The sequence below is a fragment of the Arvicanthis niloticus genome, chromosome 1 (assembly GCF_011762505.2).
Source record: "Arvicanthis niloticus isolate mArvNil1 chromosome 1, mArvNil1.pat.X, whole genome shotgun sequence".
Classification (NCBI taxonomy): Eukaryota; Metazoa; Chordata; class Mammalia; order Rodentia; family Muridae; genus Arvicanthis; species Arvicanthis niloticus.
Window position 1 is genome coordinate 22,476,313 of NC_047658.1, and position 102,861 is coordinate 22,579,173.

At 42.2% G+C, this 102,861-nt stretch overlaps 1 protein-coding gene across 2 annotated transcripts; it reads left to right on the forward strand.

Moving 5' to 3' along the window:
* Positions 1–994: 994 nt before the first annotated feature.
* Positions 995–85,951, forward strand: Prmt3 (protein arginine methyltransferase 3). 2 transcript variants are annotated; one of them, XM_034485461.2, is made up of 16 exons: positions 995–1,144; positions 1,224–1,362; positions 2,997–3,031; positions 3,806–3,855; positions 4,614–4,716; positions 8,951–9,110; positions 10,142–10,283; positions 14,001–14,066; positions 21,601–21,722; positions 28,645–28,744; positions 40,370–40,448; positions 48,930–49,117; positions 51,008–51,094; positions 75,099–75,149; positions 75,339–75,426; positions 84,996–85,951. In XM_034485461.2, the coding sequence occupies exons 5-16, from the start codon at positions 4,632–4,634 to the stop codon at positions 85,103–85,105; spliced, it is 1,278 nt and encodes a 425-aa protein (XP_034341352.1). In that variant the 5' UTR covers positions 995–1,144; positions 1,224–1,362; positions 2,997–3,031; positions 3,806–3,855; positions 4,614–4,631; the 3' UTR covers positions 85,106–85,951. The 2 variants fall into 2 exon arrangements, with proteins under 2 accessions (XP_034341352.1, XP_034341335.1); XM_034485444.2 differs by having other exon boundaries at positions 999–1,144; positions 2,997–3,079.
* Positions 85,952–102,861: the final 16,910 nt, after the last annotated feature.

Genomic DNA, 102,861 nt, shown 5'->3' on the forward strand with positions numbered 1-102,861 from the left:
CTAGTGGTTGTTCCCACACCCAGAGTGTGTGGACCCCAGAAACTGGAATCCGTGTTACTATTATTTTTTAAAGGTTACAAAAGTGAGGGGTAGGGACATGGGAATGGATGGATCTGAGAGGAATTAAGGGGTGGGGTGGGAGGAATATGATCAAAATACACTATATGAAATTCTCAATAAAAATATTTTAAAAAGTGGTGATGTGAGCAGAATCCTGTTGGTGAGGGTGGAGAGGAGGAGCTGCCCACCAAAGATCGTCAACGATTAGTGGTACACTGGCTTGAGGGTGTGCATGGTGGGGAGCTGAGTTGAGCTGTGGCAGGCATTATGCAGGCCTAGCTGGCCATGTCTTCAAACATGCTTCATGTAGAGTCGAGCCTCAGCTGCAGCCTAGAGGTATTACCTACCCAGAATTACTGCTGCCACCTGCCTGAGAGAACTCCATGGTTAGATACTAGGAATATTAGAAAGGCAGCAGCCTGAGAAGCAGGAACCCTGGTATCCTCCCTAACCCACAGGCAGGGTAGAGAGCATCACTTCCTGGCACATATCACACAGTCCACCTGTTTCCACGGTATGGGCTCAAGTTAATGCCTAAACTTTTCACACACATGAACTCATGTAAGTCTTACCATAGCCCTCAAACTACCGTTGTCACGTTGGTGTTTTACCAGTCAGGAAACAGGCCGAGAGAAGGCAGGTTACCTGCTCATGATCTTAGAATTCAGGCTACTCAGAAATAGGGTTCAAACTCAAAGTCCATGGTTCTCACTTTACCACTTTAGTACCCCTAGTAGGTGTTGGGGCGTGGCCTCATTTGAAGTCAGCATAATGGGGCTTCCTTGTCTTCCCTGAGCCGCCGAGCCTGGCCTGCATTGGCCATCTCTGCCGCCAGAGGGCGCTGCGACAAGTCGCGCTCAACCTTTCAAGCTCTGGCTGCCTCGGTTGCGCAAGCGTCCAAACGGGAGCGCGGTGCCCCGCCCCCTACGCCCACGTGACCCGGAAGCGCTCTCCGGCCGGTTCACGATCCGCGTGTGGGTTGCTTTGGGGCTACCGCGCGCCTGCGCCCGCTCCCTGCTCCGGTGCCGCGCTGTACGGCCGCGCGCTTGGTCGGCGGCCATGTGTTCGCTGGCGGCGGGGAACGGTGGGTCCCTCGTGTGGGCGGCGGGGCAAGGGAATGGGTGGGAGGGCGCGGGTCCCGGTGCTGACAGTGTGCTCTGCAGGCCAAGGCGCCGAGCTGGAGCTGGAGCCGGAGCCCCTGGAGCTGTCGGACAGCGGAGACGACGCGGGCTGGGAGGACGAGGACGCGGACGCTGAGCCCGCGCACGGCCGTCAGCACACACCCTGCCTGTTTTGTGACAGGTTCGTGCCGGTGTGGGAAGCGCGCCGCTGCGCGAGCGAGCACGTGGCGGGCCTGAGGCCCCGGCCCGCGCCTGATGGTTGATTGACAAGGGGCTGCTCACGTGGTCCGGGGGGCGGAGCCGGGAGCTGCTCTGGGTTTGCCTCTGCAGCTCAGTTAACCCCACCCCTCACATTCCCCCCGCCCCCTGCGTCCCCCCTTCCCCCGCCAGATACTAAGACAGGCCTGGCATACCATCACTCTGGAGGCTGAGGCAGGAGAATGATCATGAATCACAGGCCAGCCTGAGTCACCTAGGTAGACCCTCTCTTGAAAACACACACACATACAAACTGAACTCTACACCTTAGTCCTAAATTAGAGATGGAGTCCTTTGAGTCCATGAAGACACTGGGTGGTTTTTATTCTGTTCCTTGGGCACCAGACTTTGAAAGCACATAGACTGGAAGCGCGCTTCCATTTCTGTTATCCTGTAATACGACCAGTAATGTAATGTTCTCGTGTTAACATTCAATTGAGCCATTTAAACAGTCCTAGTTCACTTCCATGATCGAGGGAGGCGTTGATGTCCTTTGTACTTAGGGGAAATGAGGCTGCAGAGCCACCAACTTGTTCAAGGTCACGAAGCTGCGGTTTATGTTGCTAGGACACATCTTTTCACTTAAAATCCTACATCTTTGAAGAAAGTGACTTTGTTGAAAAAAAGGGGTGATTGACATTGACCCGCCCCCTGTGTCAGTGCATGGTGCTGACTGGTGGCATGTTAGCATTCCTAGGTGGCACCTCGTTGGAGGGGGAGGAGTGATTACACACCAATATTTATTGAGCATCTGTGGTGCAGTGCCCAGGGATAGGCTGGGAAGACGATCCAAATGGCCTATCTTGGCAAACATTTGTTGAGAGTTGCCTGTGCGCTAGGCATACAGAGGAGAAGTGCAGAGTCTCTGCTGTACATTCGGTCGTGTCCTTCAGTGTTGAGGTTACATACAAAAGAAGTGTTAGTCTTCACGTTGTAATGCAGGTGCTGTGGGACAACCAAGGTCACTTGAAATCTGGCACTTGGGGAATGTGCCAGCTGTATAATTGTGTTCTTTGTGTCTAAAAACACTGTGCTGGGTTCAGAGGGAGGAGAAAGAGGCTCGCTCAAGTAGGGAACTTTTGTGACTCGAGAGAAACCAAATATATCAGAGAGAGCTTTGTTACCCAGAAGCCTCTGGGTAAATTGGGGTGTTCAGTGTTGTTTTATAAAACGGCTGTGGTGTAATGCAGGAGGGAGAAAGCACCTCAGCCGGCCCATGCTGAGGCGTCCCCCCTGAGGAATCAGCCATAGGACAGGTTTAATTTGGGACCTGGGGAAGAGGGTAGAGGCAGAGAAAGGGGGGGAAAAGGACAGAAAGAGAGAGGAAGACGGAGGAAAAGGCCAGCCAGGGACACAAGGGAAAAGAGAGGGGGAGAGAGTAAATGGAAAGAGAGAGGGAGGTGGGGAGAGGAACAGAGGGAGAGAGAAAGGGGGAGGCTGTTGCTAGGTAACTGTTGGGAGGAGCCTGGAGGAAGTGCTAACATTCAGTATTTTGACCTCCTCTGAGGCTGTCCCAGGAGACTGCCCCATGAGGCTATCTATTGCTTGTCTCTTCAGGTTGTTCGCCTCTGCTGAGGAAACGTTTTCACACTGTAAGTTGGAGCATCAATTTAATATTGATAGTATGGTCCATAAACATGGTGAGTATCTCTTAGAATAAAGACAAGTTTGCTTGGGAAGTTTAGATTCAAATTTTATAGTTTTCCAGACCCTTTATTTTCTTTGTGTGTGTTTCCCCAAAGTTGACGTTAGGTGTCTTCCTCAGCTGTGCTTCACTTCATTGAGGCAGGGCCACTCCCTGGAACCTGGAGCTCACTGACTCATGTCGAGGGCTCAGGAATGATCTCTGGCTTCTGACTCCAAGCATCGACATTACAAGAGGCTGTCACCTCTGCCTGGTGTTTTATATGGTGCTGAGAATCGAAATCACGTTCTCATGCCTGTTGTGTAAGCACTCTTACCCATTTGGCCACAGCTCTGAGTTTGCTTCCTAGAACTCACATAGATGTGGAAGAAGACAGCCAATACCCAGAGCTGTTCTTGGACCTCCACTTGTGCACTGTAGGGTACCCTACATACATCCATCACACTCTCCCTCCCCCCACAGCATACCCCCTCATGCATGATAATACATAAAAACTTTCAATGAAAAGCAAAAAAGCACTTTAAAACCTGTTACCTGTGGTCAATTCTCAGATTAAATATTTAAAAGTATCAAAATTGCAGTTTCTAATTCTTGATGCAAAGTTCCAAGTGATAAGTGATAGTTTAGAGGTCAGAGATATCTCATTGGAGGAGCATTACAGATGAGTTAAAACAAATTCATTGTATTAAAGTGTATTAAATTATCTTTTCTCCCATTTTAGGACTTGACTTTTACGGATACATTAAACTAATAAATTTTATTAGACTTAAGGTAAGTTGGAAACCTAATAATTTTATTTAGGAATTTTTGGAGTTCGACTGTCACTGTGCTGATTATTTAATAAAATATGAGCTGTTGTTTCAAATTTAGCATTTTTCCATATTGTGGAAATTGTGAGCATGAAGAAAGAAAGAGCGCTTGTGAAGCTCCAGGAGGAGTTGTCCCTCTGCTTACTCCTGTCCTGTTTAACTAAGTTGATCAGTACTCTGCAGAAAGCAAAGTCAGATAAAAGGAAAACTATCAAATAATTTCTAGTCTGACTCTACTTTGGGTGAGCTTTAAGGAAGATTTCACAGTTTATTCTCTTTTTTAAATTTCTATTTTATTTTTTGTATATGAATATTTTGCCTGCATGCCTGGTGCCTGCAGAAGCCAAAGAGGCTGTCCGGATCCTCTGGACCTTGGGTTACAGATGGTTGTGAGCCACCATGTGGGTGCTGGGAATTAAACCCAGCTGCTCTGTAAGGATAGTCAATGCTCTTAACCTCTCAGCCATTTCTCCGTCCTGCATTGTTTAATTTTTTTTCAAATGTTTTGTTCTTTGTCTTAATGAAATGAATGTTTGAGCTGGTATCACTTTCCCGGCATAAGAATAAAGAATGCCCTGTAGCCATTTAAAATGATGGGTAAACACAGCTGCACCAGTCTTGTGCAGACTTGAATTCTTTTTTGCTAAAGTTCCCCACTGTTTTTTAGGGAGCTTTGTCATTGCATACAATGAATACAGTGTGCTTTATCTTCATGCCCAGAACCCTACAGTTGAGTATATGAATTCCATATATAACCCTGTGCCTTGGGAAAAAGATGAGTACCTGAAACCAGTGTTGGAAGATGACCTTTTGCTTCAGTTTGGTAAGATGAACCTTCTCTATCTGCTTTAGCTAGCCTCAGGCCATTTGTCACACCAAATGAAGCAAAGCGTGTTGTGAACATGGACCTTAGTTGGTCCCCTTCAAGCAGTGATTTTGCTTTCTGGTTTTATGTGGTTGATTAAACAGTAGATGATTCTGAAAATAACCACTTTGTAAATTTTAAGTTGGCTGCTGTTTTGGAGGCTTGATGAAGCAGTGCGCCAGTCCATTTCTTCCTGGCATGTGCTTCCTGGTTTTTCCAGTGTCTGCACTGTGTATGCCCACCCCTTTGTTGCAGTTACAGGATTGACTATGGCAGCACCACAGTGCTCATGTTCAAGGAGACTATTTATACATGTTTTCCTATAGTATCTTGTTAATATTTATTGTTAATTGTTAATCATTCTCTGTATTCAATTTATTGATTACACTTTATGATGGATATTGATTACACTTTATGATGGAAAACATGGTTCATAGTGGGTTCAGTTTTAAGCATCCACTGTAGATCCATCCTTCATGGATAAGGGCTTCATCTCTACAGAACTCAGCAGGCTGACAGTTTTCACACAGAGATGAATCACAGGTCTGGGTATGCAGCTGAGCTGATGAGGGCTTACCTGCCTTGAACTAATTCTAAGTTTGACCCGGAAGTACTCCCAGCTTCAGCAAAACTGCATTCTTGATGCCTATCATTAGGTTATAGATTGACCCTCTGATTCCAAACAGATGTACACAGAGTAATTGTTATACCATTGTAGCTTATTGCAAAATACGGAAAGAAGCTAAATACCCTCTTAGAAGAACGTGATTAAGTAAATTGTAGGCTCCACACTTGGAACAGTATGCTCCTCTAAAGAGAACAGGCATCCCTGTGAACTCTGTGGAATGATTGTCGGAACTCAGTGTGTTGTGCAGTAAGACCACACCTTCCAGGAGCTGCTACTGCTTACTGCTTCTCTTACCCTTTCAGTTTATAAGATTAGCATCACTGAATGGTGATGTATATTAATGTTAAATTATGACTAATTTTTATTGTAGCAGAAATAAAACCAAGCTTGCCAAATAGCTTGAATTTGGAAACAAAAGTACAAAGTAAGGATTTGCATTAGTTTTGTGCTTGCTGTGACCAGATACCGAAAATATGCAAATGAAGGGAGGAAAGTCTTAATCTGGCTGGCTATTTGAGAGGATCAGATCATTCCATACTGGCAGGGAAGGCATTGCATAAGCAGCTGGTTACGTTGGGTCTACATCAGAAAGTCTAGAGTGAATAGGAGTTAGGGCTTAGGGTAAAGTTGGAAAGATGACACAGAGGTTAAGAACACATTGCCAGTTCTGTTTCTAGCATCCAGATGGCAGCTCACAACCAATTGTAACTCCAATTCCAAGGCCTATGATATCTCTTCTGGCCTCTGTATGTATACATACAGAGTACATGAAGAAGGTGTACATACAGACTAGCTGGCACATACACATAAATACAAATAATAATACTTTAAAAGCTTATTTTCATCTCCCATTTCTTGTAATGGGCTCTACTTTCTAAAGGTTTTGCAGCTTTCTGAACAGTGCACTAGCTGGGGACTGAGTATTCAAACATGAGGTATTCAAACAGAGGTTCTCTGGGTGTGAATGGGTTCTACTTTCTAAAGGTTTTACAGCTTTCTGAACAGTGCATTAGCTGGGGACTGAGTATTCAAACATATGAAGTATTCAAACAGAGGTTCTCTGGGTGTGAATGGGTTCTACTTTCTAAAGGTTTTACAGCTTTCTGAACAGTGCACTAGCTGGGGACTGAGTATTCAAACATATGAGATGACTCTGTTCTCTGGGTGTGAATGGAAGTCAGTAACTCTGCAGTGTGTGTGTTAGGTTCAGCTTGGACTCTAGTCTCCCAGAGGAGCAGTGTATATGGGTTAGTTTAGCTGTTGTGTCCCAACCCTGAAGAGTGTCTCCATAAATATCACTACAGAACCTGAATGGGGTGGGTACTGTCTCCAGTGCTGCACAGAGAAGGGAACAGTGTCAGCAGTGTTTGTTGCTTTAGGTAATCTTAAAGTTAACAAAATCTCCTGCTGATTCTGGGATTTCTTAAGATTCACTGGTTCCGTCTCTGTTTGCAGTTATTTCTACACTAGAATTTAATAATGACATTTTAAAAATTGAGATTTTTTTTTTTTAACCTAAGATTTTGGCCGAATCATAGGAGCAGTAATAAAATGTTAGTGTCTTGCCTGGAATGGGAAGGCATTGGATATATAGAAGTCCTTATCTGTACTCTGTCCTTAAGGAATAACTTGTCTTCCTTATTTCATGAAGGTGTGATTGAATGCAACCTTTTGGTATGCAGAGTTGTGACCCTGTGAACAAAGACATTGCGAAATGGCTGTTGCAGTCAAGCAAATTAGCATCCAGCAATTTACCCACCATTTTTATGTGTGGTGAGAACACATCACTCTGCTCTGCTGCATTTGCACATTTCACATATATACCAAGGCATTACCTGTAGCCACGTGGTTGGCGAGATGCTCTGAATATACTAGTCTCAAGTTAAAGCTTATAACCTTAGCCCGTGGCAGCACAGTTCTCTCTGTCTCTGTCAGGTCTGTGTTTTTGTTGTTTGCTTGTTTTGTTTTGTTTTGTTTTTCCTACAACATTTTTATTGATTCTCTGGGAGTTTCACATCAAGTATCACATCCCTTCCCTGTCCTTCCATGTTAGTCCCACTCTTGTGACCTCTCCCCCCAGAAGAAGTAAAAAATAAAAATAAGAAACAACAACAAAACCAAACCCAAGTCCACTTGGTGTTATCTATATACTCACGGTCAAACTCTGTACCCTGGCCTGTAAATTGAACTGAATCATTCCCCTTCCACCTCCACCAGAAGCTTTCCGCTGTGGACAGCATCCTCATCATCCTATTTAAGAGTTCTCTTCGGTGGCTTCCTTTTTTTTTTTTTTTTTTTTTTTTTGCTTGTTACTTTTGTTTAAATGGCTAGCTTGGTGGTGAGGATGGGATGGGGGATGGGGGCGCCCATGTAGGGATTGGCACAGAAACCTTCCATGTCCCTCCCTCTCAATTGTGAACTGTGTGTTTGTAGTCATCAATATCTTAGCAAAAGTAGACAAAGTAGCCTCATGCTCTCACAGTCAGTGGGACAATGGATCATGGGCCTCCGCAGGGTTAAGGTGATAGCATAGACCACAAACACGCCCCACCACTCCCCCACAGTAGGACCATGGTCCCAGACAAAGCCCTTGGAGGCTTCCTGAGCCCTGAACATCACCATAGAATCAGGTAACGGCAGAGGCCACTCAGGTCAGTATGGCTCCCAGTGGCAGCATGGCCTACTGACAACATCAACATGGCTTCAGGCTGCCTGACAGACTCAGGACATCTGCATGGCCTTTGGTGCTGACTTGGACCATGGACATCAACAGTCGCCAGCTGCGGTAGGGCTTCAGACCCAGACGTGGCCCTTTTTGTCAACAAGGAACTGGATATCACCATGGCCTCAGGTGGCAGCGCAGGCTACTTACATCAGTGTGCCCCCAGCAGCAGCACAGCCTGTGGACAATGTGTCTTCAGGCTGCAGCACAAACCATAGACATCTGCATGGCCCTTGGTGGTAATATATACCACACACATCATCATGGCTCCCAGAGGGACACAGCTGTGGGGTCTGAAGCCTGTCTGATGCGCCTGCTGCTGGCTTTTCTGCTGCAGGCCCACCCCCTGTAAGATCTGTTAAATGCACATCTAAGTGAGATTTTTGCTTTTGCCCCTTCACCTACTGCCCTCCAGGCTCATTCTTGTTACACCCAGCAAGAAACCTGTTGAGCGTCACTATATGAGTTTGAATTGGTCATTTAGCTTTTTTGAAATTTACTTTCCCTGTATCTGAAATAGGAATAACTAATGTCACCTCAGGTTATTTTGAGCATGAGATGTGATGTACTCTGTGCATACTTGAAAGCTTATGGTAAACACTAGAGTTCCTTCTTGTTTGTTCAGTGTATGCATGCATGCATATGTTCAGTTTAGCTAGCTAATCAAAAGCATACTCCATGAAATCAAATCAAAGGACTTGGATAGCAAGTATGCAAAAAATGCTTTGAATAATTTTTTTCACTTGACCATGGTAGGCACTTAGGGCTGTTTCTTTCCAACCTGTTTGTTCCCACTGTGCTGCTATGAGGTGGCCTGATAATGATGTTTGTTCACCTTTTAGATGTAGAAGATCTTTACGAGCCAGTGTCTACTCCCTTCTCCTACCCCAATGGACTCAGTGAAAATACATCTGTTGTTGAAAAACTGAAGCATATGGAGGCCCGGGCACTGTCTGCTGAGGCTGCACTGGCTCGAGCTCGTGAGGATCTGCAGAAGATGAAGTAAGTACTTGTCCCACCAAACCCTGCTTCAGGTGGCTCCCGGGAGTACCTGGTAGGAACGCCTGGCATGCTGGACACTCAGTGCAGACACTTAGTTTGGGAGTATTGAAGGTATTTCAATTTCGTGGCGTACTGCAGAATTGCAGTTTTATGTCTGTAGAAACCTCATAATTGCTTTGCACATGTGGCTCTTCTCATGTCCTTTCTAAAATATTTCCTGCCTTCCAATTTTCTTGTTTCTAGTTGGTTTCTCCACTTTAATTGTCCTAGTTTTTCAGAAATGGAAGGATTATTATCTTTTTTTTTTTTTCTCTCGGAAAAATACAATGTTGAAATGCTGTTTTTAAAAAAATAAAATGTGACATTAGTATAGAATTTAACCAAAGAACCAGATAGATGGGGACAGCTTTTTTCCCACTGATACACCTTCTCCTGGAGTCCCTCATTTCCTGGGGAACTTGTTAGTTTAGATATTACTGTGGAGGTGGGTACAGGCCTTCTTCACATGTGCATCCATAGCACGTATGCCTCCCAGCTTCTACCTGCTGGGTGTGTAAGCTACTTGACAGGACCTGAGTTCCTGTTTGGTGGCTGGCCAGAATGTCTGGTGCCAGGAAGAGCAGAGTTGATCCAAGTTCCTAGTTCCTAGCTCAACTTTCTGCCCTTTTGTCTTCCTCCCTCTTGTGTACCATGGAGATCACTAATATGTCACTACTTGGGTGTGAGAACTGGAGTGGATAGGGCCTTCTTTCTCCCCATATAACCCATTTCAAGAACATTCAAAGTTGAAATGGGCTCCATTGATTTAGATGCTAAAAAGGATGTTTAGAACACTAGGGAAAATATATTTGATAAAGTAGTGTCTTGCTTCAGATCCAGCAGGGGGTGCTATGGGGCGCTTCAGCTAGAGAGAAGGATTTAAGATTCTGGGCACACTGCCCTTCTCCCCCTCCCCTTCGTCCCCTTCTAGCCTTGCCTTTTCTCATGGTCCAATAAATCTGTCTCAAGGGTGTATTTCAAATTGATTACAGACAATTTGCTCAGGACTTTGTGATGAACGTAGATGTCAGAACCTGTTCCTCCACGACAACCATTGCAGACCTGCAGGAAGATGAGGATGGCGTCTACTTCAGCTCCTATGGGCATTATGGGATACATGAAGAAATGCTAAAGGTTGGCCAGAGCACATATGCATCAAATCTGCCAAAGGGAGAACCCTACAGAATAGGCTTTTTCTTAATAGTCAAGAGGTGTGTGTGTGTGTGTGTGTGTGTGTGTGTGTGTGTGTGTGTATACATGTGTGAATGCTTCCAAGATGAAAAGATTACAGAGGTGTCAAGGCCCTATAAATCCTATTTATGTCAGTATTCCTTTTTCTTGGTGAAGCCACCTTTTCCTTGAAATTGAACACTGGAAATAACAAGTACTTGATGGTCTGGTCTTCCCCGGAACATCTACTGTTTTATGCAGTGATTAATGACAGGCCTAGTTTCTTTAATGGAAGAGAAACTAGTTTAATTTTTAAAATAGCAATGCTGACTTGGTTTGCACAAGTAATAATCTTAGAAAGTTTAATTTAAAATAGTTCTCACAGTATTCATTTGGCATGCCTTATAACCCACAAATCACTGATAATACAGAGATGTTTCCTAATGTGGTCAGACCTGATACTTGAATCTCTTCGGTTTTTATAGTCATAGTGGTTATGTCCATATAAGATAGAAGTAGTTTCTAACTTTACCTACTGATTGTACATTTTATCAGATACTACAGATCACAATAGTAAGAGTTTTAACTCAGCAAAACTGACTATACCTGACTAGTGTAAAATAGAATAAATGTTGGATTGTAAAATTTACTAAAATTCTTTAATGTTTATCACCGGTAATGTTAGATGCTGCCTTCTCTTTTCTTAAAATTGATCAATAAAATCCTTTTCTGAATCCTCCCTCCAAAGATTATTTTATGTAAAGGAAGCCCAAGGACTTTAAGGCAGTGTCATGCCAGTACTAATGCCGTATCACAGCTGCTGTCACCTGGGTGGTGCTGGCATAGCTTTACAGACAATAAAGATCATACAGATGAGGGAATCTGTGTAGCAAATGGGCATGCTTCCTGTTTGTGCTAAAGGAGGGTTCGTCTAAGCCCAGGTGGTTGTTTAAATCTGTCAGTTTAGTGCTGCATGCTCTTTTGTATCTTTGTTGTGAAGCTTGTATAGTCTTTTCCAGATAGGTCATGGTCACTGAAAGTCCCTGTGGATAGGAATGTGATCAGGAAAGACTGATGTGCATAAAATGACTCTTGCGAATGTCTGTCAGCTACTAGAGACTGATGTGTGACCAGTGTGAGACTTGGATGTACATGGAGACTCCAGCTGAAGGGATGTAGCGTTGTCCTTTCCCTTTAGAAAAATCACCTAGATACTGTCATTAATTGTCTCTGCCTCAGTTTCCGTTCCTGTGGTACAGGCTTGCCTTGGAGACATTGATGGGTTTGATATTGGCTAAGTTGGAAAGTAGGCATGCCTTGGAGCAGGCTGTTTCCTGTGTTTCACCAGAGCAGCTCATTGCTCAAATAAACTGTTCAGTGGTATCTTACTACAGAAAGCCTACTTGATTCTGACAAGTAATTTAAGATTGGGAAATCCTGAATGTAAGGCTTTTTATAGACTGGTTGGTAGTTTTTCTTGTTTCATTGCAAACAGTTGGATCATAATTGTTATGTTTGTATGAACATAATTATTTAAAATTCAAAGACACAGTTGATAAGGAGTGTGGGTTAGATGGACTTTAGATTAGATAGCCTTTGCTACTTTGGGCCTCTGAAGAAGGGTTGTTGTTGGCTGTAATGCAGATCCCAGCTGCACCCCATCTGCCTCTGTACTGTGGCAGTCGCTGTCCGTCCTGGAGTGCAGTAGTGCTCTTTGTTGTGTTGTTCAATACATGAAGTGTGGGTGTGGGTGTTGTCTCCTCGCACCTGCAGCTGACTTGGGCTTTTGTTCCCTTTCCTAGGCTAATGCACCTTGAGGTGTTATGTGTGGATGTAAAATTGTAGTGTGTAGCATCTCTGCCTGAGGCTTGTCTGCAGTGGCTTTGTTTTGAGGGATAGATCTGAGCTCCTCCTCTTTCCTCCATACGTGGCTCCTGTGTATCAGGGCTCTCATTTGTTACTTTGTGTCTGATTGATATGAAAGTTGTCTTCCAAGGTTTATTCTGTGTTTTCATGTTAGTCTTTTGTTAGAGTAAATCTTTGGAACTTTGTTGTTTTGAGGATTTCCTTTGTTGTTGTGTTTATTTTGAGACATGTTCACATGTAGCATAGGCTGACTTTGCACTATGTAGCCAAGGATGACCTTGAACTCATGACTTTGCAGCTACACTGGTTTGGAAAGGGTTTTTAAGGAGATTTCTTTAGTAGCTTTTCTGTTCATAATTGTGGGTTTTTTCTAACAAAGCCTCAGTTATTCAGCCCAGGCTCTGCTAGATACAGATGTATGTGATGAGGCCACTGGGAAGAGCATAGCTCAGCCAGGTAGCATTGTGTGCAGTTGGACTGCAGTTGGATTGCTGTTGACGGTGGAGAGGCAGGGTGATGGTGAGAGCATTCTGAGTTTTCAGTGTGCATGCACCTGTGACTCATGCCCACTCTGAGTTCTCTTGTTGCAGCAGAAAATGGTTTCTTGTTGCAGTACAAAATGGTGTTCACTTTAAAGGGGCATTTGATTTATAATTTTTCTTTATTCTTGAGAATTTTGTATGTGTATACAGTGTAAGCATAATCCTACCCACCACCTTTTCCCCCAATTTGCTCCATACCCAGTACTAATTTGAAATTGGACTTAGTGGCCATCCCCCAACCCCCCCCCCCCCCAATCCCTGGCCAAAAGAAAAAAAGAGGAAATGAATTTTGAAAGAGGAGACATTAGAGGGATTTTGGAGGAATTGTCTTTGTTGATGTAAGTTTCCTGTTTATTTTATGGGGAAATGAGAAGACAGGTCGCTGTGGCATGCATTATTCAGGGAAACGTAACAGGGTCACAAACGCTCAGGACAGATTCTGCTATTTGTCTGAGGTACTCTGCACCCTTATTTCGCCGGATACCTTTTTATGGTAAAAGTGAGGCCCATAGGTAACAAAAGGTGACTAGTTTATTATCTTTTATGTGAAAACCAAAGCTAGAACTTCTTAGTGGCACTTGTTTATACCATATGCAGTTTTCTTTACTGGCTGCAGAGCCCTTCCCACCTCATCTGCAGGCTGTGCATGTCTGACTTAAGGGTGCATCTTGCTCACCAGCCAGCAGGAATGAGAGGACACTGGGTCTGCATGCTCTGGGACTCACAGGATTTCCTTCTAGACCTACATGCTTCGAGGCATTGTTTCCAACTGCAGACATTTCTAGAAACAAAACAGTTCTGTAAACAAGATGCTGATGTGATTTTCTTAGAAGAACTTCCTTGTTATGGATTCATGATTTCTGTGCACTTCATCTTTTGTTTTATCTGTCTTATATTTTTCTGATCCTTATTTTCTTGTAGCTTCAGTGCAGAGAGCCAGGCTCTGCTTAAAGGGCACCTTCACTTAGCATTTACCATCTCTTGAGTCTATTGGTGACCAGTGTGGAAAGAAAAAAAAGGCATACACATTTCAAACTAATGGCTAGAGCTGACCGTTCACAGATGCTTTTTAAATAAAAAAGGTTTTTGTTTTGTTACTATTTATGTCCTTTATTGTTTTCTTTTAGAGGAAAAAAAAATAAGTAGCTCAGATTTCCAGGCAGAGTATAGCTGTGGAAGCTAGCAGTGTGTGATACAGTAGAATAAGTTCATAGAAGAATTCATTTGCTCAGACTGTCCCTGTAAACATGGTGCTTTGCTTTCTCTACCCTAGGACAAAGTACGCACAGAAAGCTACAGAGATTTCATATACCAAAATCCACACATCTTCAAAGATAAGGTGAGTGAATGGTTATTGAGTGGTCCCTGGACAATTGACTCAGGTTTGATTCCCAGGAGCCTTAGATGAACTGCTATGTGGTGCTTCATTCTGATAACCTAGATGCTAATGGGCCTGCCATTCAGGGCATCTTTTATAGAGCTGAAAGTCATTCATTACAGGAATGGAGCTGTTGCCTACCCAGTTAGTCTAAACTATAGTTTTTGGCTTATTGTGATTGCTTGAAATGTATCAGATAAACCCCATGGTAAAACATACTTTTAATTATTATTCTGTATTGAATAGTTAAAGATTCATAATGTTGGCTAGACTAAAATATAAAAACTAGATTTTTTTTTAAATAACTGTTTAGCCCTTTGTTTAGTCCCTTTATGGGACATCTTGTTTTCTGTTTTAATTCTGCTTAGTTTATTTAAAGTTTTATTACATTTTACTTAATTTTTCTTTCTTTCAATTTGTTTATTGTGTACGGTAGGGTGGGCATATGCATACCACAGAATGTGTGTCCGTCTGAGGATGGTTCTGTCTTTACCATATGGATTCCAGGTTGTCAGGTTTGGCAGTAAGTGCCTTTGTCTACTGAGCCATGTCACCAGTCCTGTTTGTGTGTGGGTGAACAAACACTGGCATGTGCGTGACATGGAGCATGGATGGAGTTCAGGGACAACTTGTGAGAACTTGTTCTCTCCTTCCACTATGCGGTTCTTAGGGATCAAACCCAAGCTTGGTGGCAGGTGCCTTTACCTGCTAAACCATCTTGATAGTCATGTTCTTCATTTAAAAGATGGTCATATGGTTTGTGTGTATCTTTCTTGCTTTCTCTGTATGCACATATGAGCTTGTGCATGTGTGAGTGTGTATGTTTCTTTGTGTGTACATGTGCTGTGTTTGTAGAATAGTCCTTCCTCACAAGTTCTCACATTTGTTTCTCCCCCTCTGTCCTCTCCCTCCCTTTCTATATTGCTGTGGTTGTTCAAAGTATGATGTGCTTATTTTTCTTTGTTAGACATTAACCCATTAATTTAGTTATGAGTTCTGCCATCTGAATCCCTTTGCCTAGAATTCTTCTTCCTTCAAGACTCTACACTGAGAGCGCGTAGATGTTTCTAGTTCTCACTACATCTTAAGCTCCTGAAAGATATTTCCTGGGCTTTCTGTCTTAGAGGAACAGAGAATGGAGACCTTCACTGTGAGAGCCACTTTAGTGCTCACTTGCAGGCTGAGTGTTTGGATGCTTTCTGAGTGGCATTGCTACTAAGAGCGTACTTATGTATGAGGCATCTTCTCATTTCTTGTTATATGAATGCCATAGGGACTGAAGGTGTGAGCTAGAGGTTTTTCTCTCAGTGTACTCTGGACTAGACTGTTTTCTTATAGTAAGTAAGGAAATCCCAGAAAGGTCCAAATACTAGTTACCAGAGGATTTTAGTCTTTTGAAATAAGTATTTGTAACTAGGAAGAGTTCATACTAAGTTGGTGGACCTGTTCACAGTAACTTTTGTGTCTAGTTTCTTTGTTGCAGTGCTGTGTTTTTGTGTATGTGTGTGGGCTGGGAGATGGCCCAGTAATAAAGCACTTACCACAACAAGCTGGGGAGACTGGGGTTACATTCCCAGCATCCATATGGCAGCCCACCTGTGATCCAGGTGCATCCAGGGCAGATGGGTTCCCTCTTGCAAGCTGGCTAGTTAGACAAGCAGAATCATTGGGCTCTGTGCTCAGTGGTGGAGATTGAGTGTAAGACAACCAGTGTCAATCTCTGGCTTGAATGTACAAACATACATAAACATAAATGCACATCTGAATACACACACATGCATGCTCATGCTCATAAGCACACGCACACACACACAATTGAACATTCCATGTTTCATTATCAACAAACCAAGGCAAACTATGTGAAGTCGGTTCGTGGCATTCTACACCTGTCACTGAGAGAGCCTCCCTAGGTAAGAATGGCTGGCTACAGTGAGTCCTAGTGTGAGTACCTCCTTGCTACTTTGCCAGAGGCGGTAGCCATTAACTTTACCAGTGATGAATTTTGCTTGATATTTGTGGTTTCTCAAAAGTCACTGTAATTAAAATATTTACTGTCTTAAAATATACTTAAGGACATACCTTTTTTGTATCTGAGAATATCACCCTGTCTCCTTGCACTGTGGCTGTGGCTGTAGAAAATGCAGTACCATGCATTTAAGTGCATTTGCTAATACATAGGTCATTGTGTAACACCATGGACCTAGGGGCGATCTGTCTGCTCTACCTGTGACTTGTTTTAAGTGTACTTTAAACAGGGAGGTTAATTGATATCTTCAAAACACAGAACTGAAAAAAACCCCAGGCTTTGTGTTCTAGTCTAGTGCTTACAAGTCTTGTTCTCTACACCACACCGAGCAAGTGTGTCTGTGCTAGATAGTTAGGGTGGAGCTTGTTACAGTGTGGCTACCCACACACATACATTTGTGATTGTTGCTATGTGCCATGGTCATGTAACCATGGATCGTTGTTTTAAAAGTCCATGAAGTTGTACATTTTTCCTGTGTCTTATGAGTTTCCTCTTTTATGTGCTAAGTAGATTCATGCTACAGCACCAGCTTCTATGTCATACTTTACAGTGCATAATAGAGATGTATTTTTCACATTATTGTTATGGGATCAGGGGGTAGCCTAGTGGTTATACAAGCAAGCGTGACTGAGTTTGGATCTCCAGAATATAATGAAGCAAGATACAGTAGCGGTTCTGTAACCTAAGAGCCCTTCTGGTAAAAGGTAGGCAGAGCCAAGAGACTCTGAGAAGCTTGCCTGAGGCACACAGTAGTGGGCAGCAAAGAGATACTGTTCCAAACAAGGTCTGCATGCATGCTGTGGCACACCTATCTTCACAGACACACACGTACGTAGTGTTTTAAGGTGGCTGTAATTAAAAATGGTCATTCTCTTCCTTCTTGCTCCCTCCCTATCTTATTTCCTTTCTTAATATTGTTTCAGTTCTCAAAATTCCTGTGGAGGCCATATGGTAGCTCAATTAATTTAACTTTGGGTGACATTTAATCATCCTCTCACATGCTCATAATTAATTTGAAGAAACTCCCAGTCAGGTGCCGCCTTTGTGCTGCTGGCTTCTATCTACAGTTAAGGTTTGCTTGTTCACTTTATTTATTTTTTTGTTTGTTAGAAAAGAGGAAAATCGACTTACTTTATCATTTTATAGAATAGCATCAATTTATTTTGTTACTCTCACCACTTTTTCTGAGTCTGTTGAGTTTTGCCTGTCTGATCACTCAGTTATCAGCTAGCTGTAATTAACTACTGGAGTTCAGTGGAGAGTGTAATGAGGCTCTGGAAGCACATTGACCTGGGTTAGATGCCAGGTGGATGGGTCACCAGCTGTAGGGTCCCAGACGTCTTTCTTCCTCTCTTTGGAGTTTACTTTTCTGATTTGAAAAATGAGAATTAGTTAAAGTGTGTGTGTGGGTACGTGTGTGTTCGATAGATCTTGCCCTGTGTCCCTACCTGCACAGGCCCCAAGGCCAGAAGAGGGCATCAAGTATCTTCCTTTATCACCAATCCCCACCCCCAACCCCCATTCCCCTGAGGCAGAGTCTTTCTCTGAATCTGGATCTCACATTTTATTGGCTAGGATGGAAGCCAGCAAGTCCCAGCTCTCCTCCTGTCCCTCTCAGAGCTGTGGTTGCAGGCATGCCTGTGCACTGGGCTGGCTAGGATCTAAACTCCAGTCCTCATGACTGCACAGCAAGTACTCAACTCCTGAGCTGTATCTCTCCAGCCTGTAAACAAATTCTTAATTGAACTATGCTATGTATATCTTAAATCTCTCTGTGTATTGAAATTATTCCTTATTAACATTTCTCCCATTTTCCAGTGTCATTAAATAACAAATGACAAAAGTTGCTGTCTTAATCATTTTAAATATACAGTTGAGTGGTAGTCAGTACAGTCAAAACGCTTTGGCTCATCACACCGTTTATCTTCAGAATTGTGTTCATTTTACAAAGCTGAAACTCTACCTATTGGTGACTCCCCACTTCCTCTCCCTTCAGCTTCTAAGGGTCACTATTCTTCCTTATTGCTGTCTATTCTATGCATCTTATATAAGTTGAATCATAAGTTGTCTCTTCTCATATAACACAGTGGTTCCAAAGACTTCCCATTGGAGCGTGTCTTAGAATTCCTTCGTTTTTGCCCTGTTTATCCATTCATCAGTCTGTAGATACTCAGTTTACTTCCATGCTTTATCTGGTGGGGATACTGTTGCTGTTAACATGGATGTTGAGGTGCCCTTTAAGAATCTGCCCTCTTTGTTTGAAGATGTGGCCAGAGGTGGAATTGCCTGATCCTGTGGCAATGCCTTGTTTTAGTCCTTGAAGAGATGCCGCATAGTTTTGTTTGTTTGTTGGTTTGTTTTGTGGTTGTGTTTTGTTTTGTTTAAATAGGTTTTCTCTCTTCTATTTCCAGTCATGCACAAGGGCTCCTTTTTTTTTTTTTTTTTTTTTTTTTTTTTTTTTTTTGAGACAGGGTTTCTCTGTATAGCCTTGGCTGTCCTGGAACTCACTCTGTAGACCAGGCTGGCCTGGAACTCAGAAATCCGCCTGCCTCCCAAGTGCTGGGATTAAAGGCATACGCCACCACTGCCCGGCCAAGGGCTCCACTTTTGAGTGCTAACTCCGATATTTGTTTTCTGTCCTGAAGCCACCCTAGTGGGTCAGAGAGGTTCTTATAGTTCAGATGTCCTTTTCCTCAATGACTGGCAGTGAGGAGTATCTTTCCCTGATACATTTTAATTGTTCATATATCCAGTGTAAGAAAAGCTATACATTGTTTTAATATTTATACTAGAAATATTACTTCATGTAATATGTGTGTATGTGAGAATACAACTTATTTTTGATTCATGCTGAGTGTGATGGCATGTATGCCTATATATAATCCTAGCACTCAATAGGCTCAGGCAATTAACTTAATTTCTTTCTTTCTTTCTTTCTTTCTTTCTTTCTTTCTTTCTTTCTTTCTCCTCTTCCTCCTTCTCTTCTCTTCCTCCTCCTCTTCCTTTTCCTCCTCTCCTCCTCCTCCTTCTTCCTCTTCCTTTTCTTTTTGGTGATGGTGGTATTGGTTTTTGAGAGGGTTTCTTTGTGTAGCCTTGGATATCTTGGAACTTGCTTTAGAGATCAGGCAAGCCTCAAACTCCACCTGCCTCTGCCTCCTCTGCCTCCTCTGCCTCCTCTGCCTCCTCTGCCTCCTCTGCCTCCTCTGCCTCCTCTGCCTCCTCTGCCTCCTCTGCCTCCTCTGCCTCCTCTGCCTCCTCTGCCTCCTCTGCCTCTGCCTCTGCCTCTGCCTCTGCCTCTGCCTCTGCCTCACATGTGCTCCTATTAAAGGCCTGTGCCACTACACCCAGCTTTGTGGCAGGAGTTTTCAAGTTCAGTGTCAGACTGGCTTTCAAAGAAAGTTCCAGAACAACCTGGTAAGCTACCTAGCAAGACCCTGTGTCAGGAAACCGAAGGTTAGGATGTTGCTCAATGATGAGTGCTCATCTGGTCTGGGATTGATCTGTATTGTGACAGAAATTTAAACAAGTGGACTCTGGGTCATAATGGGTCTTCTCCAGGTGGTGTTGGTGTCAGCTTGGCCTTCCATCAGCAGCCAGAGCAGTATACGATCAAGCTTCTCAGTTTCCTTCCAGGTTTTTAGTTTTATTTCTAATTTTATAAATCGTAATGAGTTTTGGGAGATGCAATGGGTTTAGTCCCCACCACAAAAAATGAGATTCTTTGGGAGCTTTTGGCACACTCATGCTATGTGTAGCCACACTGTACATTTGTACTTTTGTCTTTTACTGTTTTCTTTCTGTTTAGGTTTATTATATTTTATTTGGAACTTGACAAAATTAGTTTGTTTGTATATTATATATTGTATATTAAAAGAAAATTCTTAGAGACTGCTGATTTTGCCTTATAGGAGGAAGGAGTGGAAGGGTCATTGGGCCCTCACTGAGATTTCAGCCACCCCTTCATGTATCTTCTTGACATTTGTGTGGTAGCTTTGCCCTAATCACACTGGCTCTGTGGTCTGTGGAGGTGCTAGAGTATATAGTGTGAAGAAGTGTAACTAACTGAAGCGGGGAGTGTCTCCATTTATGCAGCTGTGGGGAACTTGCTATGCTCTGTAAGTAAGCCCCATAAACTCATTGGCTCCTCAAGCCAGACTTTTGAACTATGGTTTGTGGCTGGTGTCCTCAAGGAGGGGGTTAGATATAATTTTTGTCCCTCAGGGAAAGTTCTCCCACAACAGCTGAGTCATGTTATAAATAATCTCTAACTTCCAAAGAATTAGTTTTGTTTTTGTTAGGAAAAATTGCATCCAGTGCAGTGCTGTGTGCACTCTCCTACTGAACTATGTCTCTAGACCCCAGAACTCTGATATAATATGGTTACATTGGAAAGAAGAGAGAATGGGCACAGAATGGGAAACAATACTGTTATATAGTTCACATATAAACAAACAGAGGATGCTGTTGGCACACATCCTAAGTGTGTCCCATAGTCTTACCTCGGAGGAAGTTGCTAGTTAATGTTGAGCTGTGGCGAGTGGACTAGCCCTGTGAAGTTCAACTTGGTTATGTACTCAGATCTTTGGATAGCACAGTCCTGCTCTAAATAAAGTCTCAGTTCTCTAATCATATGAATCAGAGACATTCTCCAACCTATTTAGAGTTTAAAAGGAGTATATCCCTGTTCCCCTGCTCTAATATTCATCCCATTTTCTGTTGTATCACTGCCTGGCATTATTTTATATTCATTTGTTGTTCATTTCTTTAAAACGTTTGTGTTAACTATTAAGACAAAGACTAGGAGAGCTAAGCATGGCTGTGTGTTCCTATAATCCCAGTGTTTATAAAACCAGGTGTTTAACATACATAGGCTCTGGAATGGTGCCTATTTGGGACAAATTTATAGTGTTTGCAGGGGTGTCACTGTCAATGAAAGAGTTAGAGCACACAGGTTACCTCTGGTATTTCTTAGGTTATCATAGAAGGCATTATTAGCTGTCACTATGATATTCTTATCCAAGTGTGTTTGGTAGATTCCTCTCCCAACTTGATGTTCCTCCTCTTCCCTCTGGTCACCTCCCCTCTTGTGCTATGATCCCCTTTGCCTTTGTAACTGCTTTTAAATTGAATTGGGTCTACCTTAATTCCTTTTGCACAAACTCAAAAGGCATGTTTCTACCCAAATTCAGATTTATTGAGCTTCAGTTAGACTCTAGCAATAAGCAGAATAAAGCATCTTTATGCTGGCAGTAGAGTTGCTTGGTTTGTGCAAAGTATCTCTTAATTTAGCATTGTTGGCCTAATTGCAGAATACTGTGGCCAACTGTAATGTTATTAATTTGCACAGAAATTACCATATTTAATCAACAAAGTTAAACTTTTATCAGAAGGTTTTCCTGTCTCAAATATTCCTATGTGAGTGCAGTTTGAAATAGAGGCTTTTTCAATAGCAGCTACTTTATCTTTCAGGTTGTTCTGGATGTTGGGTGTGGAACTGGAATTCTCTCCATGTTTGCTGCCAAAGCTGGGGCAAAGAAAGTGATTGCAGTTGACCAGTCTGAAATCCTCTATCAGGCTATGGATATCATAAGGTACATGTATATTTAAGGTTCAATTTATAATTAATTTTAAACTTGAAAATTTATATATTTCCTAACTTTTAGCCACTATCTAGTAAAAGATAGTCAAGATATTTGTCTTTTTGTAAAAATATACCAGCACAATAAAATCTTAAGTTGTGTTGAGCTGGTTGTGCTTGAGTTGTGTGCTGAGTCATCCTGACGGTTGTCCTGTTCTTATGCTATTTTGACCCAGAGCATGCTGAGTATAGTACAAAATCAGGGGCCATTATAGAATGGTATTAACACAAGTCTCCACAGAGGAGGTCTGTCAGCTGTGCCTTTTTTGGCAAATAGCAGTTAGATTAAACACTGAAGCCTATGTTTTTATTTTCTGACATCAACCTTCTTCCTTTATGCTAATTCTGGAATGGTTAGAAGCAAGCTGAAGTTGGGTCATTCTGCAGACTGTAAAGGTTTTTATTTCCTATGTATACAGCAGTTGTATCACAGTACTGATGCTTATGAAGCCTTGTCTCACTGTGCTAGTTGGCCTTGCTTTAGTTACATAGTGGACATTGTTTTGCTAGTTCTTACTAGTGCCACGGAGAGGAAAATCAGGCATGTTTTGCAAAAACTTGCATTTTTGTTTTCTTGAACCTATCAGTTGTATAGCCTAATCCTGTTTCAGCTATACATGACGTGGATCACCACACCCAGCTGCAGGAGTTCTGTCTATGTTCTTGTCTATCATAGCTGTCATGTTATATATTCTGTTCATTTGTTTTTGTGGAAGAATTTTAACATAATCTAATACACCGAATCGGCAAATGAATTATCAATCATGTGTTTGAATGTTAGTTCAAATTATTAATAATAACTTACAGTGCTCAAGCTGTAAGTTCTCCTACTTAACAATAAAAAATTGCTAACATTTCTTTAGTCTTTCTGTTGAGATTAGAATGAGGAATATTTTAGTTATATAACTTAAATTGTGTTAAAGTCTAAAATAGTCCAACCAGCCATTCTGAGGCTTCTGATATGAAAAATGTCCTTAGGGATTTAGGGGTGCTGGTGATAGCAAGGAAAACTAAAACATGCAGGAGAAAGTTCTCTTTCCTGCTATTATGTTTTTAACTATGCAGAGAGCAGTCATTTTAGAAACATAAACTTAGCTGAGGATAGAAAGCTATTTAGCTGCCAGACAGTTATATACTGTGTTCACGCTCAGGTCTCTGCTGGATGTATTTTGCCATTTCTCTGGTTTCTGCCCAACTTAGCCATGGAAGTCTCAATCATTTCGACTTTGATAAAGCTGGAGAGTTTTCATGAGGAAAATGATCTGTTGTTTCACATTCACAGAGCTGCTTCTGTCTAGCGTATTAACAAGATAAAAAAAAAAAAAAAAAAAAACAAACTAGTGAGGCAGGATAACCCAGCACTGCCTAGCATATGTGAGGCCTGGCTTTGACTCCCACACCACAAACAGAATAAAAACAAAACCTAAGGGCTATTTTGACCTGCTGTCATGTTCATGTAAGTGTCCTCTAGACTAGGACAAAAGCGCTCTCATCTTTTCATCCCTAACACCTGCAATGCAGATTGACGATGGACAGTTAGCAAAGACTTTGAATAGAACTGATGAAAGCACCCTGAAATGCCAGCTCCCCCTGGTTTGGCAGGGATACAAAGGGCTCCTGTGAACACCTGCCTGGGGAGTGAGTAGATTAATGAATTTTCAATACCTAGGACATCACGTGTTCAAAGTCAGTTAAGTTGCCCTTCTAGGGGGCTTAGTGACCCTTATCTGCTTGAATCTGATGATTCTTTTCTCCACTGTTTTTACTGTATTTACCTTATTGATCCACAGCTACATGCAGATGAATTCACTGGGATTGGGGAGCTCATGCAGTAGCCTTGTTCTGAGCTGTGTATCTCCCCTCCCCTTTTATCTACCGTATAGTATTTGTTTTTAATTGGTTATGTGTCTGTGGCTGAGGAAACGTACGTGTGTGTGTGGGGGGGGGGGTGTGTGGGGGTGTCTGGGATCTGGGGTAGAGGAGTCCTGGTCAGGGCATCATTCTTGTAGTCTGGGTTCAGCCCCTTTGGCACTCCCACCCTGTGCACCTCTGTGCTTCCCTCTGGGCTTTGTGTTGTGAAAAATGGCTTTATTCAATATGCTGTGCACTTGAGTGCTGGGTCTTGCATGAACCGGTTTGCTGATCTGATTTGTACATTTGATCTGATTTGATTCTCTCCCACCAAATTACCAGAATCTTTGGTCTGATACCGCTTATAATATCTCCATTTTTATATTACAGTTTTAATTTATTATCATTTCAATATGTTCGGACAACAAAAGATGAAGAAATACATGGTTTGAACACTGAATTAAAAGCCCAAGTGCTGTACCTATTAGAGTATCCTCACACCATCACTTCAGCTTTTGTTGACATACCTGTGTTCTTTTCTGTGATTTCTAGGACACCTGTCACCACTTTTAAATATTACTCACAATCTTGATTGTGAATTCCTACTATGTTCTGTGCTCTCTACCTGTGTATTTTTCCATGTTTCTTAAAATGTTAACTGTGTCTGTATATCTAAATCACTGGGCAAAACTGGATTGCAAACTTAATTGTGTACTACTTATTCTAAAGATACACAAATGGTTCTTCCTTGTCATTGAGGACATCTGACTCCGTTATCCTCACCTTTCAGCTCCCGGTATGAGCTTTGATATAGTACTCTACCAAGTCTTTCCTCCCCACACACTGGAAGCTGAATGACTATGGGGGCTTCTACTAGACCCAGCTCCACCATGGAGATCCCATGGCACCCTGTGCTGCTCACTGTCCTCCTCTCCCTCTGACTTCCTAAGGGCACTGGTGTATGCAGCTCTCTTACCACCCCTCCTGTAGTATCTTAATAAACTAGATGAGACTGCTGCTTTGAAGACGGGCAGTAAGCAGAGGGGGTTTCACTGTAGCGTGGCTCCTACGCTGAAACAAACTGGTAATTCAGTGCTTATGGGGTTAGTTGAGAGACCTGCTTAAAGGGCTTATTACAGGGAAATATTTCCACAGATTGAAGCTTTGGTAGCTGGACAACAGATTTTGCTAAAGAGATTGCTTTATTTAGAATGCTTTTAGGCTAAAGTAAGACTGGGTACACTTGGGTTACTAAGTTCAGTCTGTAGGTCTTCCTTGAGTAGAAAGATAGCTCATGCTGAAAAATGTGTGGAGCAAACTAAACCCATGTTCCTGGGAACGATGGGCCTTGTCTCTTCTGTGTATCCTTGTATCATGTTCTCCTCTCTATGTCTGTAACCATGCAGGTGATTGCTGATGTTAGCAGCAAAATCATAAATGGGCTGAGCAGACAGCTATTCTCAGAGCAAGGCTTGTCTCCACACAGCCTTTCTGAGATGTGTCTGTGTGGGTAGGTGGGGTTCTGCTCTTTTAAGAAGCATGAAGTATTTATAGCTGCTAAAGCTTTAGTATTTTAGAAAGTAGAAAGCAGCTATAGTAATTTCTAAGTATTCCTTTGAAAAACTAGAAACAAAGCAAATTTTCTTTTTTTTATTTTTGTATGAAATACTGCATAGATATAAACAAATACAGAAGCATAACTGAGCAATAAAATGCTCAGTAACAGAGTAGTAACTACCAATATAGTAGTAGCCATGACCAGCAAGAGAGCCTAACCATCACCTGCTCTTCAGAAGCCTCCTCATCCTTGGCCCTTCCCCGTCTGACAGGCTGCCATGATTGTTCAGCTCCACATATATCTGTGGGATATCAACCTATGAGCAGAATGAGAGTCATCAGGATAGAGCTACCAGCTGACTTCCTGAGTACCTGCTTGGCTGTCTTCCAAAGTGGTTGTGCTGGTCTGCTTTGGTTCAGTCACACATAACAGTTCTCATTTGAAGTATCTGCAGGGTTTATTAGTATGCCTTTGTAGGGCCCATGTAATCACCTTGCTCCCTTCCCCCCACCCCCACCCCAAACCATCTAAACAAACTTTCTTTGTGAGCTAGTTATTGCTTTGTGTGTCCTTTCTTTCCTCCCTATTTTTATTTTTTAAAGATAGCCATGACATTACAGTCTAAATTTCACTGTAGGTGAGCCTTCAGAGCACCTAACTTATAGATGGGAAGCCTTCTTATTCCCCTACCTACCTATGTAGGCCTACTTTTTGAAAGAAGCCAGGCAGGAAAGCATGTGGCATGTGTTTCATATGAATCTGTAGACTAAAAATCTCCTAAGAGGTAAGAGAAAAGACTACCAGAAGTTCAAGGCCCTGTCTCAAGAGATGGGGAGGGAGACAGATGGACAGATGGATGGATGGATGGATGGATGGATGGATGGGGGTGGGGGGGAAGAGAGAGAGAGAGAGATTTAGAGAGAGAGAGATTTAGAGAGAGAGAGATTTAGAGAGAGAGATTTAGAGAGAGATTGAGACTTTCTGAGAATGAGCGATCACAATCAGTCTTTCATGTATTGCTCATCATGGTCACCGAAGTATAAGTGTTTCAACAAAATGTACTTTACAATGAATGCTTTCGTGTAACAATAATGCCTTGATGATGTTAGGGCTCTCTTCTTTATGCAGGAAATGCTCCCATGTAATTAAAATGTATGCTCTCTAATTGAGAACTTGGTTTAATTAGATAGCATCTTAATCTTCAGCCTGCTTCCCAAGATGATCATTTTAATTCTGTCATCTTGAATTGCAGAAAAGGAGGGTTGAAAAATACATGTTAGTCATCAAGCATATAGGGCAAAGTTATTATTTTTTTTTCTGGTGGCTTTGTTTTCTATTTGGTTGGTTGATTTTGTTTGTTTGATATTTGTAATCCAAGTCCCTCTTGAACTTGTAGCCATCTTCCTGTCTCATCCTCTTGAATGCTGTGATAACAAACATATATCACCATGCTGGCTCTAAAAATAGTTTATGGTTGGGATAGATCCTCAGCCTCTCTGCACCATAATGACTTTGCTGTTCTGTGCCATCTGTTTTGAGATGTGTCTATGGTGTTCACAAATGTGTGATTCCCCAGCAGCATGTATCGTGAGCAGGCCAGGTGCTAGTGTTGTCTCTTACCATAATTACACTAGCCCAGGGAGGTTCTCAAGTTTGGTGAATGTGTGCAGCCGCAGAGAAGGTCTTGGTGCTATGGCTCTGGCTTCCAGCTCCCTAACTGCTGTCGCTCCTGAATTCTGGGGAATCCTGCCTCTGTTGTCATTGCTGCTCTGTTTCCACTCCTTCTCTTTGTTTTTAAAGATATGATAACTACATAAAGGCATGTATTCTCTATAAATGCAGTTTTCTTTTCAGGCTGAAGTCTTTGTTGTTAATTCAGTTATTGCCTTGTTAATCAGAGATGTTTTGGGGCACTCATCAACCAACCAATACAACAGGAAAAGGGACTTTAAACAGGCACTTTGTTCAACAAACAGCATGAATATTCTGGAAAAAATAATGTTATTTAACCAGCTTTCAGAGTCTGTTTAACTAGCTCATAGGGTCAGCAAGAGCCTTCTGAATAGAATTTTAGTGGTGCGGAAGCTAGTCCCTGATGTCAACAGATGGGAACACATGAAATTAAAGAGCTTTGCATAGCAACTATCAGTAGAGCACACAGAGTGGAAGACCAGCTTTGCTAGCTATGCTTCAGTCACATAAGGGCTAACGCCTAGAATTTACAAAGAAATGCAGAAACTAAATACCAAAACAGTAAAACTGTCAGCCAAGAAATGGGCTAGTGAAATAAACAGTTCTCAAAAGAAGAAACACAACTGGCTAATGATTACTTTTAAAAGTGTTCAACATCTCCCCAGGCATTAGAGAAATGCAAACTAAATCCACACTTCTCCACTGCTTACCCTAGTTAGGCTAGCTGCCCTCAAGAAATCTGACAACAAATATTGGAGAGGATGTGGGGAAAGATAAGACCTTACTCATTGCTGGTGATGCAGATTAGTATAGACATTAAGAAAGTCAGTTTGAGGCGGGCGGTGGTTGTGCACACCTTTAATCCCAGCACTTGGGAGGCAGAGGCCGGCGGATTTCTGAGTTCAAGGCCAAGCCTGGTCTACAGAGTGAGTTGTTCCAGGACAGCCAGAGAAACCCTGTCTCGAAAAACCAAAAAAAAAAAAAAAAAAAAAAAAAAGTCAGTTTGGAGGGAGCCTCAAAAACCTAAAGCTAGAACTACTGTAACCAGCCATTCAACCCCAGGCACTTACCTACTGTAGAGATGTTTACACACCCATGTTCATTACTGCTTTGGACATCTGTTTGCAACAAAATGGAACCAACACAGATGCCCACCAGCAGATGAATGGAGAATGAAATGTGGTATATGTGCAAAGTAGAATGTGACTCAGCTGTAAAGAAAAAGGAAATTTACAGGAAAATGGATGGAAAGTGTAATATTAAACGAGGTGATACAAGCTCAGAAAAAAAAATCCTCCTGTTTTCTCATTGCAGACTCTAGCCTATAATGTGTATGTATATCTATAAACAGGTAGATATGTGGGTATAGTACTGTGTAGAAAGGAGACCAAGAGAGCCTTATGTTAAGTGGTGAAGAAAGAATGCAGGCAAGAGGACATGAGCTGTGGGAAAGGACAGTAAGCTAATATCCCCCTGCCCCAGTATCAACTCCATCATAGTTGTTTTTTCTTTCTTTCTGTGGTATAAATACATAAAATTTAACTGATAGTGAATGTATGAAACACCGAGTGAAGCTCCCTGGATTTTGAATGGCCATTCTGCCTGTGCAGAAGTTCCCAGAGATGTATAAAGTTTGCAAGTGAGCAGTGTTGGAGTGGCTACACTAATCTAGCTGTGCAGTGTCTTATTTGTGAGTTAAGTAAAATACGGTGATACTTCTTTATACAAATTTTAAAACACTTAACAGGCTAATATAATTCATTATAACTTTCAGACTAAATAAACTTGAAGATACCATTGTACTAATTAAAGGAAAGATCGAAGAAGTGAGTCTTCCTGTGGAAAAGGTGGATGTTATTATATCAGAGTGGATGGTAAGTAAAGTAAGAAAATTGTTTTAAAGAAACATGGTAGCGGTTTTTACTCACTATGTTTGACCTTTGGTGGTGGCTGGTTTCAAATTGTGCTGACTTTGTAGCCTCTGCCGGTGTAGCAGACCTGCTCTTGTGTTACGTAGCTTTGCAGGGTAACTCTGAGGACTAACCAGAATGCTCTGGGCTGGGCTATCCAAGTATCTCCATCCTGCTCCCTGTTCTCTCCTGTGTTATACAGCTGTATAGATTATGTTAAAGCCTTGAGTCAAGGCAGGATATTTATGTATATGATTAAATGAAGGTAATTACCAATTTATAGGGATTGTTGATATAAATAGATAAAATCTGAAAAGTGACAGATTTCCTGTGTGGAAAATTGAAGGTATTTTAAAAGGTCTGTTTGATATTACATGATACTATATTATTGTGTGATAAATTTATCAAAATAATTTTAAACAGTTTAATTAATTGATTAATTAATTAATTAATTAATTTATGGTTTTTCGAGACAGGGTTTTTCTGTGTAGCCCTGGCTGTCCTGGAACTTACTTTGTAGACCAGGCTGGCCTCAAACTCAGAAATCCGCCTGCCTCTGCCTCCCAAGCGCTAGGATTAAAGGCGTGGGCCACCACCACCCAGCTCAAACAGTTTAAGTTATAAATTTTCTATAATTCTTTTATGAGCATAATGACAATCCAGCAAAATAGTAACTTTGGAAGCTTTTGAAGTGTTGGGATTTAATAGTCAGTGTCCAGTTTAGAGGGAGTGTCATCTGGGCATAAACATATGCTTGTAGCCTGGTGTGGCATTCCAGGAGTCAGGCCCTGCAGCCCTCTGGTCTCACTCAAGTTGTTGGATATTGAGCATTGTTATCAGCTGGCCTGCTAGTGACACCCCTGCAGCTGGCATTGTGAGGATGGGTGCTCTTCTCTGATCTCCTCTACTTTAAGAGATAGAAACTCATATGCGTTATCATTGTGAAATTTTTAAGTAATAATAAAAAAATTATGATTGTTAAACACACTCATTTATTTACACATATTTTGTTTCCTGAAGTAAGTAATCTCATGTGGCTTAGCTGGTGGCCCAGTGAGGACAGATAAGACCTATTACCTGCTGCTGTTTTTCTTTACATTTCTTTCTTTGTGGCTTCATTTGTGGAAGTGTTTTACTTTGGCTGTTTGCTGAGTGCCTCTACTTTGCTGTCGGCTCCTTAACGACACGTGCCGTCTGTTCTTGCGCACCCTTTTCCCCATTTTATTTTATTCTGTTTTTATAAATTTTTATTGTAATTATATAATTACATCATTTTCCTCTTCTTTTACCTCTCCAACCTGTCCCAATTGTGTGTGCCTCTGTGTGTATGTGTATGGTTGTGTGTGTGAGTCTGTGCTAGATACATACATGTGCTCAGTCCACATAATGTTCCTCATGTGTATGTTTTCAGGGCTGAAACATGGTTTGCTTTTTGTATTGTAGTCATAGCCATCACGGCTTCTGTTGTTATTAAACCTCTTTTCTCCAGAGGATGAACCACAACTCACACAGTACTGGCAGATGCCATCACATGTCTCAGTGTAAATAAATGATGATGTCCTGACAGAAATTCACTGGCCCAGAACCAGCCGTATTTTTGATTTTCCTGTATAAGTGCGAAGGCAGATAGCGCTTGGCAGGTTGAGGGCATCGCTGGGAGTCAGCCTGCCTGAGTGCTTAGCCTCTTTCATTACCTCTGGGGCATGTGATGGAGCTTCTCAGTGCCTTGGTTTCCTGTTCTGTAAAATGAAGAAACAGCAGTACTCACTTCATGGGCTTCAGCGAGGATCAGATGACCGACTGCTTACGGATGTCTCAAGATGGCTCTGGAAACAGCTGTTCGGTTTCGGACAGTAACACATTGAGTGAATGAGTCCCTAGACTGGGCTGTGAAGCATGGGATGGCTGAGTAACTGCCCAGATGGCTCTACTGGACAGCAGGCCCTGCAGAGACTGTGCCAGAATTCATCCTGTTCTTCCTTTCAGACGTGACATTCGAGTCATCCCGGGTTTGTCTGTTATTACCAACCCTTTTCAGTTCTGGAGAGCAGCTGTGACCTTGATGCCCTAGATGATGAGGACACCATTCTCACACATCGTACCTGCACAGTGCTTTCCTCTTCGTGGCTAACATGTCATCTTGTCGATGTTATGGTGGGATTTTAGTGTTTGTTTCTCAGTTACTATTCACTGTTCTAGCAAATCTGTATTTCAGAATGTTGGTGCTAACTGTCCTTTGACAGTGGCCTCTCCATGCTTCACTTTTCAGTTATCTCTTAACATGAACACACTCAAAAGTTCTCTTTCATGTGCCCTCGAGTCCTATATCCCTGATCGATGGCTGTGAACACCTGCTTCTTTCCTTAGCTGCTGGGCAGTTTGGTGGGTCATATTGTTTTCCACAGAACCTTTTCAGTGGCTTGGAAAGAACTAGTTCCCATCCAGATTCTTTCTCCTGCAGATACTGTTTTTATGTAAGTAGCTCATAGATTATGTATTTGAATCTGTCCAGTCTCCCTGGAGGCCATGTTTTTTTTGGCTGCAGTTGTCTGATCATCTTAGGCCATGTCTTCAATGCACCTGCCCTGTCATAGCCTCTGCTTCAGGACTCGACATGATGAGTGTGTTGTTGTTGTTTTGTTTCAGTCTCTAGTCCTTGCTCTGGACTACATTTTCCTCCAAGTCCTTCCTAATTGCTGCTGCCTTTGTCTTATATGGTGATTGCTAAATCTTCGATTGATTCACTTCCCTGGTTTTCAAGCCTGTTCAGCGTCTCATCTTGTTGCTTTACCTTCTGTCTTTGAATTCTATTCCTGTTTCATGATGACTGGTGTTCATGTGTTCCATACGTTGTGCTCCTTACCAGGCTGGAATCTGTATCTTTTTGCAACTACTTATCCTCTCACATTTATTGTATAGAATGACGGGAGGGAACTGCTGTTGAATGTTGTGTAGCTGCTGTGTCCTGCTTTGTTTTGTTGTTTTTGTTTATCTACTTCTGTATAGGTGTGGGCTCTACCAACTGCTCTGACTGATGAGGGGGTGACTTCCTGACCGAATTTTCCTTCCTGAATCATCTCTCCAAGAAACAGTGTGAGGGTAGTGTATTTCTAAGTCAGAGGCACTCAAGGCTCATCTCTTTCCTTTCCTATAGGTCTTTTAAGTTTTGATGTCATCCAAGAATTTGAAAGATTTACCTAAGATTAACATTCACAGAATGTCGGGTTACTTAGAGGTAGATAACAAATGGCTGTTAAGGGCCTGATACTGCCGAAGTTAATTTGGCTCTGGACTTGGAACATTCTCACTTTCCACATCCTTGGAGTTCAGTCAGTCTGCCTTTGTAGGTACAGTTTCTTGGGAACTTTCACACACACAGTGGAACAAAGCCCCTTGACAACTTGAAACACAGAAAGTACACAAGGAATTTACCTTATTGACTTTGGCAGGATTATAGATTACTGGCTTTGGCTCAGTTCTTTGAGCCACATCAAGCATTAAATTGGGGCTTTGCATTTCCCTGAGGCTGATTTGTGCTTGAAAGTCCTTCAAAGTGGGTGGAGTGGGGAGGAAGTGTTTGACCACATGGTACTAAGCTCTTTGGGTGGGCTACTAAATTCACTGTGTGTCTGGCCTTGTTATATGGGCCGTTTCTTGGAGTCCTCACTGAGCTGCACCCCAGGCTTCTTTACCAGGTTTAGCAAATGCCTTTAGGGCAGATGCTTATTGATGCATCTAACAAGATGGCCTTTTCTTCTTGTATATTTGTTGTATTTGGAAAATTGAGGTCTCTTTCTTTTAACTCTCTTATCGTATTGCTAGTTAACATTTTCTATAGCCTTAAAATTGTGTGTGTGTGTATGTATGTATTATGGAATCTAGTATGTTTATGGCACTCAAGGTTAAGTAATTTATAGATAGAGACAAAATTTTCTAAAAATTCAGTTTTCCAAGCTGGCAGTCCAAGGTCAAGGATTTGATAGGTTCTGTGTCTGGCCAGGGTCTGGTGTCTGCTGCTAAGAATAGTACCTTGTTGCTGTGTGTGCTCTAGAGGGGCAGACACTGTCTTCACTTAGACAAGAGTAGAAGCGGGGCAAGCCCACCAACTCGTGTGATAGGCTTCCTCCTCATGGATCAGTTACTTTATAACAATCTCCAGTTCTATGTTTTTGAGAAAAGGTCTTCCAGACTGACCTCACACCCTGGTAATGTGTAGCCCTGGCTGGCCCTGAACTCATGAACTCACTATACACATGCTGAGTGTATACACACCCTGAGTGCTGGAATTGTAGGCATGCTCCATCATGACTAGCTTTCCTTCCATCTCCTGTATAGTCAATTAATTTTTAGTTAGCATACAAAATAAAGGGCTTTCTTATTCTGTTTTCACTTATGTATGTCATTGTATGTTGCTCATAATCCCCTGTGGCCTGCCTTCCTTCTGGTCCCTTTCTTCATCTACATGGCTCCCTTTTGCCTTCCTGTCATTCATGTAATATGTAAATGTATGTGTGTAAATCAGGTTGACTTCATGTGAGAGAAAACATGTACTTGTCCTTCTTCCTGTTACCCTTATTTTTCCTTCTGTAGGCTTCTCCCTGTATAGTCCCATCAATTTTCTTGTCCTATGTATGAATTTTTTAAATATGAAGTTTGTATATGAGAGAAAAATATATTTGCCTTTCTTATTTTACTTCATACCAGTACATTGTTGGTTTATCTTTAATATATGAATTTGGGAGACACACTGGGATCCTTGCATACTGTGCTAGGTTTCTCTAATATGTGTCTCTCTAATATGATTGTTTTTATTAAAGGTGCCAGCTTATACTTTGGTTGTTCTCATAAGTGTGGCCTACTTAGTTATAATTAATCATTCCCCTGAATTTGATGTGGGGACTCTTGCTTTAGATTTACATTAGATTCTTAAGCCTGAGAGCTGAGTCGGGGGTAAAGGTGCATGTGTTCTAAGATCTTGAGATGCTGCTACTTTTTTTTATAGTTTTCTAAAGTACTGCCACAGTGTAAGGGGAAGGGTATTGCACTGATCAGGTCAGAGTGCCATCTAGTGGGAGGAAGGTTTTTAAACTTTACAGTTTTCCAGCCGGAGAAGAGCCAAGTAGAGGAGGGGCACCTTGCTCTCCAGAAACCATGGCACTAGAGAGTAAGCACTATGTAGTCAACGGTTGGCAGGAGGGCCTTGGTATTGGAAGACACTGGCCAGCACATACTAGGTTCCTAGCAGGAGTAGCCATGTTCATTTTCCCTTACACAGAAGGTAGTAACCACATAAAGGAATAGGAAACAGTAGCTCTTCTGACAAATATCTGTTTTACATGTATTCAATTTCACCATCTTTTGAGTACATGCTAATATCAAAATATTAAAAACTTATTCTTCATCTTTCCCCTGTTACTCAGGACCCATCCCATCTTCCACCAGAATCTGTGATACACCGGTGAAGTGTGTGCATTTTGATATGGCATGCTCATTCTTTTAACATCCTCTCTGAGGCAGAATAGAGTGCAGGACACTATATGTATTCCAGACCTGTACTTGTGTTCAGTGCAGCACAGGTGTACTCTGCACACTTTTCTATTCCTGTTTTTTGTATACATCTTCTTTAAACCCACACACTGACTACCGACTGCTGTAGCTACAGCCTTTAAATGTATTTCTTTCAAACTGTTCCTTTGTGGTTTCTGCTGTAATTGGTCATGGCTTCCGTTGTGATCATGGCTTCTGCTATGACTGTGACTTCTGCAGAAGTGTTTAATTTCAAGTGTCAGGAAAGGCTATGAAGCCTATGGGAACATGCTGTTGACCTCATTTCCTTTGTGATAAAGGAACAGACTCTACTGCCTTTCCTTCAGCCTTGTTCATACCTGTTTCATGATCATGTATCTGCCGTGTGGACTGTCCTTCTCTGGTTTAATAGTACATGTGTTCCCTTGTCCCTAAATGGAGTGTGATGTGTTACTTTAATAACATTGATTGTGGTTAACATTCAGTCTTATGCTTATGTTCAAGTCAACTATGGAGGATTCTTATTCCATTTTGTGTCTGTAGGTTTTGTTTCCAGTGTTGTGCAGTTACCAGATGTTCATTTATCAGGGTGGTTCTGTGCTCTGATAAAGGTTGGCTTCTTCCCATGATAAAGTGTTCTTTGTTCATGATCATAGTTTTGGTTCTTTAGTCTTACTGGACTTTTTCAGTGTTTATATTAGAATGCCATATATGTATTTCTACCATTGCCCATTTATTTTTGTTCTTGTGACACTGACAGTTGAACCCAGGGTCTTATTCACACTAGGCAAGTCCTTGACCTCTGAACCACATCTCCAGTCCTTCCCTTTAGATTGTGTTTCTATATTTAAGTGGGTTTCTTATGTAACAAACACAGATGGTTCCTAACATAAGATGTACCCATTATGACTTGTCAACTTTATGTTTAAAATCCTTCTGGTGTTTCCCCAGCAGTGGCATAGCTGGATCATATTGTGGATATAGTTTAGGTTTTTTAAAAAATATTTTATTTTATGCTAATGGGTATTTTTCCACATGTATGTTTAACATGTACATGTCTGGTGTCCATGGAGGACAGAAAAAAATGTCAGATCCCATGGAACTAAAGTTACAGGAGGTTATGAGCCTCCATGTGGGTTCTGGGAATTTAACTCAGGTTCTCTGCACAAGCAACCAGTGATGTTAACCATTGAGCCATCTCTTCAGTCTTTATACGTTGGTTATTTTGAGGCCCTTCTCATTTCCACAGTGACTACACTAGATCCCACTCTCACCACTTGGGTAAGTATACTCTGTGTCTCTTTCTGTGCCTTTTTATGAGGTCTGAGTTTTGAGGTCAGATTTCTTTCTCCCTTACACTTGGTCTTGAATCCACTCTTAGGCTTTCTGCCAGACAGTTTGATGATACCGGTGGTAGCATTAAATGTGCTCTGAATTCAGCAGATGTGTTCGATCCCATGGGTTAGATCATGTAGGCTTGTTACTTGTTGAAAACAATCTTTTATTTTTTCTCTAAGTTACTTCACATGACTGTCAACAGTCTTTCTTCAGAGTAACTGTTTATTTTTAGCTCTCTCTCACAACTTGGTTTTGTTTAGGGATGTTTTAGTTATTTGGTTATTTGAAATTAGGAAAGAGGCTTGTACTGAAAGTATCTGCCTTTATTTAATCACTTATGAACCTGTAGTAGGAAGACATCATGAACATGTTAGGAGTCAGCTTCCTGTTCTCATGAATGTGAGTCTGCAACCATGGTTTAATCTTGTGTGTTCTTTTGTGGTTCTTAAGTTTTGAAGGGCAAATGCAGTATTTAATTTTATAAAGTAAATGTCAGTTTTGAAGGAAGACTGCCCCATGAGCATCATAGGAGGCAGTATCAGCTGTAATCCTTCCAGATGGTGCCCGACAGGTGAGGCAGCAGCCTGTGAAATTGTACTCTGAATTGCACTGCAGATGAGTGGGGCGTTAGGAGCCAAGCTTTCTGCTATCAATAATAAACGATTTGGTTCAGAACCAAGGACAGTTCCCAGGAAGTTAAAGGCTGTTTAGTCGCCTGGGAAGCCTTTAGTGGAATGAAGTTCAGCAAACTGGAAAGTTAAGAGGAAGGACGGTTGCTGTTAACAGTTCATACACCATCTTTACCCACTCACTTTTAATGAGCTGTGTTCATTTTCTTGGTGCCATCTATGTATTAGTTCTACATATAATCTGCATGTCACATAATCCTCCACACCAGTGTTTCAGAGCTTACCAAGATATCACTCTGAAGTATTCTGATTCATATACTTTAAAGCCTGATCCATTTAACATGTTCTCTGGGAAGTTTTTTATTTTAGAATACCTGCATCCTGTAGTACCCATGTCATCTCAGTATAAATATGTAATCATTCAGTCAGGAAAATCAAATAGAAATTCAGAGCTTGGCTTTTGTCATCAGACAGGTTCACATTCTGCTTCAGTTCATTCACCGTCAGTGTGACCGGTGTGTGTGTGTGTGTGTGTGTGTGTGTGTGTGTGTGTCTTGAGCTATTACCATTTCTAAGCTTTGGTTTCTTCTTTAGGTGATTGCAGTGGCAAGTATATTCTGTGAGATAGTTAAGTGAGCATTATAAAGCACAGGCAGCACTATTACTAGCAGTTTGGGTTTTAAAAAAGAAACTGTCACTTTAGATAACTTTATTTTATTTTGTACCAGACCATTTTAAAAGCAAACTTCCTTTATTTTATCAGTGTGGATACACATGAGTACATGCTGTTGCTCATTCAGAACTTGTTTCTTCAGACAGTATGGACCATGTGCTTATACTTCTTGGAGCTAACATTGCAGGGCCATTTATGATTGGCTGAGAAGAAATAGTCAAGGAAATATATGCAGATGAAGGACAAAGAAGAGAGTATACATAGTGGCATCAGAAAAATCTATTTTAATGGATTAACAATTTCGAAATTACATGAGTACCAGGAAAACCAGTAACCAGTGAAATTGTCAAGCTTTGAATCTTCAGTAATATGACAAAGCTTCCAGCTGTGACATGTATATCTGTTTAAGAGAATGTTTTCTCATTGGCTGGCTGGCTCTCCAATTTGTGTGTGTGGGTGTGTGGGGGGGTGTGGGTGGTGGTGGTGGTGGTAATGTCTCCTTATGTAGTCCTGACTGTCCTGGAGCTCACTATATGTCCACCTTGGTGACCTCGAACTCAGAGATTCTTGTGAGTGCTGGGATTAAAGGTACACGCCATCACACCCAGCCAACTCCCTTGTTCTTTAATTTAGGCTGTATCAATGACATTGACATAATAGAAGCTCATATGGGAGCAGACTCTTGCATTAGAATGGAAACCTGATTAGAAAGAGTCTTGGAGACAGGAACAGGAGGTGGAGATGGGAAGAAGTGACTTGTGGTTGTCTGCTTCTGTCCCAATAGCACTGATGAATGCCCTTACCAATGCCTCTGTGATAGATATGTTGGGCTCCATGGATGCCAGGTACTATCTATGCCTAGGCCTGCATATGAACCACTGGCTTCTTTGCATTTGGAAGTCTCTGACCATTAACAACTGAGTGGAAACACAGGAGCAGAGATCCTGCATCTATGGAGCGTACTTGTGCATGAGTAGTTGCATCCTTTGCTTACTCTAGAGGAGATCCTCAGAGTTGGAAGTGGAACTGATTCTGATAGTTTGAGCAAATTATTTTTATTGTGCTTAAAATTGTATTTCTTAGTTATAAATTATAAAGACATTTTGAAAGATATATTTCTGTTTAGCTTGATTGAATAATTCAAGAACAATGTATTCTGAGGGCATTAGCTCGTTTGTCAACTTGACAGTAGTTAGGGTCCTTTAGAAGAAAGCACCTAAATTGAGAAAATGACCTCACAAGGTTGGCCTGTGGGCAAACCTATGAGGCATTTTCTTTTCTTTATTTTTTTAAGATTTATTTTTATTTTATGCACATTGGTATTTTGACTGCATGTATGTCTGTGTGAGGGTGTCAGATCCCTTGGAACTGGAGTTACAGACAGGTATGAGCTGCCATGTGGGTGCTGGAAATTGAATCCAGGTCCTCTGGAAGAGCCAGCTTTTCAGCCTTAGAGAGGCTTTTTTTTTTTAATTGATGATTGATTTGGGAGAGCCTAGGTCATTGTGAACAGTTGTACCCATAGGCAGGTGGTCTGGAGTTGTGTAAGATAGCAGGCTTTGTGTATGGGTGCTCTGTCTGCATGTATGTCTATGCACCACATGTGTTACTGGTGCCAGAAGAGGGCATTGGATTCCCTGAAACTGGAGTTACCAGTGGTGATGAGGCATCCTGTCAGGGCCGAGAATTGAGTTCAGTCTGCTGGAATAGCAACCAGTGTTCTTAGCCATTGAGCCATCTCTACAGGACTTCAATTCTTTTTCTTCCTTCCTTTCTTTTCTTTTCTTTTGAATTTTGGTATTTCAAGACATACCAAATTGTTGTCTGTGTAGCCCTGGCTGTCCTAAAACTCTGTAGACCAGGTTGACCTTGAATTTAGAGATCCACCTTCTGCTTTCCAAGTGCTGGGATTAAAGGTGTGCACCACCCATGCTGAACTTTAGGCAATTTTTCTATATCTTGGGTGAACAGATGTCTCACTTTTAAGAATTCCTTGACATAAATAATAATTCAATTTCGCCAATGCAAAAATGTCCATTTATAATCATTCTTGTGCATAGATCTTTATGAATGTGTAAGTATTCATTGGTAGAATTTCATACATCCCATGAACATATATATGTATGTTCCCTGAACATACAGAGCATATTAACAGGTGCTAGTGTTTAGGATTTAGCATATGACTGATATGCTTGTTCAGAAGTTTCCATCTGAGCCTTTGTTTCTGTGGTGTAAGCACACCTGCAACTCAGCATGGCTGCCTGGACATTTTCTTATCCGTGAGTTAGTTTGTGTGGAGGAAGTTGACTCAAGGCAGTCATCAAACCTGTTTCTTGGTTACCCACCTGTGGGGATGGTTTTGGGTCTGCTGTCTTCTTTGTTCTGTTTGTTTATGTGGGTAAAGAATAGAGTGTTTATCCCACCAGAAAATAATGTGTGCATAGAACAAGGGAGCAGATGAGAAACAGCTTCTGTTGGAGGGCTGATGTGAGGTGTGGCTGTCCTTCCCCCTGATGCTGAGGGATGTGGTCCTGGAGGAGGAAGAGTAGCTGCAGCATGTGGCTGTCTGACAGTACATAGTATGTGATATACCAATAGAATATGGCATGTTAGGACCCCAAGAGTGTCTCCTTTCCCTGTGTACTCCATTACCCTTTCCCTGGGAAAAGCTCACTGGTGTTTCTTGAAATCTGGTTGCACTGGGATCCTGTTCCTTGAGCTGAATTTCATACAACACTGTTTCTTGAAGATGCTGGTGGGTGGCAAGTAGAAGACAAACTGCAGTGGGGATGTATAACACTTACTCAGAATAGGGGCAGCCACCCTGTTGTGTTAAGAACTCGTAGTGTACCCTGTGAACCTCTCTGATGAATGAATGCTCATCTTGCTCCTTGATTTAAACTCACCCACTGAATTCCAGTAGTGTTGTCTGTATAAACACCAATGAAAGCTCTCCAGACAGTGCATGCTTTGGGAAGGCACTTTGAGGTGGGCTGTCATGTGTATACCAGGATATGGGGCAACATCTTGTGGTTCTGCCCAGTGGATGTCAGTAGTGTTTCCAATCTCACCTCCACTGTGAGACTGAGAGAGACAAAGTCTATGAGGACCACTACTCCCAGTTAACTATGTCACATTCCTGGGAGCTGCAGGGCTGATGAGTCTCTCTTTCATTAGGGAAAGAAGAGTGTTCTAAAAAGTGGGGTATAGGTGCAAATTCTGTACTTGCTACCATAAGAATCAGTTGGGTCCTCTTCACACCCAAACCTGGCTTTCCAGTGCTTACCCTATATAGAACTTCATATATACAGTGACAGAGTTACACAGTGGAAGAAGATACTTGTTGAAAGAGCTGTCAGCTGCTCCAGTTGGTCTCTAGTGGCAGTGCCCATTCCTGACACTCATCTTTTCCTTTCTGTGCAGGGCTATTTTCTTCTTTTTGAGTCGATGTTGGATTCTGTCCTTTATGCAAAGAGTAAATACTTGGCAAAAGGGGGATCGGGTAAGTATGACATTTCAGTTTTAATCTGATCTCAAGATGGTACAACCAAACGAGCCTTTGAACATTGAGCACACTGTGTATGGCTGAGTGTGAGTAGAGATAAAAGATGTTTTCATTGGAAGGAGCCTTGGTCACTTAAAATACAGGGAGTCCAAGGTCATAATTTCTTAGGACATCTTCTATTAAAAGGTTTTTTGTTTGTTTGTTAAATAAAAACATAAAGACTATGATGGGAGGTTTTTAATATTCAAATTAAAATGTATCAGAAGCATCTTTTCAGTTTCTAACCTTTTGTCATTTACTCTGTTTTCCTTGCTTAATTTTAGCCATAGGCCAATAGCACGTTTCATACTGGGTTGGAGTCTATTTGCTTTAATGGCAAATTTTCCTTACCTCACTAACTTATAAGCATCTCTGTTCTGTGATTTAGTTTAGTGTTTAGAAAAGTTTTAAGTACCTCCCACCTGTATGTTGACTACAAGATCCCTATCAACTTGGAGCCTTTTTTTCCATGTCTGTGTGTTTTTCCATATCTTGTTCCGGTTTCATCCTGGTGGAGGGGTGCACTTTTGGGCCTTGAGCTTAGAAGACTGTGAGACTGAGAGAGACAAAGTCTATGAGGACCAATACTCCCAGTTAACTATGTCACATTTTTGGGAGCTGCAGGGCTGATGAGTCTCTCTTCCATTAGGGAAGGAAGAGTATAAATAGTGCTTAAGAACAGAGCTAGTGTTTATTTTGAGGAAATTCATGGTTTCTTGAACACAGAGTGGAAAAACTGCTTGTGTATTGAGTCCTAGTGCCTCTCTTCCATATGCTTTTCCTGTTCTTCCTTGCTTTCCCTGCCCTTCTCTGCTCCCAGAGATGACTGCAGGGACCTGTCAGACTGGACAGAGCACTGGGCCTTGCTCCAGCCTCCTTCCCTTAGTATCCTGCAGCCATATAGGCAGTTACTGTGTGGCTAAAAGCCCTTGGGGCAAACCAGGAGAGTTTTGGCAAGCCCTCCAGACAGTGGAGCACTCTAGTAGCACTCCATGTCCCCTCTTTCTCAAGGTGCATTGTTCTATAGTCCCTGCATCCACTTTAAACCAGTTCTTGACTTCTGCTGTGAACCTGGCTAGAATTTGAGAGGATTTACCTGAAACAGTTGCGTGTCTGTGATTATTTTGGTCTTTTCATGACTGAAGGAAGTAATATCACTTGATGATTCTCTAGCAGCCATTACTATCACCCTTGCTTATGTTGTACATAATCCTCACCACAGCCCTTTGAGATTTGGGGAACAGTCTCAAAAAGTGTCTAGGAAGATGATGCCATTAAACAACCAAGCAAGCATTTCTTTTTCTTTTCTAGTTTTTAAGCTCATATCTATCTGACCTAATCAATATTCATATTCTTTTCACTAAACCTTGTTTCCCTTATTAAAATGCATTTAAAACATCTGACTCTTGCTGTGGGGTTCTAAGGATGCCCCCCTCCACACCTCCCTAGTGGTGTCCATTGATCTCACTGAAGAACTGACAGCAGCTAATGCATTTAAATCGAGTGCTCAGTGAGATTCATTAGGCCCCCACAGCCACGGGACCATGGCAGCTGGAGGGATAAAAGGGAGGTTAATGATTCTAGCCCAGTCCATATTTTTATATAACTGATTAACATTAGGATCATCTGAGGGTGTGGCATTTAGCTATCTGAGCAGTGCTGTGGAATGCTATTTGTTAATATAATTAGGAGAAAAAGAAATAAAGTATGAGCAGTGTGAAATGAACCATTATTGCCACCAGATGCTCATGTGTATTGTAAAGTTTTACTCTATGTTTGTCAGAAGGAATCCTTACCAAGCAATTGGTAATGTAAAAATTTTAGAAAGAATGATTGCATTATGGAAGAGGGTATTGTAGGCCCACATGAACATAATGGTTCCACAGTGTAAATCTGAGTTCATCTTTCTCCTCCTCTCTCCCATGAAGAAGATCTAAATCAATGTAAAGAAAAACTAAGTTCTTGGATAAAGAGAATTAATGCCAAAAGTTGTCAGCTCACCTAAACTACTGTGAAATATGGTGAAATTCCAAACCATTAATTATTAAAGGTGGATGAGAATTTGTTTATTTTCCCTTTTTTATATTAAAATTTTTACAATAGAATTCTAAGTACTAATGTCTGCACCAACAAGTTTGTCTTCAATTTTAGCCAATTATGAAATGGCAAGAAATTATCAAAATAGCAAGGCCCTGGGGTGGCAGAGACAGGAGGAAGAAAGAGCCCTGCCATGTAGTAAGTGCATCCTGAAGTCCGGGTAATAAAACCAGATGTTACTGGTTCCTGTGTGGGAGACTAGTTGAAGAAAATAGAAAATCTGGTATAGCCACAGATGTAAGTAGAACATTTTACAATATAGGAAACTATTTTTAATAGCAAATTTAAAAATAATTATTTAAAAACAAAGCCAAATATGGCAGCTTATACTTGCACTTGGCAACCCCAGCACTTGGCAGTTGGAAACAGGAAGATCAGGAGTTCAAGGCCAGTCTCAGCTACCCACTGAGTTTGAGCCCTGGCAATATAAGACCTTTCATTAAAGGGAGAAAGAAAGGGATAAAATGAAGTAAGGTTTAGCTAGACTCAGTGGTACATTCTTGTAGTCCCAGCACTTAGAAGGCTGAGGCAAAAACAATACTTAGGCCTTGAAGTTCAAGGCCAGCCTAGGCAACATACTAAAACTTTTGAACAACCTTCCCCAAAGAGCTTACTCTGGACAAGAAACTAAACATTGTAACTTAACCAGTGAATCAGATAGATTACAAACACTTAGACTTGAGGGAAGAGGAGTTCTCTAAGAACTTAAATTTGGAAGCCCTGAAGGAATGATTTACACAGTTGAGAGCATGTAACAGACTATACTCAAGCGAAGTCGATAAAGCAGGAAATCCACCCAGATCCTACTACCAGCTTCATTTCTAACTTATCAGTGGATAAGTTTTCTTATCAGCTCCCAGAAAAGGATGAGGACATGGAAAAGTGCTGCCTCTGTCATGTTTCCCACATGCTTAAGTGGAAGACACAGGGTCTTCCTACTTCCTTCTGGGAGTGTCAGTGCTTTCACTGAGGTTTAAGACTCACTTCAAGATGATAGCACCTTTATTGCACTCAGAGAAAAAGGTGAGGTGAGAGGGAGAGGACGGAGAGAATGAGAACACAAAGGTTAGATCTGGATGTGTCTTCTTCAAGTTCTCTCCACCTTACTTCTTGAGGCACCGCCTCTCACTGATATAAACAATCAGTCATCTGCAAAGAGTTTTAATATTATGCTTCTGTACCTTTTTCTTACCTGTAACCCTTTGATAAAAACAAGAAATGGACCATCCTTTCTAATACAAATGACTAACTGAGTAATTAGAACTTGACTAAGAGTGAGCTGTTAACCAGCTTTCGAAGATCACAGGTAAAATAGCTGTTAATTACAACAGGGCACAGTGAGTCAGTTCAGGTAAGGAAGCCCAGCCACTCACTGTGGGAAATCAAAACTGACATTGCGGGAGCAGAAGAGATTGAAATTGTCTTCTGTTAATAGCATGTAGAAGTAATTCTGATGGAATTTGCTCAAAATCAGCAGTAGACTCTAAAATCATTTCGAGCAGAAGAGAACTGAGAAGCTGTTGCTGGCAGCATCTTCCTCATTACCAGAAAGGAATTGTTTTTTGACTTGTCATTACACAGTCCAGGACTGTGAAAGCAGGCCCCTTTCTACTAAGAATCCCACTGCATTTTGGGCTTTTCCAGGCTTTTATCCAGTTCTAAGCAGGATGACTAGCAGCCTATAACAGCTCTCTGCTTCGCTTTACAGGGACAAACAGTCACAAGGGGCTTTAAAGTATGGTTGGTCAGCCTTCAGGGAAGAAGCCTTTGAGCACAGTTCAGAGGCAGAATCCTGCTTCTAAGAATTTATTTTTAGTGCTTCCCCTTATAGCGTTGAGGTGAGAGGACTTGTTGTAAGAAACTGAAATCACCCCAGTCAATGGGAAAAAGACTTAGTAAAGGGCAGGAATGTTACAAACTCTGGAAAGTGGGAAGTGATGAGGGCTCTGAAAGGACCCATGGGCTGCAGAGTGGAGGCTACTACCTGTGGCTGACACATTACACTGTGTAGGCACCTAAAGATGACATTGTCACCTTCACCAGAGCTTGCCAGCCTGGTCTGCAGTGGACTGAAGAAAGCTAGCTTCTGCCATGTGCCTCCCTAGGGGCAATAGATCAGCGTGCAGAAACACAGCCCTGCCTCTGCCTTCTGCACATCAGAAGGCACCTACCTCATGAGCATCCTTCCCTGCGTGCTAGTTACCCCAGCTGCTGGGCAGTTCCCTTTTCACTCGCCAGTTTTGTCCTGTCATCTGTCACTTAGCAGAGTGAGCAGGCCCGGGTTTCTGCTTTGCTCACTTAGTTTTGTTAATAGTGCCCTTTCTCCTTTCCCTTCTAACAAGTGCTCATTTGCTTCATAACGGTGGAACTCTGGAGTTTGGGGAAGTCTGGTGTCTGGGCAGATCTCAAGACTTGCTTAGCTGTCTAGCTGTCTTCTTGGCTAATGAGGACTGCTCCTCTTAACATTACTTTACCTCCCTACCTTCGGTCTCCTTCTCTGTACAGTGGAGATTATAATTACAGCCGCGTTGTAGAGTATCATCTCAGTCTTGATGAGGTTCTTGGTATGACGTGGTTTTTCAATGTGTATTAAGTCTCCTGTGTTGTTGCTGGAAACAAGATGAGCACTGGCCTGTCCTTAAACAGTGGTGAAAGGGGTTTGAGCATGGCACCTTCTTCTAGCACATTGAGCACGAAGATGACAGCACACAAGAAGCCATGGAGGCTGGATCTGGGGCTTAGCGTTTCCTGGCCTGTCTCTATACTTAACTATCTACTTGGTCTTCACAACTTTTCACCATATTTGTTACTTTGGTGGGTTTCTTTTCTTTTCTTTTTTTCCCTAGAAATCTCCTGATAATGTCATTTACTTTTTTTTGTACATAGTTTTCAAAGTATATTTCAAGTACATATTAAGTCTACCTAAACTAATGGAGCTGATCACTGTTTTTAAGGAAATATAGAGGAATAAGTTCAGTTCCCACGTGAGTGTTTAATTTCTAAGTTACTCTTGCTCTATCAGTTGGCAAGTGTTTACAATGATTTGACTCCCGTGTGCTCGCCTTTTGTGGGAATTCTATGCTTCTACACCTTTTTTTAGGGCCCAGAAGTTTGTAAGGTCTTCCCTAGGGATAAAGGAGTCCCCATCTTACTCTGCTCACCTCATGAGCCGTTCCAGTGACAGATGAATTCTGAGCAGTGAATCGAGAAGGACACAGATGTCAAAGCCATGGATTTATAAATGGTCTGGTAACTGTCTGCTTTTGTCCAATCAGCACTTGGCCGATTCCACCTATAAGCAGTCATAATTATTCAATTATAGCTTCTATCTGACAAACAAACAAACAAACAAAATAAACCCCAAGTGACAAATGTGTGAGAATGTAAAGGGTCGTGAGGTTCTGGCACTGGCCCAAGGTTTAGGCAGCTGAGCTGAGGTGAATGCTGAACCCCACTGACCTCTAGCACCAATTACAAATCTTTATAAATATTCATGTCTTTCTGAGAGACGAGAAAATCATTTTTAAGTTCAAAAATAACCAGGATTTTTATACCTTTGAAATATAATTAGCTTGAAAATTGTGCTGCAGCCCTTGAAACAACATTCTGCTCTTGGCTTCTTCTCTAATCGTAGCTTGAAGTCCGTTACAGTTTTCATTATGAAGGTGCCATCTTTGTTCTCCATGGTGTCCCTAGACCACCACACAGCTTGAGAGAGTGGCAGACCGGCAGCTTTGGTAAACGTCCAGGTTGTATTTTCAGTGTGACAGGCCACATCCCTGCCCTCTCTCTAGCTCTGGCACTGTAGTGCACTGCAGCTGTAGATGATGGGTAAGCATGCTAGAGCAGTGGTCTTACAGTGAGTTTACAAACCCAGGAAGCAGACTGGGTTGAGGCATGAGCTGTGGTCTGCCAAACTCAATGATGGCGTTAAAAAAAACCAAAAACACAGTGAGGGTTTTTGATCATGGTCTGAGACGGAGCCTTGTGAACTATACTAAATCATGTGACTATCCACATCATGTACAATGAATGCTGCAATGTCTTTAGTTGCCATGACCTATAGAGCAGTGGTACTCTAATAGTGACAGTCAACAACCCTGAGATTGCACCTCTTTTCTCTGGTAGGATCTCTGGGTCTGGCCCACTGACTGTCTTGTGGACAAGGCTTTATTGAACACAGCCATTCTGCTTTCATAATAACCACAGAAAGTGGTCATTTCAACAACAACAACAAAAAACAACAACAACAAAAAAAACCAAATGGCTTCCAAAACCTAAAGTGGTGGCCTTACCAAAGATGTTTGCTGACCTGACTGTGCTGTACTGTGTTCTTCGAGCCATAGTGCAGAAGGCTGCAGTTGTGACACAAAGGACTGTAAAGAGCCAGATACCCGACACTGCCTCAAGAGCCATTTTTGTCTTCACAGTTTCACATGTTAAGGATGTGACTCTGAATTAACTGTAGTGGTTGGTCTGTCGTTAGTCAGATCCTAACAGCAAAGTAGGTTTGTTTTTTGGATTTTTTTTTTTTTTAAAGGAATTTACGTTCTTCAGAATGGCACTAGCCAGAGTGCTTGCCACGCTAAAGGAGGAGGAGAGCATGGCCCTGTGCAGCCAGCACAACATTGTGCATAGCCCCTACAGAAGCCCAACTGTGAGGCAGCATTAGGGCCTGTGACCTGCTTTGATGCAGATCTTATGCTGGCCTTTATTTTAAAGATAACTTAGAGCTATTGTCTTTGAATAATACAGTTTCTAAGGGTGAGGTAGAGGGTGGTCTCTAAGTCTGAAGATTAGCTGGTGATATGGGAAACATGTAACTGACATTTTTTTTCTGGATTCATGAATTCCCTAAAAGCTGGTGCTTGAGCTATTCACGAAAAGTTAATTTCCATGTAAGTCACAAGAAAGAAAAGCTCTGACCTGTGTTTGTCATATGTGTAAACGTCATGTGTTTACTATCCCACAGAATTTATTGTAGTCTAAATTATTCCCCAGTGTCCCTTTAGTGCTATCTTAACTGCCTTCCTTCTCTGCTAACCCCCCTTTGCTATTTCTCTTGTGCTGTACATTCTGGCACTGGTGATACATCTGGTGCTGGGTCTCATAGACTTCTGCTGTGTTTGTATTTGCATGCTCGTGGTCTTCAGTTTTGTGTCTTAGACTCAGATAATTCCACTTCTTATGTTTCATCTTCTTAATGGCATTTTCATTGGTGCCCAAAGCAATGCACTCCTTCCCACATCTGCCCATATTGATACCCTGTAAAAGCTGACAGTCTGCTCAACTGCTAAAGCCGAGCACTGTTCCTGATTCCTCCTTATCTCAGCTAGTCGTTCCTGAGTGCCTTCTCTCAGCTGTCTTTCAGTTCTATTTCCTCTTCATGCCATAGCCTGACCTGGTTTTCACTACCCAAATCATTACATGTTTCTGAACTTGTCTGTTTGCCTCCCAATCATTCTTCACATAGTACTTCAAATGGTTGTTCTAAAACAGGAATCTGGTCACAGTGCTACCCTAGGTAAAATTGTCCCTGAGTTATTCTTAAAATAAAGTCCAGTTCACTACAGTGGTTTGCAGAAGTCCTTTCAAGCCTTGTGTCTCTGTCATCTAGTTAGAATGCAAGTGCCAACCCTTAATGGTGACTGATGCACTCTCTCACTCTGTTACATGACTCTTTCCATGCTCACTTCCAGTCTTAAACATGGTTGCCAGCTTCTCCTGCTAACGCCTTGTCTGAATTTGTTGGTTTTGCTGGGTGATCCACAATGCCTTGTACTTTCTCTTTTGAGGCCAGTCTGGGCAACATGAGATCCTGCCTCAAAATAAATTGATAGTACAAATTTCTTGAGAGTAGGTATTTGTATCCACAGTGTTTAATTTAGATTGGAACATACTTAATGATCATTTTATATTAAATAAAAGTATAGTATGAGCTGCTCCTCTACCTGCCCATAAAACTCCAGAGTGATTTTCTCCCCTGTGGCACTACATACTTTTCTGGATAGTTTTTTCTCCGTCTATGTACTTTAGGGGAATATGTGAAATAGCAATTTAAAGGGATGTTTTTTAAGTTGTCGTATTTTAAGCTTTAATATTAGTATGTTTGTTTCAAGGTTGTTTTAGTAATTTTAATAGGAGCCTATTGTTGGGATGCTGACTTTACCATCATGATTATAGGCACTGGGGTAACTTGGTTATCTCTCTGTCTCTGTCTTCATTAATCTCTCCCTGCTAAATAGTCCATGCAGATAGGTTTGATATTTACATTTAGTCATTTAAAACCATCCTCTTGTTGAAAAGAAGTTGCTACATATATGGGCATTTTCTTTATTCTAGTCTACCCTGACATTTGTACCATCAGCCTTGTGGCCGTGAGTGACGTGAGCAAGCATGCTGATAGAATTGCCTTCTGGGATGACGTCTATGGCTTCAACATGTCCTGCATGAAGAAAGCAGTTATACCGGAAGCTGTTGTGGAAGTTGTAGATCACAAGACTCTTATTTCAGACCCTTGTGATGTCAAGGTAGGTGTGTGAGCCTTCCCTCTCTGTCTGTGGACCTTGGTGCTAGACTTCCTGCATAAGCCATAGTCCACAGATGTGCAGAAAACCCTTATGCAAAGTGAGGAAGTGTCTTCATGTGGCCTGCATGCATCCTGCCACACATTGTAAATTATTACTTACTTCACTTACATTTACTACAAAGTGAGTACTGTTCAAGTAGTAGACTGTATTGTTTATGGCATTTGAGAAGCTAGATGTCTGCACACACAGACAGGTTCAGGTAAAAAATTATAATACTTTTAGTTCACAGTTTCTTTGGTCAAGGACATGGGGTCACAGTAGAGGATGTCTTCTTACTGACTTTCCATGTGGGCCTCCTCTGATTTTAATTTACTCTAAAACAGGCTCAAACTTGCTTCTAGGCCATCATTGCTTAGAATCACTTCTCATTACTCCATTTATTACCCTTCAGATCCAAGTCCAGGAGCTGGTTGAATTACTCATATGTAGTCTAACGTCTGGGCCAGAGGCTTGCATCTCCAGTGCTGGCATCTGCCTCACTGCCGCCTGGCACCAAGCTGCCTTCTCATAGATCATTATTTTCATCTTATAGTCCACTGTCTAAATTCTTACTCAGACTTCTTCCAGCCTCATTAGATTAATTAGCATGAACTTAACTGAAACTACATGGCAGCTATGTTGAAATTCCTCCTTAAGTCCTTCTGTGTTTTGTTTTTGTTGTGTTAACCTATTGATTTAGTGGGACTGTTGATTTTACATGGGCTCACCATAGCTTGGCAGGAGGAGTCACACATATTGAAGTGTGTGAAGGTTTCAGCTGAGGGTTTAGGGCAGTGTCTCCTTCCTTTTGTAATATATAGCTATTCTCTGCATAAAGGAGACTCCTCAACAAGCAAGCCTGATTAACTGTGGAGCTGCTGGGTGCCCTGATGCACTGTGGGCCTGCTTCATATTCTTCCCTGGTAGGAAGAGGCGTGTGGAGCTGTTTGAATCAGAGCAGAGGGGAACAGTTACTGCCACCTTGGCTCTACTGCAGCACAGGAGGAAGTAGGGGGAGGGAGTGCTAACTTCACTTGATCCCTTAAACTACTGTGAATAGTTAAAGTAGCTGGTTTAAGACTGAAACTCCAACGTGTTTAGTAGATGCTCTGTGATATCAAACTTGCCTGTTCTGCGTTGTTTATTCCCATTCTTCCTACACCTAAAAGGCCCTATACTATATAACTTTCTTTATAATGTTTCTTCAACTATCTTAAAGAGGGTACTGTCCCAGGCTATGGGTAAAAATTCTACCTCTTGCCACCCCTTCCCAAAGTGAAGAAAACTTGGAAAACTCGAGCCAGGACAGAACACAAGGAAATGAGCTATTTCTTTCAAAGATGAATCCTCATTTCTGCTGTTTCGTTTGAATTATTGTGGCGTTTCCTGCTATTCAAGAAACACCTTTAAATACATTGAGAGATGAATTTTTTCCTGAGAGTCTTTCCCTTCACCAGCATGTGTTTTCAAGTTACCATTTCCTCTAAGGAGATTAATGTCATAGCCGGAAACACAGCAGGTGTGGGTGGAGTGTAGTGACAGTGTGTAAGATGATCCTGGGTCGAGCACAGAACACTAGGTTTTAAATCTGGAAGTCATTAGTGTGTCAGCAAAATGGCAGACAGATCAAAGAGTGATTTCATAGATATTATTGCTTACAGGAAATCAAAGTAGGAGATACCAACTCGATTTAGAGAAATGTTAACTGTTACTATTCCTTTAGCTTGGAAAGACTCCTCCGAATGGTGCATGATTAGAAGTTAGAAAACACTGGTTTGCAGTTGTCTTGCATTAGCCAGGCGTTGCTATTCCTGTTTACTGATCTTTTTCTTTCTCCTTTCCGATGGGAAGCATATAGACTGCCACACCACGTCTATCTCAGACTTGGAGTTTACTTCAGATTTTACCCTGAGAACCACAAAGACGGCCATGTGCACGGTAAGCTGACTCTTCCCACTTCCACAGATCTCATTGGCAGTGCAGTTGATTGGCAGGGTAATAAATTAATTACCAGACTTGTGATAAATGAAAACAGCTATTGCCATTGACAGTCTGTCTTTGCCGTTGCTATCACTGGACAGATCTGCTTAATAGATGAGTAGAATTCAGAAAAGTCACTGCAGCTGGGGATGGTGATGGGTGCCTGACATTTCAGCCCTCAGGAGGTGAAGGATGGCAGCAGCTAGACAGCCATATCTCCTACAGCTAGTTTAGTTAGTAGACAGATGTGGGCAATCTTGATTCTTTATTTTTTTTTCTTTCCTTTTTTTTTTTTTTTTTTTTTTTTGGTTATTATCTATCATACTCATATTTATCTTCAAAAACAAAAGTTCTTACTGTATGTCTCCTAGTAGGTCCCCACACCTAATTTCGACGTAAAGTGATAGGCAGATCCAAATATGTATTTGACCTGGGATGTAGGTCTATTTGTTTATCAAGATGGAGCCTCACTGTGCAGCCTAGTTCTATCTTTGTAGGGTCAGCATACTTGTGTGGAGGAATCCAGGCCATGTAAACTTAAGCTGTCAGGAAATTGTGAGAAGTTTTAACTGAGAGGCAGGTGTTCCTAGGTAGTACTGAATGTTTATGCCTCTGAGAATGTCTCATCACACAATTTATGATAAAATGCATCTTCCTGTGATGACAGGAGTGTGACAGTCCTTGAGTACATGTGCATGGAACATTCTGACACTCAGTTGTCATGATCATTTAGGTTGGCTTGGTCTAGGATGCTGCATTGTACTCATGAGGACTGGAAACTGCTGTCAGGTTTTACATGCACAAAATGCTCTATCTTTTCCCTGACCCCTAAAAAGCCTTGTTCCTTAGATTGTCAGACTCACCAAAAGCACATGAGGAAGCCTTAACGAATAAGACTGTTCAGGAAGACATACTAAAAATGCATCTGAAACAGGTGAAATGCAGCGCACTCTAGATGTGGTGACCCAGTAGTCTAGCAGCTGTTAAAGGGAGAATCTTTGTGTAGTCAAACCGACACAGAGCTAGATTTAGCTGAGGAAGTAGGCCATGCATCTCTCCATTGCAGCAAATACAAAGGAAATCCTTGGCTGGAGTTATGGCTTTGCTGGTAAAGGGTTCAATCTCAGGACTCATATAAAAGTGGAAGGTGAGATTGATTTTTCAAGTTGCCCCCTGACCTGTACTCATATAATAATAAGAAAGTCGTTTAAAAAAAAAAAAAGATCTTTGAGATTTTTAAATCCTGTCTCTTGGAGAGGACTGAGATGTTTGGTGAAGCATCTGCATTTCCAACAAACCTGTTCCTTCATAACATGCTCATATGATCAGGAGCTTGACATGGGGATATTTTCTACCTAGTCCTCCTAGTAAGCCCTGTCATTTACAGCTTGGCTCACCCTTTTTGTCTGTATCACCCTTTGTAGTCTGGAGCTATTGTACAAACATAGTTTCTGAGGCAGCCTCTGTGCTCATGAAGAATAATCCAGTGCAGACATATTTTCAGAGGATGGGTATCTGATTAGAATTGTTCTGCTTCTATTTGGGCAGTGCTGGTGGCAGGCAGAGTTGGTGAGCTGGTGACAGACAGCCCTAGTGATGGGCAGAGCCAGTGACAGGCAATGCTGGTGACCAGTGAGGGGGTGGAGGGCTGTGTAGCAGCCTGGGGAGTAAGAGCGGAAGTTTGTTTCTTGTTTTTTTAGTAGAGGGAACAGTCTATGGATTTCTCGTTCTGAAACTGGACTACATAACAACAAGATAGACAGTTTCTAAGAAGTTAAGCGTGTTTAAATATATGCACAGCCATTTGTCTCCTAATGAGATTCCAAATTTGTGGTCTAATTAAAAAACTAGAGAAAATTGGATTTTTCAAAATAACAAGAATACCCCTTGGATTTAATTTCCACAGCATGTGTGCTGCGGGCTGATAGGGCTCAGGGTGGTTAGAACCTCCCATGAGCAGACACCTTTTCTCTACTCAACCGCCCTCTCTTGCCCACATACACACACAGAATGAACATTTCTAAACAATTTTGATTTACTAAGGTTTGTTGACTATAAAACTAAAACAAATATCTTGATCTTGAGAATTCTAGTTTTTTGCTGTTTGTTTTGATTCTTTATATTTGGTGTGTGTGTGTGTGTGTGTGTGTGTGTGTGTGTGTGTGTGTGTGTTTGCTTGCATACATGTATGTGTGCCAGAGAAGGACATTGGGTGTCTTCCTCACTTGTCTTCATGTTACCTTGAGACAAAGTCTCATTAGAGCAGAAACTCAACTCCTAAGCTAGATTGAGGCCAAGAGAGATCCACCTGCCTCTACCTCCCAGTGCTACTGTAAAAGGTACACAGCCATGCTCAGGTTTCTTCATAATGCTAGAGCCTCAGGTCAGGTCTCTGCTTGCACAAATGCTGATTTCTGTTTAGCATCTCCCCAACCTCATCTGTGTCTTCTAGTTTGCATTTAATGTCATTGTGTACCTGTACCTGTGTGCTTTATTACTGTGCCAGGCGAGTTTACAATGCACTCTTTCTTAACCCCTCACCAGTATAGAAGAACATCTCAGCTGGGCATGGTGCATGTGCCTCTAATCTCAGCACTTAGGAGACTGGGGCAGTAGTAATGCACCAGTTTTATTTTTTATTTTTTTTTCTCTTTAATCAAGGGGTGTGTGTGTGTGTGTGTGTGTACGTATATATGAATGCTCTGCCTTCATGCACACATGAAGAGGGCATCAGATCCCATTACAGATCATTGGAAGCCACCATGTGGTTGTTGGGACTTGAACTCAGGACCTCTAGAATAGCAGTCAATGCTCTTCACTGGTGATGCTGCTCCTAACATCTCTTCAGTCCCTATTTCACTGTGTATACAATCATTTTTAAATTCTATGTTTGTTGCCTCTCTAAGCCAACCCTAACTATGTTTCTCTTTCCTTTCTTCTAATTATGAGTTTCCGAATTCTATTTCATACTTAATACAATTATTAACAAACTAGAAAAGGATCTCAGTGGTTAAGAGTACTTACTACTATTACAGAGGGCCTGAGTTCTGTTTCCAGCACTTACATGGCAGCTCACAACTCTCTGTAACTCCAGCTCCAAGAGATCTAACATGATCTTCTGGCATCTTTGGGCACCCACTCACATCTGACATACTCACATATGTGTAAATACCATACACAGACCCACACACATAAATAAAAACGAATGTGTTTTGGGTTTTTTTGTTTGTTTGTTTTTGTTTTTCAAAACAGGGTTTCTGTTTTAGGGCTGGCCTCTAACTCAGAAATCTGCCTGCCTCTGCCTCCCAAGTGCTGGGATTAAAGGCGTGCGCCACCACTGCCTGGCAATAAAAACAAATTTTAAGTAAAAAAAATTAATGGTGGTTATTATACAGTAGAATAAGGCCAGGTTGACTGTTTGCTGCCCTAACAGTCTGATCAGCACCTGTGGAAGGGACGCAGAGGTAGTGTGCAGGGTATGTCATTAGGGTGAGGTTACATCCAGAGAAAAGTCCCCATCAGGACTGGACTGTTGAAGAGGTGGTAGGCAGGGCAAGTGGTGAACTTCAAAGTGCTCCCTGACGGGTGAGTGCTACTTGGCTTCCTTGTTTCTCCCTCTTGCTCCCTCACTCTTTTTCTTGAGTCAAGTTCTTACTAAGAGCCCAGGCTGGCCTTGGGCTTGCAGTGGTCCTGTTACCTCTGAAGTACCAGAGTACAAGAGTGCATGACCACACCCAGCAGCCCTCTGTTCTGGAGAAAGTTTTCACTGAGGTAGTTAATAAGCCTAATATAACTATAACTGTACTTATAAAGTCTTTCCTTGTGGCAGTGAATTATGGTGACATATGATTTAAGCCCTGGGGTCTGAGTACTGCTAGGAACCACACAATTTCATCCTGTACCTGACAGTGACAGTGAGGACTTGTTTACAGAGAACACAGGCTCTGCCCTTGGGCTATTCTATATTTCCCAAGAGACCCAGGTATAGGTCCCCAGCATTTGTCCTCAGCTCAGAAGCCAGAAGCCAATGTTAGTCTGTTCCTCTGTGATACCTCTCTGAAAATAGCTTAGCATTAGTTCCTTTCTGGTTTTTCATTAGTTATTTATTGTTTGTTGTGTCTTGTACTCTGCCTCAACGCTTTTGGGTTAAGTGCTCTGGTCAAGAGAGAGAGTGGGGCTGCAGGGGCAGGAGACTCGAAGAATGGAGACAAGACAGGGTGTGATTCAGTCTCTCCTTTATCAAGTCTCTCTTTTTGAGTCTCTCCTATTGAAGGGAATTCTGAGGTATTTATATACACACGCAGGAGAACACAGGTGAAAACACTTTACCACGTGCACCATACAGCTGAGGTCACTAAACAGCAAAACAAGCTTTGTGGGATAAACAATATATTTATCAGAGTGTGCTTCAGCTGTTATAGGCTTTTGACAACCAAGTCTTTCATCAGGGTATATGGTTCCAGATGGCTGCAAAGTTGATCTAGCCGCTTTCTACTAAAGTCGGCTCCCAACAATTGTTTTTTTCCATTAGTTATTTTAGACATATTTAATATGCCATTCATATGTAAATTCATTTTCTGAAAAGGTTACCCTTTTAAAACATCTTTAGTGTTTATGAAATGTCCAAACAAAAACATTCTTGTTTCTTACTCAGTTGGTTCCTTATTCCACGATCCAGAGTTAAAGTTCAAGGTCATCATTACTGGCTTCATCCTCTGATTCCCATAAATGACTTGTTGTTTTCCTTCTCTTAGTATCAGTGCTGAGGGGTTCACAGTGTTGTAGCCTCAGAGGTTGGGGCCCAGCAGGTGGGGGAGGCTGCCTGAAGGAAATGTTGCACTGGATTCTCCTTAGCTATGATCTTAATGAAAGCTGATTGGTCGATGTGGCTAGGCAGAATTGAAGGTCTCCTGAGGGCTAATCAGAAAATGTCTGCCAGAAATCCGCCTCCATATCTAGAGTTTTAATTTAAAGGTTAAAAGAAATCAGAGTACGAGAAGCAGGATAAGCAGGAGCTAAGAATCCTGTTACTGCCAGTGTAGTTCCCATGACGTGCCTATTAAGTAGCTGGGAGTTATTTCAAGAGTACAAGTTTTGACCTTGGTACTGAGTCAAGACAAGCCTTCAAGCTGTTCAGCCTCTTAAAGCAAATAACACTGCTATGAGAATAAACTTTAAAATGTTTACAATCAAACCTCAGTGATTCTCTAGTCAGAGTACTTTATTTTATTTTTTAACCAAGCTTTACATTTTTCTAATGGCTTAAGGAAGGAGCCTGTTTCTTTGCAATTGTTCTTCAAATCTTCTTTCAGGGCTTTTGACAAATCTCATGGTGGTAACCAGCTAATTCCAAACTCATTCCCCCCCCCCCCCCCCCCCCCCCCGTAGTAAATCAGAACTTGGCACTCCATGGTATAGGTTGACCTAATTTTGAACTTGCAAAGCTAATCAGTGAAACAAACTAATTATTAAAACACATCTGTGCTGCTTAGAAATGGTCAGATTTGTCTTAAACTTGCGTCACAGATTTCAAAGAGACAGCTGGCAGATGGTATAATAGGATGGATGCCTTACTGAATGTTTATATTGTGGGGGAGAGTGGTTCTCACGGACTCCTCTGCTGCAGTTAGGTCTCTTTGTCAGGATGACCATGCCATCCAATCTAGACTTGAGCCTGACTCTCGCCTCTGCTCCTCCGGTGTTCCCGTCATCTGTTCCTAAGTATCGTTCTGAGGTGCTGACCTGTGCTAAGAGCTGGAGGCATCAGGTGTGTAGTGAGCTGCACAGGTAGTTCTGTGTCCACAGCCATAACTAGAAGAATCAGATATTGAACTTACACCATGCATATTAGATAATACCAAAGAATTACTGAGAATTTGGTAGAATGTGGTAAGGGCACTGTCATTACCTAGTATGTCCTGTTTAGAGAGGCATGTTGTGAGGCACTTGCTTCAAAATAGTTAAGCACAAAAATAGAAAAAGGTGTGTATAGAAGTTACTTGCCAGCTAACTAGTTGATGTTAGGTGCAAGTTGCCAGAAGGTTCTGTCATAGTATTTGTCCTCAAGTGTCTCATTGTGCTGTGCCAGTCAGCATTCTGAGAAACGTGGGTGACAAAACAAAGGCAGGAAGAAAGCTATTTGTGTTTTCACTTGTTTTATGATGTTTATCTACTTTCACAAGATATCAGAGGACAACTGTAAAGGTCAACTTTCTCCTTCACCATGAGGTTTATGGAGATTGGACTTGGGTCATCAGGCTTGACCAAAAACACCTTTACCCACTGAGTTATCTCATATAGAAATAGAAAGGCCTATTTCTATAAACTCATCAACCTGTACAACTGTAAAAGTTGCATAGGTCACAGCAGAAGTGCATTCCTGTGCATGTGTAAGAATATTTATTGCAGCCTTCTTGTTGCCTCAAACTGCAGACAATCCAAGCACTTAACAGAACTTAGTAAATAAATGTAATGGGAACATAGCAATGAAGAGAATAGGTGTGGCCAAGCACACATGAGTCTCATGAGTATAAAGTTCAATTCAGAACAGGGGGAACACTGAGAAGAAAGTTTCATTCTATAAGTTTTGGGCTAAATTAACATGGTTTTTAACATCAGCGGACTTGGTGGAAGGAAGATGGGAGAGAAGTTCCCTGTCAGGGAATAGGTCTATTTCATCAGTGTACATTATATACATGTATGGAAATAGCTTCTGCTCAACTCCATTAATGTGTGGAGGTGGTCTGTTCATTTTTTTTTTTATTCACTTTACATACTGATCACTGTACCCCCTTCTGGTCTGCCCTCCCACAATCCCTCTTCCCATTCCCCTCCTCCTTCTCCTATGAGAGAATGGAGGTCCCCCTTGGGTTTACCCCTACCTTGGCATATCAAGTTTCTGCAGGGCTAGGTGCTTCTTTTCCCACTGACACCAGACAAGACAGCCATGTTAGGGGAATGGATTCCACAGACAGGCAACAGGGATAGCTTCTGTTCCAGATGTTCAGAACCCACATAAAGACCAAGCTGGACATCTGCTATATATGTGCAGTGGGGCCTATGTCCACCCTGTGTATGTTCTTTGGTTGGTGGTTCAATCTCTGAGAGCCCCCAAGGCTCCAGGTCAGTTGACTCTGTTGGTCTTCCTGTGGAGTTCCAGTCCCCTTCAGGGCCCTCAGTCCTTCCTCTGATTCTTCCCTAAGAGTCCCCAAGTTCCGTCCAGTGTTTGGCTGTGGGCGTCTGCATCTGTCTGAGTCAGCTGCTGACTGGAGCCTCTCAGAGAACAGCCATACTAAGCTCCTGTCTGCAAGCATAACAAAGTATCAGTAATAATGTCAGGGATTGGTGCTTGCCCAGGGATGGGTCTGTAGTTGGGCCACTTATTTGTTTGCCTCAGTCTCTGCTCCATACCCAGTCCTTGCATTTTTTGTAGGCAGGATAAAATGTGGGTCGAAAGTTTGTAGGTGGGTTGATGTTCCTATGGATCTACTGGGATTCCTGCCTGGCTACAGGAAATGGCTTCTTCAGGTTCTGTAAGCCACCACCACCCCACTTCGAGTCTTAGCTAAGATTATTCCCTTTGATTCTTGGGAGCTTCCCCTATCCCAGGTATCTGGTATGTCCTCGAGATGACCTCCACCTCCCATACCCCGACCAGCTGCAGATTTCCTTTCATTCTCATGGTCATCTAGTCATGTCCTCTGTCTGTCCCACGCCTGATCCTCAAATCTTCCCCCCCATTGCCCTCCCTATTCCTCTCTCCTACCCAGTTCTTTCCCTCCATCTGCCTCCTAAGATTATTTTATTCCCACCTTTTAACTGAGATTCAAGCATTCTTGCTTGGGCCTTCCTTCTTGTTTAGCTTAATTGAGTCTGTGGAGTGTATTGTGGGTCTCCTGTATTTTATGACTAATATCCACTTACAAGTGAGTACATACCATGCATGTCCTTTTGGTACAGAGTTACCACACTCAGGATGATATTCTCAAGAGCCATCAATCAGCCTGAAAATTCATAATGTCTTTGTTTTTAATAGCTAAATAGTATTCCATTGTGTAAATGTACTACATTTTCTTTATCCATTCTTCAGTTGGGGGACATTTGGTTGTTTCTAGTTTTTGCTTATTAGGAATAAAGCTGCTATGAACATAAGTGAACAAGTATCTCTGTGGTATAGTGGGGCATCTTTGGGCATATGCCCAGGAGTGGTATAGTTGGGTCTTAAGGTAGAACTATTTCCAGTTTTGTGAGAAACCACCAAATTGATTTCCAAAAGTGGTTGTAAGTTTGTACTCCCACTAGCAATGGAAGAGTCTTCCCCTTGCTTGCTCCACATCCTCGCCAGCATGTGCTGTCACTGAACTTTTTGATCTTAACCATTCTGGCAGGTGTCAGGTGGAAGCTCAGAGTTGTTTTGATTTGCATTTCCCTAATGACGGGAATTGCACTAAATCTGTAATTGCTTTTAATAGGATGGCCATTTCCACTATGCTAATCCTACTGATCCATGAGCAATTTGAGCTCTTTCCATCTTCTGAGATCTTCTTCAGTTTCTTTCTTCAGCGACTTGAATTTCTTGCCATATAGATCTTTCGCTTGTTTGGTTAGAGTTACACCAAGAAACTTTATATTATTTGTAACTATTTTAAAGGGTGCTATGTCCCTAATTTCTTTCTTTGCCCATTTATCATTTGATTAAAGGATGGCTACTGATTTTTTTAAAGTTAATTGTTTTTATCCAGCCACTTTGCTGGAAGTATTTATCAGCTGTAGGAGTTTTCTGGTAGAATTTTTGGTGTTGCTTATATATACTATCATATCATCTGCAAGAAGGGATATTTTGACTTCTTCCTTTCCAATTTGTATCCCCTTGATTTCCTGGATGTTATGTGTCAGGAATTTTTAGATTTAACCTTTTATTTGACTATGTATTAATGTCTTCTGTTGTATCTTCTTTTCTCTTTACCTCCTGTACTCTGTTGGTGATGCTTGCATTTGTTGTTCCTGTTCTCTTCCCTAGGTTTCCATCTCCAGGATTTCCTCAGTCTGTGTCTTCTTTATTGCTTCTATTTCTACTTTCAGGTCTTGGAACAGTTTTATTTATTTCCTTCACCTGTTTAATTATATTTTCCTGTATTTCTCTAAGGGATTTATTTGTTTCCTCTTTAATGGCCTCTACCTGTTTGATTGTATTTCTTATACTTCTTTATGGTATTTATTCATTTTCTCATTAAAGGCCTCTATTTTTATAAGATTGGATTTAAGGCCATTTTCTTGTGCTTTGGTTGTGTTAGGATATCTAAGGCTTGCTGTAGTAGGGTAGCTGTGCCCTCATTTTTTGTTGATTGTGTTCTTTGAGGGCCTTTAGCCATATGGAAGGATTCAGTCCCTAGATGTTCCTGCTGTAGTATTGGGAGGGAGCCTAATCTCCATGATCCTGGTGTGGCAAGCCTCTGATGGGTATCGTTGGGCTGTATGGTTTCTGATCAGCAGATAGGTTGAGAGGTGGCAGGAGAATGGGGGTCCACTGGGATAGCAGGATACTCAGGGAAGATGGGGTGCCCCAGAGGACTCAGTGGTCAGGGAAGATGGGTATGGATGGGACTCTAGCCTGTATGCTCCCTGCTCAGCAGCTCTGATGAAGGTGATGGGATAGTGGAGAGGTGGCAAGATAATGGAGGTGTACAGAGGATAGCAGGCCACTCAGGACAGCTAGGCATGCCCCAGAAGACTCAGCAGGTAAGGAAATAATGTGCAAATTTTTAGGAAAGAATTCTAGCTTGGCTTGAACATGTAGACCATTGTATTTACAGAGGTGGAGAACCTTCCAGGTTGTCTATTGCACTGTGCTTTCTTCTTATTGAAATGAGAAGTGATTAAGATGCTCTGTCAGTCAAGGGATGTGGTCAGAGTAGCACTTGAAAAAGAGCTTTACTGGAATTTGGAGCTGAAGGGACCAGAGTGGATGCAGACAGGTGGTGGGGGTAAGCTAGCCCATTAGCATAGCCAAGAAATGACCATGATTGACATGGGCAGTTTAAAAGGAGGTGGTGGGAAACTGAACACATCCAGAAAGTAACTAGAGATGAAACCAAGTGGATGCAATTGATAATGGGATGAAGGAATGACAGCATAAAGCCACAGAGCCAGAAGGCAGAAAGTCACAGATGGTTTTCTCTGGTGAAGCTTAAAAGAGCACAGCACTGAGACAGAAACAGGAGAACAGACTGAGAGGCAAGGATCCGAAGCTTGCCTGCTGATACGTAATGTACCTGTGTAAGGGAGTGCTGTCCTGTGACCTGCCAAGTGGGGCTTGTATCTCTTCTGGTCACAGCACATAAGTTAAATCTTAATCATTTTGTGGAAAAATATTTTGAAACTGCTTCTCTAATGATGCTGACACCATTTGACAAAGCTTGTAAGTATTGCTGTTGATAGGTGTGTTTTTCACCTATGCTGCTTTCTAAGATTTTTGGACTGTGAAAACTTTCTTACTGGCAATACTTGTGCAGATATAATGTAACAGCTGAACATTCAAGTAAGCAGAGTTCCCAGGAACAGGAACTACCAAAGTGCAGATGATTTCTCTACCCCAAGCAAGCCTGGGCAATGGCCATTTTTCTATTCCTTTTCCCTCACATGCTTATGTATCATAGTGTCTTGCTAAACTGTAATTACTTGTGGTCTTCATAAGGAGCCAGGAGAGTGGTGCTTGACTCTTGACAATCCAGCACCCAGCACGGTACATTGTTAAAGTCCTCACTTCGTCTGCAGTTCCACTGTTCAAGCCACTCAGTGTTGAGACCTGCACTCTCCACGCTTGGCAGCCCCACGCTTTGGGAGCCACTAATGTTGAGGACCGCACTGCCTCACGCTTTGGGGCTAAGTGCTCTGGTCAAGAGAGAGAGTGGGGATGGAGGAGAAGAGATGCAAAGAATGGAGACAAGACAGAGGGTCTGATCAAGTCTCAAGTCTCGTTTATTGTGTCTCTCTCTCTCTTTTATTGTCTCTCTCATTGTCTCCCTTATTCTCTCTATTGAAGGGAAATCTGGGGTATTTATAGGCTTTTGCCATGTGCCTTATAGGTGTGTGAATACCACGTGCCTTACAGGTGTGGATATGACGTAAGCCTTACAGGCGTCTATAGTGAGGATAGCACGTGCACTGTGCACCTTGCAGGCTTGGATACCATGTGCGCCTTACAGGCATGTATGGTGTGGATAGCACGTGGATAGCACGTGAAAGTTGCAGGCATGGATACCACGTGCACCTTGCAGCTGGGGCCAGTAAACAGCAAAACAAAATATGTGGGATATCAGAGTGTGCTTCAGCTGTTGTAGGCTGTTGAAAAACAAGTCTCACGTCAGGGTATATGGCTCAAGATGGCTGCAAAGCTGATAGCCGCTTTCTGCTAAAAGTCAGCTCCCAACAACTCAGTTCATCTCTGCTTTTACATTTCCTCCTGGAAACTGTATGATAAACAAATCTTAATTTATAAAAGGTCATGTATTTTTCCTACATCATGTTAGCTCTGCCATGTGTTGTCTAGAATGATGGAATAGCCCACAGTGTTTAACACATCATCAGAGAGAATGCAAAGGTCCACAAGACAGGTAGTTCTGGAGCTGACACTGACTTACCTATGGAATTGGGGTAGAGTTCTTCTGAAGGTCACATTTGCAGACTGAAGAACTGTTGTGCTGTTAGAGGCATCACAGCATCATTTGCTCTGAAACAGCCTGTGTGTTGAAAGCTGCTATTTTGATTCTAGATTGGATGGGGTTATACTGTGTCTCAGTAGTGTCAGAGTAGTCACACAGGCTCAAACCCAGTGTAAGGGTGGGGTATTAATTAAATAGTCAATAGTATCAGGCTCCATCTCCCAGGCCACCTGTGAGCAGTGCTGGTTGTGATGGTAAGTGAGTTTGATCAGGTGTTTTCCTCTTTGATAGAGGCTCCTATCCCTGGAATAATGACCTATGGGAAAATAAGCTTACCCATTAAGATCTTCTTGACAAAAACCATTGTGAATATTGGCCCTCAAATCTGTCAATGCTATAGCATGCCTGATGTTTTCAGATATCTCATATGAATGCAGGTGTTGACAATAGCATCAGTCTTCATGGAAAGATGAGTCAAGAACTGAAAACTTTCTGTTGCTGAAATCAGATAAATCACAGTTTATAATGTTTACAGAAGTGAGTCAGTCCATCTTTCTGTTCTTACAGAGGAGCCACAGTAATGCAGACCTTAAGCTTTTACCCATTTTGGGCCCATTTTCTCTGAGCTTTTCATTTCAGAAGTGGAAGTGATGCCACTAAACACCTTCCAAGGCACTATTTGATATAACACATGCACACATGTTCTGCTGTGCCTAGCACATAGACAATGCTCAATTTGTGATCCAGTTGTTCCCTTGCACTTTCCTGCTGGGCTACATTTGCTGGTCTTTAGACAGGCTCTCTCTATGTTGCCAAAGCTAGCCACAATTCACTAAGAAGACTAGTTTCCAACTCAGGATTCTCCTGCCTCCACCCTCTGAGTGCTGAGGTTATGATTCTGTGCTGTCTCATGCAGCTAATGACCATATTTTCAGAGAAACAAGTTTTGATGTTTATTTAATTTTTAACACATTGATTTGCTTATACTGATTTAGGCCTTTGTGGCCTCATAGATGGCATTTACTCCATCTGGATTTAAATAGTCATAATTTGCCCTTAAGTACAACAAGAGACTAGTCTTCATAGGCAATGGCATGTAAAGAAAATCTTAAACCCAGAATGGTGGGGAGGCAGAGGCCACTGGATCTCTGTGAGTTCAAGGCCAGCCTGATCTACTTTAGTAGATCTAAAAGGAGATGGGGTGGAGAGGGAGGGCAGAGAAAGTAAATCCTGTGCCTGTCATCTGTCTGAATATCTTTGGAACTTGATCATCTGCCCCCAGGAGTTTTAGTGGATTCTGTTTGAAGACCTGCAACAGTCCATATCTACTTCCTTTCTGTAATGCTGTGGTGTGGGGAGCCCACAGAAGGCGGCTCTCATCCTTGTAGCCATCTTGAGCCATATACCCTGAAAAGAGACTTGATTACATTAGCCCGCAACAGCTGAGCACACTCTGATAACATCTTGCTTTAGATACCCAGGATTTTCCCTTGGGTGTGTGAGACTTAAAGGTGTGTGACTTAAGGATGTGACTTAGAGATCAGATTTAGAGACAAGACCTAAGGGCATGATTAAAGGCGTGACTTAGAGGCGTGGCTCAGAAGTGAGACATATAAAAGGCTAGAGGCAGACAGCAGAGTTCAGAACAATTTGGAGTAACAGAGAATCAGACACTTCAGAGAGTACAACTTGGAACTAGGAATTAGGTTAGAGAGTACAACTTAGAGAACAACTTGGAGTTAGTTATTAGACATCAGGCACTTGGCACTTGGAAGAAGAAACTTGGAACTTGGAGCCACTAGGGACTAGGAACTAGAGACCAGGAACTCAAGACTTGGGACTTGGACTAGGAAGAGAGACTGAAGAATAACTGGGATTGACTCACAGTCTGCCTTGTCTCCATTCTTTGCATCTGTCCTCACTCTCTCTCTGTTGCTGAACCGCCGACCCACTGACCGGAGCTGCTTGGGGCAGTGCAGGCTAACAAGTTAGTCCCCAAGGCTTTTTTGGCAGTGCGGGTCAAACATTGACAGAACGGTCTGAGACATTTTGGTCCCCAAACGTGGGGCAGCTCGGGCCGCAACACTTTGGGTATTGGATATGATGGTGGTGCTCATCCATAGCTGGCTCTGTAGTCCAGGCTGGCTTGCAAACTGACCTTATGCAATCCCCTTGTCTCAGCCTCCTGGACAGGAACCACAGGCAGGTGCCATGATGCTTGGCTTGCTTTGGTTCTAAGCTCAACCTTCTGCTTGGTAAGTTGTGTTGTTGGAAACAAAATATTCCCTTCCACTGATCATATTTTCTTCCATTTGGGAAGCTAGACATGGAATGTGTGCTCTTTCATGAATAATGTTTGGACAACATTGAAGAGCAACATGAAAAATGTAACAGTCATGAGAAACTGATGATATAGAAGGAGCAGGAGATAGAAGCCTAGTGAAGCAGTGAGCTGCACAACTATAAATGCAAGCACAAGCAGAACATTCTTTCAGGGCAGTTTTCATTCAAATGCATGTGCTGAATACTGACACTCTGTATTGGTCTTGGGCTACAAGCGAAAACATAGCCTCTGTCCCCAAGATGTTTCTTCAGGAGATGCCACAAGCGTTGTGTTCTATAATGCAAATTGGTAATGGGCTCATTAAAAAAAAAAAAAAATGTGTCACTCGTGGCTGGCATAGCCATGCTAATTGTCCTTATGTCAGACCTTGGTAATTCTGCATACTGATACTCACTGTGATGACTGTGCACTATGATTCTTTGGGCTAGATACCAGAGATTGTTTCTGTGAATTAGTTTGCATTCACATTGGTTTTAAGTTTAAAGATAAAAACTTACATGAAACACAAAGCTGGTTTTTTTTTTTTGTTTGTTTGTTTGTTTGTTTTTTTGTTTTTTTTTTTTTTGATTCCCACATGCTGGGAGGACCTGAGCATGCCTCGGTTTATCAGTGACAGGTAGGCTACAGTTAATGAGCCAAAATGAAACTGCCATGGCCCCTGAGCATGCCAGGCCATGGTACATCGTAACATCTTAACTGCACACTGTTATTCAGCATTTCCCAATGGTAGTTTAGGCAGCTGAGCACAGAAGGAGGGGCCTCTGCTGTCCCCACAACTGAACAAGTAGCTCACAGCATGGTGAGTGCTCGTGTAGGGAACAAAGACAGTCAGCATGGATCACAGTCTACATTGTAGAAAGAGAAGGCTTTTCAGGCAGAGACAGTAACCGATGAGGAGTTGATGTAGGATGCGGATACAAGGAGAAAGAAGCCTTAAGTGGGGAAAAGCAGTGCAGCGAAGAATCTGTTTCTCGTCCAGGGACTGCAAACAGACAGAAGACTGTCTTTCTGACGGCAGCATGAAAGGGGGAGTCTGAAATACTGTATGTTGGAGGATTTTATATGTGCATTAGTATTTCACTAGACTGTCTAAGACTTTTAACAAAAAAGTCCAAAGAGGGACTAGGGATGTGGCCATGTTGGTAAAGTGCCTGTGGTAGCACACAAGGAAGCCAGCTTCTGTCCCCACTGCATAAACCAGGCTGTAATTCTAGCACTGGGGAGGTGGAGACAGAAGAATCAGAAGTGCTGAGTCATCCTCCACTAAATAGTGAGTCTGAGGACAGCCTACAGTAGGTGGGACCCTGTCACATAGAGAGTGGGAAGAAAACAAGGGTGATGGGGAGAGGGAAGGAAGACCCAAAGAAGGCAAACTCGGCTGTTTCTGCCCTGCAGGTGCTGCCACTCTGAAGCAGCCGAGCAGCTTCATGTTGCCCCTTTGGTAGCCTCCTGTCCTAGCAAATAGAAGGTGTACTTGTCTTCCTACGGCTTTGCAATGGGAATCCTGAAAGACTGACATCAGAACAGGGCAGACCAAAGACCAGAGAACTGTTATGACTGCAGCCCCCTTCACAGTCCCTGAATGATCCAGGGGGTCTGGATCCCCACTAGTGCTCTAGAACAATGTTGAGTTGCTAGTTCCCCGGGGCGTATCTGAAATAAATTTAGAAACCTTTCTAGAAGATTATTCTTATATGTCTAAAATGATTTCTACTGGCAATTTTTTAAAAAAATTCAGTGTATAGTACGTAATCTAGAGCAGTCAGTAATTTAAAAACATAGAAGACAACATGGGCTAAGAACCAGGTGAAACAGGAGGGGATAAAGTCAGTTCTAGCTGCCACGGGTACTAGTTTGTCCAAATGGACATTACATCAGCTAGACTTGGCATTCTCAGGAGAAAAGGGCTTGAAACATGTTTAAAAAATAAGGTACCCAATTTTAAAAAAAAAAAAAAAAAAAAAAAAAAAACCTCCAAACATTCTAAAGCTCACTAGAGTACAAGTTAGCAGCAGATCTTCATATAGCAGTGTTAAAAAGGATCTGTGAGCTGGGCTTTGTGCCAAAAGAAAATAACTCAAGAGATACAAGGACAAAATATGTCCTTGCTTCCATTCCTATTGCGATGATGACATACTCCTGGAAACACCCAAGGAAAGAAGTGGTTATTGTATCTCACAGTTGATGGTACCGTTAACAATGCAGTGCGTTTTCAACCCAACTACAGCTGTGAAATTCATTTTCACATTAAGAAACAGAAAACAGCTGGGTGTGGTTGTGCCTTTAATCCTAGCACCTGGGAGTCAGAGGCAGGTGGGTCTCTTAAGTTAGAGGCCAGGCTGTTCTCCATAGTGAGTTCCAGGTCAGCCACAACTACAAATGATCATTAAAATGCAGAAAGAATGAGTAACAAGCTGAGATAAACCCAGGAAATGATGGAGAAGGCCAGGGCTAGCATGCCTGTAACCTCAGAGGATCAGCAGTTCATGGCTATCCTTGGCTGCGTAGTTCAAGGCTATCCTGAGCTGCAGGAGACTCTGTCTCAAAGAAGGAAGAAATGGTACAGTGCAGATAAAACCTGCAGGCAGTGATGAGGATGAAGGAAGCAGCAGGGATGTTCACATAGTGTGTACCCAGCAGCCTCCAGTGTTCGTGTAAAAAACCTGCTGCGTTACTGAGAAACCAACCTCACAGCTTTTAGAGGGCCTGCTTGGCTGAGGAAATTCCTTATACCAGTTCCCCATCTGAAGTCTTTCTGTCTAAAGTTTCAGTCAACATAGGAGTAACACAGAGAATGAGTACAGCATAAAAGCCATTCTGGGAAGCCATGTTCATGTGCATTTTATAATAGCACAGACAAGCTCAGGGAAAAGTGGACAGACACAAAAGACCAAATGATTTATGGTCCTATTTCTGTTGATGTGTGTGCTGGAGAAACTAGCCTGCACCCTTGGAAAGTAGGGCAGTGGTTTCTTTTGGCACAGGGATGCCTAAGGCTGACTTCATGTACAAGAACATCTACTAGGATGACATTTTTGGTTTATTTTTTGAAACAGTCTTGTTTGTTGCTCTAGCTGGCCTGACACCCACTATATGGAACAGACAGCCCTGTAACTTACAGAGACCCACTTGCCTCTGCTTCCAAGGTACTAGGATTAAAGGAATGTACCCATCACACCTTCCTGTTTTCTGTTCCCTAATTAAATATGTATTTCACAGCTGTAGTTGACTTGAAAACTCACTGCATTGTGCACACCAGTTCATTTTTCTGCATGCACATAATACATTAAGAGACTTTAAACTAGGCATGGGTGACATAATCCCAGAGCTTATAAGATAGAGGTAGCAAGATGAGGTTAGTGAATTTAAGACCAGTCTGTGCTGTCTGAGGTCCTGTTTCCAATGAACCAAATAGTAATACATATTTTTAAAGGTAAATAATAATTTTAAAGGTAAAAATAATAATATATAAAACAATAGCTTTTGTTTAGAGACCAGAAGAATGTACAGTTTGGTGTGTGTAGGTAACAGATTACAGGTATTTGTGTTTAGGTGAGCTGGTTGTATATTCCTTTAGACATAGCTACTCAGAAGACTGAAGCAGGGATACTGGAGCCCACAATACCAGATTTTTTTTTTTTCCAAAAAGCAACTCTAGACTCTGAAGAGATGATTGAGTTTGTTCCTAAAATTGTATTAATAAGCAATTTTAAATCAGAAGAATATGATCTAAACTTGAAAAGGCCGTTATCTGGGGATAAGGCAGTGTCGTAGTGAGTTTTTGCAGAAAGAGGTCTTGTTAGGCATTTTGTGTGTTTTGCTGTCTTCCGTGTTGTTCAGCCCATTTCTAAACACCACTCTGTCTGGCGTTGCCCCTTGGGAGTCGCACAGCACTTAACATTCATTGTCCCCTAGAGGGACCACAAGAGCAAACAGAGATGCAAATCCACTCTTGGGTTAAAATAGAAATTAATTGAAGAAGAAAGAGTCTGTAATTTAAGGCATAGTTAGCTTGGGGAGGAAGCTGTAGCTCTCACATTTGCTGGTTTCTGTGCCAGTCATCACAGCTCCAGTGTCTGCTCAGCTGCCGTGTCACCGAGTTTGTGTTTTTGTATGTTTATGTATTACCATATAAGCTCTAACACCTCCCCCCTGTATTATCTGCTGCTTGCTTCAGACCCTTCATCTGTTGGTGTTTAAATTCAGTGTTGAGATTTTGAAAGAAATACTCCACAGCAGATGAATTATGCTTTTGCTGCAGAGATCCTGCCGCATGGATTACAAGCTCTGTTTCTCTATGCTTGAATAAACTCCATCAAAAGCACATTATCCCCCACGTCTGTGGCCAGCTGCCTAATTGTATCTGCTGTAACCACACGCTGGTGGAACATGATACCAGAGAGGAACAGAAATGATGAATTACCCCCTGCAGGTGATAGTGATCATGATGATTTTTAATTTCCTTCTTCCTCATACAGTCTAGACTGACTTCATTTCATTGGCTGCTGTCTTCTTCCTTGTGCACATGGGTGTCCCTTTGTAAAAAGACCCACCACACTGACACACATGAAAAAGTCATTTGTTTAATTCTAAGTCATTATTTCTCAAATGTATGAGTGTAAAATGAACTGTTTACTTTTATGCATATAAAGTAAACAAGCAAAAATGTGGCTTAAAATGTTTTTTTTTTTTTTTTTAATGATTCTGTTTATAACTGCTTTGCCGTATTTTCTTGCTCTGTGTCACTCACAAGAGGCTTGAGCCAGCTCCTCTGAAACAGTGTTCTGGTGCTTGGGAGTGTTCTGCACTATAAGGCCACGCACCGACTTTACTTCCTCATGTGCCTCAAATGTCATACTCAAGATTCTGGTAATGTCAAGAGTGGTCACCTGTCCTAGAGATCACTGTTGGCCAGTCTTTCCTCTCATGCTGTCTTCTGTCATCATTTCAGTCTCACTTTTCACTATAGTGGTTATTGGTGGCTGCCCATTCTCCCTCTTAGCTTCAAAGACATAGCTACAAGTTTTTCTGACTGACACAACACAGTGCTGGGGGGCATGATTTAATTATGACCCTGACTTTGTTGATTAGTCAGCTATCTTTGATACTTGATTTTCATGACTCTTCCTCCCAAGCAGTCCCCAGTGCTGCTGCTAACAAGACATGTAAGGGAAATGTGCTTTGTGTCTGCCTTCTGAGCCACCTGGTCTCCCTATGTACTTGTGAAGCTCAGCTGTAGTCATTTACTGCTACTACCTAAAAAGTCATGTTTCCAGTTTTTTGTGGTGGTAGTTGATTCTTGTGACTTCCAAGGGGAGAATATAGTTCATTGAGATTAGCACCTGGAGCCAGGTATACTGGTACACGCCTTTACTCCCAGCACTTCGAAGGCAGAGGCTGGAGGGTCTCTGAGTTTGAGGCCAACCTGGTCTACAGAGAGAGTTCCAGGACAGCCAGGGCTACACAGAGAAACCCTATCTGGGTTGGGGATGGGGGTGGATTAGCACTTGAGTACCTAAGACATCCTACTGTGGTGACAGCAACAGGATGGTGGAACTGTAATTGAAAAGCAGTTTCTAGACAGAACAGTTTTGTTCTCAAAGCAGCTGACATTTGATTGAAAGCAGCACTCTGCCCAAATGACCATGCAGAAATACAAAGTCCAGCCATAGTTCAGCTGGTTGCCATAGCTGCATTTCAGGTTGAGTCTTTTCTGTCTATCTCTAGAACCACATCTCTAATAATCCCCCACCACCACCACCAGTGCCTGAAACCCCGGACAGTACCGAAGTCAATGTATCCCATGTACTGTCTGCATGGACATGCATGTCTCCAGTAAAGTAACATACATCCAAAGCAAAATGAAGGGCAACAGCAATGACTGGGACAGTGGTGATACTATAGGAAACTACTTTAAATTTGCTTATTTCTAGAATGTTTTATTTACTATTTTTAGACTACAGTTGACCTTGAGTAACTGAAATTTAAAATAAGGAAAATAAATAAATAAATAAATAAATAAATATGAAACATGATAAGGACAGATTACTAATAATAATAGCCAATAAGAAGGGAGACAAAGGGCATTCTAGATCTTGCTATATCTAAGAACAGAATACAGTCCCAGCTCTTGGATTGAGTCATGAGGACCAACCTGAGCTACAGAAGGAGACCCTGTCTCAAACGGGAGCCCAAAAACTCCCCCTTTGGCTTACCACAGCCAGTGTATTCTGTATTTTTGAACTAAAGAGCAGGCAGTCTGCAGATACTATTCATCTTTTCCTAAGTCCTCTCATGTCTTTGTGGTCCCAGTTTCTAGCTGACACTGAGAAGGCAAGTCTCACTGAGGAAGCAGAGACAGATGCAGTTTCCAGAAATCGGAGCAGGTCAAGAGGCTTCCAAATGCTGGTCACCAAAGCAACATAAATACTTCTCCCTTCTTTGTTTTTGTTACCCAAACTCATCAGTATTTCTATCACTGTTTATGGTGGGGTAGGCGGATTAGGTTCATTTTTTATTTTTAGCTAAAATTCATAGACAGCCGTCTGGGGTTACAGACAGTTCTAAGTACTTTCAGATCCCTCTTTAGACAAGCATTGTGACATGATTGCAACTGTCCTGCCAGGTGATTGACAGTTGCTTTTATAAAAAGCAGAGTTAGAGAAATAGTTTTCTTTGATTTTTTTTTCTTTCTTCCTTTTCTCTTTCTCCCTCTCTCCCTCGTTTCCTTTTTCTCTTCCTCCCTTTCTCTCTCTCTCTCTCTTTCTTTCTTTCTTTCTTTCTTTCTCTCTGTATCTCAGATTTAAGAAAAGTCCTCATCAGCTCTACTTTCTCTTCCCTCTTTCTGTTCCCTTTTCATTGAAAAATGTTATTGTGGTGGTGTCAATTGGGGGAGAGGTGACTTTTCCAGGTAAGTTCATTTTTTTCTACATAGGAGACTCTCATTGATTGGCCCAGCCTTTGAAGAGAGCTGAGACACAAGGATAGTGGTTGAAGTATAGGTCTGTGTAATGTTATGGGTAAAAGGAATAGTATTCACATTTACCAATTTCTTATAGCTGATGCTTCTTTTAGAAATGTCAGTACAGATAAATATAGCAAAAACGAATAATCCAAAGGTGTTACCTGCCACCCTTGGTGAACATCTTCATAGGTGCTTTGTGGTCACACATTGGGTGTGCCTGCCACCCAGTAGTGTGTTCTGATTGTTTCTCCGGTCAGTAGTCACCTAAGGAAAACATTTCTGTGCTCACTGAACACCAGTCTGAGTTTTCCACCAATCTTCTCATTTGTAGATACCACCTAGATGTCTTATGATTTAATTTCTGAACTATTTGGCGTAGTACAGATTTCACATGTTAAGATCTCAGTCTGACTAGCCCCACCTTTCAGAGATCATTCCCCAGTGGTAGAGTCCCAAATTACCTGTGCCTGTCTGTGTAAATAGACTGCAGAGCTCTACCTTCCTCAGCAGCTTTTTCCAGAGTCTTGTGTTAGACACAAAGAAAGGATAGATGGAAAGACCCCAGCCCCAGAGCTGCCTTTGTCACACAGGCAGGGCAAGCCATTCTCCTGGTACATGGATGTATCCAGCAGCCTCCTTCTTAAGGGTTTTTATTGAAGATTCTGTTGTTATTGATCTTTAGCTATCAGTACTTGACTCAGTCCTTGGCCCTCTCTCCTTCCCAGGGGAAGATTGTATCTAGTCATTTTCCTTCTTTTCTAAATAAGCCAGCCTTAAAAACAAACAACAACAAAATAGAACATGGCAATAAATCATTTGATTTTTATCAGATTTTTAAATCTCTGTTCATTTCTTTTGGTGAATCATTAATAGTTATCCTAACTACTTAAGTGTTTAAGAGACAGGGGACTATAACATTTGAGAGCTATATAAAAGATGGAGCTTCATGAGAATTTTAGAAATCCTAGCTATGCCTCAGCCATCCTCTTAAACAGACTGCAGCCTGACAGGGCACAGTGTGAACAGCATGGTAGGTGGTGGACTCCAGTTGTCTTTACTCATCACCACCCAGCAAACCTTTATTGCATTCTGTAGACCAGGCACCAGGAATATAGCAGTGAATAAGTGTGTCCAGGAATACACTTATGAAAGTAGCTAGCTACGTTTGTGAAGATACTATAGGTATTTGAGACACGGGGATTTATTATAGAGGCTCATTGTAGTAGCCTCATGACTCTCTAGGGTAGTCTGTGTCTGAGAACCTGCATTCTGATTCTGTTTGGCAGAAGTATCAGCAACATTTCCTTCCCTTCTTACTGTCTAAAATGTAATGAACTTGAAGGTTAAGTATTGGATTTGCTTTGGACTCAGTGTGAATTAGCCCTCAAAGATCAATAAAATTCCACATTCTTTGCAAAGGCAACAGAGCACACAAATTGGCCTGATGGTGATTTTCTTCAATAATCAATGTCTTGTTTTTATCACTTTGTAAGTTTAATTTAATGCCAGTTTTGAAAACAGATTAAGTCTACTTAATCCATTATGAAGGAAAATGAAATAGTAGCATTTAAGTTTTAAAGAAACAGAGGTGGAATTGGGCTGCAGAGATGTCTTGATGGTTAATAGCATGTGCTGGTCTTGCCAAGGATCCAGGTTTGGTTCCCAGAAGTCACATACAACAGCTCACAACCCCCTGTAACTCCAGCTGAGGGATCTGTGTCCTCTTCTGGTTACCAGAGACATCAGGCACACCTACTGAAATGACTGAAGTAAAGCCATCCTGGTCTGATTCCATTTTGTATTTGTTCAGACAGTTCTCAGCCCTCTGCCTCCTGCCCCCTACAGTCATGTCTGCCTTGGCAGCCCATTTGAGGTCTCCATGGCCTTGAGTATGCTCCAGATGTATTAACCAAAATAATTGGCATGATATGTCTAAAGCAACTAATATCCTGTGCAGAAATGAATGTTTGAGTTACTCTTACCCTCATTGAACTTTGATGTATCTGGGTGGTTTTTGCCTTTAGAAATGCTGTATTCTTGAGTTTAGGCACCAAGAGGCTTTTCAAAGGCTCAAGCCCACCTTGGTCAAACATCAGTAAAAAAGACTGAAAACTTTCAATTGGCTTAATCAGCATGGTTCTCAATAATTATTTCATACAAATAATTACCCATACATACATGCAATCATACATGCATATAAAATAAACATAAATCTTTTTTCAAAGGTGAAATATATATTTATCCAAATGTGTTAGTTTTTCTAGAGACTTTCTTATATCATCCCAGTAAGTCTTAGAGTTAATTTTTCTTCATATATATATATATGGATATTTTCATAACATTCTTTTATTTGAGTACTGTGATTTATGTTCATTATAGTTTTAAAAAATATTTAACATTTAAAAATTATACCTAATAATCCCACCACAAAACTATTATAATTTGCTTTAAAGTTGAGTGAACTAAATGAGAAAAAAATTAAATGAGTGGCATAAAAGAGCATTTCTGCTGTAAACCAAACCAGAGTGTAGCCATGCTCTTTTAGATCCAGGCTTCTGTGAGTCACAGTATGGTTTGGACTCTGGTGCTTCTGGCCTTCCCAGCTTGCCCTCCCTGCAGCCGTCTGAAGTCTGAGGAAAGCTGGAGGCGCAAGATGGTTGCCCTGCCGTCTACTAGCATTTCCACCTGGTCAGGCCTCTGTTTTTAGCCTCTCACCTTGAGCAGTCTGACATGAACATTTCTCTGAACCACTTGATTGTTTGATTGGCCTTATTACGTTAATTATTACACTGTTCTATGTGGAAAAGCCAATTATATTCTTCGTTTTTCTACAACATCTTTTTCTGGAAAACTAGTGGCAAGTAAGTTTGTGTGGTGCCTGCTCTGAGATTGTTTCTAGTTTGTAAAAAAGTCTTAGAAGACTGAGTAATTAATGACTATATCAGGTAATTACTGTAATGATCAATTACATTGCTTTTTTTTTTTTCATCACAGGCAGTTGCTGGGTACTTTGATATATATTTTGAGAAGAATTGCCAAAACAGGGTAAGTATCATGAGTTATTCATAAGGATTAATTATACAGAGTACGGTGTTAGATTTGTGCCCTAAGGTGTTTGGTCAGAAGCTTTGCTGTTGTAAGCAGTTGCAGCTTGTATTTGATGTAGTAGATTAATGTACCATGACATTAAAAATCCTATACTTCATCAGATACTTTTAAACTTCACCAATGCAGGTCGTGTTCTCTACTGGCCCCCAGAGCACCAAAACACACTGGAAACAGACAGTATTTCTACTGGAAAAGCCTTTTCCAGTTAAAGCAGGTGAGAAAGCAAGCACAGGCAAAACATTGCCTTCATTCTGGGGAACTGGTGGTCACTCACATGTCAGTTTACTTAGAAGAACATAGCAGATGCTGAGGTTAGAGGTCTCAGAGCTACCCACCTGCATGTGTTTAAAGTATCTTAGTATTTGATTCCAAACATATTTTAGGGGCTAGAAAGATAGTTCAGCTGTCAGTTTTAAATCGTATGAGGTTTATTGCTTGTTTGGCTTTTGTTTTGCTCTGGTTTTAGGTACTAGGAATTAAACCTATGGTTTCACACATGCTAGGTAAGCATTCAACCACTGAGTAACATGCTCAACCCTTAAGTCTAATTTTTACCTTCTAAAAGAAAGAAAGAATATTTGTATGCCTCAAAGTTATCACAAAATCATAAAAAATATGATTTATTTTATTTTATATGTATGTAATATTTTGTTTGGATATATGTATGTGTGCTACATACATACATATGCCAGTGGAGATAGGAAGATGCTGTTGGAGCCCCAGGAAGTGAAGTTACAGAAATGGATGCTGGGCCCAGGTCCTCTTGCAAGAACATCAAGTGGGCTTACTGCTGAGCTATCTTTTCAGCCTCCAGAAAATGTTTCTTTAGTCAATAACTAGTAAGTGATAACATGCAGATATTACTAAGAGAAAATTTCCTTAGTGACTAAACCACTATCAGCACTATCAGCACTTAATGTATGAGACTTACTCAGTAGTTACTGTACCCACGGCAACTTCATATAGAGAATTACAGTAAAGGAAAGGAAGCTTCTATGCAGAATCTGGTGGCTGTCACTCTATGTGCTGTGGCTTCTTCAGCTTTTCTACATATTTGTATATAACTACTCACACCTTTAAACCTCACATAATGTGGTAGTATTGAAGGAGTCTTTTACACTCTCAGTTTCTCTCATTTTTTTCATATGTTTATATGCATATTACATAGCTGACACATATTTGTTATTGTTTTTGAGACAAGGTCTTACTCTGCAACCCTGGCTGGCCTCAAGCTCAGAACAATCCTCCTGTCTCAGCTTTTTGTATGCTGGCTGCTCTATCTCTTCTTGAACGTAACTGCCACATTTATTTCCCTTTTCTCTGCCATCATTCAGCTTGTTTTTCTGTGATCATATGCTGATAGACTGTTGAGAACACATTCAGGAAAGGCTGGGGAGGGGACATGCAGACTTGAGTGTCCAGCAGGAGCTCTGTTGTAGTAGATGGGAAGTGCCTTGGGACAGTTGTTCAGAGTTCGGATTAGCAGGCTGCAAAGGGGTTCAGTGTCAGAGATACTTAATGCTACTTTTAGAATTGAGGAATCTGTGTTCCAATGTTAGGATGTGATGAAGCCAAGTGGTGGCTGCATATTACCATCATGCTAATGCTACGCTCTGTATCTTCTACTTCCTGACACTCAGATGGCTTTGATTTCACTGTTGCTGCATAATGGAACAGGGGTGCAGATGAGGCTGTTAGGGGAAAGCTGCACCTTGCCAGCACCTTACTCCAGGTTTCAGTGCTATTTATGGGAATGAGACTTTGATAGTGTCATTTTCTCTGAAGAAAGCTGAAGCATAGTACTCACTGACCCAGAGAGTAACACAAACCAGGCTCTGGAAGCAGCTTAGCTTTCATTTTTGTAGCTTGTGCTGGCCTTGCACAAAGGAAAAAATGGAAACTTGAAGGTATTTCTTATTGTTGCCAGCTTGCCATCTTAACACAGGACTTTACAATTTTAGACTTGAAGGAGGTAGAAGACAGTTTGCTCCTTTAAATTCTCTCTTCTGATAACTTATAATTCTCAAGTATAATACTTGATAACTGGTAAGAATTTGAAATTCTGCCTCTTCTTCCAGTAATCTCTAAGATGACTGCCTGCCCCATGCTTTACCTCTGGACTTTTCCTAGTGTCATGAAGCAGGATTCTTCATGCTAAGGTTGTCTTATGGCCTGCCTACTTAACACTTTATTGTCCCCTGCTGTGGTAATAAATAGAAGGGAGAACTTAGTAGTAGGGTAGAGGTCTAAAGAGGACAAGCAGATGAATCAAGAACTCTGTTCTGCATAGAAGGCTTGTGGGAGAGCACATAGGATGAGTGCACAGGGGCGGGCAGGCAGGCAGACAGACCACAGCACTGCAGTCATCATGACCATAGTAGTTCTCAGAGGTCGTAGGCTTCCATCAGTCAGAGTGCTGCCTATATGAGCAGTATTCAGTAGGGACTCAATTGGACTTTGTGGTGGGAATGTGTTATCCCAATCATATGGGTTACCTGCATGCACCCAGCAAAGCTTCGAAACGAGACTCATGAAATTGAACTGCAAGAAGCACTGTGATGCACGAAGTCCTCAATAGCTGGTGTTTGCTTATACACCAAATGCAGAAAAAGATGAATGTATAGAGACCCAGAAATGACAGAATTAGCAGAGACTCACATTGAGATATTTTCTGTTTTCTATGAGAAGACACCTCACTGTGGAGGTGGAGACATATGTCTTAGTGGAAGGCTGTGGGATTAGTAACAAGACAGGTCATTAAACTTGAGAATCTATAAAAGCGCTCTGGGGGTTGGCAAATGCCCGAGGGAGCAGTTTGGGCATTTAGGGTTATCCTTTTCTTCATAGTAAGTTCAAAGCCAACCTGAGCTATATGAGACCCTGCCTTGACAAAGTCTCTGTTGGGTAGATAAATAGGTGGATGATAGATAGATAATAGACTGATAGATGCTTGATTGATAGAGATGATAAACTGATAGATGTAAATGAGTGGTAAATATCAAAACAAAGGGAAGTTTTAACAAATATTGAGTTTCTTACTGTGTAGGGAAATCCCAAGTGTCCCACCGCCTGACCCCTAGCGGTCGCACCCATTGACAAGTAGGACAGAAAATAGTTATGACATAATGGCCAAGTAATAACCAGAATCCACAGGCTGAAGACATTAAAACTCAAGATAAACACAAACATAAAACTGCTGATCAACAGAGTTTTAAAAAAAAAAAAAAACCTTCACAAGCCAAATTCCAAGCATAGAGAGGATGAAGAAAGAAAAGCCTCAGGTCCAAATCAGGAAACTGACAAGATGGCTCAGTGGGGACCGTCTAAATTCAATCCCTGACACTATGGTAGAAGGAAAGAATCAACTCACAATTCTTCAAATGCACATGTGCACAAACACCCAAGATCATACACACATAGTGATAAACATGTGTGCCTACATACACACATTAGATAAATGGATACAGGGAGGGGAAGGGGGGAATAGATGTAGTTCTATAAAGAAAAAAAATGTGTGAGGCCTGTACATTATTGAGAGAAATTAAATTCTAAACAGTGGAGAGGTACACTGTGTGCTTGGTGCATTCTTTTCACTGTACACAAAGACTAACTTAACTCAGTGGACTGTAGATGCAATATGCTTTTTAACAAAAACTTATATCACATTTTATTTATTTGTGTATATTGGTGCGCACAGTGCTCATGTCGCAGTCAGAGGATTTGGGGAGTTGGTTCAATCCACAGTATGGGTCCCAGGGTTGATTTCAAGTCCTCAGGCTTGGTGGCAATGCCTTTACCTGCTGAACCATAGTGAGTCCTAGAGATGTAAATGTAAACGTCTTAAATAGTAAAACACATGGTCAGCGGATCATCATTTGAGACTTGTGGTGTGGCGGGCTTATGAAAGGGAATGTTAGCAAGATTAAATTCCTCATTGGTCAGTTTCATCCAGATAATTCAGACTTCTCTCCAGAGCCATTTGTAAAGAAACCTTATCCTTCCTTTCCAGCACGACCCTTTCAGGGCCCCCAGATTAGCTTGGGCTCCAGCTACATTTTCTGGTTCTGGGGCCTTGTGGTACTTGAGGAACAAACCCAGAGCTTCATAGATCCTTGGCAAATGCTCTACCACTGAGCTCCATCTCTGCAGCTCTTAGATGAGTCATTTCTTAGCTCACTGTCCTGTTTTCTTAAGAACTTTCTCAGATTTGTTTAAGATGGTCTTCTACATATGCAGCCCTTGTGGCTTCTGTGTGAGTTCCACTTCAGCTCTGCTCACTTTGGAGTCTTACTGGTTGTCCTCAATTAATGGCTTCCTGTTCTGTTCTCCAGGTCAACTTGTGCACAGATCTGCTGTCACATCCCTTTACACTGTGTTGAGTTCTCATGACATGTTTGTGTCCCTGTATGCTGTACTGAGTTCTAATGGCCTGAGTCCTTGGCCTTTTGTTTTTATCTGTTAGTGTTTGTCATATCAGTGTTGCTGTGCTGATTGAGTACACTGAGAGAAGCATCACTTGCTAAAGTCCAGTTCTTCAGTCACTTAGGATGGAGGGTGGCACCATGTCAAGCTGCTTGACTCAGTGCTGTGGGGCCATTTTGCCAGCTCCAGTGTGCCTGGGGTTCGTACTGTGTTGCTAGACTTGAGCAGGTTGTTTGGGTTTTATCTTGTATGGCTGAAAAGAATTTTCTGTGTGTGATTTTATATTCAATACATGGCATGGTTTTTAGGTAAAGTTAGATCCAGGAGTCTATTTAGGAAATTTTAAAATATATGAATTTTGGTATCCATGATATAACATGAAAGATGTTTGTTTGCTTGTTTGAAGCAGGGACTCAAGTAGCTCAATCTGGCCTTGAACTCAGAGTCTACCTGAGGATGACTTTGAATTTCTGATCTTTGTTTCCTCCTGAGTGCTGAGATTACAGGTATACACCATCATACCATCAAGTAACATGTTGTAAGCATAGCCATGCAGTTATTCTACCTAGACTATTTCTTTTTTTTCTTTTTTTAACCTAGACTATTTCTGTGTGCATATGTCTGTGTGTGTTTGTGCTTATATCTTCCACAATGGCCAATGATGTTTGGCAAACTAGATTTATTCCATGTGAGGGTAGGCTGAATACTTAGAAAGCAGAAAGATGGCTGGACCTGGTGGTTTACACTAGGGAAACAGGGGCAGGTAGATCTCTGAGTTCAAAGCTAGCCTGGTCTACATAGAGAGGTCCAGGCCAGTCAGGGATATACAAAGAGACCCTGCATCCAATTTAAAAAAAAAAAAAAAAGAAAAGAAAGAAAAGAAGAAACAAGGGAAAGAAAATGTGAATAAAGAATTTCTCCAACTAAGAAATGAGTAAATTAAGAATCCATTTGACTAAGGAACAAAAGTTCACTAGGTTTTTGTTTTATTTACAAACTAGTTCTAAAAAATAATTACAAATAGCTTGGTGGGAGACCTGCCTCCCAGATGGAAGGTTCAGTTGCAGAAGACTTCCTTTCAATGTGTGGTGTTTCTTTACCTCTGAAAGTAGTACGCAGTTTAATTAACACAGCTTATACCACAATTTTGTGTTAAAAATCCTGATCTGTGTCATGTTTAAATGAAAATATGCTTATTATCAGGCTGTTTCTTTACACACACAGTGAGCTTACTCGGGCTTTTACACACACAGTGAGCTTGCTCAGTCTCTTACACACACAGTGAGCTTGCTCAGAAGTCTTACACACAGTGAGTATACTCAAGGTTTTACATACAGGGTGAACTTCCTCGGGGTCTTGCACACACAGTGAGCTTGCTCAGGCTCTTACACGCACAGTGAGCTTGCTTAGGCTCTTACACACACAGTGAGCTTGCTCAGGCTCTTACACACACAGTGAGTATACTCTAGATTGTACATACACAGTGAACTTCCTCGGGGTCTGGCACACACAGTGAGCTTGTTCAGGCTGTTTCTCTCTGTCCCCCAAGAGCTTGCTGTGTACAGTCCTAGAAGCATCAGTTATTTATATCTGTCTGACACTGACTAATTACTCTTATCTAGCCCACTGTGCCAGACTCTGCTCTGGCACTTTAGACAGGCACGAACAATTGAAGGGGGCTCAGCAGTATGAATTATGTGTTTACCACTGTGACCCTTCACTCTGTTTAATTAACTCCAGTGTGTGCATATTGCACCCTAATCTTGAAATTACTGTTATGGAAGAGAGATCTTTTGTTTTATCTTCAAACATGAGAACAGCAGCTATGTCTGCTTCTTATCTAAGGCACTTCATGTTTAATGTTTCTACCAGTGTTGTGAGTTCTTGTTATTATTTGAAACGGTTTGTTTCAAATAAATTCAGTTATTTTAACAATTCTATTGGGTGTATAATTTTTTCTATACTTTTTATTGGCTTTATGTCTTTGAGATAGTCTCAATATCTATGGTCCAGTATCTCCTGCCTGAGCCTTCTGAGTGCTGGGATCATGGCTGGGTCACTGCCCAGCTTTGTGCTTGTATATGTAATTTACATTTGTCTGATTACTAGTGGCATTTTCATCTTCCACTGGAATTTGTATCTTTTGTGAGAATTTGGATTTTTGAGATAGTCTCACTATGTATCCCTGCTTGGCTGGACCAGGCTAGCTTTGAACTTGCCATCCTCGTGCCTCTGCTTTTGCCCCTTAAGTTCTTGGCAATAAGCAGGTGCTATCACATCCTGCCCTTTTGCTTGGTTTTTAGGTGAGTTACTTGTTGTAAGAATTGTTTGTGTAAATGGAAACAAGTTCTTTATCAGATTGCTAATCTCTTCATTCCAGTTCCTGCCTTGTCTTTCCAAATAATAGAAAATTTTAATGAGTTTTAGCATGTCTGTCATTGATAGTATGTGCTTTTCTTAAAACTTGAGCTGATTCTGACAAGGATCTTGTGTTTCTTCTGGAACATTCACCCTTGCTCTCCATCCTTAGGTCTGTAATCTATTTTGCGTTCATTTAAGAGTTAGTAATCCATCTTTTCAGTTGTTCCATCTTCATTTCTTGACAGAACTGTCCATTTCCCATTTAATTACCTTGGCTCCTTTGTCAAAAATTAATGGGCCATATGCATACGGGCGTCTTTCCGAGCACACACTTTGTTCGTTTGATCTATGTGTCTGTCCTTAAGCCAGGAGGACACCATCTTTATAAAATGTTGAGTCCTCTTACTTGTTCAGATTCTCTTTACATATAAATTTAAAGGCATCTGAATTTCTGTTCTTAAACTCCACTGGGTGTTGGCAGGATGCGCTGAGTCTATAGATCAGAGGGGAGAATGTGGTCCTCACAGGGCTGAGTCCATCCCCTCAGCATGTCTCCTCATTCATTTTGATCTATAGACGTGTTTCATTGTTTTACGTAAATGCATAGCATCAGTTCCATTTTCTCTCTGTTTAATTTACCATGAAGTGGTATCACCTTCCCAGTTTCTGAATCAATAAATGATAAATTCAGACCAGTTTTATTGGTATAAAATAAAAGTTTAAAACTACAAAAGTAGTTGTTTAGTTGGTAGTGTGTCTGTCCTGCAAGCTTGAGGACCACAGTTCAAATCCCAGTAGCTATGTAAAAAGCCAAGTGTGATAGCACATATAATTCTGGTGCTGAAGAGGCAGAGAGAACTTGATCCTTGCCACTCAAAGAAATAAGAAAGTTGTCCCAGAAGTGATGGTGCACTCATTTTTTTTTTCCCAACATAGGTGGGGTTGGGGCAGAAGCACAGGGTTCTCTGTGGCTATGTAGGTCATACTCCATATAAGGGCACACACACATCTAAAGATATATAAGCCGCACAAATTGGACTTGAGGGTTTTTTGGGGTTTTTTTTTTGTTGTTGTTGGTTTTTCTGGGTTTGTTGTTGTTGTTTTGTTTTTAAAGAAAAGAAAGAATAAGAAAAAAGAAAAACTGGGCATTGTAGAGCAACAAGTCCCAGCACTCAGGAGGCAAAACTAGTGGATCTTTTTTAGTTCAAGGCCAACCTATTTACATAATGAGTTCTAGGAGCCTGTCTCAAAAATAACAACACCACCACCAAAAGGTAACATGGTTGGGTGGGAAGGGAAGGGAGAATGGATCTGTGAGGAGTTGGGGGAATAGGGGTGAATATGACTGAGACATTGTATGAAACTCCTAAAGAACTAATACAAAGTTAAATCAAATTTAAATGGGGAGCAGTTGGCACCCAACGTTGACCTCTGGTCTCTACACACAAGTACATTTTCAAGAGATACATATAAAATTATTGGTAAGAACAACCAACAGTGTTATTATATATTTTAAATTGCAAATTTTCTTAGATTTAGTGAGGATAGTAATGCCTTTGTTTCTTCTCTAGGTTAATGTCATAACAGAGAAGTATATTATAATTTAGTATAATTATGCAATTATGTAATTTAGATACTAACGCCATTACAGAAAGATGTGACTGGGCAGTGAAACGGAGGGTGTTTCATGTTCATATTAGTATATTTAGACTTAGTAACTGTTTTCAGATAGATGTGAGGCATTGCTGTACAGCAGAGGAGCACAGACTGGAGAAGCAAATGACCTCATTATTACATTCTGATTCTTGGGTCTGGGTAGGAGCTCAGTGGGAAAGCACTGGCCTGGCAGTGCAAAGCTATAGGGTTAGTCTTAGCACCAGAAAAACAAAACAACAAAAACTTATTGTCCCACTGACTGGAGTGTGGCCTTGGGGACAGGACTAACCTCTCTGAATGTCATCTGAAAAGGAGGGACAGTGTGCTTACTTCACAACTGTTTTGTAGCCATTAAGGGAAGGAGAACCTGTGAACACCTGATAACCTAATGCAAAGCACAAGCAAAATGGATATTCCTATCAGTTATGTACCAGTGCTTAACCTGTGTGTGCTTAGTGGAGTGTCTGGAACCATCTGAATAGGAATCATGGTTATTCCTGTTGTCCTTAAGCATGCCAACTTGAGGTAGTTTTAAGTCATTTTCTTAATGATATAGAGAAAAGGCTGGGTGTGTTGGCTCACACCTGCAAGGCCAGCCTTGGCTGCATAGTGAGTTCCAGGTCAGCCCTGGGATACAGAGTGAGAACCTGTCTTAAATAATAACAATCACAGCATAGAGGAATATATTAGGTATCAGAGCCACAGGCACACATTAACTTACACATCAACATGTAAGTCTCTTTTAGGTTTTGCCAAATGGTTTGAGCCCTGGCCACACTGTTTCTTCCATTGGTCTATGAGTCTTGCATAACTGCAAAGACACATGGATCCCAAGAAGTGCCCTGTTTATTTTAATCTTGGAGTGGAGTGGAGGAGTAGATTAGTACAGGGCTTGTGTTTTTTAATGAGGTGTATATTCAGTGTTCAGACAGTTTTACACACACACACACACACACACACACACATACATGTTATTCTCCCTTACATCTTGTGTCAATCCATGTTGTGAAGCTGTGCCTGGGGCTGTGGTATGATCTTATTAAAGCAGGGATGCTGAGGCTGTCACTGTCAGCCTTACATTGTTGCTTTGATAAGTCTGCAAAGAGATTTCACAATAGAGAGGCATGTAGACTTTCCTTTGAGTCTTCAGGAAAGCCTGGCTTTGCCCTGCTGTAGGTGTTGGTGGGCAGAACTGTTGTTGCACCTCTGTAGGCTCTTCTACAGTGACAGGACACTGAAGACCAGCAGCCATGGCTTGTGCCTCTGTTATCACAGAAAAAGAGAACCACTGGGTGTTGTGTTCCCCTAGCCTGTTTTCATCAAATGCTGTGCCTTTCTTTGTAGGTGAAGCCTTGAAAGGAAAGATCACAGTTCACAAGAATAAGAAGGATCCTCGTTCCCTGATTGTGACCCTGACTTTGAACAGTTCAACCCAGACTTACAGTCTCCAGTGACAGTCATGGTCTCCAGCTGCCACAAAGTCTGAAGCATACCCAACTGTCTGTCTTTAATGTGGGATAGGGCAGTCATTGGAAGGGGCAGGCTCCATGGGGCTGTAGCATGGCTGGTCCTGGCCCTGCAGCTACTGGGTAGTAAGCCTAGATAAAGCAGAGAGCTCAGTGGAGGATCCTGCCCTCCTCCCTCCTACTGCTTCTGCTCCTAAAGATCCTAGTCACAGAAGCCTGCTTGGCCAGATTAGCTGAAGAGACTTCCTCTCCTGCTAGACTGAGACTCATTTGAATTGGCTTACTTTTGGAACAGTTATAGTCCTGGTTTTTACGTGTGTGTGTGTGTGTGTGTGTGTGTGTGTGTGTGTGTGTGTGTGTGTGTGGTGTGTTTCTTACTATAGATTTTGTTTTTAATAATGAGCAACACAAAGCAGTGTTTTACTCTAGATTTTCTTTCTAGAGGAACAATTTTTAGTTACACTCTTTGCTGCAGTATCAGGATATCTCTAGACTAGAGAGCCAGTGGGCAGGACACAGCAGCAGCTCTTACACATCCTGTTTGCAGAGGCTGAGCTGCGGTCCTCTCCATGCACCTGCAGCTCTCAGCTGTACCTCCTCAGTGTTCTCCAGCCCATAGCCTAGCATTGTGGGGAAGTCTAACTTCAGGACATAGCCAGGTATGACAGACTCTCTCCAGGATGGGGTAGATGTGTGCCTCTCTAAAATGCTGCCTTTTCAAACCAGGTTTGCTTCACTGTCATGTATCCATCTGCTAATTCTATAAAATCATGTTATTCAGGTTGAAAGAATGAAAAATATCCAATAAAACATGCAACTATTGAAATATTGAAAGCTTCTTCATCACACTTGAGTGTTTTTGTGAAGTTGTAGCATTTAACAAGTCAAGAAAGGAGTTAATTTCAAGAAAATTGTGGCCTCAGCAGGCCAGCCAGGCATGCTTTTTGCCCAAACTAGACATCAGTAGGAGATCAGGCTAGCTCTGAAGTAGGTCAGTTTCCATTCAGCTGCAGATCTCAATGTGGGCGTAGCCTGTTTCTTAGCCCCTTCATGGAGATGCTGGTTTATCTTAATACAATTCAGGTGCAGGTCAGTGCCTCAGTAGATGGAGGTGACAGTGTTGGCTCCTGTTCAACACAGGAGGGGAATGGAGATTACAACAGGAAACAGCTAGCTGTACTTTCAGTGGAGGGGAGGTAACCCACCAGATCTTGTATTTCTCAAAAATTATCCCTCTTGCTAAGCATGGTGCACACCTTTAATCCCAGCACTCAGGAAGCAGAGGTAGGTGGATCTCAGTAATTTGAGGCCAACCTGTTACATAGTGAGACATACTCGTTTCAGGGTGGGGTTTTCATGGCAAAAGATAGGGAAGGGGAAAGGGGTTTTATTACGGCCAGAATTGAGGAGTTACTGTTTCCCTTTCACAAACGGTTTTAAAACTGTTGGGTTTATTGTCTCTTTTTTGCATCCACTGGGTGTCTGGGATTGGATAGCCACTTCAATTTCCAAATAGCTGACTTCTTGGAGCTTTGAGGTCAGTTTAGGCCCCTGGCTTTGGGGTGGGTGGTGGTTTTTTGGTGGTGGTGGTGGTTTGGGGGTTTGTTTGTTTGTTTGTTTGTTTTTGAGACATGTAGACCAAGCCTACTTTCAACTTGTCCTGTAGCTAAGGATGACATTAAACTTCTGATCTAAGAGGTTTTGCATTCACCTTCCGAATAGCCTGTTTGTTTTTCTTATCACTTTCTCAGAATTAACCTGTGTGCCCCACTGTACCTGTCCCTTAGGGTGGAAGACCCAGGGTCTCAAGTGCAGTATATGGATAAGATCAGTCTCAGGGCTCTGCAGTCCCTCTTTCTGCTGGAAGAAGTGTAACAGAACTGCTAAGAGCTTTTAGCCAGAGAAATAGCAAGACATGTCAGTCATCCAGCACTGTCATGGAGCCCAGCCTAAGTCATTTGCAAAGATTGAAACTGTAGCTCACAGATTTCATCTGTACTTGTTGTCTTCTTGTAAGGAGACAAGTTTGTGGGGAGAAGCATGGTCAAGGATGGCCCAGTGCTTACTCAGTGCAGCCTGTTTTGATTCCCAGCCTTTGGACTGCTAAATTCTTCATTTGAATTTCCTACAGTTGCTCTTGCATCCCCGTGTCTGAGTTTGGTCATTGCTCACAGAGCTAATGGCACTTCCCAGCCCCCATCTACAGAAGGCTTCCAGCTCCCTGCCTGCTGTGGAGTTTGTTGTGGGCTTCCAGGTTTATGAGAATTAACTCGAGGTTAACTCGATGATAGCATTCAGGGACCATGTTTTCTCGGTTGAGACTGAGGTAGAATCTGGGTGAAGTAAATTGAGGTAAGGTTTATAATCTGTGTAGAAAAGCTACTTAGGAAAGGAATAAATGTATTTTTAGTGGCAGCCATGAGAGAACAGCTCCCTCCTAGGACTCATGACTAGTCATGGCAGAGAAGGCATGCACAGCAGGACAGAGGTTACAAGGACTTTGCTTTTTAAAACTGAAAACATCGAGCGAATGAACCAACTGGAGGTCCATCTGTGCAGATGGAGGGTTGACTAGAAGGTAATTTTTAAATTTGCCTACTTTAACCATGGCTACACATTTACTTCTGCTTAACGGACTTTAGGAAACTGCAACTTTGTAGCTGATTATCTTAGTTTAGAAAGTTCCAAGAGAATCAGCAGACACCCTGGTAGACAAGAGTCAAGCATAGTAACACACACCTGTGGTCCTAGTGATCCAAACTGAGGCAGGAAGATTGCAAGTTTAAGGCCAGCCTGGGCCATGTAATGGTACAGCTTGACACATCCCCAAGGCTGGGTTGATCTTTGGTATCAGCTGGTAGTGCTATTTTACAAAACTGTAGGAACTCCAAGTGGGACTGGATCTGGAAGTAGGTCTCTGAAGCCAGGACCTTCCAGAGATCTTGTCCAGGGCCCCTTCCTTCAGAGCAGGTCCTTGCAGAGGCTCCCTGCATGAGTCCTAAAGACTATTTCTGGAACCTTTGAAACTACGAACCAAAAAACCAATTCTCAGGCCAAGCTTGGTGGTACATGCCTTTAATTGCAGCAGGCAGATCTCTCTGAATTACAAGCCAGCCTATTCGCCATAGCCACAGCTGCAGAAAGAGACCCTGTGTCAAGAGAGACAGACAACAACAGCAAACATAATTCTTCCCTTGTTTTGATCAGAACAATGAGAAAAGTTACCACAGGTAGCAAAACCATCTCAACAAACCTAACAAATGTGTCAACAGAAGTATTAAAAGCTGGGGGGTGTTAACAATTCTACCATGAGCTACAAAGTGGCTCAGCCAATGAATGACTTCAGAGCCTTAAGGAATTTTTGGAGTCTCTCTGATCTCCAGAGCTCAGGAACTTATTGCAGGTCAGCAGTGTTGCCATTTGGGGGACACTGCCCGTCTTGCTCTGCAGTTTACTGATGCCTCAAACACTGAGGCAGGAGGATATTTAGTGTGTCCTTGCCCACCTGTCAGCACAGCCATCGTTGGCTTGAAAGTCTGGTTTTTAACCTCGTCATGATTTTGAGTGTCTCCTTGCTTATCGTGAAACTCTCCAAGTAGAATGATAAATAAGTGGTTTCAAAATATCTTTACAATTCATTTGACCTTCCTAATACATTTTGCATATATTGTCTGAGCTTCTTGGCTGATAAGAAGCAATTCATATTCCTTGTAGCTGAATAATAAATAAAAAATGTTCTGTCGCTGAATTCTTGTGATTATTTGAAGTTAACAGGAAAGAAGGAAAGAAGGCAACTAAGTTACAGTGTATTCTCTCCATGGAATATACAATTCAGTCAAACCCACAACATGGGAGTCCTGCCATAGAAATGGTAACCACAAGGTTAATTTGGGATGAGCCCAACCTACTTATTTATTCATTTAAGATTTTTACTTATCCATTGTATGTGTATGGATGTTTTTCCTAAATGTATGTATGTGTACCTCTTGCATACCTGGTACCTAAAGAATCAGAAAGAGCATCAGATTCCCTGAAAATGGAGATGCCAGTGGTTGTGGTCTACCTTGTTTGTGCTAGGAGTGAAACCTGGTTCCTTTGGAAGACTTCTGAACTGTTGGGCCAACCGTCCTGCCCCTAGCCCAAATTTTTAAAAGGCTACCTATGCCACAATATTTTTTAAAAAGTAAAACAATTACTTGTTCAAGTGTTTGAATCGTGTAGTATTTTTTATTAGCCTCACTTTCTGTTGGGCGATATAAAATTGATCCATTTTTTTTTTTAATTTTTCAAAATAAGCTGAGACGCTGTTGTATAAACTTTTTCTGGGGCAGAAGAAAAACATTTAGTCACTTCAGCAGCAGACCAAAAAGAAAGTCCACCATGTCAAGATTGTTGAAACAGTGAGTTTAATTGGGGCTACCTACAGGAACATAGCCAGTTTAAAAGTGCCTACTCCATCTAACAAACTCTGTCTCAGCAACCAATATCCTGGGGGACTGGAGGCCCATGATGGTCTGTTAATGGGTCCAGGCTGTTCAAGTGATCACCGAAGCTCAGAGCGTTCATGAGAGCAGAATTCCAAAAAAGTAGCGCCTGAAGTTGGAGTTTTGCCTAGTGTGATTGTAGAAGTGAACTCACACACCAGTTGCCCATCAGCTAGAATGTGGAGGCTGGGAAGATAACTTGTTTCTCAAAGTATAGTAAACATACTCCTGATGATACCCACGAACCATGCAGGAGAACAGAGCGCTTACTGACAGGATAATTTGCCTTTTGTGCTGTTTGAAGCTGCTATGATGGTACAGAACAACAGTAGGGAAGTCACAGGTTTCCAAAGAAAGGCTATTTTACCACATTTTGTGATCTCGTTAATTACATTAAGTATTGGCATCTTTTTTATTGCATGTATTTTGCTTTGCGTGGTTGGGGAGGGGGAGACACATGCCACAGCACACATGTAGAGAACAGAGGACAATTACTACATGATCTTAATATACTGAGCTGGGCATGGTGGCACATGCCTATAATTCTAGGACTTGGGAGGATTTTGGTGAGTTCAAGTCCAGCCTGCTGCAGAGTTTCAGGCCAACTAGCAATACCCATTTGAGACCTTGTCTCAAAAACCAACACACATGCATTATGCATGATATTAACACAGTGCCTTTGCCACGTGCTACAATACAGTATTCATCTCCAGGGAGAGCACCTGTGCCGTAGATTGTGAATCCATTCATCTTTTTGTAATACATCATCATTTTTATTTGAGAGAATGGCTCACAAACCATGCAAGTAATACAGGAGGAAAGGTTTCTACTAAAGAATGGTAAGACTCAAAAAGCTGAAGTTAGAATCCTGGAAAACAAGCTCACTCCTGTGAGCTCCAGGCTTCCCAGTTTTTATCTTGTACAGGAAACCACAGCTTCAGTGAGTGCCAGAGTGCAATGTCCAGAAGACACTGTTAGCACTCAGGTTTCCCTGGTGACCAGTTGAAGGCTGAGGTGCCACTCACGTTCCAGGCCCAGCCTTTAGTCTTCCCATGGCTCTATCTTGTGTTATCTTACCAATCTTTTATTTTCTTTCTCCAATAGGATGAGAGCCTCGGGAAGGTGGGGGATTGTCCATTTTGAGATTACTGGTAATACTCAGATGGTTTTAATACTGGATAATAAAATATACCAGCTCTGGAAGATCTACATGGCTCAGTGAATTACTAACACATAGACATATACATACACACACATAAATGTTACACTTGCCCATTCAGAGGGCACAATGACCCCTTGAGGTTTCATGCTGTAAGCCACACATTGGTTGGTGTAGGTTAAGGTTCCACATTGCTACTGACCTATAAGAAATTATTGTGTGTTAGGTTTTGATGAGGCCATTTTTCATAGACTTAAACCAGAACAGCTTGCCTTAACTGGCTGAATGCAGATGCTGCTAGGAGCCTGAGCTGTGTTCTGAGACTTGTAACAAAGAGACTGCTGCTCTTACTAGATGTGGGGTTTGAAAAAAAATAAAGCTATTTTTATAACTGCTATTTTGCTTACCGTCTGTGCTTACTTTAATTAGTAAGCACATAATTTCCTATAAGCAAAAAAACGTTTACACCACAAGGGCCCAAGCTTGTATATTAAGCTGGAGGGTCCTGTAGTCTGCATATGCACATGTAATATGGAACTGGCTGGTTCTTTCAAAATGTAGGTGATGTAGATTTTAAAACTGGCAACAGGGGATGTTGTCATATTAAACCAGTTGCCCAGATACAAAGCTCCCCTTTAAAGATTTGATTATTTCTAATTAAAATGTATAAGAAGCTGAACATGGTGCCCAGTGCCTCTAATCCAAGCACTCGGGAGGCTGAAGAGGACTGATGGAGAATTTGAAGCTGGCCTGTGCTCTATAGCAACAGTAGGAGTTTGTTCACTTATGAGTTAGTAGGCAAAGAAGATGGTGAAATTGTGAATGAGTCAGCAAAATCTCAATGTACTACATAGACAGTTCTAATAATTAGAAATACTTTAAGTTCTGAGCAGGTAGTAGGAATTGTTTGAAGTGGTTATCTTCCTGTCTATGTTAAGGTTTTCAAAAGAACAAAGGGCTCCTGCGGGCTGGGGAGTGAGTTAACATGGGCGCTGAGGCCTTTATTAGCATGCATCTCCATGTAGCCCTGCTGGGATCCCTAATAGGATTCTTCCCACGAACCTTTGCTTTTTGGGCTTCTCTGCAGTTCTATAGGCTGCGGCTTAATGATCCTGCCTTTTCCTTAAATAGATAAAGGTACGGCTGAGGCGATTTAAAATGCTGCTGTGTGTCCTGCCATTTTGTTAGATTTTTGATGGCATCCACAATATGCTGAGCCAGGAGGATTGCAGTAGCCACCTAGCCTGGGAAATGCAAGCGGGGCTGGTCCGTTCTCACCACCTGAAAGTCCATTTAGCTTAGTAAAGTTGAAAGGGTGAGAACATTCTGGAAGCAAGTAGGAAATCTAAATTGCTTCTTATGAAGTGAGGCCTTGAGACAACCAAATGTTTAGAAACAAAATAAGTGATTTAATTTTGTGTGTATTTGCTTTTCTTTGCATTTTATCGATTGAAGCAGGGACTTGCTAGGTAGTCTAGCCTGGCCTCAACTCAAATCAGGCCTCTGATTTGATCTAAAGTCCTTATTGCTTTCTCTCTCTCTCTCTCTCTCTCTCTCTCTCTCTCTCTCTCTCTCTCTCTCTCGATATATATATATTATATAAAACAGTCATATATATATATACATATACATATACATATACATATATATATATATATATATATATATATATATATATATATATATATAACTATTACTGTCTTCAAACACATCAGAAGAGGATATCAGTTCCCATTACAGATGGCTGTGAGCTACCATGTGGTTATTAGGAATTGAACTCAGGACCCCCGGAAGAGCACTCAGTGCTCTTAAACACTGAGCCATCTATCCAGACCTTTGGTGGTGGTTTGTTTTGAGACAGGCTCTTATTCTGTAGCCCAAGCTAGACACTTGCAGTAATCCTCCCGCCTCAGCCTCTCAAGTGCTAGGATTATAAGACACCATTCTTGGTATATAAAATGTTTTAGCCAACAGTTAAGGCATAGCAAGTGCAAGGCCCTCGGTTTGACCTCCAGGCCAAATACCATAAAGCAATCAGTTATGGGAATAAAAATAGTAGTGGAAACTAGCGAGGACAGGGTAGAAGAAGTAAATTCAGTTCTATCAACAGAAAAATAGTCATGGGTCACATTTAAAATGGTAAGAGACAGAGACAGACTAACTAGGGTGTAAGAAGTGAGCACAGAAAGATTAAGTTATTTGACAAACAAGCTTGGTTCTCAGAGAGAAGTGGGGTTAAAGAGGATTGAGGCACAGGCATCTCTGTGAGATAAGGCTCCAGTCTATAACTGGTTAAAGACTGGAGCTTTGTGTAGCCCAGGCGAATATCAACCTCAGAGCAATTGTCCTGCCTCAGCCTCTGGAGTGCAGGATTACAGATATGAGCCACTGCACCCTGCTAAGCATAGCTATGCATGATTATCAGTTTTTGTTTTGTGTTTTTTGCATATTAGATCCAGCCTGCGTACAGTGTAGGTAATAAAAGCAAAGCCTTGATTGAGCCGTAGCTAGCTAGACCTGATCTACCTGCTGGTGGCGCTATGCTGGATCAGGAGTGGAGCTGATCTGAGATGTGTGACTCTGGTCTGGTAGGAACCCAGCTTTGGCTGTTGGCCTTGCTGACACAAGAATGATGGCAGGAAGCACAGCCTCCAGCTGTTCTGGTGTGTGCTTTCTTTGAAGATTTGTACACTAGACAAGAACTCCTGGCAGACAGTGTTATAAAGTGGGGCTTTGTAGCTGAGATTTTTTTTCCCTCCTCTGGGTGGCCTGGGAAATGTCAGTTCTCTCTGAGTTACTTGTAGAGGATTATAGTCACAAAACAGCTCTGGTCCTGGAGAGTGGGAATGGGAGTGGGCTGTCTTTGCTGCAGCCCCGTGTTTCTGAGCACTGGTTGGCCACCTGTAACAGTACATATCCTGGGTGGTCGCTTCTGCTTGTTTTTGTTGTTGTTGTTTGTTTGTTTTTCAGACAGGATCTCACTTGGTAGCCATGGCTGGTCTAGAACTCATTTCATTGACCATGCTGGCCTTGAACTTGTGGCATCCTGCCTCATCTTCCTGAGTGTTGGGAATACTACTGTGTGGCACCCATTGCCTGGCTAAGATTTTATGTGTGGATTTGTAGCAGATGTGCAGCTTGTTCTTCATGCTGGTCCCCTAACAATTGGAACGGGGGCTTGTCTCTGAGTCTATTGCCTGCCATTGGATCCCCTTCCCTACCTAGATTCCCTGGTTGGGCTTCAGCGGGAGGGGATGTGCTTAGTCCTGCTGGGACTGGATGTCCCAGGGTGGGGTAGTGCCCAAGGGAGGTGGGGGTAGGGGGTTATGCCTTTTCTGAGGAGAAGGGAGAAGGGTTTTGTAAGGGCAGGACTGGAAGAAGAGGGAGATGGCTGTGATCAGGATGTAATGTGAATAAAAAGATTAATGAAAAAAAGGAGGCAAAAAAAAAAAAAGATTTTACATATGGATTTTGTTCTGAAATTACAAGTGTGCTATTACACCCAGCTTCTAAGTCATTTCTTTAAAACCCAGAGTTTAGACCCTTCCTAAGAAGTGCTGAGTAAAGAGATCCGTTCCTCTCGTCTCTTGTCACGTTGTCATGTGATAGCTGGCTCTCAGCATCTTGCAGCTTCCATATTCCTTAGGATCCAGTCAGGGAAGCATGGCATTTGGAGACCAATGAAGTAATTAAAAACACCTTCTCCACAGCTAGGCCAGCTTAGTCTCCTCCTGGCCACACGTTTCTTCACTTGTGGCTCCTTCCTGCTGCAGTTTTCTCTGAACTAGATATAGGAAGAGTCTGTCCATTCAAGATGAACCGTGTGTGTGTGTGTGTGTGTGTGTGTGTGTGTGTGTGTGTGTGTGTGTGTGTTGCAGTGCAGAGCATCAGAAAAGGGCTGTGAACATCAGGAAAGTGACCATTGATGCTTCCCCACTGTCAGCCTCCAGCATGGCCACTCTTGTCTCTCCAACTCTGTCTCCTATCAGACTGCACCAGGAAGGTGACAGGAGGCAAAGAGCTTCTGATGTCCCCCCCTGAGCTAAAGCATTCCCAGCCACACAAGGAAGGTTGAGAATTTGCCATTTTCTTTCCAGAACCTGCCAGCAGGGGAACTGGTTTCTGACGTGTGTGCATTTAAATTAGAGTTCCTTAAATAGAACCCATTTAGCTGTCCCATGGCTTAGAGGACTTCCTTGTGGCATCAGGGATGGCAGAGCTTTTGAGGCCAGCCTCTTACCTCTGCATCAGCATCAGCAAGAGCAGGATTTGTCACCCTTCACAGAAGACTGGCCTGGGTTCCAACCTGCCCCAACCACCTCCTAGCTCTGGCTCTCCCTAATCCAGTGAAGGGCATGAAACCCTCAATGCTTTGCTTCTTGCTGACCTAGCCACCTTGTAGCAGAGGTGAGGCTGTGCCATGTAGAACTCCAGAGGAGTGTGGGACAAGAAACCAAATACATCCTACCTTTTTGAAAGTTGGATTTTATTAGGGAAAACAAGGGTGAATCGGAAGGTAAGAATGAAGAAAAGATTCATTCATAAGAAGTACAAAAGGAAGTCTTGGGCAGGACAACAAGAGACCGTCTCAAAAATTTCACTAATAAACATCAAAGCATGTTTAACCTGTCTGGATGAGCAAAGATGATTTTAAATCATACAATCTAATGTTGGCAGAAGTGTGAGGACTCAATCCAGCATGGTCTTGCATAGTTATCACAGCTCAGCCATCTTCTTGGAGCAGTTAGACAGGATGTGTCACTGTTTGAAATGCATATGCTGTTTGATGTGGATGGTTGACTTGGGAAATGTCCTGAGAAAGCTATCAGTCAAGTTATCCAAGGTGTGTCTCCAAAGAGCTTTGGATTTGCTGATAACAATGAAATTTTGGAATAGAACCCAGTAGTAGACTGGTTTCTAAATTAATCCCAATAATGAAATTCTTGAAACATGATTATCCATGTGGTGGAATGTCTCAGTATTTGAGATGGAGTTTTGTTATGGTGCTAAAACTCCTCAGCACAAGATCCTTCACCTCACCCTCTGAAGTAGCTGGAGCCCCAGAGGTACCCCGCTCCTGGCTTGGTCTCAGTACCTCATATCAGTCTACTAACATGTGCAAAATCAGCTTCTGCATCCCTTGACCTTGGACTTGACAGGTGATGCCCTTTGGCCTGATGTTATGGAAGTACGGCCGGTAGGTAACTAACATCCCTTTGAAAAGGTGGGGCAGGAGTTGTCAGACCCTCACCTGAGGCTTCAGCCTCCGCCTTCCACCCACCTCCCTCCCACAGCTGCGTGTGGCCCTGGCAGTGCTAGAGTATTTAGGTGGTGGGAGGTTCTACTGGTGCAGCCCTCAGGTGCCATCGCCAGTGCTGGAGTAGGTTGCTGGTGCAGTTGCCCTGATCAGGACTTCCATGCTCCAGTAAGTAAGCAATGACCCCATTGGTTCATTGATGGGGCTTGGTTATTTTGCTCTGTCTTTAGTACCCCCCTCTATCTGTGGTGAAAGTGTGTCTGTTCACATCGTCCCCGGAAATGTCACATGATACAAATGATGTTAGGCAGACATGACACAAACTGTCAGAAGCCTAAACTGCTTCTGCAGCCCTCCCGTATTTCTGTAAGAAAGGCATATCCCTGTGCTTCCTTGGTCCCTGGAAGGATGAGCCACCCAGGCAAGACTCAAGCTTGCCACACTGTTGTCAAGCAGCTCTAAACTGAGCACATGCCCAGATGGGGCTGTCCCAGCACAACTGAACCCCAGCCAACTTACAGGCCTGATACAGATAGAATACATACAGTCTGAGTCTACTCAGATGTTTGCACAATTAACTGAGCTTTGGAGCAATTGGTTATGTAGCAGTAGTTAATGATACAACCCACCAGCTGAAAATACCTTATACCATACTAAGTGAAAGGTCCGGGACTCCCCAGAAAGGAGGTCCACTTAAGTCACAGGATAGCACGCACCCAAAGGACACACAAGAGACCGTCTTGCTGTAAAGCACATGAGGTGGTTTATTAAATCAGAGCTCTGGGCCAGCCCATATCCCCATATCTCGCATAGGGGATAGAGGGACTGACCTCGTGGCTCAGTGGTCTAGCACTTATATATGGGCGGGGTGGGGAAAAAGTGAACTTTCGCGCGGGTGCACAGGATTGGTTGTTTTACTTTTTTTTTTTTTTTTTTTTGAACACTAGTAGGCCGTACCATGGGGGCAGGGTGTAGTTCCTCTCTTGGCCAGTCAGTTTCTGGGATGTTCTTAACAGGCCTTTGTCCTGTAACTCCCCCTCCTCTGTAACTAATTAGATGGACCCAAACCTGCTGGCAGGTGCTTTTCTGCCCAAGGTCTAAGGCGAAAAATTTACACATATTTCATAAAATGGCCTTAATAATTTTTCACTCTACACTAAGCAACTGCTTAAGTGGTCAAAATGGCTCCAGAACACAGCTGTCTAGGCAGAATTGCACATAGCAGCATGGACATTCAGACATATGGAGAGAAAGTAAAATGCTGTGGGAATTTATGCAAAGTGAGAACCAGGGACATTTTTGTATTGTAGTCTTAGGTCTTGTTTCCGTTTTCAAAGAGCACAGGTCTGTCTCATTCACAGGGACTAAAAAAGCTGAGTAGCCTGTCTGGAATAAAGAGCTGTTCAGCTAGAGACTAGAGGAGCCCACAGGACAGGCTCAGGAAGTGCAGGTCCAGTGTGGAAAGAGGTTGACAGTGATGGGGGCGGGGCTGAGTGTTTGCTGAGGGAGCTATGCCCTAGCTCTGGGTCCTCCCAGCAAATAAGCGATATCATGATTTTAACTGGCCTCATTTTGAAGGAAAGGAAATCCCTGAGATTCAGAGGGTACAATTTGCTGTGGCGTGACCAACTTCAAAGGCATCTTCTTGCCAGCGTGCATATCCGTTCCCATTGCATAGCTTTGAGCGGAGGCATGTGAAGCTGACAGGAAGCACCAGATTTGGGGTTATAGCATCTGAACTCATATAGGAGGGACTGTGGATGAAGGTCAAGCAGAGAGCATCATAGCACAAGGGATAGATTGCAGAGTCAGCCAGAAACAGGTCATGTGCTCGATCAGCTCTGGTAGCTGAGTCATTGTGTTCCAGCTGCTAGATATTTCTAACCTGACTTTGTCCTGCCACGAAAGCGAACGGGGACCTGCTTCACTGCCTTGAGAGTTCCTTCAGTACTGGTGTCATCAGTCAGTGACTGATAGCATTTAGTGCACATGAGATCACTTTGAAATTCAAATGCTAGTCTGTATTAAGAACTGAAACCAGGGTTTTGGTTGGGGAAGTTGAGGGGAAACTATAATCTTAAATCACACATCCTACTCAACCTTCCCTTGACAGCATTAAGGGGTCAGCAGGAGAGATACACTCAAGGGACACTCTATAGGACAGTGACAGTCTGGTGCCTAGAGATGAGTAAGACCAGGAAAAATGCTGAGGAGGGTGATGAAGATCACTTCATTAGGAATTCATCAGAAATGTGTTGACAAATCAGAGGCACATAAATCTGCTTCTCACTGGTGTTTTCTAGGCTGCTCACAGAAACCTCCCAGGCTTTGTGTGAAACGCTTTATGCCAGGTTCAGTGTTAATGGCGCGTATGCAACCTTCCTGTCTGTATTCAAGAAATAAAAATGAAAACCAGAAGCTGTCGCTGCAGCCTTTAGGCCTGGCGCTGCAGTTAGCTCTGCGCATGCCAATGTCAGAGCAGCGGCAGCAGTAAGATGGAGTCCGGAGTCCGGCTGAGCATCCTAGACTCCAGGGAGCAGAGCCTGTCAAGACACCAGACCTGCATGCTCCTGGAATTTCTGGCACAGGAATTTTGTTCCTCGTGGGTTGGAAAAAGTGGAAGGTGCCAGATATCACTTGCTAGTATATGTCATACGTTTAAAATTAAACCTTTCAGGTGTTAGAAAGGTGGCACACAGTTAAGAGCATTCCACTGCTCTTGCAGAGGAACTGGTTTGTTACCCAGCACCCATATGGTAGTTCATAAGCATCCATAACTCCAGTTGCAGGGGATCTGATGCCCTCTTCTAACCTCTGAGGGCACCATGTATCCACAAGGTACACACACATACATGCAAGCAAAACATGCAGAATTAAAATGAACCAATAAATTTTTATTATAAACTTGTTTTTATTTACTTGGCTTTAAATTTTAGTTTATCATTTTATACACACACACACACACACTCATAATATAGGGGGCTCATATGCTGTGGCATGTGTGTGGAAAGGAGAGCACAATTTCACAGAGCCCATTCTGTTCTCCCACCTACCATTATGTGGGTGCTGGGGATTGAACTCAGGTCTCCGGGGTTGAACGGCACCTTTACCCATTCAGCCATCTTGCTAGTCCTACTTACTCAGTTGTTTTTGACATGCTCAAAATATAGTTATGGCCAGTCTAGAAGTTTCTACATAAACCAGACTGGACTTTAACTTGCCATGACCTTTCTACTTCTGCCTCTACCAAAAACACTCCCAGATGTACCTAGCAAAATTTTCTGTCAGTTCATAGTCCTACCGTGTTCTTTTTAATTCTTTTGCATATTATTGTCTAATAGATTAACAAGGTTTGTTTATAGGAAGAGTCTCTCTCCTCCTTTGTGGGGCCAGGGAACCTTGGTACCAAGGGAAGCCCACCCAGAGCAAGAAAGAGGTCAAGGCATGTCCAAACCCCAGAAAGCTCATCCTGAGATCGGTAGGAGTACGATCTAGCTGGGTAACCAGGTTAAACTATCTCTCTCCTAAGATCATGTCCAACAGCAACTGAAATTTTTCCTAGTACAAATGAGGCATTCTCATCACTGAAGCTGCTTCCCGAGAGTCTGTTTTGCTGAGTTCACTGCTGCCTGGGGCCTCTTCCACTCCAGGCCATTCCTGCTTCGATTCCCTTCTCAGGACCTACCAGTTGTGATTGCAACCAGTCATGCCTCTGTGGGGTAGGGAACCAGGGCCTGAATGACAATTTCTCAGTTTACTTTGAGTGATGATGAATACAAGCTTACAGGTACTTTCTTTGAGTGCTCTTGTCTCCATGCCCCATCCAAGTGCCCCAACACCCCACATAAATCAACACACTGAGTGACAGCTAGCTTTTGAGTCTAGGTATCCTCACACCTTCCATTTCCTGTCCTAGATCATCTCTGACTCCTAAGAACCTATTGGAGGTATAGGGCAGTTGACACCTTAGGGACCATAGTTGACAGATGGGAAAGTTGGCTTCCCCAGTATTTCTTGGGATCCTCAGGCCAACTCACCAGCCACATCAGCCTTTATGCTTGTTACCCTTTGTGTACTTTGTGTACTTTGCTCTGGCATATTCCTGGTTGGCACTCTCATTCCAGATCCTTCTAGAGGCCATATTTCTTCCTCTCACATTCTCCTGAGTACAGTCTTCTGTGGAATCCTAGAGCACCCAGAAGAGCCACACTAGGGCATAGAGGGTATTGTCCCAACTCATACCCTGTTTAATCTTGAAGCAGGCTGTTCATGCCCCCAAGGACTCACACAGCCCCCGCATGAAACCACTTCACCAAGGGCTCAGACACAAGTCTGTGAAACCAAGGCTGGAGACAAAAAGTGGAGTAGACATCTCTCTGACAGCCAAATGACACGTCTCATTAATATGATGGCCAACTCAATTCAAATGCCACACACATCTGAATCCATCCTAGACTCCAGTAGCTGAGTCCCCTGATAGTATGGATGATAAAAGGTCCCGTAAATATTATAGAAACTCATGTCTTTTCAGAAAGAATAATTTCCAGTGGTTTGAGCTGGCTATTTTCATTCATTCTTCAGAACTGAACCCTACAACTCTTGAGGATCCCCAGGCAGATTGGGAGCCCTTTCGATATTCTGAAGAAGCCTATGTAGGACAATAACTCCTTCCCTCCTAGGCTGTAACTGTTCACAGTACTGGCACTCCCATGAGACCAGTTGAATGTTGAGAACAAGCTGCTTGGCTTGTCTTTAAATTCCCAACTCATAGCCTGGCCTGTCTAGGCAGTCAGAAGATGTCTCTCAAGGGAATAAATGAAGGAAGTAGACATTGTGATCTTCCCTGAAGTGGAACCGACAGTGCTGGATGGACTCATCTCCAACTGGCTCAGGCTGCCAATGGCACCTTCAGACACAGGCTGATCTCACTCAAAAGAGGATCTGAGCCAGGGATGGAAGTGAAGAGAGAGGGGGGCTACCAGAGGCTACGGAGGTGGAGGCAGTTGGGGAGTATACTAGTTTACCTCTCTGTCGCTATGATAAAACCCTCTGACCAAAAGTAATTCAGGGTGGGAAAGGGTTGTTTGGCCTATAGGCATCCTTCACTGAGGACAGGGACTCCAGCAGAAAACTAAAGCAGAGACCACAGAGGAAGGCTGCATTCTAGCTTGCTTCCCATGGCTTGCTCAGCCTGCTTTCATGTACCACCCAGACTCACCTACCTAGGGACAGTACCACCCACAGTGGACTAGGCCCTGCCCACTCAATCACTAGTTAAGAAAATGCCCCACAGGCTTGCCTAAAACCCAGACTAAAGGAGGCATTTTTTTTCCAATCTGGGCTCCCTCTTCCAATGTGACTCTAGTTTGTATCTCGTTAACAAAAATCTAACCAGCACAGGGAGGAACACGGAATGTATCACAAGTGACAAGAGTAACGAGGTCTGGACATTTCGCAAAGAGTAGGACTGTGTACACAGAGTAATGAAGTACTCAAAATAGCTAGAGGATAGGACGTTACATGTCTACCACAAGCAGTAAGTTTATAAGTAAGTTGAAGTGATATGCTAATTGCTCATAGCAGAACATCCCAGCATACCCCATAAGTTCCTATCAGCATGAAAATATAAGTAAGTTTCAGTCGGATATTATCCTTCCCACTTGAACAGACACTTCATAAAAACAGTCTGGTTCACCACCTCTGTGTCTCTCTCTAGAGCAGTGGTTCTCAGTGTTTCTAATGCTGTACCATTTAACACAGTTCCTCCTATTGTGGTGACCCCGAGCCATAAAATTATTTTTGTTACTCCATAACTTTAATTCTGCTACTGTTATGAGTCATAATATAAATATCTGTGTTTTTTCAGTAGTCCTTTGACCCCCAAAGGGGTCGTAACCCACAGGTTGAGAAGCACTGCTCTAGAGCATCAGGTGGGCAGTAGCTTTTCATCAGTATCTAGGGAATAAGTGAATGAGATACACGTGTATTCCATCCATCTCCTCCCCAGAGACACTAACTGGCTTGATGATTTCCCCCACGGCCTGGAGCTGATCTTCAACTCTCCTCCCAACAAAGGACAGTATTGTTGCAGACTCGAGCTTATATCTCCATGGAAGCACCCCAGAGGTGGGTGAGTGGCCTCCCAGAGTGACAGGCAGGTGAGATGTGACCACTGAATGGAGCTTGCCAGGCAGAATGTAGAGGGATTTTTCTTTTGATCAATGGCATTTATAAAGGTGGCCCATGATCCCCAAGAAGGATGAAAGGCAAAAATCCACTGCAAATCCCACAGCCTTGAGCTGCTGCTGCTTGCAGGCATGTCTGTGCACACACAGATGTGTGCTTGTGTTCAGTTATGTTCAGTTGCAAGTGATGGTAACCATGGCAGAGCTTGTTTCTCTCTGTAAGAGCCAGGGGCAAGCTCACTGTGTCAGTCACACTGTTATCTGTCACACTGTTATCTGTGACCTCTCCTCGTGGTCCTCAAGACAGCATCTATGCATTCTTGGAAACAGAGGAGAGAACAAAATGAAAGTGAGGGGAAGGCATGGTGATCTCCAGGAAGCATCTATTTGGTGTTTCCACTGATGCTTCATTGACCTAAACTAGTGACATGGTCATGTCCAGCTGCAAAGAACTTGGGAAATGTCCTTGTTCTGGCAGCTATGTGACCAGATAAAGCCCCCCGTTGTCTTGAAAGAAGGGATGAATGGCTAGCTAGGGACAGCAGAAGCCTCTGTCACATTGTTAATGTAATATTTTGTAATGGGAGTACAGATACCATGTGGTAAAAGGATGGGGACAGGAGCTCTGGAGGTGTCTGTGGTAGAATTCTGCCTAGCAC

Coding starts and splice junctions, on each gene's coding strand:
- Prmt3 (XM_034485444.2), top strand. CDS start 1,120: ATGTGTTCGCTGGCGGCGGGGAACG. Junction 4,717..8,950: donor TGACCTTTTGCTTCAGTTTG/GTAAGATGAACC, acceptor TTCACCTTTTAG/ATGTAGAAGATCTTTACGAG. Junction 21,723..28,644: donor CAGGCTATGGATATCATAAG/GTACATGTATAT, acceptor TATAACTTTCAG/ACTAAATAAACTTGAAGATA.